Source organism: Macaca mulatta, chromosome 3 (genome assembly GCF_049350105.2).
Source record: "Macaca mulatta isolate MMU2019108-1 chromosome 3, T2T-MMU8v2.0, whole genome shotgun sequence".
NCBI classification, from domain to species: domain Eukaryota; kingdom Metazoa; phylum Chordata; class Mammalia; order Primates; family Cercopithecidae; genus Macaca; species Macaca mulatta.
This window is the reverse complement of record NC_133408.1, coordinates 149,100,314-149,244,492: the sequence shown is the minus strand read 5'-3', so window position 1 is coordinate 149,244,492 and position 144,179 is coordinate 149,100,314.

Genomic DNA, 144,179 nt, shown 5'->3' with positions numbered 1-144,179 from the left:
TGTTTTAAAGTGATTGATTCTTATTTAGATATAGTAGTTTATAAATTTACCCATATAATTTCCCAGGCAATGTCAATTTTTAAAACTAAACACTATTTTTTAAAACCCAATCATTCCATAATAAACTCATTTATTCAATCATTAGGCTAATGGCTAATAATGCAGGTTTTATGGTCTATATAGTGATAGAAATTGTCCCTTTAGAAAGTTTGCATATTTGTTTGCTATCTCCTTATTCCAGTATTTTCTCATGATCTGTGTCAAAATATTGAAAAATGAGTAACAGATGCATCATTGAAACTTCTTTAAATAAAAAACAAACAAATACATTTAAATCACATTTAACTTTTTTATTATGCAATTGTGAATTAGGTCCTTTCTTTTATTGGTAATTAGAGTGTGGAACAGATGGTGTAGACTTTGGCAAAAAGTGATAATCTCTCCAAACTAACATGTTGTCAACTGATTATTCACAAAATAAAGATCTATTCCCTTGATCAAGAGTCTGTTTTAAAGGTTAGAAAAGAAGAAATGTGTTTCAACTACAAAGATATGGGATTTTACAAATAGAGAACAGCATTCCGATGCTATGAGTCTTGGGCACATTTTGTTACTTGCCATTCATCTGAAAACAGGTTCATTAAGTTTTTGACATGATCATTTGGAGAAATTTCTCCATTATTGTCTATCCAATAATTCTGACAAATTATTAGTAAGCACTGGAAGAAACAATCCTGATTTCACCATGCATCTCCCCTAAACTACACTTCCACTGTGTTCTCCAGAGGGATCTCCACAAGGGTACCCAGGAACTCTGAGAGCTATAAATAATTTACCAGGAGCCAGAACACCTCATCTTGATGTACGCTTGACTCGTTCTAGGTGCAAAAGTAGCAGACAACCCAAGCGAGCAGAAGGCCCAGGGACTCCAGGTTAAGGATGTCCAGTGTAATGCTCAGAATTCATCTCTCGATGGATTGAAAAAATAAATAATTAAGTGAAAGACTAAAGGGGACAACTTGCCTCTGCTGATTCTTAGAACTAACCCCACAGATCTAGTATGCTAGAGCTTTGTTTGCCCTGATTATTACCTCATCACTCCTGTACCCATGCCATTTTACCATTTGTGGCCTATATGCTTCTGGCTATTAGAAAACCAAATCCTCATAATTCCTTTTGTATCCTGGTCTTTCCAACTCATCCAGATTTCTCTGTTATACAGAGAGATGGAGATAAAAAGTAAGGCAATTTATGAACATTCAGGCATTTCTGCAGGGCAAGTGAATGCATGTTCAGGTTAAGGAGCAAGTATATAAATGGGTATCAAACAGAGAGGCGGAATGTGTGTTAGTTGTCACAGAACTGGCAGTTTCTTTGAAGCAAAGCAAGCAGTAAGAATCATTCCTCCACCTTCATATTTAGGGCAGCTAAAATCTTTATGTCTAGAAAATTTTCAGGAAAACTAAAAGTTCTAGTCTTAATGAAATGAACGTATTAAATGAAGAAGAGCAAAGGTACATTCAGGAAAACAAATCTCACTTGTATAGTCATTGCCTTACTGTAATAATTTATGGGCCATCTGGCAAGAGTATTATTGCTATTTTGTATATCCAAATTAATTGTAAACTTCAATGTGTTTAGAACCATGTATTACCATTTAAAGTTTTCTTCAAACTTTAGAGTTAAGGTGGTAGCTAGCCAGCATTAACCAATATGACATCCCCCAACTTCTCATCAAATTACCAATAGAAAAATAGATAAAATGTAAAATTGTATGGAGAAATTAGAAATATTAAGCAGCAATCTGTTAGACATCAAAAGGAATTCCCATTAATAAAAGAGCAAATTAAATTCTATTGCAAAACACAGAGGCCAATTAGAAAACAAATGGAATTTTCACCCACTCTTAGTGAGCAGTGCTACTTTAGAGACCTAGAATATTCATTATTTAAGGGAAGGAAAACATATGTCAGAAATGCATGAAGAGCTCTGCCAGAGGTGATCAGGGCAATTTACTTTCATTTTAATTCCATCATTAAGATTTCTCTATTTCATAGTTATTTGGAACTTTATAATTCTCAAAACTGTAATGTGACTTTGGTTAGAATTTGATAGCTATTGGTACATTGAATAACTGGATATAAACTAGATACTTGAAAATAGGGGAAAGTCTTGGAAGCAGTTAATTTTAACAATTTTATATTTATTTCATCTTCCTGCTATGCTAAAATTTACAGACTTTGGAAATGTTTCAACCTATAAACCAAGTACTTAAACATTTTCATAAATATTATCGTTGAAAATTATAAAGTTCTGAATTATTTTGATAAGTATACTTATTAAAATTATAAAACACAATACTTGCTACTGCCATTTGTGATGGTGAAAGAGTTGATCATTTTGCTCTTTCTCTGGCTATTATAGAATTTATAGGCGTCTGGAGGCCAATTAAAAGTGATATCAGGTACATCTGAAGAAAAATATTCCATAATATATCAGATTATTAGACAGAGAAAGCAATCCAGTTGTTCTCAGTTTAGTAAAGGCACATTAGATAAATGCTTGACATTGTAACTTTTAAAAGAAATTTTTGTGTCATTAAACACTGAAACCTAGTTCTGAAAGGAGGATATGAACAGCAGCTTTATCGTTGGTTAGTGAGAACGAGGGGTAAATAATCACCAAAGACTGTTTAGATTGCTGCTTATTCAATGAGCAGTTCATAAGCAACTCTTACATGGTCCCATTAAATAGATTACAATGTCATTGACTATGATAGTCCTTTAAAGGTGCACAGACAAAATATATTTTTGATAAAGATTTACTGTTGAAAAGAAAGTTAAATTTTATAAATAAATTTACCTTGTCTTCTTAGGAAATTTTAAAAAATGAATGACAAGAGAGTCAAAATGTTATGAAGTTATAATGAACTGAGATGATTTTTAACAGTTGACTGATAAGAATAGGTTATTATAAAATTAAAATTAAAATCACAAAGTTACATTTGCCCAGAAGCAATAATTCACAGAAGCAATAAAGCAGGCACCGTAATCACTGGTATGAAACTCAATACTCAGTATTATTCTTGGTATAGACAGAAAAGACCAAAGATAATTTTTCTTGGTATGCAGACAAGATGGACATCAAACTAGCCTCAGATTCCTCCATGATAATAAATATTGAAGGGGCATCTAGTATCTATAAAGCTTTGGGAAAAATAGCAATGGATTTAACTAGGTGGTAATTCAGTTATGAAAAAATATTCAGATATCCTAAGATTTATAAACAGAAGTATATCACAAACTTGCCCTTTCCGAAGATGTAAGAAACTAAGCAATAATTTATCTGACCAATGCATAAAGCAAAATGAGTAACTCAAGAAATACGATGTCAATGCATGTATCAAAATATCACATGTACCCCCAAAATATGTACAATGATTACATACAGATTAAAAAACTTAACTTATAAAAAACTGAATGTTAGAGAATTTTAAAAAGACATATCTAACGTTCAAAACGCTTTAAAAATGTCCAGAAATTGTTATAAATATAAAAATACAAACATCAAAATAATTTATAAAATCAAAGTATGTAACATTAAAGATGATGTTTCTAATCTGGGTCTAAAATTTCCAAGTACACATGTAAAATAAAAAAAAAAATGATGTGGGAAAAATGAAGCAGAAGCATGTAAATTTATAATCTTTACATTATCTTACCTGTGAAATATGAAATAAGCACTTTTTTATTCCTGATAAAAAATGTATTTTTTAACTTAAAGGCAATTAATAGTAACAATAAATAAATAGATGTTATTTATGCCTTTAAACTATTTCAAGAATCTATAATATATACTTCATGTTAATTAAAAGAGTAAAAATACAAAACATAAAGTAGAGGTAGACAACCAAAATAATATTTATGACAATCAATAAATGGCTTATATTTTTCTATTAAAATCTAAAGACTGAATGAATTGAGAATACAACTTCATACTTCTTTAGAAGTGGTAAACCTAAAGCTATGGGAAAAAATGGATTAAAAAATAAATAACTTTACATATGTGTGTCTGTGTGTGTGTGTGTGTCTGTAATATATATAATACCAGTCAATTGCAGTTACTTATATATGTAATACCAGTCAAATGCAGTTACTTATAATATGTATACTTAAATTTTATATCCTATAGGAACTGAAACTTTTTAATTTCTGATTTTATTTTTCAAGAATCACATTATTTACCAAGCTATTATTAATAACTTGCCCAGTGCAGAAATTATTACATCCATGTACAAAAACAATGTAAGACATTATCCATAAATATTTATCAATAAAAGTCAAAAATATTGAGTGTGGTAAACACATTAACAACATGTGTTTATCTTCTCTCTAGTAAATGCTAAAATTTAGTTATAGAAGGAAAAAAAAGGATTTACCCCAAGGAAAAGACAGAAAAACAAATTTTAATCAAATTTTGAATGGCTGAAATGAAAAAGAGTTTGGTTTCCAGAATAACCAACAAGAAAACTCTGAATTTAAGACCACCAAGGAAGATAGCAGAGTGAGGCATACAACTTAAGAAAGGAGATTCAATGAAAGCCTATTTTCTAAATGAAGAACTTTTCAGCAGTCTCCTGTTTCCTTCCAGAAAGGCTGGCCCTAACATTCCTGTCTGAACATCTCTTTCATCTTGAATATTATCTCCACCCCAGGTAAGTTAACCCCATATGCTTCACATACAGGCAGATCGAGATTTCCTTCAAACTGATCAAACTGAAGCACCACTCACACAAATGGAGGAATCAATCACATTTTTAAAGCTTTACTTAAAATTTTGAACAGATATCAAAGAAAATTAGACATGAAATAAGATGAGACAAATGCAAATAAAATCAGAATTCAGTGCAGGGGAGAACAGATGTAGTACAGAGAGCAAAAGACAGATTTTATAAACTACAATTTATATTGTAGGGAGTTATAAAAATAAATTGTGCAACCATAATCAAAAGAGGATATAATAAAGAGAAAATTAGAATACAAGAAGGTTTATGAAGATTAAAAATTCATCTCTTTTTTAAAAATACGTTTAGTATTATTTTGGAGATAAATTTGAGGACTCTCCCAGGAAGTATAACAAAAATGGAATTAAACCAAAAAAAAAAAAAAAAAAAAAAAAAAGGAGAGAGAGAATGAAACCATAATCAGCTATATCTGATGAGTTGAAATTTTGAAAATGGAAAGAAAACACAGTAAGAAGAAAAATTGTAAAAAAAAAGTTCCATAAAAAATACATTCTGGTATTTCTTCTAACTTGTAAAGAATTTGCAAGCTGTCATTTTGTGCATACATCAAGGAAAAAAACTGGACAAACTGAAAATTATTTACTTTTCTTTGATCCAGGCAAACAACCACCCAGAAATCTGGAAAGACAGGAACATTTAGAGAGATGGAGTCATCAGTGACTTCCCTGGAGCAGAAGTGGCTGGAGTTGCAAACTGGTAGGAAAATTTAAATGGCAAGTTTTAACAAATTGCTGGAGGCTGAGCATGGATCAGCATGAGAGTAAAACATTCTCAGAGGTGGAACTCTTACACTTACATGGGTTTTACCTCCAGAAATCCAAGAGTTTGTACCAAGAAAGATCCCATCATGACTCTGGCAGGGGAAGAGTTTATTACAAAATTAACCAGCACCATACCATTTGTTCTACCAATCCTGCTCCTAGGTGTTTACCCAACTGATTTGAAAATGTATATCCACACATAAACTTGCATTTGAATGTTTATGGCAACTTTATTAATAATCACCAAAATCTTGAAACAGTTAAGAAATCCATCAACAGGTGAACTCTGAGACAACAGCAAACTCTGAGACATCCACACGATTGAATACTATTCAGGATGAAAAGGAATGAATTACCAGTGTTGCAAATACATAAAAGAATTATAAATACATAATATCAAATGCATGATGCCAGTCACAGAGGACTACTGTGTGATTCCATTTATGTGACATTCTGGAAAAGGCAAAAATATATAGGTGGTAAAGAAGCCAGTCAATACTATGGGTTCAAAGGGGAGGGTTGAATATGTGAAAGTACAGAAGATATTTTAAGGTGGTAAATCTTGTCTGAATAATAATATTATAGTGGATACCTGACACTGTACATCTTGAAAATCCACAGACCTTTACAGCACAAAGAATGAAACTTAATGTATTAAATAGTAAGTTTTAAAAAAGAACCACTATGGAGATTGGAGGTTCCCAAAATGAAATGTGAGAAATATATATACAGCTCTATCTATTAAAATTAATGGCAAAAACTGCAATTACTTTTGCACCAACTTAATGTCTATCATCTATCTATCTATCTATCTATCTATCTATCTATCTATCTTACTATCTATATTACATATGTATGTAACAACCTCAATGAGGGGAGAAAGGTCCTGACCTAAGTGGTTTTGGAAATAAATTGGGTCTTCAAGAATAAAACAACCACGGATAAGTACTGTACTTTAGTTGATAACTTTGTTTCCCAAAGAGGTAAAGGTTGACAATTCTGAAACCACTATACTGTATATCCTGACTGAACAAATAAGTAAATTAATGAGATGGTGAGGACCAGAGGTCTCACTGGTTATAGATTTGTTTTGTCTCAAACTTTACACATGAAAAATAAAACAGATTCAGAGTAACCACTTTACATTCTCATCCTAAGGAAAAATGGTGGAGTCTTGAGGCAATGGAAGTAAAATAAGTAGAGAATGATAGGTAAAGAGTCTTTTGAAGCTGTTATCCATTTCTAATATACTGCGTTGCAAAGTAATTTTGAGGAAGGAATGAAAAGTGTTGTGAGTAGGCAAAGGGGAACCTGGGTCTTAGCTCTTAAAAGGATTTAAATGAAGAATTGAGGTGTGATGCGAATGACAGTTTGTAAATCCACATCATGAAATTATAAAACCAGAGGATCCAATATGAGCAGAACAGCCATCAATTTAGCTGCATTTCAGAATTTATATTTATTAAAGTGTTTAAAAGGGGATGTACTATTTTTAATCAGCATCCTGAACTACAGTATAACACTGAATCATTTGTTTAGTGCTCTTACAAGCTTTAAATAATAGTTGAATAAAAGAGACAGATTGTTTTTTAAAAAAAAAATGCTGATTGTATGATGGGTGCTGTAGGTAGGGTTGGCATTTCCAAATAATAAGAATAAACTAATTTATGAAATAGTAATATTTATTTTTAGAAAGGTATATAGTTTATTAGATTTATCTTAGTATTTCCTATTAGAGTTAATTAAAACCATTAATATTGTAAGAATAATGTCAAAAATTAATACATCATATATAAATTCATATTGATTGTCAAATTAAAATTAAAACATCTATTGCTACTTTAAAACATTTTAGAAAGATAATTTGAGCCATTTTCAAAAACCACTATGTGAACAATATTGTACTGACTAAATAAAAGTTTTTCAGTATGGTACTCTTGAACAAGGCGGCTTGTCCGTCTATGTTTGTAGCAGTATCATTTCAGTGACTGAGGGAGCACCCTTCATCTTCTTCTCCAATAAATATGTATATCAAAACTACATTTTTATTGTTGCATTTTCTTCTCTGTAACATCTGTGCCTTTCCCTCAAAATATCCCATAGGAATGATTTTAGCATGATAACAACCAACATCCTGCTGCGTGTATTACTTTCTTACACTAATTACAACACAAGCTGCAAGATTTGCTTTGTCTCAAACTTTACACATGAAAAATAAAACAGATTCAGAGTAACCACTTTAAATTCTCATCCTAAGGAAAAACGGAGGTGTCTGAGGCATTGGAAGTAAAATAAGCAGAGATTACTAGGAAAAGAGTCTTTTGAAGCTGTTATCCTTTTGTTTTGTTTTGTTTTTGTTTTTTGGTTTTTTTTGGTTTTTTTTTGAGACGAAGTCTCCCTCTGTCTCCAGGTTGGAGTGCAGTGGCGCGATCTCGACTCACTGCAACCTCCGCCTCCCGGGTTCAAGCGATTCTCTTGCCTCAGTCTCCCTAGTAGCTGGGACTACAGGCGTGTGCCACCACGCCAGGCTAATTTTTGTATTTTTTTTAGTAGAGACGGGGTTTCACCATGTTGGCCAGGATGGTCTCGATCTCTTGACCTCGTGATCCACCTGCCTCAGCCTCCCAAAAGTGCAGAGATTACAGGCGTGAGTCACAGCGCCTGGCCTTGTATCCATTTCTAATACACTGTGTTGCAAAGGAATTTTGAGGAAGGAGTGAAAAGTGTTTTGTGTAGGCAAAGGGGAACCTTGGTCTTATCTCTTAAAAGAGATTTAAAAGGAAAATTGAGGTGTGAGGCGAATGACATAGTTTGTAAATCCATAAAAGCTCAGGTGTGGCAGATTTTCTAAGTATTTGCATTTTTCTTTGATAATGTTTTCAGAATATTTGTATTTCATATAAAAATAATAAATGAAATATTTTGCTTTCATGATAAAGCACTTCTTTATCTCGTTCAGATTACTATCATCATTTCATTTAAAAATTTAAAAAGTTCTCCCACATTATGAAGCACATTAAATTATACTATGTATTCATTCCATTAACTATTCCTTGAGGTAACACTTGAAAATTGTATTTATTTTTTCTGATTCATAAGCTTCACTATGTTTTCTGGAATTATCAATTTTGTATCTTTAACTGTGCCTTGAAATTATGTTTTCTGAGAGGAAATTTTATCTGGAATAGCATATAAAAATATTTTTATTTTTTATTATTGGATTGTTTTATATGCCCTTTAAATAACAATACAGTAATTCTGTTTCCATTATTTTGCTGACCTTGGGTAATAGGATGTTTCATTATAGTAAAATATTTTCAATGTAAATAATAAATGTTTTTATTAAGGCCCAGGTAAGAAATAACATTTTCAGATTTTGATACAGATTTAGAAATACAAATTGTAATCAGTAGAATGGGTAAGACTATAGTAGTAAATGTACACATTTAGAGTATAAAATATTTTTCATTCTATAATAAACAATTCACTGTTGGCACTTTTACACACGATTACTAACACATTATTTATGCAATAATTTGCACACTAATTTGTGAAAAGTCCTATTGTTGGATTTCTGTCTAAGATAGTTAATAGAAATTCTCTGAATGTAGATAGCAAGGAACATGTGACTGCCCATAGCATCTTAAAAATTGCTATCAGTTGGCCAGGCGCGGTGGCTCAAGCCTGTAATCCCAGCACTTTGGGAGGCTGAGACGGGCGGATCACAAGGTCAGGAGATCGAGACCATCCTGGCTAACACGGCGAAACCCCGTCTCTACTAAAAACACAAAAAATTAGCCGGGCGAGGTGGCGGCGCCTGTGGTCCCAGCTACTCGGGAGGCTGAGGCAGGAGAATGGCGGGAACCCGGGAGGCGGAGCTTGCAGTGAGCTGAGATCTGGCCACTGCACTCCAGCCTGGGCGACAGAGCGAGACTCTGTCTCAAAAAAAAAAAAAAAAAAAAAAAAAATTGCTATCAGTCTAACTCATATATATTGGCACTCTCCAAGAGAATATGTAACATGAAAATAAAATGAGCAGAAAAAACTATTCACACATGTGAAAAGAAAATGTTCTTAGCAATGACCATGAGACAGGCTTTATAAGGGGAATGAATGAAACTCAGACTTGTGGATATTGCTAACCCTTCTTTCATTAGAATTTAAAAAGCACTGGAGTTTTCTTTGGTGTGTAGTCTTTTTGTTAGCTCTCTTTTCTTTGAGTTATTTTCTCAGTAAAGTCTTTTTAAAGTTTTTTGAAAATTTCTCCCTATTTTTACTAAGCTAAGGGGGAAAAGGAGGTAGATATTTGTATTCATGCCTAAGCATATAAAGCAAAGGGAAGAATTTGCCATAAAGGTCAGAGGTCAGGGTCATGAAGATCCTAATATTTGAAGAGTCTTAAGAGAGTGGCAGAAACACAGGGACTTGATGGTGAGGATCACTGCTTTTCCATAAGTTCTTTCCACCATTTCATTTGCAGATATCTGAGGGATGTGCAAGTTTGAATATTCATGATTTCTTCATTCTTTCCTGGGGTTTTGGTGACTCTGATCTGGACTCTGGTGACAATATTTACTAAGTCCAGGCACAATCTTTAAGTTTTTACATTCATAATTTTATTCTCACATCAAAACAACTTAAAACATCATATGTATATTATCCACATTGTGTTTATTAAAAAATTTCTGATAGAGATGCAAAATTAACTTGTAAAAGATAATAAAGCATGCTGGAGTATGCTTGTCTTCAAGGGAATATGCTGGTCTATTTCAAATCATTGTATTGATTAAAAAATGTCCTATAGTTCATATTTTTTAACTCCTACTGCTATTAATCAAGTGTTTCATCTAAGTGCACTTTTACTACTTCCAAGATGCCTAGAATAGTAACATTTAATATATACAATTCAGAATAACTCTGTACATAACCTTGTAATTAACTGTGAAAAATAATTTTAGTTTAAGGATTAAATTTTAAATGAATGGCAAAATAAACAATCTATGTGTCAAAGCTTCTAGAATATTGTTTTTTGCAGAATGTATTTTTTGTAAGTTAACTCAAAAATAATTTTCCCTTTTCAAAATTCTTGTCAACAGCTCAGTGAAATAATTTCCTGAATAAAAATTATTCCTACAATTGTCCCAAATAATTTCTAGTCATTAAGTCAATAATTTTACAAAAATTTAAGGATTATACTTCTAAAAGCAAGTTAAGCTTCTACAATATTCTATAAAACATTCTAAGGAATTGGCATTACCAATGTACCATTTATACGACCAGTGTGTGTACAGGTTTGTTACATGAATATATTGCATGATGCAGAGGTTCAGGATAGAGATTCCATAATCCAGGTAGTGAGCACAATATGTAATAAGTAGTTTTTCAATCCATATCCCACTTGTTTCTTCCCACACTAGTAGTCCATAATATCTATTGTTCCGATGTTTATCTTCGTGGTTGCTCAATGTTTAGCTTCCACTTATAGCTGAAAACATGCAGTATTTGGGTTTTGTTTCTGTGTTAACTTACTTAGGATTATGGCCTCCAGCTGCATCCATGTTGCAGCAAACGATGTGATTTTTTATTTCTTTTATAGCTGCGTAGTATTCTGTGCAGTTTATGTACCACGGCTTATTTATTCAATCCAAAAATGATGGGCACGTAGGTGGATTCCATGTCTTTGCTCTTGTAAGTAGAACAGTGATGAATATGTGAGTGCATATGTCTTTTTGGTAGTATGATTTCTTTTCCTTTGGATGCATACCAGTAAATGGCATTACTGGGTTATATGATAGTTCTGTTTTAAGTTCTTTGAGAAATCTCCACACTCTAAATTGGCTGAACTAATTTACATTTCCACAAATAGTGTATAAGTGTTCCCTTTTCTCTGTAACCTTGCCAGCATCTGTTATTTTTTTGACTTTTTAATAATAGCCATCCTGACTGGTGTGACATGGTATCTTACTGTGGTTTTGATTTGCATTTCTCTGATGATTAGTGAAGGAAGCTGAGCATTTTTTCATGTGTTTGTTAGTCATCCATATGTCTTCTTTTGAGAAGGGTCTATTCATGTCCTTTGCCCAGTTTTTAGTGAGGTAATAATTTCATTACAAATTTTTATTTTTTATTATTTGGCCGGGCATGGTGGCTCACACCTATAATCCTAGCACTTTAGGAAACCGAGAAGGGCAGATCACTTGAGGTCAGGAGTTCGAGGCTAGCCTGGCCAGCATGGTGAAACCCCGCCCCTACTAAAATACAAAAATTAGCATGGCGTGGGGGCACATGCCTGTAGTCCCAGCTACTTGGGAGGCAGAGGTGAGAAAATCGCTTTAACCCAGGAGGCGGATGATGCAGTGAGCCTAGATCACTCCATTGCACTCCAGCCTGGGCAGCAGAGTGAGACTAGGTTTCAAAAAGAAAAAAAATCGTTTTCTGATTTCCTTAATTATAGATTCTGGATATGAGACTTTGTCAGATATGTACTTGGCAAATATTTTCTCCCATTCTGTAGATTATCTGTTTACTCTGTTGATAGTTTACTTTGTTATGCAGAAGTTCTTTGTTTAACTATATCTCACTAGTCAAATTTTGGTTTTGTTGCAGTTGCTTTTGGGGACTTAGCCAAATATTCTTTTCTAATGCCAACATTTAGAAAGGTATTAGCTAGGTTTTCTTCTAGGTTTTTGTAATTCAAGCTCTTACATTTAAATTGCTAACGGATCTTGAGTTAATTTTTGTATATGGTGAAAGGTAGCAGTCTAGATTTTTTCTTCTACATGTGGCTAGCCAATTATCCTAGCACCATCTATTAAATAGATAGTCCTTTCTCCATTGCTTGTTTTTCTCAACTTTGTTGAAGATCAGATGGTTGTAGGTGTACAGGTTAATTTTTGAGATTTTTATTCTGTTCCATTAGTCTATCTGTCTACATTTGTAACAGTACCATGCTGTTTTTATTACTGTAGCCTGATAGTATATTTTAAAATTGGGTAGTGTAATGCCTCTGGCTTTGTTCTTTTTGCTTAGGATTACTTTTGCTATTCAGATTCTTTTTGGTCTCATACAAATTTTAGAATAGTTTTGACTAATTCTGTAAACAAACAAACAAACAAAAACATTGTTAGTTTGATAGGAATAGCATTGAAATCATAGATTGCTTTGGGCAGTATGACCATTTTAATCATATTCATTCTTTCAACCCATGAGCATGGAATGCTTTTCTATTTATTTATGTCATCTCTGATTTCTTTTAGTAGTTTTCCTTGTAGAGATATTTTTCCTCCTTGGTTGGCTGTATTCTTAGGTATTTCATTTTCTTTATGACTATTGTAAAGAGAATTGTGTTCTTCATTGGACTCTCAGCAGGGATGTCATCTGGTATAAAGATGTCACTGATTTTTGTACATTAATTTTGCGTCCTGAAACTTTACTAAAGATGTTTATCAGTTGTAGGAGCTTTTTGTCAGAATTTAGGGTTTTCTAGGTATAAAGTCATATCATCAGTAAAAAAGATAATTTGACTTATTCTTTTCTTATGTGGATGCCTTTTCTTTCTTTCTTTCTCTTGCCTGGTTACTCTGGCTAGGACCTCCAGTACTATATTGAATAAGGGGTGGTGAGAGTGGGCATCCTTGTATTGTTCCAGTTCTCATAGGGAATAGTTCCAGCTTTTGTTCATTCAGTTTTATGTTAGCTGTGCATTTATCATAGATGGCTCTTATTATTTTGAAGTATAATCCTTCAGTGCTGACTATGTTGAGGGTTTTTATCATGAAGAAATGTTGGACTTCATCAAAAGCTTGAGTCTTTTGAGATGATCATATGGTTTTTATTTTTAATTCTGTGTATATGATGAATCATATTTATAATTTTCATATGTTGAACTAACTTTGCATCCCTTAAACGAAGCCTACTTAATCATGGTGAATTAACTTTTTGATGTGCCACTGGATTTGGTTTGCTAGTATTTTGTAAAGATTTTTAGATCTATGTCCATCAGGAATATTGGCCTGAAGTTTTCTTTTATCATTGTGTCTCTGCCAGATTTTGATATTAGGCTGATGTTGGCTTCATAGAATGAGTTACAGAGGAACCCCTTCTACTCAATATTTTGGAACAGTTTCAGTAGGATTGGTATAAGTTCTTTGCATGTCTGGAATAATTTAGTTGTGAATCCCTATGGTCCAGGGATTTTTTTTTTTCTGATTGGTCAGTTTTTTATTATTGATTCAATTTCAAAACTCAATATTGGTCTATTCAGGGTTTCAATCTTTTCCTGATTCAATCTTGTGGCATTGTGTGTTTCCAGAAATTTTTCCATTTTCTCTAGATTTTCTTATCTGTGTTCATCAAATTGTTCATTGTAGTCTCAGAGGACCTTTGTATTTCTGTGAAATCAGTTGTGATATCAACTTTGTCATTTCTGATTGTTCTTATGTGGATCTCTGTTTTTTTTTTTAAATCAAATTAGTAGTTTATCAATCTTGTTTTTCTTTCAAATAACACATTCCTGATTTCATTGATCTTTTGCACGGATTTTTGCATCTCAATTTCATTCATTTCTTTTCTAAGTTTAGTTATTTCTTTTCTTCTGCTAGCTTTGGAGTTGGTCTTTTCTTGTTCTTCTAGTTCCTTTTGATGTAAGGTTAGATTGTTAATTTGAGACTTTTCTAATTTATTGATGAAGGCATTTAGGGCTATAAACTTTTCTTTTAACACTGCTTTAGCTGCAGCTCAGAGATTTTGGCAAGTTGTGTTTCTATTTTGCTAATTTCAAAGAATAATTTGATCTCTCCCTTAATTTTGATGTTCACCCAGGAGTTATTCAGGAGCAAGTTGTTTAATTTCCACGTTTTTGTGTACTTTTGAGAGATCTTCTTGATATCGATTTCTGTTTTTATTGCACTGTCGTCTCAGAATGTGCTTGGTATGACTTTGATTTTTTTTAATTTATTGAGACTTGCTTTATGAACAAACGTGGTCAATTTTAGAATATAATCAGGGTGCAGATTAGAAGAACGTACATTCTGTGTTGTTAAGTGGAATGTTCTTTAGATGTCTGTTAGGTCAAATTGGTCAGGTGTTTAGTTTAAGTCCAGAGTTTCTTTCTTAGTTTTCTGCCTTGATGATCTGTCTAATGCTGTGAGTGGGGTGTTGACTTTTTCCCACAATTATTGTGTGGCTCTCTAAGTCCTGTAATAGATTAAGAAGAACTTGTTTTATGAATCTGGTTGTACCAATGTTGGGTGCATATATATTTATAATAGGTTTTTTTATTGGATTGTACCCTGAATCATTATGTAATATCTTCTTTGTCCTTCTCACTTTTTATTGGTTTAAAGTCTATTTTATCTGATATGGGAGTAGCAACTGCTCTGTTTGTTGTTTCCCATTTGAATGGTAGATCTTTCTTCCTCCCTTTACCTTGAGTCTGTAGGTGTTGTTACATGTGAGATGGGTCTCTTGAAGAGAGCAGACAGTTGGATCTTGTCTTTTTTTATTCAGCTTGCCATTCTGTGTCTTTTTAATGGGGCGTTTAGCCCATTTACATTCAAGATTAGTATTGATATGTGAGATTTTGATAGTGTCATTGTGTTGTTAGTTGATTATTACGTAGACAGGGAGATAGGCTACACCCTTTTCAATCTGGTCCTGTGAAGGGAGGCACACACATCTCCTGTGCTAGCCTACAGACCAAACAAGTCACCCCTCTCAGTGCTCTGAGATATGGGCTCAACCCCAGCTTGAGTGCTGGCCATTGATCATGGCTTGGCACTCCAAAGCTGTGTGCTGAAGTCCTGGGGCACAGGGACCAACTGTTGACTCTGTCCTCTAGACTCTTGGGTTCCTGGTGTGCTGAGAGATCTGAAGTTCTCCCAGGCTGCTAGAAATATACTCAAGTGGATCAAAACACCCAAGCTGGGCAGTAGAGACTGTGCTGTGCTCACGCTTCTGTGGGGAGTCAGGCAGGGGACCTGAGGGAGGGGCTGATGGACAGGAGGACCTGTAGAACAAACATGCCCCAGTCTTGTGGGGAAACCAGTTCAGCTTTCTCCTGGCCCAGCTTTCTCCTGGCCCAGTTCCAATGGCCAGACTCCACTGGAACTGCCCAGTGCACAAAGGCCTCTGGCTCAACACTGGCTGAAGCCCATCTCTGCCTACTCCATACGTGGCAGATCTCCCTAACATGCAAATGTCCATGGGAGATATGGGGTCCCCTATTGCTAGGATCCCAGGGGTCCATGGTAAGAGTGGGCAGTCCCACAGTCTCTTCACTCATTCATTCCCCAAGAGCCATTTGGAACCAGGAACTAGCCTCAGTATTAGGGTATCCCACACCGGGCTCCCAGCTTCCTTCCTTTTTAGCCTGTGTCTGTGTTGCATCTCCATTCACCCTCGGTGTTTTCTCTCTGAAGAGCTATTCAAGTTATGTTGGTTTACTTGAAATTTTGGTCTCTTTCTGTGGGAGCAGCACTTCCTGGCCCTGTGTTGTTGGCCATCTCGTTCTGGTCTCCCAATAAGCATTATTAAAATGTCAGTTTGTGGAAATGAATCTCTTAATAACCATTTTGATTTATTACAAATAAAAAATAACATCATGTATTGTAATAATAAACTACTGTGCATTAAGAGTAGTGCTTGGTATATTTGATTTTAAATTATTTTTAATTACAGAATAAGTAATGTGTACATACAGTTCTGTTTTATATTAGATTTTAACCAGTTTTAGAAATGCATTGTGATAATTTATGCTACTTATTAAACTTATTTATTCTGATCCCCAAGTATAACATCTTTTTCTATAGCCTTCTAATAAAAGAAGTTTTCTTCAGATTACTATATAAGCCATTGAAAAGCTTTACCTATTTTCACCTCTTTAACTGTATGAATTAGTATTAATTTGACTTTATACAACTCAAATACCTATGGACAAACAAAGGTTGCTTAGATTGATATGACTGCTACAATCAACCAAAATCTTGTTTTTCAATTTTAAGTTTAGCAAAATAACTTCATTATTCACCTTGGTAGAAATTATAAGTTCATGTTTAAAGTTATAAGATGAATTTATTTTAATTATTTGAATAATATACTACCTTTTACAGTTTAGACATTTGCATTTCTGCATGAGTTTTCTTTCTAACAATAGCAACAATGCCATTATGATATTTAAAAATCTTATGACCTAATGAATCAATTAACACTTAGTATTCAATATTTCTGCTTTGCATGATCCTGTTTATGTTCATATCTGTTTCTAATTCTGCCTCTGTGTGTGTGTATATATACACATATATATATTTATGTGTATGTATATAAATGTAATATATATGAGTAAAATGTAAAAGGAGTGTCAATATCTGTAAATAACCCTGTCAATCACTCTGGGTTGCCTGCACCAAAACCCAGCTGAGATCTGAGCAGTCCCAGCAGTCAGGGATGTACCTCTCATCAGCTTCCCAAGGCCCTGGAGAATTCTTCTACTTCAGGAAGACTGAAACATCACCTGGTAAAAATAAGTTGAGCAGCTGGTCTTTGCACAGAACACCTTTAAACTGCTACCCCAAATTCTGTCTGGTTGACATCAAACAATCTGTTTGCTGCTTCACTGACAAGACCTCTCCCACATTTTCACTCTACAAAACAGGGATTTTGTTCCTGGAACAGAAACCCACACTGCAGATCCAGCAGTGCCCTCATGGTATTACAGCATGCCTCTCTGAGATACTATGGGAAGATCTGGGGGACCTGTGTCTTCTATTCTCTTCTTGACCACTGGCTTACACACATATTTCCAGTGAAACCCTTTTTACCCATGAAATATGATGCAGAATTTTTATAAACCAATGATCCAGGACAAATAGATACCCAGGGATCTACCTGGCATTAAAATGCACCCTCACTGCTTTTACCGGAAAATATTAAAGGAGGTGATTCTACTTCAAGTTCTTTATACTGGATTTATATTTGGTCAATGCCAGTAAAGTGTGCTTTTCTTCTTCCAAAAAGTAACATTTTGAGATGATCAAATGGAAGTGGCCTATTCTATGCTCTTCTAAGCTTAGGGGAGTCCTGTTTTTCTATTGTTATAATTGACTTATTGGGGTTTGAAGGTACTAAGCATGGAAAACGTATGTTTCTGAATAAGATATTAAATTGCTTAGCTTTGGCTATTTTTAGAAGATACAGTTGAACTGCAGGGAAGTGATTTTTTCAAATTATGTCATATAAGATGATTTTAGTGGTGTTTAAAACACATGTGGTAGATTTTAAATGCCTCAAATAATCTAGACTTGTGATTCTCAGTTTAGCTGTACAGAGAGTTACCTGGGGATAGTCGGGTGGTAGTGCTTTTAAAAATGCAGATGCTGGAGTCCCCTTAAACCAGTTAAATCAGAATATCCAGAGATAGGACCAGAATATCCGTACTTTTAAAACTCCCCAGATGATCCTATGTGCAGCCAGTGTTGAGCTTCTGATGTATGAACAAAAATATAAAAACCTTTCACAAGTTGCCTTCTGAAACTTCACATGAAATGCCCAAGAAAAAGATTGGTACATATAACTATATAAAAATGTTCAAGTTTTATATGATAAAATATTCTGGAAAAAATTTCCACTGACCTACATTGTAGAAAGAATTAATTTTTTCTTTGTTTTGCTTTGTTGTTTGTTTGTTTGTTTTTAAGAAACAAGGTCTTGCTCTGTCACCCATTGCATCCTGGAGTGCAATGACACAATCTTAGTTCATTGCAGTCTCAAAATCCTGGGATCAAATGATCTTTCTGCCTCAACTTCCTGTGTAGCTGGGATTACAGGCACATGCTACCATGCCTGACTATTTTTCTTTTCTGTAGAGACAGTTTCTTCACTAGGATTTTAAAAATATACAAAAACCAGGGTCAAAACCTTTACTTTCAAAGAATTTCTTTAATTTTAAATAGGAAAAGGAAAACAATCTAATGGAAAAAATAAAATGGTACAAACAAAATTTACAAGAGAAATCCAATGTCCAGTGAACACTAAGTCTCCTTAATAATCCATGAAGTAGAAATTAAAATGAAAGACTTCTTTGCCTAGCAAAGACAGTCACAATATCTATGGTAAGCACCCTTGAATATCATCGGTGAGAACATAGAGTCTTTAGAGACAAACTTAGCACTTTCCAAAAAACGTAAGTGTTTGGCCCAGCAATTCGCTTGTACAAAAATCATGTACAGTGATATTTATTGAAACAGTGCAAGAGTAAAAATTTGGAAATGAAATAAATAGTGCACACAGATTGTAATGGCCAAATACATTGCAGTGCAGGTTTTACTGCATCTCGATAGGCAAGGCAATGCTATAGTAGTAAACATCCCAACACTTAACAACCTTTAGCACAAAGCTTTATTTCTTATTAATGCCTCAAGTCTCCATGCTCCTCACTTCAAAACCTTGCCTGATGGAGTAGCCATTATTTCAAACATTGCTAGTCACTGAGGCAGAAGGAACAGATCTGGAGGATCTGTCGCCAGCAATTAAATATCCTTGCTGGGAGGTGGCACATATTCACGTTTATTCTACTAATAAAATGTGGTAGTACTATCTTTATAGTGCAATAAATATTGACAAAGTGTCAAGAAAACAATATCAAGCTGCACAAGATGGTTAGTATAGTAACATGCTCTTGCACTTTGCGTGTGTGGTGAACGTGTGACGTCGTATCGAGTGGTTCATTTCCTATTGCGCTTCAAATGGTAAGTAGGGACAGATCCCTTCCCCAGGATTACTAAGGAACAATAGAAAGAACTTTGAAACTCCATTTCCACTCTAATACTTTCCCCTGCACCCTTCCACACCTGCTGTGTAAGAAGAGTGAGAAGAGGAGGGGCAGCATGAACCATGGCTGTACGGGAAAGGTGGTGTTAGGTGTTGGAGTGAGAGGTCACTTCCTTCCCTCTTATTAGGGAAGGTGTCTTGAGCCCCAGTTCTCCCAAAGGCAAATGAATTGACAGCTCCAGGAAACTGGCTGATAGATAATGGGAGTGATTCTCTCTGCCTGCCTGCTCAACTATTTGAGTCTTTTCTGCTATGGCCAAAACAGTGAAATGTGACAAAGTACGTGCAAGAACTGGACTGTGCTTCTGGAGCCTAGGGGCAAGTATGAATCTTGAGCATTGAGATAATATCTTGTGTGATGTTTCTGAATGTAGAGGCTTTTGAGAGTAGCCACAAGCAAGTTGGAAAACTTCCATGGAATATTGTCCTTGAGAAGATGAAAGCAGTAGACCTCCCATGTTCATCTCTGCACTTCTTGAAGAAGAAGGTAGATGCCATAAAAAACATGGAGTCTAGAGTATGGGTAAGAACCGTGTGTCCTCAGGGAGGCCATGCCGTGTACAAGAGGTGTGGACACCAGTCAATGTCAAGAGAGTGGGATTGTTCTACCTCAGGGATTGCTGTATGACAATTAGGACTATGAGTGAAGCTAACAGCCACCTCAAGAAATCACACACATCGTGAACTCAGAAGCCACACACCAGTGGAGGCCACTAGCAGACAGAACCTCATGGGAAGAGAAAACACCAATCTGAGTCTGGGGACTTCTCCCACCACTGAAAAAGTCCTCTCATAAAAAAATTCTGGCCTCAACTTTTCCTCTCCCATGCAATTCCCTGAGGGCTCAGGCCCAGAGGGTTGGCAAGAGGGAGTAAAACAGCAGATCATTATATCTTCTGCTTTCCATGGAGTCTCATGGCCCCTACCTTCGCGGGAAAAAAAAAAAAAAAGTGAATTTTTTTTTTTTTTTTTTTTTTTTTTGAGACAGGTTCTCCCGCTGTCACTCAGATTGGAATGTAGTGGCACAGACACAGCTCATTGCAGCCTCGATTTCCTGGACTTAAGCAATCCTCCCTCCTCAGGCTTCCAAGCAGCTAGAACTACAGGCATGCACCACCATGCACAGCTTTTTATTATTATTATTGTTATTATTATTTGTAGAAATGGGGTCTTGCCATTGTGCCCAGGCTGCTGAATTAAATTTCAATAAGTAAAACTAATCAGAAATTTCAGGAAAGAGGTATTTCATGGAGGAGAGATAATACAGTGGTTTTAGATACAATAAACCTGAAACTACATCATGTTCATTACTAAGTGCCTTGTGACTCTTTAATAAACAGGTTAGCAATAGGTAAGATTATTGTGTTTATACATTCGTGAAAACTATTCTTTTTACAAGTTACTTACTACACTGTTTACAGTGGTTGGTTACCTCTAGGGAGCAGGATTGAAGATGGTATTGTATAGGGAAATGTTGATATTTTCAGGTCGCAAGACTACTATGTTGTTTTGATCTTTTTATAACAACATAGATTAATTTGACAATTGCAGATCAATAAAAAATTACTTTAGAAATTCAGTTAGATAATGTACAAATATATGTACCTAGTTCATCAGAAACAATTTGGTTCCTTTACATTTAAATATTCACTGGCATAGTAGGAAGCGGATAATTCTACAAACTAAAACTGCTAGAGTCTTAACTAATACATTTATTTCTATTGTTTACAAAAGACACATTTTTTGTCGTATCATTGCCTTGTCATGAATGGCTACTCCTCAATTATATGTGGTAATGAGAGACAAAAATTGCATGGATAATTAAAAGCCACAAATAATCCCCCAATGTAATTTTAGATAGTATTTCAATCTCTTCTTCTGCCTAAGCTCTTAACAGTATTATTAACAATTGTAAACACTAACTGGATTGAGTATTATAGCCTCTCTGTCATCCTCCTCCCACTCTTTGATGAGCCTATTGACATGCAATGAAATGATTGAAAAGCATCATCAACAGAAAGAAGGAGGAGAAGGAGGGACTCTGGGATTGACTAGCATGTAGTCAGGCTAGGAAACCCAGAAGTTAAATGTAAAACGTTAATTGTCCTGAATTTATGTGATACTATTTCTCCAATATAATGCTATGCAGATGCCAATTGCTCACTTGTATTTTATTACTAACGCGGTTCTATCCACAGCTTCTCAGATCCCGGTTGTCCATTATGGCATCCTACCGCAAGGAGAGGTTTTAATGATGGCAAACTTAATAAATGCACACTATTTTTATTACTATCTATTTCTTCCAACAATTCAGTTGTATTCATTCCAACCCATAAAAAAAATCAACCATGAGCTGTTAAAATGGCTTTACGAGTGAATGACATTTGCTTTGCGAGTGAATGACATATTCAGTGAAATGAAAACAGTGTCTTGATAATTGTCTCTTCGCACTAGGATATTCTTTTCTAGTGGAGGCAGCTGTTCTCTCCTTCTGTCTCTTATTCTATTGACAAACTGGGCTTAACTATAATGACTAACACATCTCTCCTCACTGACTTGTCTTCTTAACCTCTCCATGTTTGCTTTTATTTCCCATCCTTTCTTTCTCATTGACTTCTCATATGTATTAGAAATATATGAATTGTTCTATTTATTTTCCTCATTTGCATATAGAAAAATAATTAAGTTCCTCCCCCCCCTTGGTTTTCCTAGAAACATATAAAAAGGCCACTCTGTTTCCATTTGCTGTAGTTTAAGAAAAAATCCCAGCCAACTAATTCTTATTCAACACTCAAGTAAATGAATGCCCTCACTGCAAACAAATGCCATTTTCAACAATTACCATCATCAGGATTAACTCAAAAGTCTTAGCCTTATATATTAATATAACTGAATTTATAATACTGTTTTCATCCTATTTCTTTGACTGTTTCCAAAATCTTCACCTCAATCTAAAGTCCCTTCTTATCACTTCTATTTTAGTAACAGTATTGATTTGGTTCAAGGGTCCAATGTATCACATTGAAACACTCCGTCACGATCACCTACCTACCTACCTACTTAGGCTTTAAAAAACAAGTCACTTCAAGAAATTATCCACACATAGAAAATACATTTACCAGTTTTATCAATCACAAAAGAAAACATTCCTATGAGGTGTGGTTTCCAGAAAGAGTCATCATCTGAATGTTACAGTTCTAATTTTGTCTTATTTTCAATGATCTTTCATGATTACCTGATATGTGAAATATAAAAAGTAACTTTCCAAAAGCATATTTTGTCTAAATGAACATTGATGCTTCCAATATGTTGAAAAACTGCACCTCATACATATAAACAAACACAACTTTATTTTAAACTGTATTGCATGGGAAATTTTGTACATCTTCCCACTGGAGAAAACTGTGGCAAGCCGTAAGACTTTCCTGGTGAGTCTAGGGTAATAAATGGATCTGAGTTTACCCGAAGTTACAAAACACGGTGTTAATGTAGAGATTAGTAGTGCTCACTGTAAGATATTATTCAATATTTCAATCTTCATTCCAAGCACATTAACAACACTCTTAAACATACACATGAATATAGAAAAAATAATAATAACACAAACAAAACCACTTCAAAAAACCTTTCACTTATCCAAATCTGATACACTTGTTATGCTCTTGCCTGAGAGGTTCTGAAAGTCTTGGCTCCAAATGGCTTTCATTTCCTTTATAATATTGACTTGGCAACTTACTTGGCAATTATTACTTTTTGGTGCCTGGAATGAAATTCTGATTTTGACATCCTCTTACACTGACATTTTTAACGGCTCATAAAAACTTTACTGAGTGTGCACTATTCATATCTCAAATATCAAGAGAAACTATCTAAAACACACAAAGATATAACTCTTCTCAACATAGCAGAAAAGATAATTGACTTGTGCAGGAAAATCCAAATATTAATTCAGATATGCCAAATCCTATACAGGCTCCATGGAAATATCAGCCTAAGGTTCAAAAATGAAAACTACATATTTGGCATGAGAACAAGTTAAACAATAGGAAGCAATCTATTTAAATAGTAGGAGAAATAAGTCCAGATATATCGTATTTAATATTTAAAAGATTATATGAAAATGTCTTAGGAAAATTAATAGAAATCTTGACTATCTGAATTGGGCAAAATGTCCTCAAAACAGTCACAAATTCTAGGTAGACTACACTTAATAGTAAGTAAAATAAACCAGACTTCCAAACCTGAAGTTCAGAGAAAATATAAAACAAATAGTATATTCCTAAAGTCATTTTACAAAAGTAAAAATCTGTGTTGATTAGTTGAAAATTAGGAAGGTTTAGGGGGGAAAAAAAAGCCTTAGCAATCAAATAGAAGTTTACTAACAAAAAGATTTCATATTAAAGAACTACATCGGTCCACTTAAACCCAGGTATCTATTTTTAGACATGAAAATGAAGAGAGTAAGAATCTTCCAACTGTTACTGAAGTTGTATAATAAAAGATGCTTTATAATTTGCTTTGTAACAACGCAAGATTGAAAGATATTTTTACAAGATATTTTTACAAATGCATGAGCTTGTTTTAGCCAAGGTTTGTTTGGGTTAAAAAAAAAATAGAAATTCCATTCAAAAAGGGATAGGGTGGTGTGTGCTTTTTTAGGATAAACAGACTCTTATGGAACCCAGGGGAGAAAGTGTGTTCAGACTTCAAAGGAATTGGAATGAAAGCAAGGCGAGTCTGCATAAAAGGGTTACACAATACCTCTAATTTCTGACGTCCTTTTCAGGTCTTCTGCATTCTCCTTGTTCATCTGATTGACTTTCCTTTTCACCTTTGCACACAGACCATTATAACTACTGGGGCTGGCATTTAACTCTTTTGCCTTTGATGAAAGTTGATCACAGATCATTCTTCGCTGATGGAAATTATCTGATAGGTTCATCCCAGCCTCTCTGCTTCAATCTGTTGGTGACAAAGTGACACAGAATTTTGTGACAACCACCGTTTCCCCTTCTGGGAATATGTCTATGATTGAGTTGTTTACAGGCCAAGAGATGCAGTAGTCTTATATCAGTTCTTAACCCATTAGAATTGATGAAAAAGTAGAGTTTTCCCTAATGTTTACTTTAGCCCTATTCAAGAACTGCAATCATAATCCAACGATAACAGTTTCACAAATTCACAAAAAGAAATGGAATCCAATAGACTAGAATGCTACTTGCTTTACCAATATCCCTCTTTCCTCTGTTATTTAACAGCTTTGATTTTTTAAAGTGCTGCGTCACTTCTTACTAAGCTAGAGTTGTGAAGGAGAACTGTCACAGTGCTATCTAGACAACAAAAGTAGATTCTCTATTATCCAACAGGTATTGTTTATGTAAAATAGTTTCCCCCAACAGTTAAAGACATAAAATAACAGTCTTGATAATGTCGTATTTCTGTGGCTAAATCAAATACACTGAGATTTTCTTCTCAGAGTCAAGCGGATCTGGAAATGAGGAAAATGCATGTGAAGTCCTTTGTTACAGTATCTGGTTCATAATAGGTGTTCAAAAGTTACATTTGAATTATAAGAATCCACATAGCCTTCAACATATCTCACCATCTCTTCAAACCTCAGTTTCTTAAATTATTTCTATACATACTCAATGTCTGGCAGGGCTTTTTTTTTTTTTTTTTTTTTTCCATGCTATCATCATATTCCTTACAGTATGTGTTGAAATTTGCATACACATTTATTCACTTTGGCTTCATACAATCTAACACTCTGAGCTGTGTTAGAAGAAGCTGAACTACTGAAAAAGTGGATAAAGACTTTATAAGCCCTGAGTCCGTTAGCCAAAAGCTCTCCCATTTTCCCTTGCGTCTACATTCCAAGCACCAAGCACTTCCACATAGGACAGAACTATTTCTTTTCTGGGCTCACGGTTTTTACCTCTGGCACTCTCCTTCACTTATTATTAATAACATTCCTCAAGCTTTGCAACTCCCCAATAATATTTCAGTCATGGATTGGTAATATTCATAGAAGTTACATTTAAGAATATCTGACCCACCTCGGTTTCACTACTTTGTGTCAATATGAAGATTGAGAGGTACTGACTGCTGCTTCTAGGAACATATCTTCTCTCAAAGTGTTCACATATTTTTATGAAGAAATTACATCTGACCATTAGGATGTTAGGCTTAACAGATCAGTATTAATGTATAATACTGCTGCCCTCCTGTTGTGGGGATAAACTTTCAATCATCTAGAAAGTCTCCAAGAACATATATTTATCCCATCTGTATTTGCCTTAAAAACAAAAAACAAAAAACTCTACATCGATTAATTCAACAAAAATATTTGAGTGTCTTGAAAGTCAAGAGAGATGACAAATATGAATAAAACCCAATCTCTTAATTCAAAGAGTAGAGCAGTCATGTAAATAATTAATGGTAAAACAGAATAATCGGTGCTGGAAGAAAGTCTGTACCAGACACTAAGTGGAATTATAATGGATAATGAAAAAGGTTCTATCCAAAGCTTCCAATCCGAATGTATAAGACATAGATGATTTATAATTACTAAAGCTACTTTCCGTAAAATATGAGTTATCTCTGGATTTGTGTTAATTACTTCAAATCCCTGAGTAATAAGAGTTAATGATCAATTAAGTACTTATTAGCTTCTATATGTGTAGTATGATTTTAGAGATTATAGAAAATACAAAATGCTTTTGAAGCATGATCACTGCTCACAAAACAGTTTATATAGTTCAGCACATTTAGTAAAGTATTCTATAGTTGCATCACTGGAAAAAACACACTTCTAACTCAGCTGGTGAGGTTAGAGTTCTTTGCTTAGGAAATGATTCCAACAGGGTAATACTTAGATGATTCCAATTTGAACATACTTGTAAGCTTACTGCTGGATATCTTGGCCATGTTCTCCTTGTGAAATTGCCCCTTTAACCTTATGAATTCTTTTAAGCCAAAGAAAAAATGAAAGAAGGCCAGTGATCTAACTCATAACACTCTGGGTGCCCAGATGCAACCAGTTGCTTTGTCTGGAAAGGGCACAAAGGATCTTGATCTGCTGAGGCCAGGCCAATGTCACAGCCTTCTTTCCCACTCTCTCATAAGAGGTATCTCCAGAAATTCTAGAGAATAATAAAAAAAAAATACATTTAAATTAAAACCGATGTTTGCATTGGGGCCAGGTACAGTGGCTCACGCCTGTAATCCCAGCACTTTGGGAGGCCAAGGTGGGCAGATCACTTGAGGTCAGGAGTTCGAGAACAGCATGGCCAACATGGTGAAACCCCGTCTCTACTAAAAATACAAAAATCAGCCGAGCATGATGGTACATGCCCATAGTCCCAGCTACTCCAGAGGCGGAAGCAGGAGAATCACTTGAACCCAGGAGGCAGAGATTGCAATAAATCAAGATGGAGCCACTGCACTCCAGCTGGGGAAACAGTGCAACTCCGTCTCAAAAAAAGAAATAAATAAATAAAAATAAAAATAAAAAAACTGAAATGAGATACTTTATCTCATTTTAGCAATCTATAATAAAATATTTCTTTATAATGACATTTATTATTAATGCTGATATATCTGAATACTCACAGTAATCAGGCACTGTTATAAACATCTTACATGTCCTGATTCATTTGCTCCTCACATCAGTCTTCCCTATAAGTTCCATAAATTCATATTATTGTTAATTGAATAGATTCACAGGCTTAGTTTGAGTTTGATTCTGCAGTTGGGTCTACAGAGTCAGAGATACTTCCATACTTGATAACTCATCTGAAAATGTGTGTGTATGTTTGCAGAAGAAAGCAGTTTGTAGCTGCCAAAGCTTTTCAAACTTTTTTCCTTGAATATTTTTAATCACTTTTTCCAAGTCACTTATTTTTACTCTTGAGGTGTTCAAGGCTTAGCTCTTATCAGGTGAAGAATAATCTTATTCCCCTAGGAAGCTTTCTCTCAAATTAGACAGTCTGCCTGGTGTACAGAGCTTTCTAATAATAATTTAACTTTACCTACTATCTTTGTTTACCACAGTGGCTTAGAAAAATCTCAATACCAAAATATTTTTTCTTATTTGTATTTAATGTTCTTGCCCTAAAACACTGGTTTAAAATTGTTACTCTTTTTCAGATAAACAAAACTTAATGTAGCTATAAAGTGGTTTAATAAATTTTATAAATCCCTCAATGATGACATCAACATTTCAGTCAAAAAAAAAAAAAAGAATATCAAACATCAAATATTTTAGCTAAAATTTTGCTAAAGTGACTTTTAAAAGACCCTTTATGCTAAGTGGAGTTTACAATAATGCTTCACTCTGAATCATAACCTAACTTTTGTTGTAAATTAGCGCTGATGCCATTAAATTGGCTGTACTGCTGACTGTGAAACAGAATTGCTAATTATTACAAAAAGGGGATACAGACGCAAATAATGTGGAAATGCTTGATCTCAGCTAGCAGAACTAAAAATAATCCAGCAACTACTACTACTACATCAGCAGCTCTTAGGTGTGGAGATTTTTGGCTTCCACTGCAAATGTATTTTGAAATTTTTCATATGTAGTTATAGAAAATGAATTTCTTGGACCAATAAGGTTCTTTGTACTTAGGGAAATGATGAGCTTTTTATATTTCAGTGTTTTAAAATAAAAACTGTATTTCCTCCTGGTTCTATATAAATGGCATACACTTTTTTTGAAACACAACAATTAGAGGTATATGAGAAGCATTTGGCAAAGAACTGAGAGAGCCTTCTGTTATTTTTCAGGGCAAATGAAAATTCATGTCTGTTACGCTGGCCCCTTAAATCTTGATGTACCCACACAGGAACTATTAGTCCTCTCCAATATAATGGAAATAAAGTCTCATTGAAACAAGGTCATTTAGAAAGAGCAGTTTCTCTGTGTAAACCCTGAAATGACTGAACTTGAATTTTGTTCACTAAGATGATCATAAAGAGATAGTTTTATAGTTTTGATTACTGGGGTTATTACAGAATAAAATAGAGAACCTATCTAATATCAGGATATGTTCCTCAATAATTTATAGAAGAAAAAAAATTATATGAACCAAAAGAAAAATAAAAATCTTTAACCTCTAAATAAGCAGATAAAGGCAAATTAAAATATCTCACCTAGCAAAGTGGAAAAAAATTTAAATATCATACTAAATGATGTCAAGAAAGTGGTGAGATGGCCATTTTTGTTCCCATCTATGCAAAATTTTTGACCCAGAGACACTAGTTCAAATAAATTCTAGAAAAAAGAATCAGTGATTTAGGCAACAGTTTTTTGTTTGTTTGTTTGTTTGTTTTTTCTGAGACAGAGTCTCCCTCTGTCGCCCAGGCTGGAGTACAGTGATGCAGTCTCGGCTCACTGCAACCTCTGCCTCCCAGGTTCAAGTGATTCTCTTGCCTCAGCCTCCTGGGTAGCTGGAATTACAGACACGTGCCGCCATGCCTGGCTACTTTTTGTATTTCCTTAGTAGAGCTGGGGTTTCACCATGTTGGCCAGGCTGGTCTTGAACTCCTGACCTCAAGTTATCCGCCTGCCTTGACCTCCCGAAGTGCTGGGATTCCAGGTGTGAGCCACCATGCCTGGCCTGATAATTTTTATAAAAGATAATCAAAATAGCACTATTGGTCACAAAATATTGAAATATATTTTGGTTTATTTCTTTAACATATTTTTCAGACACTAAAGTTACAAACTTAAAGTATTTTTAATAGTACATGAACATATTAATAACTTAATTTTAAATTTAAAACCTGAATAAATTCCCATGATTCTAAATTTTTAAAAGAAAAATTATTAATATTTTATAAATGACAACAGAAATCCAAGTCTGAATGCTAGCAAAGTTTATATCTGTTTAAGGAGTTGGAAGATGATTTGAAGGTTTTGTATCTTTTACATTAATTTCCCAAAATCTAAAAAATAGATGTAACATATTTAAAGTAGATTAGATGTAACATATTTAAAGTAGACATTTTGATAAAAAATAATTGTATGTCTAAGTGAAAGTCTTAAACATATTTGACATATTTAAACACATTTTGTATCAAGAAAATTGTACTATTTCCAAGAGGAGATTAAACCTGGCATAATATTAGCTGACTTTAAAATCTTTTGAGAATTGAAAGCTGGCCTCCAACAGGAGTAGTTATCATTCTTTCCAAAATAAACAAAAATAGTACCTACCTTCTTGAACGTGAACCAGCTACCATTTGTTTGCTTGTACCTTTAGTGTATACATGAGGAGTAAATATGAGGTCTCATTGCCTGTGACATTTCTATGTCTAAAGTTTATACACTGCTTTCTTATTTCTGTAGATGTAGGTGCTTAGGAACATGGAACATAAGTTCACAGAAATAAGCACCTGAAAAGATAAGGCATGTTCTTATCTCATTGTCACTCAATTATTGTGAACATTTTGTAAATGGCATGCTTATCACAGTGGTGTTCTATAAAAAGTTTAAATTATTAATCTGCTAATACTATCTACAACTATGTACTTGGTGTCTCTTACTATAACTCCAGTGATTTAGTTTGAAGTTCTCTGTGTCAAAGTATCATATAACAAAATATTTTAAAATATGTATGACCTGGTCATGCATTATTATTAGCATCTTAACAAATATTAGTTTATTAGTTCTCCATCAGAAAGTGGAACTTTGTGGGAGTATAGAACTATAGAAGATGTATAGGGAGAAGAAGTATAGAAGATGAAGGTATGTAGTCTAAATAACAAATTTACTATGTTTTCACTCTTTTCCCCAGAGGACTAAACTAGCTAGAAACTTAATGAAAGGATTTCTAAAATTTTTTGACTACAAATAATGAAGTTAAATATTGAACCTCTTAATCTTACTGCCAAATATCACACAACATAAAAGCACCAGAATTAAAATTGTTGATGGGTCCAATATTCAATTAAGAAATACCCAACAGAAATCTACAAGACTCTTTTATTTGCTCTATAGATCATTTCTAGATATTATGGTATCATCTCTCTTTGTGTAAGACTATTTAGCATTTATTCTTTTAGTTAGGAAGTTTTTGTTCAGTACTCTATTGCTTTCAAAAAAGAGCTTGTACAATTGGATGCATAAAAATAATTAATATGCCATTTTTTTTTGCTTTGTGGTATCAATGTTAGACCAAAATTAAAATATGTGTTCTGTTACCTCTTATTTAAGAAATGATATGTTAAATCAAGCCATTTAGATTGTTGGCCACTTTAAACATTTTATGTCATAGTGTTTCCTACAAAGAATACATTTAAAACTTTCTAAAATGACAGATTCCTACTTTTCTATGCTACTACTCATTATTTTGTTTCAGAAAAAAACTTCAAAATAAAAAATTTTCTTTTCTCAGTTTTGAAGGATTCTGCTTTTTTTAAACCAATAAAAAGGAAGAATTTTTGTATTCAGAATTATTTATTGAAAAGGTCTAGCTTCTGCTCTCTTCAGATTAATCTCACTATAGTTATTTCCTTGAGCAGCCATCAAATACATAGTATTAGCATAAAACCATAACTTTGCTTTTCACTTTTGCCAATATTAAGATTATGCTGCCATCTGATTCATAGGCAACTTTACAGGCATCCATCATGCAAAACAGATTTTAGACTAAAAAATTACTCATCAGCTTTTTTATTAACTCACGTGTCATACATATCCAGATACATGGTCAAGACAGGCATTGCTTAATCTTGCTGGAGCACAAGGGATTTAAATAAAATTTGTGTAAGATTTGCAACTATTTTGAAATTGACTATAAAAGTAAAACACGAAACTGGAGGAGGGCGGAGCAACATGGCCAAATAGGAACAGCTCCAGTCTCTAGCTCCCAGTGGGAGAGACACAGAAGATGGGTGATTTCTGCATTTTCAACTGAGGTACCGGGTTCATCTCACTAGGGAGTGCTGGACAATCGGTGCTGGTCAGCTGCTGCAGCCCAACCAGCAAGAGCTGAAGCAGGGCAAGGCATCACCTCACCTGGGAAGCGCAAGGGGGAAGGGAATCCCTTTTCCTAGCCAGGGGAACTGAGACACACAACACCTGGAAAATCGGGTAACTCCCACCCCAATACTGCACTTTACCAAGGGTCTTAGCAAACGGCACACCAGGATATTATATCCCACTCCTGGCCGGGAGGGTCCCACACCCGCAGAGCCTCCCTCATTGCTAGCACAGCAGTCTGCGATTTAACGGCAAGGCAGCAGCAAGGCTCGGGTAGGGGCGCCCACCATTGCTGAGGTGTAAGTAGGTAAACAAAGACTCTGGGAAGCTCGAACTTGGTGGAGTCCACAGCAGCTCAAGGAGGCCTGCCTGTCTCTGTAGACTCCACCTCTGGGGACAGGGCTAAACAAAAAAAAAGCAACAGAAACCTCTGCAGACGCAAATGACCCTGTTTGACAGCTTTGAAGAGAGCAGTGGATCTCCCAACATGGAGGTTGAGATCTGAGAACAGACAGACTGCCTGTTCAAGTGGTTCCCTGACCCCTGAGTAACCTAACTGGGAGACATCCCCCACTAGGGGCAGACCGACACCACACACCTCACACGGCTGGATACACCCCAGAGACGAAGCTTCCAAAGCAAGGATCAGACAGGTACACTCGCTGTTCAGCAATATTCTATCTTCTGCAGCCTCTGCTGCTGATACCCAGGCAAACAGGGTCTGGAGTGGACCTCAAGCAATCTCCAACAGACCTACAGCTGAGGGTCCTGACTGTTAGAAGGAAAAATAACAAACAGGAAGGACACCCACACCAAAACCCCATCAGTACGTCACCATCATCAAAGACCAAAGGCAGATAAAACCACAAAGATGGGGAAAAAGTGGGGCAGAAAAGCTGGAAATTCAAAAAATCAGAGCGTATCTCCCCCTCCAAAGGAACGCAGCTCATCGCCAGCAACGGATCAAAGCTGGACGGAGAATGACTTTGACAAGTTGAGAGAAGAAGGCTTCAGTCCATCAAACTTCTCAGAGCTAAAGGAAGAATTACATACCCAGGGCAAAGAAACTAAAGATCTTGAAAAAGGAATGGAAGAATGGATAACTAGAATAATCAATGCAGAGAAGGCCATAAACGAACTGACAGAGATAAAAACCATGACATGAGAAATACGTGACAAATGCACAAGCTTCAGTAACCGACTCGATCAACTGGAAGAAAGAGTATCAGCGATTCAGGATCAAATGAATGAAATGAAGCAAGAAGAGAAGTCTAAAGAAAAAAGAGGAAAAAGAAATGAACAAAGCCTTCAAGAAGTATGGGATTATGTGAAAAGACCAAATCTACGTCTGATTAGGGTGCCTGAAAGTGAGGGGGAAAATGGAACCAAGTTGGAAAACACTCTTCAGGATATCATCCAGGAGAACTTCCCCAACCTAGTAAGGCAGGCAAACATTCAAATTCAGGAAATACAGAGAATGCCACAAAGATACTCCTCGAGAAGAGCAACTCCAAGACACATAATTGCCAGATTCACCAAAGTTGAAATGAAGGAAAAAATGTTAAGGGCAGCCAGAGAGAAAGGTTGGGTTACACACAAAGGGAAGCCCATCAGACTAACAGCAGATCTCTTGGCAAAAACTCTACAAGCCAGAAGAGAGTGGGTGTCAATATTCAACATTCTTAAAGAAAAGAATTTTAAACCCAGAATTCATATCCAGTCAAACAAAATTTCATAAGTGAAGGAGAAATAAAATCCTTTACAGATAAGCAAATGCTTAGAGATTTTGTCACCACCAGGCCTGCCTTACAAGAGATCCTGAAGGAAGCACTAAACTTGAAAAGGAACAACCGGTACCAGCCATTGCAAAAACATGCCAAAATGTAAAGACCATTGATGCTAGGAAGAAACTGCATCAACTAACGAGCAAAATAACCAGTTAATATCATAATGACAGGATCAAGTTCAGACATAACAATATTAATCTTAAAAGTAAATGGACTAAATGGTCCAATTAAAAGACACAGACTGGGAAACTGGATAAAGAGTCAAGACCCATCAGTTTGCTGTATTCAGGAGACCCATCTCACATGCAGAGACACACATAGGCTCAAAATAAAGGGATGGAGGAAGATCTAAAAAGCAAATGGAGAACAAAAAAAAGCACGGGTTGTAATACTAGTCTCTGATAAAACAGATTTTAAACCATCAAAGATCAAAAGAGACAAAGAAGGCCATTACATAATGGTAAAGGGATCAATTCAACAGGAAGAGCTAACTATCCTAAATATAGATGCACCCAATACAGGAGCACCCAGATTCATAAAGCAAGTCCTTAGAGACTTACGAAGAGACTTAGACTCCCATACAATAATAATGGGAGACTTCAACACCCCACTGTCAACATTAGACGAGATCAACGAGACAGAAAGTTAACAAGGATATCCAGGAATTGAATTCATCTCTGCACCAAGCAGACCTAATAGACATCTACAGAACTCTCCACCCCAAATCAACAGAATATACATTCTTCTCAGCACCACATCACACTTATTCCAAAACTGACCACATAGTTGGAAGTAAAGCACTCCTCAGCAAATGTAAAAGAACAGAAATTATAACAAACTGTCTCTCAGACCACAGTGCAATCAAATTAGAACTCAGGACTAGGAAACTCAATCAAAACTGCTCAACTACATGGAAACTGAACAACCTGCTCCTGAATGACTACTGGGTACATAACAAAATGAAGGCAGAAATAAAGATGTTCTTTGAAACCAATGAGAACAAAGATACAACATACCAGAATCTCTGGGACACATTTAAAGCAGTGTGTAGAGGGAAATTTATAGCACTAAATGCCCACAAGAGAAAGCTGGAAAGATCTAAAATGGACACTCTAACATCACAGTTAAAAGAACTAGAGAAGCAAGAGCAAACACATTCAAAAGCTAGCAGAAGGCAAGAAATAACTAAGATCAGAGCAGAACTGAAGGAGATAGAGACACAAAAAACCCTCCAAAAAATCAATGAATCCAGGAGTTGGTTTTTTTAAAAGATCAACAATATTGATAGACCACTAGCAAGACTAATAAAGAAGAAAAGAGAGAAGAATCAAATAGACACAATGAAAAATGATAAAGGGGATATCACCACCAACCCCACAGAAATACAAACTCCCATCAGAAAACACTATAAACACCTCTACACAGATAAACTAGAAAATCTAGAAGAAATGGGTAATTTCCTGGACACTTACACTCTCCCAAGACTAAACCAGGAAGAAGTTGAATCCCTGAATAGACCAATAGCAAGCTCTAAAATTGAGGCAATAATTAATAACCTACCAACAAAAAAAGTCCAGGACTAGATGGATTCACAGCTGAATTCTATCAGAGGTACAAGGAGGAGCTGGTACCATTCCTTCTGAAACTCTTCCAATCAATAGAAAAAGAGGGAATCCTCCCTAACTCATTTTATGAGGCCAACATCATCCTGATACCAAAGCCTGGCAGAGACACAACAAAAAAAGAGAATTTTAGACCAATATCCCTGATGAACATCGATGTAAAAATCCTCAATAAAATACTGGCAAACCAAATCCAGCAGCACATCAAAGAGCTTATCCACCATGATCAATTGGGCTTCATCCCTGGGATGCAAGGCTGGTTCAACACATGCAAATCAATAAATTTAATCCAGCATATAAACAGAACCAAAGACAAAAACCACATGATTATCTCCATAGATGCAGAGAAAGCCTTTGACAAAATTCAATGGCCCTTCATGCTAAAAACTCTCAATAAATTCGTTATTGATGGAACGTATCTCAAAATCATAAGAGCTATTATGATAAACCCACAGCCAATATCATACTGAATGGGCAAAAACTGGAAAAATTCCCTTTGAAAACTGGCACAAGACAGGGATGCCCTCTCTTACCACTCCTATTCGACATAGTGGTAGAAGTTATGGCTAGGGCAATCAGGCAAGAGAAAGAAATCAAGGGTATTCAGTTAGGAAAAGAAGAAGTCAAATTGTCCCTGTTTGCAGATGACATGATTGTATATTTAGAAAACCCCATCAACTCAGCCCCAAATCTCCTTAAGTTGATAAGCAACTTCAGCAAAGTCTCAGGATACAAAATCAGTGTGCAAAAATCATGAGCATTTTTATACTCCAATAACAGACAAACAGAGATCCAAATCATGAATGAACTTCCATTCGCAATTGATTTAAAGAGAATAAAATACCTAGGAATCCAACTTACAAGGGATGTGAAGGACCTCTTCAAGGAGAACTACAAACCACTGCTCAGTGAAATAAAAGAGGACACAAACAAATGGAAGAACATACCATGCTCATGGATAGGAAGAATCAATATCATGAAAATGGCCATACTGCCCAAGGTAATTTATAGATTCAATGCCATTCCCATCAAGCTACCAATGACTTTCTTCACAGAATTGGAAAAAACTGCTTTAAAGTTCATATGGAACAAAAGAAGAGCCCACATTGCCAAGACAATCCTAAGTCAAAAGAACAAAGCTGGAGGCATCATGCTACCTGACTTCAAACTATACTAACCAAAACAGCATGGTACTGGTACTAAAACAGAGATATAGACCAATGGAACAGAACAGAGTCCTCAGAAATAATATCACACATCTATAGCCATCTGATCTTTGACAAACCTGACAAAAAAAAGAAATGGGGAAAGGATTCCCTATTTAATAAATGGTGCTGGGAAAATTGGCTAGCCATAAGTAGAAAGCTTAAACTGGATCCTTCCTTACTCCTTATATGAAAATTAATTCAAGATGGATTAGAAACTTAAATGTTAGACCTAATATCATAAAAACCCTAGAAGAAAACCTAGGTAATACCATTCAGGACATAGGCATGGGCAAGGACTTCATGTCTAAAACACCAAAAGCAACGGCAACAAAAGCCAAAATTGACAAATGGGATCTAATCAAACTAAAGAGCTTCTGCACAGCAAAAGAAATTACCATCAGAGTGAACAGGCAACCTATAGAATGGGAGAAAATTTTTGCAATCTACTCATCTGACGAAGGGCTAATATCCAGAACCTACAAAGAACAAACAAATTTACAAGAAAAAAAACAAACAACCCCATCAAAAAGTGGGCAAATGATATGAACAGACATTTCTCAAAAGAAGACATGCATACAGCCAACAGGCACATGAAAAAATGCTCGTGATCACTGGCCATCAGAGAAATGCAAATCCAAACCACAATGAGATACCATCTCACACCAGTTAGAATGGCAATCATTAAAAAGTCAGGAAACAACAGGTGCTGGAGAGGATGTGGAGAAATAGGAACACTTTTACACTGTTGGTGGGATTGTAAACTAGTTCAACCATTATGGAAAACAGTATGGCGATTCCTCAAGGATCTAGAACTAGAAGTACCATATGACCCAGCCATCCCATTACTGGGTATATAAATCATGCTTCTATAAAGACACATGCACGCGTATGTTTATTGTGGCACTATTCACAATAGCAAAGACTTGGAATCAACCCAAATGTCCATCAGTGACAGACTGGATTAAGAAAATGTGGCACATATACACCATGGAACACTATGCAGCCATAAAAAAGGATGAGTTTGCGTCCTTTGTAGGGACATGGATGCAGCTGGAAACCATCATTCTCAGCAAACTATCGCAAGAACAGAAAACCAAACACCGCAGGTTCTCAGTCATAGGTGGGAACTGAACAATGAGATCACTTGGACTCGGGAAGGGGAACATCACACACCGGGGCCTATTATGGGGAGGGGTGAAGTGGGGAGGGATTGCATTGGGAGTTATACCTGATGTAAATGACGAGTTGATGGGTGCTGACGAGTTGATGGGTGCAGCACACCAACATGGCACAAGTATACATATGTAACAAACCTGCACGTTATGCACATGTACCCTAGAACTTAAAGTATAATAATAATAATAATAATAATAAAGAGTAAAACACAATCCTGAAAAGAAAAGAAAACATAATGAGGCTAAAGAATGAAAACACAAGGGCCTTTTGCAGACAAAAGTTGATATATGATTAAATTTGAGAGTAAACCGTTTTTGAGGAACAGAATGGACCTTTACATATTTATTCCAAGTACATAACAAAGAGAAGAGGAAACTCATTTAGGAGGGACCATCTAAATTCTGATAGTCTCTTAACCTTTCCTAAAGCTATGAGGTTTTTTTGTTTCCTTTCAGACCTGCCTTTTGATAATAAAAGTATTATGCCAACTTCCACCTTTTGAATAACAACATTACTGTTATTAAATACCAGTTATGATGGTATTAACTTTTGAAAAGAGGTACTCATTTACAAATAGTAATATTTTAAGTATGAGATATACCACAGTCTGGATATTTACTGGGTTTAAAATTCATGAAAATTTTTTCTACACTTGATAAGACAAAGGAGAATATATAAATAAATTAATTCATTTATCAATTTAATATATGTATCTGATGTCCACCAAGCACTCTCTTATAAACCCTAACAATACATTACATTACAAATAGATCAGGTCCACACACCTTGGTAATTATATTTTATTGCACAAGATAAATAATAAACAGATACATGAATACATAAATTATGAAATTTCAAGTGATACATGACATAAAGAAAAATATAAAAGTAGGGGAAAGTAGAATCAAAAGAAGTGCAGTTTTAATAAGGTAGTTAAGGAAGGCCTTTCTGAGAGGGCGGCATGTGAGCAGATGTCTAGAAGACATGCTAAAGCAAACTGTGCTACTATTTGAGAAGACTCCAGAAGACAAAACAAAGGAGGCCCTGCATGGGAAGCATGTCTGAGGAGTAGCAAGGAGGTCAGTGTAATTGAAGCACATAGAAAGAAAGAGAGAAAAAGAGAAACTGGTTAGAGTGATAGTCAAACATAAGATCACATGGAGTATTACAGGCCATGGAAAGCACTTTGGATTTCAAAATAGATGCTAGGAAGGGTATACATTTTAAACAACATCTTAGGAAATCCCCACGGAAGAAATTGACCCAAAAAATGCAATATCTATTTTAAATGATTTTCACTTAATCTCCTACTCATTCATATGATGAATTTTGTAGATTATAAGACCAGGTCCATAACGACTTTATATCTGGAGATATGAGATCAACCAACAGGATAGCCACTTGTGTCTTTTTAAATGAAACAGAGGACTTAAAAAATGTCAACCAAATATTAATTTGCCAAAAGTACTATTTTTTTTTTAAATTTATTTATTATTATTATACTTTAAGTTGTAGGGTACATGTGCATAACGTGCAGGTTTGTTACATATGTATACTTGTGCCATGGTGGTGTGCTGCACCCATCAACTCGTCATTTACATCAGGTATAACTCCCAATGCAATCCCTCCCCCCTCCCCCCTCCCCATGATAGGCCCCTGTGTGTGATGTTCCCCTTCCTGAGTCCAAGTGATCTCATTGTTCAGTTCCCACCTATGAGTGAGGACATGCGGTGTTTGGCTTTCTGTTCTTGTGATAGTTTGCTAAGAATGATGGTTTCCAGCTGCATCCATGTCCCTACAAAGGACACAAACTCATCCTTTTTGATGGCTGCATAGTATTCCATGGTGTATATGTGCCACATTTTCTTAATCCAATCTGTCACTGATGGACATTTGGGTTGATTCCAAGTCTTTGCTATTGTGAATAGTGCTGCAATAAACATACGTGTGCATGTGTCTTTATAGCAGCATAATTTATAATCCTTTGGGTATATACCCAGTAATGGGATGGCTGGGTCATATGGTACATCTAGTTCTAGATCCTTGAGGAATCGCCATACTGTTTTCCATAATGGTTGAACTAGACAAGAACCACATGATTATCTCAATTGATGCAGAAAAGGCTTTTGACAAAATTCAACAGCCCTTCATGCTAAAAACGCTCAATAAATTCGGTATTGATGGAACGTACCTCAAAATAATAAGAGCTATTTATGACAAACCCACAGCCAATATCATACTGAACGGGCAAAAACTGGAAAAATTCCCTTTGAAAACTGGCACAAGACAGGGATGCCCTCTCTCACCACTCCTATTCAACATAGTGTTGGAAGTTCTGGCTAGGGCAATTAGGCAAGAGAAAGAAATCAAGGGTATTCAGTTAGGAAAAGAAGAAGTCAAACTGTCCCTGTTTGCAGATGACATGATTGTATATTTAGAAAACCCCATTGTCTCAGCCCAAAATCTCCTTAAGCTGATAAGCAACTTCAGCAAAGTCTCAGGATACAAAATTAATGTGCAAAAATCACAAGCATTCTTATACACCAGTAACAGACAAACAGAGAGCCAAATCAGGAATGAACTTCCATTCACAATAGCTTCAAAGAGAATCAAATACCTAGGAATCCAACTTACAAGGGATGTAAAGGACCTCTTCAAGGAGAACTACAAACCACTGCTCAGTGAAATAAAAGAGGACACAAACAAATGGAAGAACATACCATGCTCATGGATAGGAAGAATCAATATCGTGAAAATGGCCATACTGCCCAAGGTAATTTATAGATTCAATGCCATCCCCATCAAGCTACCAATGAGTTTCTTCACAGAATTGGAAAAAACTGCTTTAAAGTTCATATGGAACCAAAAAAGAGCCCGCATCTCCAAGACAATCCTAAGTCAAAAGAACAAAGCTGGAGGCATCACGCTACCTGACTTCAAACTATACTGCAAGGCTACAGTAACCAAAACAGCATGGTACTGGTACCAAAACAGAGATATAGACCAATGGAACAGAACAGAGTCCTCAGAAATAATACCACACATCTACAGCCATCTGATCTTTGACAAACCTGAGAGAAACAAGAAATGGGGAAAGGATTCCCTATTTAATAAATGGTGCTGGGAAAATTGGCTAGCCATAAATAGAAAGCTGAAACTGGATCCCTTCCTTACTCCTTATACGAAAATTAATTCAAGATGGATTAGAGACTTAAACGTTAGACCTAATACCATAAAAATCCTAGAGGAAAACCTAGGTAGTACCATTCAGGACATAGGCATGGGCAAAGACTTCATGTCTAAAACACCAAAAGCAACGGCAGCAAAAGCCAAAATTGACAAATGGGATCTCATTAAACTAAAGAGCTTCTGCACAGCAAAAGAAACTACCATCAGAGTGAACAGGCAACCTACAGAATGGGAGAAAATTTTTGCAATCTACTCATCTGACAAAGGGCTAATATCCAGAACCTACAAAGAACTCAAACAAATTTACAAGAAAAAAACAAACAACCCCATCAAAAAGTGGGCAAAGGATATGAACAGACATTTCTCAAAAGAAGACATTCATACAGCCAACAGACACATGAAAAAATGCTCATCATCACTGGCCATCAGAGAAATGCAAATCAAAAGCACAATGAGATACCATCTCACACCAGTTAGAATGGCGATCATTAAAAAGTCAGGAAACAACAGGTGCTGGAGAGGATGTGGAGAAATAGGAACACTTTTACACTGTTGGTGGGATTGTAAACTAGTTCAAAAGTACTATTTTTAAAAGACTTATTAGTTATTTGAAACAGCCTTAAATACTACTGAAAAAACTTCAGGCTAAAAAGTGAGGTGAAGAACAGTTCCACGAGAACAGGGAGAAGTTCAAAACATCTATTCGGCCTTCTAAAAATTACACTAAATTGAAAGAGAGTGGTCAAATGGAATTGGGCCTATGTAAATTCAATTCACCACCAGGGGAGAAATGGCAACGGATGGTGCTGAGTAAATTGTTGTCTTAAAAAGTGTCAAAATGTTCAAGCAATATTCTAAACTGAACACATTTTAGAAACAAAAAATAAACTTGGTATAAAATTAATGTGGAATTAGAAGATATTGAATGTGATACCAGAATTCAAGTGATAAACTTCAAATCTATTGTCCTCAACACTACCATCACTGAAATGAGCCCACTCATTAAGAACTCAAAGAATTAGTAGTAACATTTATTTGGCCTCTGGAATACAAACTTGTAGTTACTATATTTATAAGTTCAACTACCACATATATAAACTACCCAGTAAAAACGACTTTCTGTTTTTCACCATGAAAAATTAAAAAGTAAACACATTGATGGCCCAATTCCTCGTACAGACACAACTACTAAAATGTCATCGTGTTCAGGACACATCTAAAGGATGCATGAGCTTGATTGCTGTCTGTAATACCAAGAGACATCAAGTTGTTACTGTTATTTTAACTTAGCAATTAGGCCATATTACAGAATATTGCTAACTCAATGAAAAATGTTAAAAATACTTTGTACAATGACTCTTCTAGACTGCAAATCTCTATCTATAATATAAAAAATAGGGCCAGAACACTTAAAAAAAAAATAGGGCCAGACATGGTGGCTCACACCTGTAATCCTAGTACTTTGGGAGACCAAGATGGGCAGATAACTTGAGGTCAGGAGTTTGAGACCAGCCTTGCCAACATGGTGAAACTCCATCTCTACTTAAAATTTCAAAATATTAGCTGGGCATGGCGGCACAGGCCTATAGTCCCAGTTACTTGGGAGGCTGAGGCACTAGAATCATTTGAACCCAGGAGCTGGAAGTTGTGGTGAGCCAAGATTGTGCCACTGCACTCCAGCCTGGGTGACAGAATGAGACTGTCTCAAAAAAAAAAAAAAAAAAAAAAAAAAAAAAAATCAGAGCATTGCTTTAACAACCAAGAAACTTAAAGACAAATTAATTGCCCAATTATGGTAACCATTTTTTCCCAGGTGTATTATGGAATTTTCTTATTTTCTATATTCCATTTTTTATTCCAATGTGTTGATGTTATCTACTTTGTTTAGCCTATAGAACATCTAACTTTTTTCAGAAGACAACTGTAAACAACATGTAAAAAGTGTGCATTTATTAAAACATCTAATGTGTGCCATTATTTATCTATTTTTTATGTTTCATCTATTATTACGTTGCCAGGCTTCTTATTACATCCTCACAGCTATAATGTGGGTTTCAGTACTAATCACTATCTTCATTTTACAGAAAAGAAAACTGAGTCTGAAAAGAACAAAAACATTGCAGATGGTCAGAAAAGGTAGTCAGTGGATGACACCAGAACACAAATGCAAGTATTCTGAACTTCAAACACTTTGAAGCCAAAACTTCGAATTGCCATTTTGCGCTGCCTATGAAAGCAGCAGGGCAGAAAACTGGTGGTAAGTCTGGATGGATGTCTGAATCGCCATCATGCCATCATGTGCCTACTGAGCTCAGATATTACTGTCAGTAGGCACATACAATTTGAGTAATGAATAATGAACTAATTGGTTTGATGATTAATTAGCTAAGTTCTAAACTCATTACAATGTAATTACATTAATTGATTATACAAATTAAAAATAAGCGTTATAGAAAGTTACATATATTTCAAAGATATCAAGGATCTTATTTCTATTCAATAAATAAAGATTAGGCTCACATTTGCCACTATTTATGTGGTTTATCAAGTTTGAAATAAATATTTGGGCTACAAGTTATTACAGACAATGGTTTCTGAGTGATTACCAATGTTTCTATTACAAAACTATCTATGATTAAGGATTAATACATGTCTTGGTTTTGAAGTATGTCCCTCTAAAAGTTTCTATGGAAAGTATAAAAGAATATCGTTATAAAATTAATATCACTGAAGAATCCAAAGCAGAAATAATTACATGTTTATTGTAACTTAGTTTCAACTGAAATACTTCTTATCACACAGCTGGGTGCTATTAGGAAAGAGCTCTTCTCTCTGAGCCCATTCACTCTCTGGTATATAATTTGTACAATGTTTTGAAGAATGCTGAGTGTGAAGAACTAGTTTACTATTCAATCTTATCTTATAAGTCTCTAATACTAATTTCAGAAACAATGAAGGATGTCTTTGCTGGTAGACATCATCTAGTCAGATTCATCTTCTCCATATCTAACCATATTGTTTATTTCAAAGTAAAAGGCCAAGTGATATATTTAGGGATAATGCAATGACCACCACAATACAAAATTACATAGCATAATTTTGATTTTTATTACTTTGTTATTTTTTTGAGTTTTCGAATTTTATCATGAAAATCAATCATTTTTAATATTTCCTTTGTTTCAAAAATAAATTTTTTAAGGAAATCTTGTCTCTTTATTTCAGCGCAGTAGTAAAACAATGTATTGAAGAGTAAGTCTAATTACAAATATAAGTACGAACATTTAAGAAAATGAAAGCATATTGATCCTATCATAATAAAATACAAGCAGAATGTATTCCTTTTTATGCAAATAACTACCCAAATGCATGGGCATCATCAGTGGGTCAGATCAAACCGATTGCTGTACCAATGAAAGAACACAGACCATGCAAAGTTTGAAAGGATGCAAGCAGAATGAAAAAAAAAATGCCAGAATATGAAGCATCTAAACAGGATTAAAAATATTATCAAAATTATGTATTTGGCACATAGTAGGCACATAATAATTACTTGTTGAATGAATAAACATAGAAAGTGAAAACATACATAATTGTTTTTCTTTCAGTCACTGAACAATATCAATGTGTCACTTCAGGGACTGAAGCCTACAGATTGTCTCTCAAGAGGCCTCATAGGGGCCCTTCATTGCCTTAGTGAATTTCTTATGATACAAGACCTACTGATCAATGTTGAGGAGTCTGCAATCTAATTATTTTAAAACACTGAGTGAGTGAATCTCTCAGAGACCAATCCCGCTAACCAAGATAATCAGACTTCCTTACACAAGTCAGAATGCTAATTTACTCATTTGAAATGAGGTATTTCATGAGCAACTTTTGCATTCTCTTCCTGAGAGAAGATTTGGTATGGGAAACCAAAACATAAACTAAAGGGTGATTGGTGGTCCTTGAATTACAAAAAGGAGAGCTGGCAGAAACAAATGTGAAGGCTTCGGTTTGTGACAGCCTGATGTGCCCATTTTACAAGGAGTCTTTTGCTTAGGGGACAGGCACTCGAGAAATATGTCAGCTAAAGCATCCTCTCTTGGATATTACCACTAGAATTTGCCATTCTAATTACCACTCCTTTTAGGATTAACACACTTTTTACTGAACATCTAATGGATAACATCAGGCCTGGTTGCCCATCACCCACAAGTTATTAGTTTTATCTATTATCTCTTGTACCTACAACTTGAATTTAAGGTGTATCTTTATATAATCTAAAACACATGTGGTGGTAATTTGTCTTATTCTTCTCAGATTGCCATCTTCATCTGAAAATTGACACATTTCCACCATTGTACCCTGTAGAATCATTTGATATATTTGCACATCTAACACTCTCTGCTTCTACTTACAAGGACATAAGCATTATGTGGGGCTGGGTCGGGGGAGACACAATATTTAGAAATCAAGTTAAAAAGTTCCTTTGTCTCTGGGTACTTTAAATTTACTTCAGGATACTCCTATTTTCTTCTTTGAAATCCTAGTAGCTGGAGGAAAATAATAAAAAGGAAATTACTCTGCCCAGCTATCAACAACTGGGGAAGAATAGGAGGAATGCTGATCACTCTCTAACAGGTTGGTAATTATATCCAGTATTCTCCCATGGCATAAATACCATCAGTGTGGTAGAAATCACATGAGGTTGGAGGTAAGAGTATCAGGATGAGGTCTTTCTTATCTCTGGCAATAATTAATTGTGTAACATTGAACACATTATTTAATCTCAGTTGTAAGTGGGGTTACACAGTTATCAGAAGTTCTTCATGCCACCATGCTTGTGACAATCACAGAATCCTATCAGTAATTGTGGCTAATTAAAGCAGGGATCCTTGAGGGTAGGGTAAGGAGAACACAAACCTGAATAAGAGAAAAATGTGTTTGATTCTCAGAGCGGAATGAAATATGTTTATTTTTGATAAGCCTATAATTGAAGAAGACAGGAATAGATCTTTAACTTTTTCTTCAAATGCTAGCAGTTTCTAGAACTCCCTAAGGTCACAGAATTCATAATATATTTTATATTTGAGAGCAAAAAAATGTTTACAAGAGGACATCAAAAATCCGCTTGTAAATATTTTTGGTATGAGATAGCAATTTTTGATAGGTATTGGTTTCGCAACTTTTTTTTCTATATTACAAACTGCTCAAACATTGCTGAATATAGACACGATTGCTTTATGTGGGATCATAAGTTCTCATAAATCATGAGTTAAAATATGTGGTGGTATAAAACAATCCATGTGTAATGATTTGAAATCAAATTCAATTTAAGTTAAAATTCCACTGAAAAGTTTTTTTCCTTAGGGTAATCCCATTCTTATAACATAGCTGAATTGATATTTAATATACATATGCAACTTTTTTTTTTTTTTTTCCCCCAGATGGAGTCTTGCTGTATCTCCCAGGCTGGAGTGCAATGGCACAATCTTGGCTCACTGTAACCTCCACTGCCCGGGTTCAAGCAATTCTTCTGCCTCAGTCACTCAAGTAGCTGGGATTACAAGCATGCACCACCACACCCAGAAAATTTCTGTATTTTCAGTAGAGATGGGGTTTCACCACCTTGGCCAGGCTGGTCTAGAACTACTGGCCTCAAGTGTTCTGCCCACCTTTGCATCTCAAAGTGCTGGGATTACAGGAGTGAGCCACCACACCCGGCTGATGTACATTCACAATTTCTTGGGAAACAAAGAGACATTTGGTTATATCTCTGGCCAGAAAGAACAACTTTCCTTTGTTATACTTATGACTGTTTTCTAACAGAAAAGAATCACAGGTGAGGTAATGGGGGATTCATCTCACAGCTAATACTTTCCAATTTTGTTACATAAAAGGCTAATCGTCAACCTTTTTTGGCATCAGTGTACTCATCAACAAAATACAAAAAAATGAACAACCTCACAAGGAAATATGATAATTTCTAAATTGTAACAATATTCATAATATATGTAACGTAATGCTTGGCACATAGGCAACTAATCTGGGGGCAATTCTTTTTTCTTCTTCCTTTTCCTCCTCTTTTTTCTCCTCATCTTTCAAATTATTATTAAAGTCTAATATATCAAATTAGGAGTTTGGGTGGAGAAAGGAATTAGATTAATTCATGCCATAACTTCTCTGTATACAGGTGCCAGTTAGATTGGAAACAGTGGTTATAATTAAACTGTATTTCTACTTAATAAATTTCTACTTAATAAATAATACAAAGCAAACAACCAAATGTATTTGGAACCACTAACCTGAATATTGCAAATATTATCTTTCTTTCCAAATTAGCTCCCCTCTTTCTGACTGCCCAATTTTTGGTAATGACATCAAAATCTTTCTATCACTCAGAATTAAAACCCTAGGTTTGTGTTTTATTTATTTTCTTTTTCTTTACTTTTGCACACTTGTAAAGCCTGTAATAATTGATGTGAATTATATCTACACCATCTTTTCAGATTTAACAGGTATTATTCAATTTTTAGTGCTCTCTCTCTCTCATCCGGACATTTATGACAGCTTTCTAAATATAGTGTGCTTTAATAATCATTAGCACCCTCACTTTATATCTTTGTAGGGAAGAAATGAGAACTGCACCGTAATTCAAATGATAGATTGATAACTGAAGAAAAGATCAGAAATAAAGGATGCTAAGTAATTAATTAGGGCTTTCTGTATAGTAGGGATTTTTTTTAATCCTTAATAAAACTTGTTAAAAAATGTCTAGCAGTTTATGTATACCAGGCTACTTTTTACCAATGACTTTTGTGGCAATAGAGAATAAAATCTTATCAAAGTTTAATGCTGCCAAGTAAGTTGGGTTTATGTTTGTCAAAGAGACCTTGAACTAATAACTCTACGCATACACTTGTTCATATTTTGAATTTTTAAAATATTCACTCTGTCCTTTGGCTTTTGATTTCTTCTGTTACTATATCATACCTCATTCTAAGTACTTACCACTGGCTTTATTTAATGGTGTCACAAAGATGGAAAATGAAAAAAAATGGTACTTTGCAGTATGGCTGGATGAATTAATGATTGACACATAAAAGTAAACATGTAGAATGAGTATAATGCAGTATATTAACACATATATTAGTTTTTACTACTTAAGAGACAATTGCAGAATCTTTGTGGCTTAAAAATCAGGAAATTATTGCCCACAAGTTTAGCTGATCTAGCCTTGGTTGTGCTTAGTGGCACTGCTACAGGTTTTGAAGCATCTGGGCATATCTCCAAACTGTTGGTTGGAATGAGATCTGTTCTATATTTCTCCCATTATCCTTTTATTAGTGGCCACCTGGGACATGTTATTGTAGAGAATGGCATGAGTGCAATACAACAAGCCAAACTATGAGGGCACATTTAAAACCTTTGTTTGTTTCAAATATGCTCATAATCCACTAGCCAGAGCAAGTCACAGGACCAAACCCATGGAGGCCTTGAGTGTATACAAACCTCAAGAATAGGAGAGAGGAGAAAAATACCTGTCAACCAGTAACATAATGCATCAATACACTATAATAGAAAATGAAACTTTTAAGGTAGCTGCCAGTATGAGGTTGGATTTTATTGTACAGCCAAGTAGAAAACTTTCGAAGATACTTTTTTTTTTTCTCCCAAACCACCTCTCCTGTCTTGGTTTCTACTTTAAATGACAAGAAGGTATAATAATTAGATGGAGTCCCATTCCAGGGCACTGATTAAGCCCCTTTTATTGGTGTATATTTTTGGCAGACATTTGATGTGACTCCTTCATTCTCTACAACTTACCAAATGCAGTCCACCACCACGTTGTCTCTGATGCTCTTACACATCCTGTCTACGTGATAAACTGACCCAGGAAGAGCTAGCGCATGGCAAGATATGTCATCTCATGTGTCCCTTCCCTTTTAATCCACTGAACATGTCCATGGTGGGACTTGCTGTGGTCTGAATGTTCATGTCCCTCTGAAGTTTATTAATTAAAATACACCCAAGGTGATGGTATGAGGAAGTCGGGACTTTGAGAGGTAAGTAGGTCATGCTTCTTTCAAATAAGCTCATGTGCCACTGGTCAGAGAAAGTGGCATGACCAAGTCGCATGACCAAGCCCATGCAGTACATTAGTATATACAAATCTCAAGAATGAGAGAGAGTGGAACTCTCATGAGTGGGAATCCTTATAAAAGAGGCAAGAGAGACCTGTCACACCTTTTACCACAGGAGGACACAGCTAGAAAATCTACGAACCAGAAACCCCTCACCTCCCCCCAAATCTGCTAGCAACATGATCTTGGACTTCCCAACCTCCAGAACTGTAAGAAATAAATTTTTGTTATTTATAAGCTACCTGGTTTATGGTATATTGGTATATCAGTCAGTCATCTTAATACAAAATCAGAACAAAAATTATTCTTTCCTTGAATATTTTTAAGTACAAGGGAGGCATGAGCTGATTTCTGTTTTATATTATTTACAAAAATGATTATGGCACAGTGTGGAGAATGAAAATCCTGGTGGCCATGGAATCATTAGAGGAGATGAAAATTTGAACAAAAGCAATAAGAACCATGGATGAAAAGGAAGAATTATAGTTTTTTTTTTTTGTTTTTTTTTTTTTAATGGTGAAACTAATAGTATTTAGAAAATGGCTGAATTGATGAGATATGAAGGCTCTCAAGTTTTTATCTTGGATGGCTTGATGAAAGGTTGCTAGCTTTTTTGTATTCAGTAGCAATAAAGTATTTTGCAAAAGTCCATAAATATTTGCTACTCAAAATATCTTAAGAATGGGAAAGACTACTAAAAGTCACCAGCTGAGTATCTCATTGATGCAGAAATTCTTTCCATAGCATTACAAAGTTATTTATACTTTCTCTATCAAGTGTTTTTTTTCAGTGATGGAAATATAACTTTCTTTTAGGATATTGCTTTATATTAACAGGTAGTTTCAATTATTAGACACTTAAATATTCTAATGACACAAAATATTCAATTCCTGAAAATTAGGATTTCTAGCTCCTCTATCATTAGCCTAATTCTTTGGTATATACTTCTTTGGTATTTTTTAAAATTAATTATTTTATTTTATTTATTTTTTAAAATTTCCAACTTTTAAGTTCAGGGTTACATGTACAGAACGTGCTGGTTTGTTACATAGGCAAACATGTGCCATGGCGGTTTGCAACACAGATCGTCATGTCATCCAGGTATTAAGCTCAGCATCCTTAGCTATTATTCCTGATCCTCTCCTTCCTCTGACACCCACCCTCCAACAGGCCCAAGGGTGTGTCATTCCCCTCGATGTGTTCTATCATTTAACTCCCACTTGTAAGTGAGAACATGTAGTATTTGGTTTTCTGTTCCTGCATTAATTTGTTAAGGGTAATGGCCACAAGCTCCATCCATCTCCCTTTAAAGAACATAATCTCACTCCTCATTATGGCTGCATAGTATTCCATGGTGTATATGTATCACATTTTCTTTATCCAGTCTATCCTTTATGAACATTTAGGTTGATTCCATGTCTTCGCTATTGTGAATAGTGCTGCAATGAACATACATGTGCATGTGTCTTTATAATAGCAAAATTTATATTCCTTTGGGTATATACTCAGTAATGGGATCCCTGGACAGACTTTTTAATAGCCATTCTTAATGGTGTGAGATGACATCTCATTATGGTTTTGATTTGCATTTCCCTAATGAACAGTGATGTTGAGCTTTTCCTCAAATGTTTGTTGGTCGCATAAATGTCTTCTTTTGAGAAGTGTCTGTTCATGTCCTTTGCCCACTTTTTAATGGGTTTGTATTGTTTCATTGTAAATTTGTTTAAGTTCCTTGTAGATGCTAGATATTAGATCTTTGTCAGATGGATAGATTGCAAACAATTTCTCCCATTCTGTAGGTTGCCTGTTTACCAATTTATCAATGTGCAAAATTGTTTATCAATGTGCAAAATTGACTAGCATTACTATACACCAACAACAGGCAAGCTAAGAGCCAAATCATAAATGAACTCCCATTCACAATTGCCACACACACAAAAATAATAAGCCTATGAATTCAGCTAATAAGAGAAGTGGAGGACCTCTTCAAGGAGAACTATAAACCACTGCTGAAAGAAATCAGAGATGACACAAACAAATGGAAAAAATATAGAAAATAGTTTTTTTTTTTTCTCTAATTCTGTGAAGAATGTCAATGGGAATTTAATGGGAATAGCATTGAATCTATAATTGCTTTGGGCAGTATGGCCATTTTCAAATGATAGTTTCTTTGCTGTGCAGAAACTCTTTAGTTTAAATAGCTCCCACTTGTCAATTTCTGCTTTTGTTGCGATTGCTTTTGGTGTCTTTATCTGGAAATCTTTTCCTGTGCCTATATCCTGAATGGTATTGCCTTGATTTTCCTCTAGGGTTTTTATAGTTTAGGGTTTTACCTTTAAGTCTTTAATCAGTCTTGAGTTGAATTTTGTGCAGGGTGTAAGGAATGGGCCCAGTTTCAATTTTCTGCATATGACTAGCCAGTTCTCCCAGCACAAGGTATTAAATAGAATCCTTTCCTCATTGCTTATTTTTGTCGGCTTTGTCGAAGGTCAGATGGTTGTAGGTGTGTGGTCTTATTTCTGGGTTCTCTATTCTGTTCCATTGATGTATGGGTCTATTCTCCTTCTTGTACCATGCTGTTTTTTGTTACTATAGCCCTGTACTATAGTTTGAAGTTGGGGAGAGTGATGCCTCCAGCTTTGTTCTTTTTTGCTTAGGATTGCCTATATGGGCTGTTTTTTTGGTTCCATGTAAATTTTAAAATAGTTTGCTTGTTCTAATTCTGTGAAGAATGCCAATGGTAATTTAATGGGGATAGCGTTCAATCTATAATTGCTTTGGGCAGTATGACCATTTTCAAAATATTGATTCTTTCTATACATGAGTGTGGAAAGTTTTTTCCATTTGTTTGTGTCATCTCTGATTTCTTTGAGCAGTGGTTTACAGTTCTGCTTGAAGAGGTCCTCCACTTCTCTTGTTAGCTGAATTCCTACGTATTTTTTTTTGTGACAATTGTGAATGGGAGTTCATTTATGATTTGGCTCTTGGCTTGCCTGTTGTTGGTGTATAGTAATGCTAGTAATTTTTGCACATTGATTTTGTATCTCAAGACTTTGCTGAAGTTGCTTATCAGCTTAACTCGCTTTTAGGCTGAGCTGATGGGGTTTTCTAAGTATAAGATCATGTCATTTGCAAACAAAGATAATTTATCTTCCTCTCTTCCACTTTGAATACCCTTTATGTCTTTCTCTTGCCTGAATGTCCTGGCCAGAACTTCCAATACTATGTTGAATAAGAGTGGTAAAAGAGGGTAATCTTGTCTTGTGCCAGTTTTCAGTGGGAATACTTCCAGCTTTTGCCTATTCTGTATAATATTGGCTGCAGGTTTGTCATATATGGCTTTTATCATTTTGAATTATATTTCTTCAATAGTTAGTATATTGAGAGTTTTTAGCATAAAGGGATGTTGAATTTCACTGAAGGTCTTTTATGAATCTATTGAAATAATCATGTGGTTTTTGTCTTTAGTTCTATTTATGTGATTAATTACATTTGTTAATTTGCTTATGTAGAACCAGCCTTGCATCCCAGGGATGAAACCTACTCGATAGTGGTGGATAAACTTTTTGATGCACTGCTGGATTCGGTTTGCCAGTATTTTGTTGAGGATTTTTGCATCAATGTTGATCAAATATACTCACCTGAAGTTTTCTTTTTTTGTTGTTGTATCTCTACCAGGTTTTGGTATCAGGATAATGCTTGCCTCATAGAATGTGCTAGGGAAGAGTCTCCTTTTCAATATTTTAAGATAGATTCAATAGGAATGGTACCAGCTCCTCTTTGTACCTCTGCTAGAATCGAGCTGTGAATTCATCTGGTCCTGGGCTTTTTTGGTTTGTAGGCTATTTATAACTGTCCTAATTTAAGAACTTATTGGTCTCTTCAGAGATTCAATTTCTTCATTATTCAATCTTGGGAGAGTGCATATGTTCAGATATTTATCCACTTCTTCTAGATTTTCTAGTTTATATGCATAGAGGTGTTTATAGTATTCTCTGATGGTTGGTTGTATTTCTGTGGGATCAGTTCTAATATCCCCCTTATATCTGATTGTGTTTATTTGAATCTTCTCTCTTTTCTTCTTTAGTAGTCCAGCTAGTGGTCTATCTATTTTCATTTTATTTTTTAAAAAAAACAGCTCCTGGATTTGTTGGTTTTTTGAAGGGTTTGTTATGTCACGATCTCCTTTAGTTCAGCTCTGATCTTGGTTATTTCTTGTCTTCTGCTAGTTTTAGGGTTTGTTTGTTTTGCTCTTGGTTCTCTAGTTCTTTTAGTTGTGATGTTAAGTTGTTAATCTGAGATCTTTCTAGCTTTTTGACGTGGGAATTTAGTGCTACAAATTTTCCTCTTAACACTGCTTTAGCTGTGTCCCAGAGATTCTGGTACATTGTATCTTTGTTGTCATTAGTTTCAAATAACTTCTCAATTTCTGCCTTAAGTTTTTATTACCCCAAAGTCATTCCGGAGCAGGTTGTTCAATTTCCTTTTAGTTGTACGGTTTTGAGTGAGTTTCTTAATATTGAGTTCTAACTTGATTATGCTGTGTTCCAAGAGATGGTTTTTCATGATTTCAGTTATTTTGCATTTGCTGAGGAGTGTTTTACTTCCAATTATGTGATCAATTTTAGAGTAGGTGCTGTGTGGTGATAAGACGGATGTATATTCGGTTGTTTTGGGATGGAGAGTTCTGTAGATATCTATGGGGTCCACTTGATCCAGAGCCGAGTTCAGTTCCTGAATATCTTTGTTAATTTTCTGTCTTGATGATCTGTCTAATATGGTCAATGAGGTGTTAAAGTCTCACACTATTATTGTGTGAGAGTCTAAGTGTCTTTGTAGATCTCTAAGAACTTGCTTTATGAATCTGGGTGCTCCTGTATTGGGTACATATATATTTAGCATAGTCAGCTCTTGTTGAATTGAACCCTTTGCCATTATGTAATGCCCTTCTTTGTCTTTTTTGATCTAGTTGGTAAAGTCTGTTTTTTTAGAAACTAGGATTGCTACCCCTGTTTTATTCGGTTTTCCATTTGCTTGGTAAATTCTCCTCCATCCCTTTATCTGAGCCTATGTGTGTCTTTACACATGAGATAGGACTTGAAGACAGCACACTAATGGGTCTTGGTTCTTTATCCAGTTTTCCATTCTGTCTTTTATTTGGTGCATTTAGCCCATTTACATTTAAGGTTAGTATTGTTATGTGTGGATTTGTCATCATGATGCTAGCTGGTTATTTTGCAGACTTGTTTATGTTTATGACTTCATAGTGTCACTGGTATGTGTACTTCAGTGTGTTTTTGTAGTGGCTGGTAACAACTTTTCCTTTTCATATAGTGCTTCATTCAGGAGCTCTTGTAAGGTAGGTCTGGTGGTATCAAATTCTGTCAGCATTTGCTTGTCTGAGAAGGATCTTATTTCTCCTTTGCTTATGAAGCTTAGTTTGTCCAGATATGAAATTCTGGGTTGAAAATTATTTTCTTTAAGGATGTTAAATATTGGCCCCTAATCTCTTCTTGCTCACAGGGTTTCTGCTGAGACACCCATTTGTAGGTGACCTGGCCTTTCTCTCTGGTTGTCCTTAATATTTTTTTCTTTCATTTTAATCTTGGAGAATCTGATGATTATATAACTTGAGGATGATCTTCTCATGGAGTATCTTACTAAGACTCTCTGCATTTCTTGAATTTGAATGTTGACCTGTCTAGCTAGGTTGGGGAAATTCTCCTGGATTATATCCTGAAATATGTTTCCCAAATTCATTCCATTCTCCCCATCTTTTTCAGATACCCCAATCAATCATAGATTCAGTCTCCTTATATAATCCCATATTTCTTGGAGGTTTTGGTCATTCCTTTTCATTCATTTTTTTTCTCTATTCTTATCTGCCTGTCTTATTTCAGATAGACAGTCTTCAAGCTCTGAGATTCTTTCCTCCATTTGGTTTATTCTGCTAGTAATGCTTGTGATTGCATTGTGAAGTTCTTGTAGTATATTTTTTCAGCTCTATCAGGTCAGTTATGTTTCTCCTTATACTGGCTATTTTGGCTGTCAGCTCCTGTATTGTTTAATCATGATTCTTTGCTTCTTTGCATTGTGTTACAACATGCTACTTTAGCTCAGCGAGGTTCATTCTTATCCACATTCTGAAGCCTACTTCTGTCATTTCAGTCATCTTAGCCTCAGCCCAGTTCTAAACCCTTGCTGGAGAGGTGTGGCAGTCATATAGAGGAAAGGGGGCACTCTGGCTTTTTTGAATTTTCAGCGTTTTTGTGCTTTTTCTACCGCATCTTTGTGGGCTTATGTACCTTTGATCTTTGAGGTTGCTGACCTTTGGGTAGGTTTCTGTGTGTGTGTGTGTGTGTGTGTCTGTGTGTGTGTGTTTTGTTGCTGTTGTTTGTCTCTTTGTTTCTTGCTGGGGGTCTGCTCCAGACCCTAGTCACCTTGGTTTTTCCCATACCTTGAGGTATCACCAGGGCTGTGAAACCGCAAAGATGGCAGCCTGGCCCTTCCTCGTGAAGCTCCATCCCAGGGAGTACTGATCTGTTGTTGGCCCAAACAGGCCTGTAGGAGGTGCCTGGAGATCTCGGTTGGGAAGGATTCTAACCCAGTCAGGAGAAATGGGATTAGGGACCCGCTTAAAGAAGCAGTCTGTCTGCATTTTGGTAGAACCGCTGTGCTGTGTTGGCAATCCTTTCAGCCCTGATGAGGTTGGGCTCCCCAAGGCCCACAGGCGGGACTGGCTGAGATGCCCAAACAGCAAAGATGGCAGCCTGCCGCATTCCCCAGGCACTCTATCCCAAGGAGATATTAGAGCTCTGTCAGCCATAGAAGATGTTCAGGGGTAGCTGGAGGCCCTGGCTGGGAGGACCTGCCCAGCGAGGAGGAATGCATCCAGGTCCACTTTAAAGAAGCAGCTTGGTCATGCCGTGACAAAACAGCTTTGCTGTGCTGGGGAACTGCCTCAGCCCAGGTCAGCTAGGACTCTCCAAAGCCTGCAAAGTGGAATGTCTGAGTCATCCAAACAAACAAGGTGGTGATCCACCCCTCCTCCCAGGCAACCCATCCTAGGGAGAGATCAGAGCTCTGTCTATAGAATATGGGCAGGCGGTGATGGCTAGAGGTCTCAGCTTGGGAGGTCCCATCCAGTGAGGAGAAATGTCCCAGACAGGCTCCATTCTGTTGCTGGTGGCTGGCTGGCTGGCTGGCTGGCTGGCTGGAATTTCAAGCCAACGGGTATTATATCTGAGGTGCTGTGGGGCCTGCAGACCAAGGCTGCTCTGCCCTCTGGATTCAGTCCCCTTGCTATTGGTATGTATGGACCTCCTGCCTTGCCTGAGTTGCAGTCACCTTTGTTGGGGATCCCAGGGCTGGGGTCTCTATGCGTGCCCGAGCAGCTGCAATGCCGAGACTCCACATAGCTCTGTGTGTCAGACCAAAGGCTCTAGTTCAGTGGGCTCACCAGGGGCTTTCCTGATCCGAGGGTTGCAAAGACCCATGGGAGAAGCCGGTTTCCTGGAGTCACACATTCAACCATTGCTTCCCTTGGCTGGCGGTGAGGATTCCCTTGGCTCCACGTAGCTCCTGGGTGGGCCTTGCCCCATCCTGCTTTTCTTCTTTCTCCATGGGTTGAGTTGTTTACCTGATCAGTCCCAATGTGAGTACTTGGATATTTCAGATGAAGTTGCTGTATTTATTCACCCCTTTTGTTCCTCTCTGTGAGCGCCATGGACAGCAGCTGCCTCTAATTAGCCATCTTGCCCACCTCCCTTCCCCCATACTCCTTTTTTTAATGGGACTTTTGAAACAAAATATATTACTTTAGAAATAGCCAATTTCCCCCATAAATTAAACGGTTGGTCTTAGCTTTAAGTCAACTACAATTCTTGTATAATCTTTCACATAAAATTGGTCTTTTATCCAGAAACCAGTAATAGAATTTTTCTTAGTGTCAGTAAACATTCTTTTTTCCCCCCAAGTTTTAAATGATCTAATGACTATTTCTTCTGAAGGTTTTAGTTAATATTCTATACAAGGAGCATCTTATTTACTTTAATTTAAATGTTTAGTTTGTCTCTTCCTTCTTCTTTGGGCTGGTTAATCTAACTGGCATCTTTGATTCCCTGAAAACTGCTGCAAACAGTTTTAACTCCGGATTTTATTGTTTGGCTCATTTTGTGTATTAACTTTTCATCCTCTCTAGTAAACCAAGTGTAAATTGCCATCTCAAATTCTTTCACATTTTTTTAGACAATGGATGGCTTGTAATTATGGCACTTGTGCTTTTTTTTTTTTTTTAAACAAATGCTGCAGATCTCTCAGGCTGTTTATATGAGTACATATTTCTGAGATTTTAGATTAACTCTTATTTCTCTCCTCTTCTGTTCTAAGTGACTATGGTTTTGTTGTTGTTCTTTGAAAGCCTATAAGAAAGCTGTCTTTTATTAATTTACTCATCATTGTGTTCACTCATTGCATATTACATGATAACCACCATGCTAGGCATTAGCACAAAAAGCAAGACAAAGACTTTAAACCATAGAAGTTCAAATCTTGATAGGTCATAGGATCTTAAACATATAATAGCAACACGGTGTGCTAAATGTTGTGATAGAGACATATACAGTGGTAAAACGAAGGGTTAATAAAGGTTTTACAGCAGAGGAGGTACTTGCCTGAGAAATATAAGTTTGTCAGGTCTAGGAAGAAAAATCTTTTCCAGGCAATTTGACTTATTTGCATTTACTAAGCATTAGCCATTTTTTTTTCATGTAGCAAACCACAAACTTTTAAAATAATACTCTATCGATCTAACTTTCTTTTTTCCTATTTTTAATACTGTCTCTGGTTCATTTCTGTGGTCACCTCTCTTCTTAGAGTTAAACAAATAATCAGAAACTTTACATATTTTGTTGTATTAATTAATTCTATTTCATATGACCTAACTCAGAATATCACAAAATGCCTGTTATAACCCAAGATAGTTATGAAAAGATGTTTGACTTGGTTAGAAGAACAAATCAATTATAGTTTGGTCATATTTTTGGACAATAGGATGGAAAGAGAACATTTTGAAAATTTTATCTATCTTTCTGAAATAAATATTTCCAGAAATCTTAATTATCCTTTTGAAAGCCTATGCTGACATGCACTTTTATTTTATTTTTATCACAGTCATTTCTTTATAGCTGCATTGTCTGTAAAGCTGAGTCTACTTAACTGACTTGTGCACACACCATAATGAAAGAAAGAGATGCCAGCATACTAGAACTAAAGAGCCTGCCTTTGAATGTTCATGACAAAACAAAAGTAGCGAGAGAGCAACATCAGCAGAACATACAAAAGTAGCAAAAAATAATTGCCAATCATTCCGTAACCTTAAAAAAATTTCCTGATTGAAAATAAAGTGAAAATTCATCCTTAATGTTGGCATAAAAGAACAGTACTAAAATTTAGTTCCCCATTGGAAAGAATGCTTTCTCGACAGGGTAACAAATGAAAATTGGATCAGGGACACATTTTCAGTGAAAAAGACACACTGCCAGATGGCTTCTTGGCAAAGGAAACAGAAGAGTTGATTAAACTGTCATGTGACGACTTCAAATTCAGCAAAGTACAGCTTAGCAACTTTTTGTTGAGAAGGATAAAGGAGGATATTCAGGTACTAGGCATGGTTGTAACATTACTAAGGTTTGAGATCACTGTGCAGTTTCACCAGTTTTCTATCATCAGTTTCAGTAAGGAAAATATAAAATTAATCTTACCCAAGAACAAAATACTTTGCTGAATAAAACTTCTATTTCCTCAGAACTAATTGAAATCATGGTGCAAACACACTCCTCATAAAGTACATTTATTTTTCAAGACAAATGTATTGTACATGTTCATTTATAGACACTACTATTTCAAGATGAATTAGAATTTTGCACACTTGTTATCTCAGATAGCAATGGGAAGTATTATAAAAACATATTCCCTAAAGGATTTGCTTCCCTTGTCTGTCTTTCATCTCTCTCACACCTTCTGGTAGGAAATCACCAGTTTGCTTTCAAATCTGCACTGGTTGTCAGTTACACGGTTTCCAACTCTCCTGCCTTGGGAGACCCAGTGACAATACTCCACATCTTTGGATTCAGTGCTTGATCTAGGAGTGGGCATATAACTCAAGTGCAGCAGTCAGCCTCAATTTTGGAAGTATGGATGCTGGGAGAGGGTCCCTCTGCTGCTGAAGTTTCTGGGTGCCAAAGAACATGCTAGCTAATTACTGTCATATAGTAAAAGTCTGCCTAAGAGTAAAGGAAAACTAGGAAGCAGAGATAAAAGTGAGTGGAAAAGACAGACATAGTTCTGATGGCAATGTTTTTAAGGCAGGCTCCTGCTTTGCTTAAAAGCATCTCTAACCTTACAATTTATAATGATATAATCCATTAATATTTTCTCTTTAATTATTAGGTTTTCTATCATTAATTTAAAAGAGCATCTTGAATACATGACTAATACACTAAGAACCTGTGTTTTGGAGGTGAATTATCTATATATTCATTTAAAAGAAACAGTATTTATGTTGATCTAAGTAAACAGCATTCCTGAACAATTTCTCTAAAAGAATAACATTCACAATAGTAAATATGTGGTCTGGAGAGTCTAGGATATTTGAAGGAAGAGACTCTATCACACACACATTTCCTGCTCCCCATAGTGTAGAACTCATAAGGCTTTCTGAACAGAACTGTAACTGAATACTGGTTTCCTTGCCTATAAAATATAATATGCAAACTCATAAGGAACACTATTTGTACCTACCATATTCATGAGTAAACTGCTTCTTATCTTCATTGCAGTATATTTTTGTCTTACATTTTTCTGAGTTTTTATGCTCTTGTATAACTCCACAGTAGTTGGCAGTGAAAAGGTAATATTAGAAATTCAATTAGAAAATGTCCACAAGACTTAAATTCTTCTATTCACACCTTTCTATGGATTGTTCTATAAAAATATTAATAAGCAGTTTCACTCCTAATTATGGTGATTCATGAGTATTATCATTATAATACTATGCTTTCATCTAGTACCTTCTGCTCTGCTTAAAACATTTTATGCATATTATTATATTATTTCATTTGCCTCCTGTACCTTCTTTTCAAGGAACCTACTGTTTTGTGAATAAAATAATTGGTAGCATACAATTCAGCCAAAAATTATCAACAAATGCACCAAACAAAAAAAAAAAAACTACTCTCACTATGGTTGCTATTGTTTTGGTATTCCTCGTAAGTATAAATAATATGTATTTTATTGGAGCTTTTATAATGGACATGAAGAGAGAATTTACATTATACAACACTGAAATTTTTAATTAAGAAAGTCTATGTAGACATCTTTTCTCAGTTTTCAGTCATCATTTTGAAACCACAGTCTCTTTTTTTTTTTAAATTTATTTATTATTATTATACTTTAGGTTGTAGGGTACATGTGCATAACGTGCAGGTTTGTTACATATGTATACTTGTGCCATGTTGCTGTGCTGCACCCATCAACTCGTCATTTACATCAGGTATAACTCCCAATGCAATCCCTCCCCCCTCCCCCCTCCCCATGATAGGCCCCGGTGTGTGATGTTCCCCTTCCTGAGTCCAGGTGATCTCATTGTTCAGTTCCCACCTATGAGTGAGAACATGCGGTGTTTGGTTTTCTGTTCTTGTGATAGTTTGCTAAGAATGATGGTTTCCAGCTGCATCCATGTTCCTACAAAGGACACAAACTCATCCTTTTTGATGGCTGCATAGTATTCCATGGTGTATATGTGCCACATTTTCTTAATCCAATCTGTCACGGATGGACATTTGGGTTGATTCCAAGTCTTTGCTATTGTGAATAGTGCTGCAATAAACATACGTGTGCATGTGTCTTTGTAGCAGCATAATTTATAATCCTTTGGGTATATACCCAGTAATGGGATGGCTGGGTCATATGGTACATCTAGTTCTAGATCCTTGAGGAATCGCCATACTGTTTTCCATAATGGTTGAACGAGTTTACAATCCCACCAACAGTGTAAAAGTGTTCCTATTTCTCCACATCCTCTCCAGCACCTGTTGTTTCCTGACTTTTTAATGATCGCCATTCTAACTGGTGTGAGATGGTATCTCATTGTGGTTTTGATTTGCATTTCTCTGATGGCCAGTGATGTGAAACCACTTCTCTTATCTTTCTTTCCTTTACAGGTCGTACATTTCCCAATCCTTGTCTGATCCTTTCTGTCCCTCCTCTCTCTTATTTATACACAGTAATTTAGCTCTGTACCCACCCTTGCCAACCATAGCTACATCCTTCACTGCACTCATCAAAATGATCAGAATAACATGCCTTAAAACATACTTGTCAGGCCAGGCACAGTAGCTAATGCCTGCAATCCTGGCACTTTGAGAGGCTGAAACGGATGATCACTTGAACCCAGGAGTGCTAAACAAGCCTGGGCAACATAGCGAGACCTCATCTCTAAAATTAAAAAAAAAAAATTAAGCATGGTAGTGTGTGCTGGTAGTCTCGGATATTCAGGAGGCTGTGGTGGATCATTTGAGCCCAGGAGGTTGAGGCTGCAATGAGCTGTGATTGCACCGCTACACTCTAGCTTGAGTGACAACGTGAGACACTGTCTCGAAAAACAAAACAAAAAACATACTCGTCAAAGCTTATATGCATTCAAATCACCTGGGAATGTTTTTAAAATGCAGACTTTTATTTAGTGGATTTGAGGAGGAAACTTGTCTGGGGCTTTGGATTTTCAAGAAGCCAGGTAACACCAGTGTTTTAGGTCTGAGGACAAACCTTTGAGTAGCAAGTATTAGAAAACTGAGGATGAACATTAATTGCAAAACTCCTTTTCTCCCTTTTTAATACTAGTTTGTGCCCATCTATTTTTAAGAGACACAACTTGCTCAGTTATAAAATGGGAATAAGTGCGCTCACCATTACATGGTAATTCTGAAATTTAAAGAAAATATTGTACTTAGCATGTTTTGGAACTTAAAGAATTACATAAATGTAGATGGTTATGCTATTTACGTTGCATATGTTTCTATGCAGTCAGTTAATTAATGTTTACAGGGAATCTCCTAGTGTGAGGTCTTCTGTTAGATGACAAAGGTACATCAATAAAAAATGAGATACGGTCTCTCTTTTTTTGAAATTTATGTTCTTGTAAGACAGCAACATGTTAGGATATTACAAAATTTATGATTTAATGACAAATTCTGATATCTTCTAATAAGAAAAAGTATATGACAGCACTTGACAGTGATCTCCAACCTATACTAAGAATGGATTTGACCTGAATACAGGCAGATGAGTACTAATTAACCAAGAGACACTCAGCTGGTTCACACAACTATTTTATGTTCATCCTTTCAGGATTTGTATTTCTTTTTTTTTTTTTTTTGAGACAGAGTCTCGCTCTGCCACCCAGGCTAGAGTGCAGTGGCGTGATCTCGGCTCACTGCAAGCTCTGCCTCCTGGGTTCACGCCATTCTTCTGCCTCAGTTTCCCGAGTAGCTGGGACTACAGGCGCCTGCCACCGCGCCCAGCTAATATTTTGTATTTTTAGTAGAGACGGGGTTTCACTGTGGTCTCGATCTCCTGACCTTGTGATCCGCCCACCTTGGCCTCCCAAGGATTTGTATTTCTTTCACATTTATTATGATAATGTTTTTGTAATTAATGTATTTTTTAATGGAAGGGTAACTATGAAGTCCTTCTGTCATCAAAATAGTGGAATGGTTTCCAAAGAAAACTAATATACGTGGAGTAGGAGCTCCAGGAAAAGTGTAGAGAAAATCTATTTGAAAAAATAATGACCTAAGTAAAACTCTTCAAATATGTTATAAACATTAATCTACAGAGAGCCAAGAAGCTCAAATATCTTCACATGGGATGAGAGTTCTACATCTAGACATATCAGAGTCAAACTACTAAAAGACAAAAAAATTCTTTAAATCAACAAGAGAAAAATGATTAATCATGTACAAAACCCCAAGAATATGATTAATGGTTAACTTCTCATCAGAACAATGGAATACAGAAGGCAGTGACAAGCCTTTTTCATAGTGCTGAAAGCAAAAATAAAACAAACAAAAAAATCCTGTCAACTTAGGATATATATCTAATAAAACTTCCCATCAAAAATGAAAACAAAAATCATATTCAGAGATAAAGATTAAGTGAATTTACTGCTAGCAGACATGCCTTAAAATATATTAAAGGAAGTCTTTCAGGCTTAAAGGATATGACCCCTGATCCTAGCTCAAATCTATAGAAAAAATAGAGTGATAGAGTGCCGAAAATGGCAAACATGTGAATAAATATGAAAAACTGCAAACACAGACTTTTCTTTCCTTCTCAATAAAGAAAATATTATAAAAGCCCATAATATAACACTGAATTGTTGGGTTTATTGCATGCACAAATGAAATATGTATGGAAATAGTGCAAAAGCAAAAAAGAAATGAAACTATACTGGAGAAAAGTCGCTGTCTGTTTCCAGAATTTACTTGTTATTAACCTGGAGTTTATTGTAATAAATTAAGATCCATATTGCAATCCCTAGAGTTACTACTAAGAAAATAACTTTGTAAAAATTACTAAGAAAACAATAATGGAGGAATAACAATTGTAAAATAAAACATTATTTAACAATCACAAAACAAGGTAGCAAAATGGCAGAGGTTTTCTAACCTTATACATTTAATATTACATTAAATCTAGATACAAATTTTTGTCAAAAAGTACAGATTGTTAAATTTATTTTGTTAGAATCCCCCACCCTCAATGTCTGATCAATTCCCTTACCTTGCAACATCCTACAGGTGATATTTCATCACCCTGACCTGCCTTCAGCAAGAGTCCTATTAAGTCTGTTTCATCTGACTCTCTCCTTAATCCTGATGTTTCCTTTTTGTAATTTTCTACCCACTGAACTCCATCTTGTTCCTTGACTATACATTTCCACTTGTCTACACTATATTTTGAATTGAGCCCAGTTCTATACTGAGATCTCCTTTGTCCTATTGCAATAGTTCTTGGTTAAAATTTGGTTTTACTGTTTTAACTTCTGTTATGCTCTAGTTTTCTCTGACAGTCCTCCCTCCCTGCAAAAAATGAAGGCCCAGACTATAAAAATTAAGAATCAAAGTAGAGACATCACTATACTAATGAATCCACAGAAATTAAAAGGATTAGAAGAAAATAATATAAATTTCAAGGAATTTGTCAATTCTGTGTTGTGTTAATTAGACAAACTAAAATAGACAAATTTGTAAAAGATATAAATTTCTATAATTGACTTAAGAAAAATAGATAATCTGAATAGACCAGTAAAAAGTAACAAAATAAGAATCAAACATTTCCCCACAAAGAAAAGCTCAAGCCTAAATAGTTCACTAGAAAATTTAATCAAATATCCAAAGATAAAATAATACCAATCTTACACAAATACTTTTTAAAATGTTAGGAAAGAACACTTTCTAACTTACTCGATGAGGCCATTATTATCTGACACCAAAGTCAGCCAAAGATGTCATGAGCATGGAAACCTACAGACTATTATTACTCAAGATTATATTTGCAAAAATCCTTAAGAAAATATTAGGTAACCAAGTCCAGACACATATAAAAAGGATAATAAACCATGTCCAAATGGAATTTATCTCGGGAATTCAAGACTGGTTTGACATCCAAAAAAACAAATAATGTAATATGCCATATTAAAAGACTAGAGACAAAAGGTGCACGATCACCTCAATAACACAGAAGTATCATTTGACTAAATTCAACACCTATTCTTGACAAAGAAAATCCTCCACATCCTAGAAATTAAAAGAAACTTTTTTAACCCAATAAAGGTCATTTATGAAAAGCTGACAGCTTACAGCATACTAACTGGTAAAAGACAAAATGTTTTCCTCCTAAGATTGGGGTGTAGGAAACAAGGATAGCTCAACAGTAGTTTCATTCAACATTGACCTGTAAATTCCATAAAGTGCAAGAAAGCAAAAGGAAAAAAAAAGGAGGGAGAGAGGAAGGGAGACAGAGGAGGGAAGAAAGAAAAATAATAATAATAAAAATAAACAAGTCATACAGATTAGAAAGGAGGAAGTATAGCTATTTTCTCACATGCACTATGATCCTGCATTTTGTAAATCAAAAGGAAACAATAAAAGCTACCACAACTAATTATATCTAGCAACGTGCCATGGAAAAAAAAAGATCAATATAAAAAATGTTTTATATTATTTTTGTTTGCTTGTTCGTTTTAGACGGAATCTGGCTCTGTCACCCATGCTGGAGTGCAAAGGCACGATCTTGGCTCACTGCAACCTCTGCCTCCCAGGTTCAAGTGATTCCTGCCTCAGCCTTCTGAGTAACTGGGATTACAGGCATGCATCACCATGCCTGGCAATTCTTTTGTATTTTTAGTAAAGAAAGAGTTTCGCCGTGTAGGCCAGGCTTGTCTTGATCTCCTGACCTCAAATGATCCACCCACCTCGGCCTCCCAAAGTGCTGTGATTACAGGTGTGAGCCACAGAACCCACCCCCCCAAAAAAGTTTATACTGTATTAGCAGGAAAAAATTTCAAAATAAAATTTAGAAAACAATTATATTTAAAGTTAGATAATGTACAGTGCCTTATTCCAAAATTCGCTACAGAGTTAAAGTAAAAAATATAAGATGATAGTAACATAAAGATAAATGTACATGCTATAGAATTAGAATAAAAGTTTAGAAATAAGTCCTTATTTTCTAGTCAATTAATTGTTGACAAAGATATGTCAATAAGTAAAGGGATAGTTTTTTCAAAATGTTGTGCTGGGAAAAGTGTATATTCTTACACAAAAATATCAGCTTTGATCCTGACCTCAAGCGATTAACAAAAAATAACTCAAAATGTATTTTAGAATCAACTATAAGCGCTAAATCTATAAAACTTGTACAAAAAATACTGCAAATTATTTGTGACCTTGGATAAGGTGAGGTTCTTATATATGACACCAAATGCATGTTTAATGAAAGGAAACAAAAACTTGAACTTTATCAAAAGCAAAAGTTTTTGGTTTTCAAAAGATATTACAAAATATAAATGCATGTTACAGACTGAGAACAACTATGAGCAAATCACAGATCAGACAGATTTGCATAGAAAATGTATAAAGATGACTTAAAACTTTAAAACAAAGGCAACAAAAGATAGAAGACAAATTTTTAAAAGGAAGAAAATTTGAATAGACATTTCACCAAAGAATATATATGATGGTAAGCACGTGAAAAGATGACCACCATCATTTCTCATTAGGAAATGCAAATGAAAACCAACCATGATGAAAGACCACTACACACCCACTAGAATGGCTGCCAAAAGAATTAAAAATTCCAAGTTTTGGTGAGGATGAAAAAAAAAAAAAAAGCAAAAAACAAACAAACAAACAAACAAAAAACAAAACCAAAAACAGAATCCTCATACCTTGCTGGTGGAAATATAAAAGTCTGTAGCCATCCTGAAAAGAACTTGTCAGTTTCTTAAAACATTATTCAGGCAACCCCTACCCTAGAGAAAAGAAAACATATATCTTGACAGAGACTTGCACACAAATGTTCAGGACAGCATTATTCATAGTAGCCCAAACTGGACACAATCATATTACCCACAAATGGGTGAATAAACAAAATGTGATATACACTCATACAATGGAATATTATTTTACAATAAAAAGTAAAAACTCCTGATACAAGCAACTACATGGATGAATCTCAAAAGCGTGTCAACTGAAAGCAGCTAGACACAAAAGACTACAGGTTGTATGGTTCCATTTATACAATATTTTTAGAACAGCAAATCTATAGAGATAGGAAGTAAATCAGTGAATTGCCTGGGTCTGTGGGAAGCATAGGGTGTGAGGGGACTTCCTGGGATATTGAAAATGTTCTAAAACTGAATTACGGTGATGAGGACACAACTTCATAACTTCACTAAAAATTATTGACTAGCACTCTTGCAATAGGTGAATTTTATAGTGTGTAAGTTGTTCCTCGATAAAACTTTAAAAAGTTATTTAGCTATTCTGTCATTTTATCTTTATGTAAATTTTAATATAATATTGTTCAGTTCCTAAGTTTTTTCATCTGAATGATAGTGAAAATGAAATGAACATTTATACAGAGCTTTAGTAACTAAATACAGTGTTATATTAAACAATTCAAACTTTTAATTGGATACATTTTAGTTAACTTTTTTATTTTCTACATTTTGAATAACCATGCACTTCTAAATCTAATAACCTCTCATTTACTTTACTTACCACTCCCTTTTTTCATGCGTGTGATCTGTCTCAATGACTGCACTCCACATATTTACTGCACTTTAATTTCTCCCACTTATTCTTTTGGAATTTTATTCTATTGAATTTATTGGTTTTACAGGTGTTTCATTTCATTCTTGAAATATAACAGGCCTGTTAAATTTTATTTTGAACTGATTTTTGATTCACAGAAAAGTTATAAAACTACAGAATATTCCTTCACTCAGCTTCCCCTAAAGTGAACGTGTTATATGATCATAGTATAATTGACGAAACAAGGAAACTAATGCCAATTCAATACTTTTACCTAAACAGACTTTTTCAGTTTTCCTCAGTTTTGTTCCTAGTAATCTCCAGGCTCCCATATTGCATTCAGCTGTTATTTCCCCACGGTTTCTTCCACTCTATTATAGTTCTGTCTTTACTTTACTTGAGTGATGATACTTTTAAAGAGTGCTGTTCAATTATTTTTTGGTATGTTTATAAATTATTTCCCTGATATTCTTATTATCAGAATGAGTTGATACATTTTTGTCCAGATTATCACAAAGAGAGTATTGTGTATTAATTTCTTCATATAAGGGATTTATTACATTGATATGTCATTATCAATAATCTCCCTTTTGTTAAGGTGATACCTACCACGTTTGTTCACCATAAAGCTACTATCTTTCCATGTGAAGTAATGAGTAGCTTGGGGAAAATACTTTCAGACTATGATTATCCTGTTTCTCTGCAAAATTTTACTCACTAATTTTAGTATCCATCTGTCCTTACACTTATTACTGTGGTGTTTGCCTAATGGGAATTTCACATTTTATTTTTTCCTCTTGCATTTATTAATTGTACTTCTTCCATAATAAAGACTCAGTCCTTTTCACTCATGCAAATACTTTAAAAAATTCTATTAGTATGGCCTCATGGATATTTATTTTATTCTACGGGTTAACATGCTCCTACCACCATGTATTTTGTTGTTCAAATTTTTTGATCTTTGGCTATTAGGAATTCATTTGGATTAGCTCTTGTGTTCTGCTGATAAACTGTCATTTTTTAAACACTTCCTTACTTTCTAGAATCACAATATGTTCTAGATTTATTTATTTCATTTATTTATTTTCACCCTGCTCCTGGAATCAACTTCTTCAAGAAACCTATGTTCCTTTTATTGTAGAATGGTGTTTGGAAACCAATATCTGAGCATCTTAGTTAAGCTTTCAAAAAAAGTATTACAATAACTGTTTTTGGCCAGGTCCATGGGCCACCACGTCTGTAATCCCAGCACTTTGGAAGGTCAAGGGGGACAGATTAGTTGAGCCCAGGAGTTTGAGACCAGTCTGGGCAACATTGAGAAACCCCATCTCTATTTTATAAATAAATAAATAAATAACATAACATAACATAACATAACATAACATAACATAACATAACCATTTTTATTAGGAGTTTGTTATATAGTGATCTTTTACCACAATTCCTTTAAATTAATTATTTAATATGTTTCTTAAATGTTTATTATTGTGTAATATAATTCATTTTTGTCCAAAACAGTTCAAATGTTTCAGTTTTCACAAATCAATAGGGAAATAAAAGTATGCATGATTCTTTCTTGTTTCACTTTCTTGTGAAACATTAAGCATAATAGAATCAGGATAGTTCCATTCAGTAAATACAGGAGATGATCAGCCTGATTCTTTTTTTTTTTCAGCAGTAATACCCTAATCTAATATTTTAAAGCTAAGAAGTACAAACTGCATAACAGTGAAATGCTACATTGTCTTCTTAGTCACAGAAAATAGCAGAAATGTGGAAATAATACAATTGAGCTTATATACGAAAATTTTGTCATTTTATATAGTACATATGCTTTCCATTGAGAATCAGAATTAGTTATTTTAGAATTAAAAGTAAATCCCAGCCAGAATAATGGATTTCAAATCATAGCTGATAAAATTATATATTGTTTAACTAAATTTTCTAAGTTCTCTTCATTTGCTTTCTGTGTTAAATCCAAGAAGTCTTGTTTATATGACTCAAGTTTCACAGAATTGTTCTAACCAAAATATTTGGTAAAATAATCTTCTACTTTCTTGTTTCATTGTTGAGACCTGGGTGGAAGGAGAAAAATGAGAATTTCTAGTGAAATTACTTACTAAATAATGGTTTTAGCTTTATTCCTAAAAATTATTCTTTATTCTAGGTACATAGCATTGTATTAGCAACTGTTTGAAGTAGGTATTTTCTTCTTAGTTTTATGTCTTTTTTTAAATGCACTATGTGCTTAGGTAGGTATTATCCCGTTTTTGAGAATGAAAGAAACTATCTGCTTTGATGTATAGTGTACACGAAACAAATGCTTAACCAGAAAGTTTGTCTTCAGCCAAGTGATAGTTTTAGAATAAATGTGTGGTGAAAATATTTACTCTAAGATTAACAGACTTAATGACCCCATTGTATTTTCTTTTATTTAACCTAATATTTCAAGTCACTGCTCTACTATATATTCAAAGAAAGCAGCACCTAACGACCAATTCAATAAAATTGATCTAATAATAAAGCATGCCAGATGTCCCCAAAATACATAGAGAAGTTAATCACTGTTAACATGTAGAATCTTGGAGCAGAGTTTATTTTGATGGCAGTAAGTGGACAAGTAAGGAAATACTGGCATCTCTAAACTGTCCATTTAATCTCTCATCCTTAGTACTAAACAGAATATTCCCACATTTCAGACATTCTCCCTCAAGATGGATCTTGACCACAATGGATGTAAAGCTAATGCCTCTCCTAGTACATGAATCATGGCTTTATTCTGCCTAAGCCTACAACTTAGGTGAGGTGGGAGGAAGGAAAAAGGCAGTCAACTTGTGAGTCTCAAAGCATCTTTCTAAAACACAAGTGTGCATTAGCGCACTCCCAGGTCGTGTTGTGACTAGCACTCAGTTGACTCCTCTGCACTTCTGGTTTCAGAAGCAGTTTGCCACATGAGAAGAATTGACCATTCACTTAAAATTGGCTTATTTATCTCCAAGACTATATCCTTAGAAATAAAGACTAATTCTTTTGGTTAAACTGTGTTGTTTTGCCTGGTTTAGCAAGTTTACCAAGATTGAAGATGGGAAAAAGACATTTGCTGACTTTGGGGTTTTTCTCTATGTCACTCCAAGAAGTACATTCCAAACATTTTTAAAGTTCCTACATGTTTTCACCTCTCTTTTTCCAAAATCAGGATTGAGATACCAAAACACCATGTAATCCACTAACCCATGTTTAACCAGTTTCCTTTATGAGACTAAACATTTCTTAAAAACATGAAACGTGATCCCCCAAACTATCACATGATGGTACTTTTGTGACCTAATTTTCTTTATCTTTTGTTGCTTGATCCTCAGTGGTATATTGAGGAAGAAGTATTCACAAAAGGTGAATTAAGAGGATCCAACTATTCCATAGGACAAGAGAGATTTATCAAATTTAACTATCAGGAATGAGTTATATTTATAAACTCAGAAGAAATTTTCTGGATCAGTCAAATTGAAGGGAGAGAAAAACCAAGGAAGAAAAAAAAAGTAGAACTTTAAAATACTTGGTATCCTTCTAACCATAAAAATGAGTAGAACCATGAGACTCAAAGGAAACAAAACAAGTAAAGTGAAAGATTTTGGTCAAATTTTCAATGGAATTAAACTGTTCTTACTGCCAGAGAAATGGAAATCTCTTCTTACAGTACTAAAATTGTACAGAGGAATAATCAGTATGACTCTTCAAACAAATCTTTTTTCATGCTCAATATTTGATGCAGATGAACGCTAAGCCACTCCATGGAAGTAGAAGAAAAACTTAGACATCGCTGCACACCTCTACCTTTCCACCATGGAGCCTTGAAACACTTCAACAAAACCCCTTTTTCCTTCCCCCTTACCTTTCCCATTGCTTTATGTCCTAAGGTTATCATAGAATTATTATCTCTTTTTCCCTTTAAGTGTAAACACCAAACGAACATCAGTAAGACTACAGTGAATTTTGTTGTTGTTGCTAAATATGTCAAATATGTTTAGTGAAATAAGTGATCCCTGAATTTAGAGGAAAGATACACATTAATCAGAAACTAATATAAATAAGTGAATTAGCATACCTTGTTACCTTTTTAGAACAAATACAGTTTTAGTAATGATAACTATTTTTTTGCAGACAATTTTTCTGCAATTGCTATTCAAACTAGGCGCTTTGTTTGAGCCTGTTATGGAGACAACCTTATCTTCCTTGGTTTGTAATTGTTTATTTTCTCATCTTTCTTTCTTTCTGACTAAGGGAATTTATTTTATTTGCATTTCTGTCTCTTTTGTTAATCTGTGAGTTCCTTGAAGGCAGGAACTGTATTTATGCATTTCTTGTACCCCAGAGCCCAAGAAATTGCCTGGCATGAAATAGGTGCACAATCAATATTTTTCAATAAAAATGAACCTCACAGAGAAGCTTCCTTTCTTGATAAAAATACAGCTGGTAATTTTGCAGTCGTATTTTCAAAATGTCTTATTTTTATGACTGTGACGTTTGCTGCAGATGTCCTAGAAATTTTTTTAAGAGAAAGAGGAAATAGTTACATATATATATATATATGTATGTATATGTGTGTATATATATATGGATTTCACCATATAATTTGAAATAGCCTGATTTTTTCTTACATTCTCAGGGCTTCCTCCTGGCCTAGGAGCAAATATTTTTAAATAAAATATAATTAGTGATTTTTATAAAGGAAGAAATAGTTGGCTTCATTTTATTCTCCCATGTGAGCTGATGCTTGGTGACAGTTTCTATCCTCTGTGGACTTGTCTAACAATTCTGACTAGGCAACTCTATATTGAAACAGGGTAGGAGTATAATTGTGCTCTTGTTAAAACACACTGTAATGTCAGGCACAGTAAATTTTAATTCCCATGGTGGGTTCAGATAATCAGAAAATGTTCCAACTGCAGTGGGACTTTGAAATAGCAAGTGACACTCTTACATCTGGTCATAATTTCATGCTTTACCACTTTTGATCAAAGTGTCATCTTAAATGAAGGCAAGAAGACAGGAAATGCTACTGTGAAATCCACAATGTAACAGATTCACATGAGTTTAAAGGTAAAATTCACATGCACTAACAGTATTCCTTCCCAAACTCACATGCCCAATTATGTTAGACAATTTCTATAGTTAACGATATTTAAAATTATCCAAATATTATTTTATAACTTGATGCTATCACAGTAACTTCATAGCAGGGCAACTGCAGAAAAGGCATCAAATTAAGAGGCAAAAACAAATTATTTATCCACTGGAATGTTCACGTGAGGCATAAGAAAATACAGTCCTTGTGATAAATGATATGTAAGTAAGCACTCTCCAAGCTACAGGTGACCTGACAATTCAACACCTGAAGATCAAGCAGCAGTACTGACTCCTTTCTGTAAAAGGGGTTCTTACTGGAAAACAATCAAGGGTTCATTTAGGAGGATGAAATAGGAAAGCCAAGAATTTTTTAAATGCTACAGTACTTAGTGGTGAGAAGGGAAGTTATTAGCTCTAAAATCTCCAAGTTTTGGAACTATTTTAATTGTAAAATTTCCAAACATTTGTAAATTAATGACATAGTCAAAATTTAGAGATTTTTCAAATAGAGTTGGAAGCTACCTTATGCACAGGCAATGCAACAAGTTCATTTGATAGATGAAGAAATTAAGACCTATAAAGGTAGAGACATGATCAAAGTCTTCAAGCTAATAAATAACAAAGTAAATCTTTTATCTCAGATGTTTTGATAAACAGCTGTCCTACTCTGTTTTGTGTGGCTATAACAAAATATCTCAGACTGGGTAATTGATAAAGAACAGAAACTTATCCTGTCATAGTTCTAAAGGTTAGGAAGTTCAAGATCAAATCACCAATATCCTGTGAGGACCCTCTTGTGATATCCTCACATGGCAAGAGGTGGAACAGCAAGAGAGGACTGAGTCCTCACATACAAAAGCAGAAGAGATAGAACCTATTCTCTCAAGCCCATTTTGTAGCAGTATTAATCCATTCATAAGAGTATTGCCCTAATGATCAAACACCTCCCAAAAGGTCCCACCTCCCAACACTATTGCATTGCAGATTGAGATTCCAACACATAAACTTCAGAGGAGAAAAAACACATTCAAACCATAACAAGAGCCCAGCAATCTTTTCTCTAAATATAATACGCTACTTCCTTAAATTTTCTGTTTTTCCATATTATCTTATAATTTTTACAGCAGGTTATTCCTATAAATAAAGAGAGTAACGATAAATAATTATTGTAAAGAGAATTCACTCTTGGCCAGTTAATCAGCCCAAATGAACAAGGTTTTGCAACTACTATATTAACAGTTAATACCTGTAAAACCAATGAAACAGTGGTGTGTTTAAATACAACAAGAAAGAAACTCTTTTCCTTTACCCCTACATGTTTTCTAATCTATTATACTGCAATAGTTACTCTATAACTTAGTGTCTGAGAACAAAAATCATGTTATTATATTTCATCATTTTATGGGTCAGAAATTTGATCAGGGCTCAGATGGGTTGCTCTTCTGTTCCCTCTAACATTTAATGGAGACTGCTTTGGTTTGAATGTCGTTCCCTCCAAATCTCATGTTGAAACTTAATATCCAAAGTGGCAGTATTCAGAGGTAGGGCCCTTAAGAGATCATTGAGTCATGAGATGTCTGTCCTTATGAATGGATTAGTCTATTCATGGACTAATAAATTTAAGGACTATGGGTTAATGGATTCATAGGTTATCATGGGAATGTGACTGGTGGCTTTATAAGAAAATGAAGAGAAACTTAAGCTAGGACGCTCAGGCCCCTAGCCATGTGATGTCCTGTGCTACCTCAGGACTCTGCAGAGTTCCCACCAGCAAGAATGCTCTCATCAGATGTTGCCCTTCGATCTTGAACTTACCCTCCACAACCATAAAAAACAAATTTATTTTCTGTGTATATTACTCAGTTTCAGGTATTCTGTAACAAGCAAGAGAAAAGAATCTAAGACAGAAAATCAATGCTGAGAGGTGGTGTGTTGCTGATAATAAATACTTGAAAATCTGGAAGTGGCTTTGAAACTGGGTAATGGTTAGAAGCTGGAATCATTCGGAGGAGCAGGATAGGAGAAGCCTAGGTTCTGGTGAGGACTTAGAAGACCAGAAGACTTGGAAATATTTGGAACTCTTAAGTGGTTGTGACTAGAATGCGGCTAGAAATGTGGATAGTAAAGGCCATTCTGATGAGATTTCAGATGGAACTGGGGAAAAAGGTATTAGAAGCTGGAGTAAAAGCCCTCCTTGTTATAAGCTGGCAAAGAACTTGGCTGCATTGTGTGGAATGCAGTGCTTTATGGAAGGCAGAACTTAGGTGCAATGAATTAGAATATCTGGCAGAAGAAGTACCTAAGCATCAAAGCATTCAGGCTGCTGTATGGTGACTTTTAACTGCTACATTAAATTGTGAGAGGAAAACACGGACTTAAAGATATAATTTATAATCAAAAGCGAAGCAAAGCAGAAAGATTTGAAAATCTCTCAGCCTGGCTTCATCATGTGAAGAGTGAAAAAGCATGTTCAGGAGAGAAAAACAAGGATGTGGTCCAGAGATCTTTTGCTATGGAGATTTGTACAGAGAGAAAGGATCATCAAGAGAATGGAAGAAAATCACTAAAGGTATTTCAGTGATCTTCCAGGCTGCCCCTTCATCACAGGCCTTGAGGCCTAGGAAAGCAGAAGGGTTCCAGAGGACAGACCCAGTGTACCCACCATGAGCTTGCTGCCCAGGGTCCCATCTGATCTCTCCTCCCTGCATTTCAGTGCAGTAGTCCTCAGCCCCGCAAGGGCGGCACAAGGGGCCTCAGGTGTGGCTCTACTTTCCACTCCAATAGGTACTTGCTTGAGGACTGCTACCTCTTTCTTTTAGCTGAGAAAGGAAAATGACTCAGAGCAGTATGAGGAATGTGAGGCTCAGAGAGACATGAGCCTGAGACTTTGATCACCTCCCTTGCAGTCATGCCTGGGGGTAATTATTTAAAGGTATTTTGTTTTTTCTTTTCTTCTCTGTGGTTTCTAGACTAGCTGGTAAATTATCCAGCCTGCATTCCTCAATGTTGGCCCAAATAAACTCTCTACTTTTATTAATTTTGCCTCAGTTTCTTTCTTCAGGTCGACATGGCCTATTTCTCACTTTTCAAACGGGAATGTGCACACTGTGCCTGTCTCACCATTGCGTCTTAGAAGTAGATAACTGTTTTCATTTAAGAGATGGGAATTTGGATTTTGAATTTTTGAGTTGATATTAGCTTGAGTAAAGACTTTGAGGATATGGGGATAGAATAGATGCATTTGTATCTGAGAGTATGAGTTTTGGAGGGCCATGGACAGAATGCTACGATTTGAATATTTGCCTACTCCAAAACTCATGTTAAAACCTAGTCCCCAGTGGGGCATTATTTGAGAGACAGGGCTTCTAGGAGGTGATTGAGCCATAGGGACTCTGCCCTCATACATGTTTGAATTCATTCATGGACTAATGGATTCAGGCATTCATGATCAGCCCCTTTCATCATGTGATTTCTTGAGCTGATTCACCCTGCAAAGAGTCCCCACCAGCAAGAAGTCCTCATCAGATGTAGCCATTTGATCATGGAGTTTTCAGCTTCCATAACTGTGAGATATTCCTTTTCTTTATTTTCTAAAATGGCCTAGTTTCAGGTATTCTGTTATAAGTAACAGAAAACAAAGACAAGGTCATTCTATGTTATTTAGCTGGTGAATGATAGGTCTAAAGAGTCTAAGACAGCTTCACCTAGAGGGCTTATTTCTTGGCATGGATGGCTGGAAGGTTGAACTCAGCTCGGTCATTTTCTTTCTCCACTGAGCTTCAGGGACTTTCCGTATGGACTCTCCAACAAGCTCACTGGACTTCTTATATGGTGCCCTAGGTCCCCAAGAGATTGAGGTGGAATCTGTCTGTCCTGTTAAAGGCTAAGACCAGAACCAGCGTCATATCACTTCTACCATGCTCTATTTGTTAAGGTAGTAGGGGAAGTAACCTCTAATCCTTGATGGGAAGTGCCAGTACATTCACAGTTATCCTTAATCTTCCACAATACATTATCAGTAAAAAGGTTAATTGAATCTTTTTATTATACTTCTGATTTAAACATTTTATGTTTTCTTGAAAAATGTTTAATAGGAATTTATATTGATCCTAAAATATATTTAATTTAGATATGTTGAAATACTACCAAAGTTTTCTTTTTTATATATTTATAAACTATCAGGCACACTTTAATTTTATTTATACTTTTGTAAAAGAAGATAGAAAATTATGGTAGCCTGGTAGTCACTCTGAGAGACCAAAAGCTAACCTAATATTTTATTTATTTAGTTTTGGAATATAAAGAGTTTTAGCTACTGGCAGAAATTTTCATCAAATATATTGTCAAAGGAGATATATTTAAAAGAAATCATAACAATAGGGACATTGTGATAGCCTATCCTAGTCATGCTTCATGATTATTTATTTATAATTATTAAAACTTATTAAATAATTTTAAATAATAATATTTACATTTTAGAATTTATACTTGACAGTAAGAGAGGTCATTTTTTAAAACTGAATTAATGGCAGGAATCCCAACACAATCTGCCTTTCATAAATAAAGTAAAAATTATACTTACAGTTGAAAGCTTGTTGCAATTTGCTTAGTAATCAAGTAGATAATTTTTTAAACTCAGCTTTGTTGTAAAACATAACAAAGAGAAGCACATACAGTATGAACAAAGAAAAGCTTTTATGTTCAAACAACTTCCTTCCTTCATATCCTTGAATTAAACCTAATTGCAGGCTTTAAAAGATTCCCACTTGTGGTTTTACATTTTTCTTGTTCAAACAATAGCTTACATTATTCTTTGGAGGGAAAATAAGCACAGCTTCTCTATTTCACTCTCCATAAGCCTTGCCTAAGAGAGGAAGAAGGGAAATAGCATATAGAGCATATTGGTAGGTGCTAGGCTCCATGAACATCCGCACCATCTAATTTAATGATCTAACCCACTGAGTTGTTTTAAACATAAAGAATGAAAGTATGGATGCTCAAGAAGTTACTAAGCAATACATGGTTATATTGCAGGGTCTGGTATCATTGCAATTCACTTTCAGGTAAATTTGATCTTTAAAGACCTCTTCCTCCCCGCCCCCCAGCCATTTCTTAACCTTACCAAATTTTTAAGTGATTTTGTGAATAAACTATACGTAGTATTAATACCTTGTCATGATGAAACTAACAGAAAAGGAAAAGAAACAAACAAAAGTATCATTTATAAGCCAATGCTGGATTGATTGGTAGACATAGTTCTACCACCAGCATACAACATATCTTATTTAATTGTTTCAACAGTACAGAACTTAGGATAATCAGATGGATTTTTACAAATGAAAAAGATGTGATCCAAGTTGGGAAATGATAGCTAGCTCAGGAAGGTATGCCCCCAATGCCATATTTTTCACAATCATGGATTGAGAAATAATCTTGGGCGTGATCTCATGTATGCCACAGTCTTCATTTCACCATAAAAATTATTAACTGGATTTATGCACACTTGAAAAGTTCATGATTCTATTACCTATATATAAAATTGGAGTTAAAATAGGAATTCATTTATACTTATTTTGTAAAGTGTTTGATGATAAATGAAGTAGAATAGAACAGATACTGCAAACATTTAAGTTTTAATGTGAATTTACTTTTCAAATAGATCAATTTTAATGCAATCGCTGCTTAATAAAATATGTATCTAGATACTCTTACAAAAACTCAAACTCAGATTGAAGTAAAAGAGATTATCATGTGATAGTTCTCTGACAGAAGAGAATCCTGGAAATAGCTGTAACCAAAATCATATTTTCTCACATGCGGTGTTTGGTTTTCTGTCCTTCCAGCTTCATCCATGTCCCTACAAAGGACATGAACTCATCCTGTTTATGGCTGCATAGTATTCCACGGTGTATATATGCCACATTTTCTTAATCCAGTCTATTGATGGACATTTGGGTTGGTTCCAAGTCTTTGCTATTGTGAATAGTGCCTCAGTAAACATACATGTGTCTGTATAGTAGCATGATTTATAATCTTTTGGGTATATATCCAGCAATGGGATGGCTGGGTTACAAAAATTAATTCAAGATGGATTAAAGACTTAAATGTTAGACTTTAAACCATAAAGATCCTAGAAGAAAACCTAGGCAATACCATTTAGGACATAGGCATGGGCAAGGACTTCATGACTAAAACACCAAAAGCAATGGCAACAAAAGCCAAAATTGACAAATGGTATCTAATTAAACTAAAGAGCTTCTGCACAGCAAAAGAAACTCCCATCAGAATGAATAGGGAACCTACAGAATGGGAGAAAATTTTTACAATCTACCCATCTGACAAAGGGTTAATATCCAGAATCTACAAAGAACTTAAACAAATTTACACAAAAAAATCAAACAACCCCATCAAAAAGTGGGCGAAGGATATGAACAGACCCTTCTCAAAAGAAGACATTTGTGCAGCCCACAGACACATGAAAAAAAGCTCATCATCATTGGCCATCCAAGAAATACAAATCAAAATCAAGTTTTTTTTTTTGTTTTTTTTTTTTATGTATTAGATTTTCCAGCTTTCATCTGTGGAAATTACGCAAGGTATACACAAACTATATTATACTTTTAAGGAAAAAGTAAGTGAGGTAACAATTGCAGCAAAACATACATGTGCCTAAGTAGAAGAACAATTAGGAAAAAATAAGAAAAACTATCAAATTTAAAACAAAGAGTTAACCCTTTTAATATTCACATAATTTACATAAGCATGGACAAAATTGTAGAAAATTACATACTGGGCTTTGTAATGTTGCTTATCTGTGAAAGTTATGAAAGGAGTATACAGGAAAATTATTAATTTGTCTTTATTTATTATTGCATTGCTTCTATTCTTCCAAGGAGCATATATCACTCTGTAATTTAAAAATATTTAATTAAAAATAATTCACTGTTCATCTCCTATAAATAAGGCTCACTTTGTAACTTAGGGATCTAGCAATAAATACTAATAAATTCGACTTAGATAGGACTTCATAATTGATAACATACTTCTACATATTTGATCCTTACAATTGTCCTGTCAGGGCAGTTGGGCAGAAAATGTTTCCTTTGACATTTACAGTGCATCCAGTTAATAAGTGGTGGTGCTAGGATTAACACTCAGGTGTCCTGAGTTTCCTTTTTATCCTTTTTCCAGTATCATAATTCCTCAAAAATAAAGACCCTGTTTTCATCCCCGAACAAATTATGTAGGTGAAGAAATTAGAGACTTACAAAGGTGATATATCAATTCTTTCCATCTTCAAATCTTTTTAAATTTTTGTCTTCAACATAATTCTTTCTCCAAAGTAAAATTCCTTTAAAAATATTTTACATACAATTGTTTGTAATTAGGATTAAAAACCCATCTGCATGAAGATTTATAGACTCTGTTTATATAAATATATGTGTTCTGTGTAAAAATATGTTTAAATGTTGAAAAACTTTTTAAATTTTAGATTCAGGGACTACGTGTCCAGATTTGTTACATGAGCATATTGCATGATGCCAAGGTTTGGGTTTCTAACAATCTCATTGCCCAAGCAAAAAACATCGTACCCGAGAGGTAGTTTCACACCCATTCCCTCTCCTACCTTTCTCCCTTTTGGAAACCCCAGTGTCTATTGTTCCCATCTTTATGCCCATTGTACCAAAGGTTTAGCTCCCACTTACAAGTGAGAACATACAGTATTTGGTTTTCTGTTCCCGCATTAATTTGCTTAGAATAATGGCCTCCGGCTGCATTCATGTTGCTGCAAAGACATGATTTGGTTCTTTTTTACGGCTGCAGAAAATTATTTTGAACTAAAGTGCAAGGCTCCTTACTTTATTCATTTACATCACCCCAAAGCACCCTTTTGAAGCAATGTACAGATAAATGTTAGCTTTAATTTTTTTGTCATTGATCACAAAATATATCAATATAATCATGGCATGCTAAAACTCGGGATTTATTTAGAGATCAAGTGTCAGAGTAAAGCACAGCCTCATTTTCAAATAGTAAAAATGAAAAAGGAAGTAGTGAGCACCGCCAAAGACAGAAAGGCAAAGTACAGAAGGGTGTGGGTGGCAAGCAGGGTGGCTGGTTAAACACCTTCATTTTTCAGGGTGGAAAACCTAAGCTTGTCTAAAATAGATAAAGTTAACTTACAAGTAGTGTGGTATAAAAGTATAACACAGAACCTCATTATATTAATGAGTAAAATGAGATACAGATAGGGACTATTTATCCAGAAGGAATATATTCATAATTTATAACTGCAGTGTGCAAATAGCAACTGTACTGTGTCAGTTTGGGCTGCTACTAATAAAATAGGATAAACTGGGAAGCTTATAAACTATAATAATTTATTTCTTATAGTTTTGGAGGCTGCTAAGTCTAAAATCAAGGTGCCAGTAGATTTGGTGTCATGTAAGAGCACACTTTTAGATTCATCAGTGCTTGCTTGCTGTGTCCTCCCACGGCAGAAGGGGCTCTCCGGGGCCTATTTTACAAGAGCACTAATCCTATTCATGAAGCCTCCTCTATCAGGATCTAATCTTCTCCCAAAGGCCTCACCTTCAAATACTCTCATATTGGAAATTAGATTTCAACATAAGAATTTTGGAGGGACACAAACATTTAGCCCATAACAAAAGTCATATATAATCTTCCATACAGAATGAATCGATTTAAGCCTTAAAGAGCTCTTGTCATATACTATATTAATCTGTATGGGGGTATCTGATGTCTATTTTCAGTACTAGTAAATATTGTCATTTTTTTTAAATTTATTTATTATTATTATACTTTAAGTTGTAGGGTACATGTGCATAAAGTGCAGGTTTGTTACATATGTATACTTGTGCCATGGTGGTGTGCTGCACCCATCAACTCGTCATTTACATCAGGTATAACTCCCAATGCAATCCCTCCCCCCTCCCCCCTCCCCATGATAGGCCCCGGTGTGTGATGTTCCCCTTCCTGAGTCCAGGTGATCTCATTGTTCAGTTCCCACCTATGAGTGAGAACATGCGGTGTTTGGTTTTCTCTTCTTGTGATAGTTTGCTAAGAATGATGGATTCCAGCTGCATCCAAGTCCCTACAAAGGACTCAAACTCATCCTTTTTGATGGCTGCATAGTATTCCATGGTGTATATGTGCCACATTTTCTTAATCCAATCTGTCTCTGATGGACATTTGGGTTGATTCCAAGTCTTTGCTATTGTGATGGAGAGGATGTGGAGAAATAGGAACACTTTTACACTGTTGGTGGGATTGTAAACTAGTTCAACCATTATGGAAAACAGTATGGCGATTCCTCAAGGATCTAGAACTAGATGTACCATATGACCCAGCCATCCCATTACTGGGTATATACCCAAAGGATTATAAATTATGCTGCTATAAAGACACATGCACACGTATGTTTATTGCAGCAATATTGTCATTTTTTAGATTGGCATCCTTGAAAACAAAAGACACTGATGGTTCAGAACTTCTAGAAAAGTCTACGGAGCAACAGTCTCTGCTATTCATGCTTGTAAAGCAGTGTTTCAGTTCAGCCTCTGTCAGTTCAATTTCAATTCATGTTCCCATTCCTTTTAGTCTCCACAGTACCCAGGCAGTATTAATGAGCTCAACCACTTAGCAAGATGCTGCTCTACCCATAGATCTCTGAAAACTTCCAGTGGGAAAAATGGGCTGGAATCTAGAGCCAAAATCCCTAAGTTTGAATTGATAGAAATATAAGGAAATAAAAAATGACAGGGAGGAAACAATTAGGATATTTGATTAATGACGCCCCTGGTGATTGTGAAATCTAACACCTTTGATTTCTTTTTTTATCAGGTGACTGGAGCTATTTATCCCTCATTACAGGAGTCTGAGTATAAACTTACGTGCAAGTTATTTTGATCACATATCTCTTTTTCATAGGCAGATATAACACACGATAAGGCATTTTCAAAGAAATACACCTGTCGGAATTGAACATATAATGAAAAAGGGTGAAATGATTAGCTCATGATTAAGAGTGAAAAAAGTAATTTGCCAAAAGTAACATCTAATTTTTACATTCCAAAGAGTAGGAGCGGGAGGAGAGTTGAGGTTTTAATTGTTTATAGAAAAAGCAGTGTGGTGTTTTAGGAAAACATTTGAAAATACAGTTTATTTACAATTCCAACTAGCTCATTATCATGTCCTGTGGAGCCACATAACTCTAGCTGCTACAGATTTTCACATTCAGATGGGAACTCGACAGGTGTCAGTAGACAACGAGAAAAAAAACCTAGAAACAGTCCCACAGATTTGATCAAAAGTTATTTACAGAGGTCATTGAGAAGGCAAGAGTATAAGATACATTTTTAAATCATAGGTGCTGAATTCACTGCTAATGTTTACTTTCATAAGCGTGAAAAAGAAGGTGAAATGTTTTATAAAACTAAATAAATATTAGGCTAAAAGCTTTGATATCTACAGAATTACAGGTTAATACTATGCACATGACAATAATATCAGATATTTATTAAATCTATAGAAAAAATGTTATCAATATCTTTGATTTTAAAAATAGAAGATAAAACTCTTTACTTCAATTTTGACATTCAATGCAATTCTAGAATAACGTATTAGTGCATATTGTCATAGACATGAGGGTCCATCTTCTCTGTTTCATCATCTGTTGGGACTTAGCTACCATTTGCCACCACTTGATGGAATTTTTCTACTTCATCTTAGTGCTCTCGGAAGATATTTTGGTTCTATGGCTAGCTAGGCTTTTCTGAACTATGGTTTCAGTACTAAGACTCTCTAACTATTGGGGTCGTTGGGCCTCCAGGACACTGAGGACATAGGAATCTGTCCTCTCTCTGTTCACTCTCTGAGACTGAGTTGATGGTCAATTTTCTGGCAAGAATCAAGTGTCATCTTTTCCCTCATGACACCCCTGCTCTTACTCATTCCCAAGCAGAACCTAAGAATGTTCACCCCACTCCCCTGTTAAATAGCAGGGGCAGAGAAACACAAGGACCAATTAAGGGGACAGGCATCTGTGTTACTGTGAGGTTTTAATGTGTTTACATAACTGACCATTGCAAGTCACTTTGTGAGAAAAAGGAGCAAAGCTTAAAAAGCATTCTTACTTCTTCTCCATATCGTCACAGATTCCACTGCAAATATCAGTGAATTTAGCCTCTTTGATTTCATCTTTAATTAAGGAGACAAGCTATAGACACATAAGTAAATAAATAGTCTAATGCACAATATTTAAATGCATCATAGATAGGGATTGAAGGTTATTGACAAAGCCTATCAAACTACATTTATAATTATAATTTCCCTTAGCATAACTACCTTATCTAAAAATTAATGTTGCATGTTTCTTATTTGATGATTTCTACAGCCTATATTTTTCCATGATGGCAGAGGCTGGATTTATCTTCTTCACTAGGCTGCTAGTAATATGTACTCAAGAAATATTTGTTGAATAAATTAAAGAAGAGAAGTATAAGTGTGAATTAGAATAGCAAAAGAGGATATTATAATGAAGGCAATATTCGAGGACAAAAGGAGAGAATGGTTTGCTTTAGTTGAAGGGATGTTTGAAGAGTAAAGGTGGGAAGACAGTAATGCTCATGGTGTGTTCAGACAACCATGAGGAGATCAGCCTGACTGGAGCAGAGGACTTCAGTAGGAAGCATAAGGAGAGAGAGTTGAATAATTAATGTGAAGCCAGATTACTAAGGACTTTGAAAGTCAATTTAAATAACTCTGATTATCTTAATCTGTAGAAAAAAAGAGTAGAAATAACATAAGGGCCAACAGAAACACATCTCCCAGTTTTAGTAAAATGATTACCACATATATCGTACTGCTCATTAAGCAGAAGAAGAACATGACATTTATATACAATCTTCACCTTATATTAAATCCTCTAGCTAAATTTGGAACCCAAAACCCAGATTCATAAAAGGTCCAAACGCTCATACAGATTTCCAATATCTGGAAGCAGCAAATACAGAATTCCTGGGGAAAAAAGATAAAGAAAGAAATACATTGCTACATTGATATTTTCATATCCTATTCCATTGTTCATAATACACTTATGTAAACAAAATCCATTTCTGGGTGGAGTTCAGAAACCCACACAGGCACTTCTACTTCTACTCCTCTTCCAAAAGTGGATTATGGAAGCTGGTGGAGACCACTCTAGGAATGGGTGTGACTTGGAAACAAGTCACTCCAGGAGAGTCTCAGCAGCAAGTGGCAAAGAACAGATTCAAACATTGATGAAAGGGTGCTAAGTGCAAAGTTCTGGGCTTCAGATACACAACCTCACAGGAACTATGCTGCATAGAGATTAGAAACTTCTACAAATTTAATAATCAAGACTCAAATGCCCAAAATAGGTCAAGCATATGGTGTGAGAGATGACCACAATATAACATTCTATAGAAAATGAGCAGGTGTCATCTGCCTCTTATTTTTCTCGAACACATACTATTGTCTTTTATTGATTTTTAAAAAAATAATAATAATGCACATTTCCCCCACATTGTAGTATCTGTATTTGAGCTGACTCTTAAAATAAATATTTTAGTCACTTTCAGCCACACACAATTATGATATATTTGTCAATTTTACATGAGTGAACTTGTTGGTTATTCATTTGAGTTTGACTAGAAAATTTAAATTACTTAACAGTTGAATAAAGGTAATTTCATAAGAAATTTGAAGAAAGCATGTTAGTCATATTTATAATTTGACAATCTTCTGTTGACAATATTCTGGTAAAATAATTGTACTTGATTTTTAGCACCCAAACTGAAAAAATAAAAATTTCAAGTCATTGGCTAGAAAAACAAATACTTAGAAGTAACAATTGAATACTCCTTTTAGTAATGTTTACACCACAATGCTGGTAGAAGAGAAGATGAAATTCTGAGTTACAAAGATGTTAAGAAAAGTCAATCTCAGAATGTTTAGAAGTTTTAGAAAATGACTTCATTAATTTGTTTTGCTTATATTCTCTTTTCATATTGATGACATCTCATGTTATATGATAATATATAAGTTTTAAAGAACTCTTGAAGCAAGTATAAAATAAAATGTCTAAGCAATTAGAAAGTACTTTGTTACAGTGTAACTGCCAACATTTCCCCTTATTTCCACTATATATTAAATAATCATACTTCTTAAAATCAACGGCATCTTAGACTTGATGAAACATAGAATATTCCAGAAATTGTACTAAGAAATTGATAAATATTACTTCAATATATCCTCACATTTAGTATATACTACATCAATAAGTCCATTTTTCGGGTGTGTAAATTGAACCTCACATGTTCAGTCAATTGCCATTATCCTACATCTAGTAAGCAGGATTGTATTAGAGCACGTATCTTCCTGATTCCAAGATATTTGCTCCTAGTTATCATGGCAGTGTATCTCAAACATCAGTGTTCATAATTACCACCCAGTAAGCTTGGCAAATAGTTAAGATTGCTGAACCATTGCACAAGGTATTCTGCTTTAATAAGTGTAGTCTAGACACCAGGATATATATTGTAAACAAAAACTTCATAGTAGGACATCTGCAAACATTATTATACTCTTCTATATTGGCTGATGGTGAAGGCATCATGATGGGCACACTATCAGCAGTAGACAGCTGTGAGGCAAACTGGAATCCAGTTCTCCAAGTTCCCTTGGCAATTATACAAGATAAGCCCCAGTATCGGTGGAAAACTAATAAAGGTAGGGATAAAAATTGAAGAGCACCAGCTGTGAAGGTTAGACAAATAACCATTCCAGTGGATGCGAGTAGAAAGTATCAAATATTTAACCAAGTCACCATGCATCTGACCCACAAAGATATTAAGAATTAATCTCAGAATGTTTAGATAACATTAATTTCAGGAAGAGAGGGTTAGGGAGATGTTGGCTAATTTGTTTTGCTTAAATATTTTTAATGTATGCAAATAATATATGATTATATGTGTGTCTATGTATGTATAGGTACGTTTAAAATAACTCTTTAAATAAGTATAAAATGTCTAAGTTAATAAAGATGGAAATAATGACATCTAATTTCCTTCAAAGAACATTATCGTGTATTATTTTGATATTGTTAAATCTTCAGTTTGAACAAAAACAGTGCTTTTTTATTTAAAAAAAAAAAAAAAAGGAATAGTTTTAGGAAAGATGTCACCTGAACTCACTTATCTAATTTTACTGCCCATGCTTCTATTAAAAAAAAAAAAACTCATTAAAATTAGAAGTTTTAAAACTGCAATATAAATAAATACCCACAGAATAGGAACATTGATAAATTTCTGCTAGAAATAACCACATCGGGGAAAAGAGGTACTCTACTTTCCTCTCTAATAATACAAAGGAACACACCACATGAAAGTGAGAGGAAGAGCTTCACTTAGAAACTTTATCAATTAATAAAAACTAGAATCAAGGACAGTTTGTGGGACATGTGCGACATATACAATTCCCTCTAGCACCTTTGGGAAGCACTCCAGACAAAGACAGTCACACAAAATTTGGCTTCTGTGGTAGCTTTGTACAAGTTTATATTTGGCATGAATGGAAAATGCCACAATGACATCTTGCTACCACATAAAACGCCAAATACAAAGCGATTTGACACAAAAGCCAAGCTAATATTGGCCTCCACTCTATTCCCAACAAGCTAATATGTTTCTTAATTAGCAATGTAACAGTATGAGGAATCTAAATGTTTTCACTTTGTTTTGTTACGACTGAACTATTTGAACATACTAAAACAAGAGTACAAGCAATCTGACAGAAATTATCTCAGTTTTCTACTGAAGGAGAAAACTCCTTAAAAATGATCATTTAGAAAGTCTCACTAAACATATGAAACATACTCTAATTAAAAATAAATTGACATTATTGTAAACTCTAAAATTATCTTCTTATGAAATGTAATAAAATGGACAAAAGGAATTTTAAAATATTTGCTATGCTCAATGATATTTAAGAAGAAACTGCATCTGTATGATGTGATAAAAAGTACTGGTTAGAGAACATTTAAAATAAGGAAAAACTAAGTGGTATTTAACAGAGAAGTTTAAAAAGGGAGCAGAGAATAACAGCTTTGAAAAAAATAAAATACAAAATATTCTGTTAAATAGCAGTAAATCTTTACCTTCTTTTCATAATGAAAAGGGGAAATACAAAATAAGAAAAAAATATTTAAGAAGCTCTTTTCTTTCCATTAATGTAAGTATGGCTACTCATATAGAGATAAAATTTTTTATCAAATTATTGAAGAAATAATAGATACTGAGAGTTTGTTTGGTTAAAGTTGGAGCCTAGAGAACTATGGAGGAAAATGAAGCCAATTTTTTCCTGATGGCGTTTACCAAACCTGATAAACTGGGTCTCAGACATTTTTTCATCTTTAAGGGGCAAGAGGTATTGAAAACCCAGCTTGGCTTATCTACATACAGAATCCAATATTAGACTTATTCATTCATAAATCTAGAAGGCCACATAACTTCATATTTCATGTAAGAATATTGCTCTGGAAGAGGAAACATCATCCCAGATGTAAGGGTAGAGATACAAGGATTGGAAAATGTTTTATATTCTAGGCATGATGAGACACGTTGTATGCAATAATCCTGCACTGGGAGAACTAGAACAACTAAAAAAAAAAAAAAATTTAAAAAGCAGCTCATTGAAGACATCTGAGAGTTACCTAGGCAATAATATTATTTTGAGCCAATATCTACAAGAAATTTGAAGTAAAAGAAATAAACATGATATTGAATGTTGCTTTTCCACCAGTGTTGACTGGTAATTTAAAAGTTGTTACTGAGAGGTTGAAAATCAGTAGAAATCTTTGTAGGCTCATGGGATTGGAGATCAGGATTAAAAAAATGGAAATCATACCTGCCAGTGATTAAGAGTTCTGGTAGGTAACTGAGGCTTGGTAACCTAAAAGGCTATAACATGTCATTAAAGTTGAACTGAAAATAAACCAGTGAGCAAAGGCCAGCTGTAATAATTTCAAATGCTGATTGTATTAATTAGATTTGTCATCTGCCTGCCAGATGAAAAAGTAATCCCTCTCTGGAGACAGTTAACACTATTCAGAAGCTCAAATTATGCCTAAAAATTTCACATGCAGTGTTTAACTTACAAAGAAAAATAAGCAGGCATATAACAAAACAAAATTCTAATGAAAACAACAACAGAATAGAAAATAAAGAAAGAACCATAGGAGAAGCATAACATGGATACGTACAAAGCACAAAACTATGATTAGTTATTATAATCAAGATTTAAAAACAGAAGATGGATAATTTTTGCAGAGAAATGGAAAATATGCATAAAAGTTACATGAATATATTAAAATATATGAAGCAATCTTACTGAAGGACTAGGGGAAAAGATGCCAACCTAGGTAACTTTGGAAATGAATGGAGTCTGTAAGACTAAAGGCAAAGAAATTTTTCATAAGCACTGTACTGTACACTTTAGTTGTCTGCTCTGCACTTATATTGTACTACTCTGTAGTATACACTACTCTGATAGATTTGTTGCCCGGGATGTTTATACTGGAATTAAACAATTAAATAAATAGATGGTGATACTGAGAACCAGTTTTCTCAGTGCTGCAGTAGGCAGTTTCATGTAAGCAAAGAAATATTCCTTATTGTCATGGGTAAGAGTTGCAAATATCAATTTGAACTCATGGTTTAGCTTAATATAGATACAGATGATGTGGTGGTTAATACTGAGTGTCCACTTGATTGGATTGAAAGATGCAAAATATTGATCTTGGGTGTGTCTGTGAGAGTGTTGCCAAAGGAGATTAACACATGAGTCAGTGGGCTGGGGAAAGCAGATCCACCCTTAATCTGGTGGGCACAATCTAATCAGCTGCCATCAAATATAAAGCAGGTAGAAAAGTTTGAAAAGGCAAGACTGGCCTAGACTCCTAGCCTCCATCTTTCTCCAATGCTGGATGTTTCCTGCCCTCAAACATCAGACTCCAAGTTCTTCAGTTTTGAGACTTGGACTGGGTCTTCTTGCTCCTCAAGCTTGCAGACAGACTATTATGGGAGCTTGTGATCATGTAAGTTAATACTTAGTAAACTCCTCTTTATATATGTCTCCTGTTAGTTCTGACCCTCTAGGGAACCCTGACTAATACAGATGGTTACATACAGTAATATTTATAAGTATGTACACATGGGTTAGTTTCCATGCATGTATTTTCTTGTTTTGTCAGATGAGTGAGCCTAGAATCAATGAGTACATCTACCGCTAAGATCTTGGTTTCTAATGCCATTCTCCAATAAAAAGAACCAGTAATCCTTGGAGAAATGGCTGACGCTAGGACTGAGGCAGAAAATATGCAAGTTGAGCCTGGAGCATCTTACAGTGCCAGAAAGTGCAGATATGCCTTTCCTCCCCAAACAAATAGCACTCACACAACTATGGGGATAGGTCAAGGGGACACAGAAACTAAGTGAAAGATCTATAATAACCAAAGCTGGAACAATCCAAGCAATGAAATAAATCAAGAAGAGATGGATTATAACCCATAGTATGGAATAAATATCTGAGTACTTCCTGATATAAATAAATGATTGCATTAATAAATAAATAGAGGAGAACAGAAAAAATTCACACGCAGAACTCCAAATAATATATATCAATAGTCTACCCCGAAGGAGGTAGAAGGCCACACCCCAATCATTATGTGTAGGCTATGCATATGACTCCTGACCAAAGAGTACGGTATGAAAAAGTGAGGTGGGAAGTAACTTTACAATGAAGAAAGCTTACAAAAACTACCTTAACTTCAAGATCAACATGGACAATGGAAAGCCAGGTTGACAGTATGTATCCTTGATGTAATGGAATGAGAATAGCACTTTTCCTCTCTGGTCTTTCTTCCCAAAAGACATAACCTCCATCTTCTCATATGAGAAGTATCAGAGAAATCCAACTCAAGGGACATTCTACAAAATACCTGACCAGTGCTCCTCCAAATGTAAAAGTCATCAAAAAACAAGAAAAACCTGATAAACTGTTCAGAGCTGAGACGAATCTAAGAGACATGATGACTGTAACATGATATTTGGTAAGAGACAATATAGGTAAAAGTCAAGAAATATGGACTTTAATACAGATTTAGTTAATAACAGTGTATCATTATTGTTTCATTGATGATAACATTACATTATCATTATGATTACATTATCAGTTCCTACATACTCCATGTATCCAATGTTCCATTATAATGATGGAGGACTTTGGATACATCTTCACAACCTTTCTGTAAATCTAAAAGTATTTCAAAATTTTTAAAAAGCTTACTTTAAAAATAATAATACCACTTACATTAGCTCCCCAAAATAATGAAATACTTAGATGTAAATCTAACAAAATATGTTCAAGATTTAAATTAGGAAACCTATAAAACATTGATGAAAAAAATCAAAGAATGTTAACAGAATAAATGAGAAAAATAATGTGATCATATATAAATGCAAAAAGACATCTACTTATAATTAAAAATTACCCATTCAACTGGAATTACAGTGGCAATCCCTTAATTGATTAAAGATTATATACCAAAACATTTTATAAAGTCAGCACAGACATCTAACAGAGTTAAATGTTGAAAGCCTTCATCTTAAGATTAAGAATGAGACAGCTATATCCACTTTCATTTATCCAGATTCAACTTTGCATTGGTGGTCACGAAAAATAAAACAAGATGAAAAAGTTTTGAAGATTCTTCATGATGATATTACTGTGTACATAGAATGCCTAAAGAAAACGTTAAGTTAGAGGGAATGTTAATGATTTCATTTATTTTGAGAGCAGAACCAGACACAATGAATCCATTTTGTTTGCTTGCATTTTCTTTAGTCTTGGAGAGAAAGTGCTTTTGCTTGTCTGCTTGTTTGTTTCTCTTTTGACTTTAATCATAAAGTCACTTCTGGAAGGATCAGTTTTGATTTTATAAGAGGGAGGTGTTTGTACAACAAAATATAAATAATTTCTGTAAATAAATTTGAAAAAAAAAACCCTCAGAAAAAAATGGGCCAAAAAAAAAAAAAAATCCTCAGAAGAGAAAATCTAAATCCAATTCTGAGACAGTTTTCACACTAAGATTGAAAAAAAAATAAGAAAGATCAAATGTGGTGACAATGTAAAAATGAGGTCTCTAACATCCTGCTTGTAGAGAGAAATTCGATTATGTCTGTAAAGATGAAATTATGTACTAATTACTCACAAATTCCTTTTCTAGATGTATACTCTACCAAAAATTCTCACACAGTTGTATGATGAGACATCTATGAGTGTTTATAGAACCATTGTTTACAGTGAAAAATAAAATTCTTAAACTAAATTTTATCAACAGGATAATGGATATTAAGGTATATTCACAAAATAGTTATTAAATGATTGAAATATTAGAATTATCTCTATACATATACCATTATAGATAAATTATAAAACATTGGATTTACAAAGTAATAGATGAATACACAAACTATAATACCACTCAAAAATTAATATATACAAAAATATGTAGTTTGTAGGAATATATTATGCTGGTACTAAGGTATGTCCATAAGTTCTCAGACAATCTTCTTTTCAAAAGGTGGAGCCTAATCTCCCTCCTATTGAATATAGGAAGATTTAGTAATTTATTTCCCATAAATCAACTGTAGCAGAATTGACTGTATGATTTCCAGGACTAGATTTAGAGGGCATCATGGTTTCTGCCTTGCTCTCATGGCTCACTGGATCTCAGAAAAGCTGGATGCCATGTCATGAGGACATTCAAGCTACCTTCTAGAGAGGCTAACATGGAAAGGATCTGAAACTTTCTGAAAGCTCTGATCAAACTACCAGCATCAACTGGCCAGTCAACTGAACGAGTCAAACAAAAACATTAGGAAAAAATGGAAACATGTTAATGTAATCAAATACATTAATAATAATTCAATACTTTATATAATTAAAAATTAACGAGCTAGAATTAAAAGGCAACCTTATTAGCTAAGATATAAATATTGGTGTGCAAAATTCAAAGTTGCAATTATTTTCAAAACAATAATCTTCTACAGTGAAATTATAAGAAATTAATTTCCCATATTCAGATATATAAGATAATTAAACAAGCAACTAAACTAAATAAAAATTGAACACAATTTTTCAACCTATGTGTCATTTTTATCACAGAAAATGTGAAGGCAAAACGTGTAGAAAAAGTACAGTGCACACACACACATAAGCACACATAGAAATCATTTTAGAATCACCATAACAAAAAAAAAATGGTCATGTCCTAGTGAAAAAGAAAAACTATAAAGCTTTCCTGAAAGTCATAAAAGAGGACCTCGATGAACTGAAAGAGAACATATTCCTGTAAGAGAGAATTCACTATTGTAAAAATGTCATTTCTCCTTCAATTCCTCTATAAATCCCTACAGGACTTTTATGAAATTTGTCAGTCTTAAAATGTATCTGGAAGAGAAAATGTGCAATAATAGCTTAGTACATTTTGGAGAGGAGAACAGTGAGCAGAGACTCCTCTGACACACACCAAAGCATATGATTTATAGCATTTAACACTGGGTGACATTATTAAAGGTATATGTGAGTCTCATCTTCCTGCACCCTGCATTTGAATAATGTTTTAAAACATTAGTTTACACACTTATCCCTTAAGGACTTTCGGCTGCCTTACCAACAAATTTAAATACAGTTATGTCCCGCATAATGATGTTTCAGTTAACTATGGACCGCATACATGATGGTGGTCTCATTAGAGTATAATGGAGCTGAAAAAGTCCTGTCACCTAGGGATGTTATAGCTGTTGTAACATTGTAGGGCAAACACATTCTCTTTTCTATAATTTAGATACGTTTAGATACACAAATATTTACCATTGTGCTACCACTGCATACAGTATTCAGTATAGCAGCATGTCATACATGTTTGTAGCAACAGGCTATACCTTGTAGCTGAGGCAAGTTCTTGGCTATACCATCTAGGTTTGTGTAAGCACACTCTATGATGTCCCCACAATGATAAAATCACCTAACAATGGGTATGTATCCTCCTCATTAAGTGAAGCATGATTGCAGATACTTTGACCAGATTCAAATTTTAAATGCTCCTGTCTATTATCATCCGAAATATAAGTATTATTATTTTTTTTACTATTTATCTGCTCTGCCTCCTTGTTCATTAGTTCCTTGCTGCCCCAGAGCTTTTCATGAGGAAGCTATTGTCTTCATTTTGTGAAGGTCTTTTCTAGTTGCCTGTTAGAATCCTAAGAGAACTTCTTCACCTAAGAGATGTGGGAGTATAACAGTACAATAGAATCCTAACAAAAGTAAGCTTGTTAAAGCTCAGCTCTTCTAAACTTCAAGTACTTATGCATCCTTACTGAAATTCTGCTAGTGCTAACTAGCAATGGCCACATTTTAAACAAAATGCTTTTAGAAATGCAGTTCTCCAGTTTGGAATATCTTAATTTCACACACAGTTTCTGTGAAAACTATAATTCAATGATGAATATTACTATATAAGATTTAAAGGTTCTGTATAGCCAAATATACCATAAATAAAGGTCATAAATGACATAGCTAGAGTAAACGTTTACAATACTTAATGGAGTATTGACATTCTTAACATATAAGAAATTCCCATAAAGTAATCCGATAAAAATGTTACCAATTAAAAAATGTTTCAAATATGAAGAAAACACAGAAGAAATGTAAATTGCACACATAAAAAAATTCTAAAATCTATCCTTAATATTATAAGTAACCTAAATAATACAAATTAAAAAACCATAAGATGTAACTTGTAACTGATATTAAATGGAAATGCAAATGATTAGGAATTTGCTGACAAAGGTGGGAAATTTTGTATTTTCATACATTATTATAAGAGGAGAATTTAATGTATATATTTGAAAGGTCAATTTGGCATAATCTATAAAAGTGCCGTGTACTTATAACTTCTAAATTAACACTTTGCAAGATTCCAAGCACAAATGTCTATGCAATGATGTTCATTACTGCCTGATTTGTAATAGCAAAACACTGTAAACCATCAGAAGTGCATTCATGTAGTAATCACTAAAGAAATCATGGCACTTCAGCACATTTGATACTGTCAGGTAATAAAAACATTACATTGATTTATATATACAAAAAATGGACACATCACAAAGTTATATAATAAGTCCACTAGAAGAAAACAAAGTATATGCATGGGCTCTCTGTGAAAGGAGCATATTATAGCAGTTAATCCACTGGCTCTGGAGGCATGTAGTCTAGGTTTGTATCCTCCATTTGCTACTTAGCTTTAGACATGGTCTTCGATGAATCACTCACTACTTTTGGTGCCTGTAGTTTTAATCTGTAGACTATGAGGATAAATATTTAGCGCCAAATGTCGGGGTTTTATTTATGGCTCATTTAAAAATATAAACAGAGTACTAAGGAACATTTTTTTGAGCTGTGGATATTGGACAAAATTCTTGGACCAAAAGAAAAGTTCTATGGGGTGGGGTGGAGGTGGTGGGGAGAGAAAGATAGTCTTGAAACATCACAAATGGTTATAATGGTTATCCCTTGAGAGAAGCATCAGATTAGAATATAGCATTAAGAGTACTTTTTTTAAAAAAAGTACTGCATATATACTCAAACATTATGTAATTTATACAGATGTTTTTAATCAAATTTTAAAAAATCATTAGAAAGAAAAGCAAACCAAAGATGGAATTTCCATCTTGTTTTTGTTTTGTTTTGCTTTCATAATACCATTGTTGTTGCTTCTTCCCATAAACTGGGATTGGTTGTTAAGGAGTGAAGTTTATAATGCAAATACCATAGAGACTCCTGTATGCATTTAGATTCTTTTATTCTTTTTTTTTTTTTTTTTTTTTTTGAGACGGAATCTTGCACTGTTGCCCAGGCTGGAATGCAGTGGTGTAATCTGGGCTCACTGTAACCTTTGACTCCTGGGTTCAGCGATTCTACTGCCTTAGCCTCCCAAGTAGCTGGGATTACAGGCCCATGCATCTTTAGTACAGACAGGGTGTCACCATGTTGGCCAGGCTGTTCTCAAACTCCTGACCTCATGATCCACCCACCTTGCCCTCCCAAAGTTCTGGGATTACAGGCATAAGTCACCGTGTACCGCACAGCTGCATTAAGATTCTTCATTCATTTTGTTGCAAAATGATTTTATAAGAGGTACTTTGATGTCTATTTCAACTCATCTAATCCACTAAATAAATGCTGATTAATTTATCATGTCTTTAATCTGCAAAATTACGTTAATTTAGAATTAAATGTATATTTTTCTAGAGAATGAAGCCTGATAGTTTTGCATATGTGGGGAAAGTCAGATTTTAAAACTTGCACGATAGTTCGCTAGTTGTTTTTCATTCTTCTTCTTCCTCTTTTTTTTTTTTTTTTTTTTTTGCAATGGAGTCTCACTCTGTCACCAGGCTAGAGTGGGGTGGTGCAATCTTGGCTCACTGCAGCCTCGACCTCTTGGGTTCAAGTGATCCTCCTACCCCAGCCTCCTGAGTAGCTGAGACTATAGGCTTGTGCCACCAGGCCTGGCTAATTTTTGTGTTTTTGGTGGAGATGAGGTTTCACTATGTTGGTCAGGCTGGTCTCAAACTTCTGAGCTCAAGTGGTCTACCCACGTTGGCCTTCCAAAGTGCTGGGATTACAGGAGTGAGCCACCATCACACCCAGCCTCTATGTTTCTTTTATTTATGAAGGATCAAATGATAAAAACTAAAGATTTTCAAAAGAAACTCTAAGGGATTAATAAGTAAACTTTATTATTATTCATTTTAAAACACTCTTTTGCAAACATAGACACTTTTATATTTTAAACACTAAAATTCCTGATAATTGGAGACCAAAGCATGAATTATCCAATTGTACTATATGAATATATATGTATGTGTCAACTAAAATAAAATTTTAATATATTAAGACTATTTTCCTTATAGCAACTTGATGACAAGACATGATTAATGAATTAAATTCAGCTAATATGAGCATTATCCATTCAGTTAAATTAAGCGAATATGAATTATATAAGAAAAATGCTAAAAATTTACTTGCTCTTTATTTTAAGCCAGTGTAGTAAATATTATTTATATAGTCTATCTTTCTGCAATATAATGTATATTAAAAATTTTATTAGTTTTTGTAGTTCTATCATTTTGATTTCATTAATCTATGACATTCACAAAAGCAGAAGTCTTCTCTCTTTTGCTCACATTATTGCTAATGTCTGTCATTGCCAACATGTATTATTTATTCAGCATGTGCTGGGGATAGGCCCCCAAATCTGGTCATGAACTGACCCCAAAACTGGCCATAAACGAAATCTCTGCAGCACTGGGACATGTTCGTGATGGCCATAACGCCCATGCTGAAGGTTGTGGGTTTACCGGAATGAGGGCTATGAAAACTTGGCCCACCCAGGGCGGAAAACCTCTTAAAGGCATTCTTAAGCCACAAACAATAGCAAGAGCGATCTGTGCGTTAAGGACATGTTCCTGCTGCAGATAACTAGCCAGAGCTCATCTCTTTGTTTCGGCCCATCCCTTTGTTTCCCGTAAGGAATACTTTTAATCTATAATCTATAGAAATAATGCTTATCACTGGCTTCCTGTCAGTAAATATGTGGGTAAATCTCTGTTTGGGGCTCTCAGTTCTGAAGGCTGTGAGTCCCCTGATTTCCCACTCTACATGCTATATTTCTGTGTATGTGTCTTTAATTCCTCTAGTGCTGCTGCATTAGGGTCTCCTCGACCGAGCTGGTCTCGGCAAGCATGTATTAATTGCATGAATAAATCATTTGTCTTGCTTTTATTCCTTATTATGTATTTTATTCCTATGCACATATTTGATTTATTTTGTTTTCCTCATCTCTGTAATATTCAAATTTCTCAATATGTGTTCTTACCATAATGTAACATCAAGCCTAGTCATTTTATTATATATTTATTTTTTGATGTCTATGTCTATTATTGACATAGTTGAATTTTTTAAAACATTCTCTAATAAACCAAATCTCTAGACTGACCAACAGGCTTTATTCCCTCTGTGAAACTTATGGATTTATGTCCATGACCAGTACACTAGAACACTTCTGCTCCCACCAACATTTCTCAGAAGATAGTTGTATTTGTTCTCAAACAATATTACATCATATTTTCTTAATATAATTCTGTAATGTAATGGTATATTAACAGAGTGTGTAAAACAAGGGGCTTTCCTAATTAAATCCACACTCTTATTTGCTATGAAAACCTCAAGAAAATAATTGCCAAAAATTATTGTTGATTTATGGTTGAGAGCAGTAAAATACAAAATATTAACCATCTAGAAAGATTCTACATACAATTGACATCATATAAGCCTTAATTTCTATCTCCTATTTAAAAGTAAAACAAAATTGAGAATCGCAGATAATGTACTATGGGTGTTGTTTATGAAAGCAAAACAATGAAAAATTCCAACCAAGTTACCCATAATCAAAGAAAAGACCTTGTCTATGCATTAAACAATTTATGAATGCATATATTTAAAAAAGATGAAATTACTTAAACTAATGCATATTTAATATTTCCAACTTTATTCAATGTTTTAAAATAATTAATTACCCTGAAACCCCGTCTCTACTAAAATACAAAAAATTCGCCCGTTGAGGTGGTGGGTGCTTATACTCCCAGCTACTCAGGAGGCTGGATCAGGAGAATCACTTGAACACAGGAGGCCTAGATTGCAGTGAGCCAAGATGGCACCACTGCACTCTAGCCTGGCAACAGAGTGAGACTCTGCTCAAAAAAAAAAAAAAAAAAAAAAAAAGAAATCATTACACATGAACTACTGTGTCCCAAATGCATTGGTAATGAGCCTTTTTACTACACAGAAAATACATTCCTCATTGTTTACACAAAATGAGCATTTCCTCAGCATCTAATCATACCCACAGCTATGATTTATCACCACAAAGGGATAAAGAGCAAACTCAGCAAAGAGAAAAGGCACATGGAGAACACAGAGGAAACTATGGGAAAGATTTCAAGAGCCCTGTCCTGCTGGAGCCTCAGTGCCCTGCTTAATTTCCCCAGCAAAAAGTTGTAACAACTTGTGGGAAATGCTGTCTAACAGGGAAGCTCACAAGTAAGAGACAAAGTGCACAAAAGTTTTATTGGGTTCTGGTCACATAGGCACCCTCTGCTAAGTATGTATCAAACTTCCAGACTCTTACAAAGAAAGCAAGTGTTCACTTTGTTTGTACAGTTTAGGCAGTGCGCCATTCTTCTCTTTAGGGCAGCATAGCACTCCCTAAAAGCAAGTTTCCAGACACTAGCCACCCTTACAAGTAGGCCTGAATGGTAACAGTCTCAGGCCTGCTATGTTAACTCTTTCCTGTAGAGTTCCAAACAGCATAACTTTAGGATGAACAATTCTAAGAATTTATTCTGTGGGGATAATCACAAAAAAGAACACATATACAGGGCCATTCTTCACAACAGTAAAAATAAAACATGTCTATCTCCAAACTCCAGGGGATGCATGCCAGTTTCTTAAGCAGGCTGTCACCACTAGTGAGCTTGCAAATTTCTACACTTCAGTAAGCCTCTATCCAAGGGATCAGATTTTACTGTATCTTCCTTTTAAGGCTTGGCCAATTTGGATAAGAGATTCTCTCAGCATTGCCACCTAATCCTTGCCCACCCCAAACATACATATATTTGACTTTCAAGACAAAGAAGAACAATATATAAAATAAATAAACTACATTTTTAACATACATTTCACAAATGTTCAAAATTCCACAGTTCAATCCAATGTAATGCTTTTCAATGAAGTCTGTATTTGTTGAGATTTTACTTAATGGTGGCTACTGTGATGAGTCAAAATGAGAAAGATTTATTTTCTCCCTCAAGGAATTTACAGTTCAATAAATATCATCAGAGTAAGCCTGGCTTCTCCTAGAAATTTTCTGGCTAAAACAACTGTTTTTATGCCAAGAAGCAAATGTTTATGATAAAATGATACATTTTTCTTTCAAGTAAGATAAGGCAGTTTCTTTCTTTATTCCATCTTACTCATCATTTTGAATGCCATTATGTTTCCCCACTCATCTGTGGAATTTGGAGGTCTTAGTTTCTTCTTGCATAACATTACAGAATTATTAACTACATAATCTTAAAGTATTTTCTATCATAAAAAATCAATAATTTTGTAATTCTTGTAATTACAAATTATATATTTGCGTAATGTATGTAATGCATAACTTTACATAGATTACATAATCATAGTCTCTTCTATCACAAAACATCAATAATTTTGTAATTCTTATAATTACAAATTACATATTTGCATAATGTATGTAATACATATCATTACATAGATTAACTTCATAATCTTAAAATCTTCTCTATTATAAAAAATCAATGATTTTATAATTCTTCAGTTCATAACAACCACATATTTTCAAATAAAAATTATTTATGAATAATTGAAAGATAATTCATATGAATCAACAGGAATCATCTTATTGATAAAACTGTCTTGCTGTTTGTTCTAGAATATGATAATACTTTGCTTTATTAAGTGTCTACCAAGTCAGTGTTGTGACTTAGGCTTATCTAGGCTGAAATACAGGCCAAGCAGGCTAGGGTTTGAATTCAATTCTACTTCATGGTGCCTCAGTTTCTCATCCTCAAAATGTGGATAATATGTTACCCCTCTCTCAAATAAAATCTTAACAAAAATATATAGATATAGATACATATATATACATACCCACACATATAGATATAAATACATATATATATTTACACATAGGTGTACATATAGATATGGATACATATATACACATGCACATGTATATATGTATCTATATGTGTGCATATGCATATACATATTTTTATGCATACTTTATGCATAAAAGTGAGCTAGTGTATAATGCAAGCTTAATACATGAAACTTTTCTTTCCTATATAAAATACATATAAACATTTGTGAAATTTTAGTTAAAATAGTCGGACATCAAACCTCACGCTTCTCACAACTCTTTATTAGAAGAAATAAGATTCCTCACAATGACTTACATTCATTTGATGAGAAAATAGTTAAATATTTAGATCCTTAAGTTCTTGAAAATTCTGTTATGATTAAGATGTAAAAGAACACAAAATACCTTTATTCATGTAATTAGTTCAGGAAATAACTGAATCAAATACAAATCATGTCTATGAGACTATCAAAGAGCCATTGATACAAGAAAGCCTAAATAAGTGAATTTACAAAGAGAAGAGCATTTCATAGTTAAACAGCCATCCAACATAACTCTCTGGGGATTTGGGGCAAACATCATGTTTGAGTTTGGGCCAGTGAAAGAGCTAGTTTTCCACAAACCTTGCCAGATCAAGGAGAGGGCTGCAGAGCTACTGGCGAAGCTGGGAGTGAACAGCCTGGATTTTGTAAGAATGACTATCAAACACAGCAACAATTTGCTTATCACCAGAATCCATCCATATACCCAAAATTGTCCTGAAGAAAAAAATGATAATTTGAGTAGAGTTGTGCATTCTCATGGTATTTGGAACTAGAAAATCTGCTAGCAACGAATTCAAAGGTAAAACCATAGCCCAAGAACTGTAGGCTCAAGCACAGAGATCAAAGAGGAGGCAGCTGCCACTGTGCAGAACACTGCTGATGAAGTTAGAAAGTAAGCTCGTTCTTTCTAAAACACAGGCCAGATTCACAGCAACTTGACTCCTGATGAAATCTGAATGATCATCTTCTTGTCTTAGCTGTCAGAAAGAGTTATTGTTCTCTAGGAAAACCAAACAAGAGTATACTTGAAACTCCTCTGTTTTTCTACATACAAAGTTTAATGTAAAATTAAGTATTTTGAAGTTTGAGAAAAAGAAATATAGGACCTATGATCTAGAAAAAAAAATCAACAGAGTATACCTATAAATAATCTAAATATTAGAACTAATGAAGATTGAAAAAGAAGCTATTATATATATGTTCAAGAATTTACAGAAAGAGAAGGAAATAATAGATTTATAAAATGTGGTTTCCATCTGAAGAGATGTAGTAGTCAAAAGTCTTCCTTATTCCTTCTAAATGCAACTAGAGACCCTGAATACTATATATAAGAGAAATATAAGAAGACCTGAAAAGATAGAGAAATTAGAGCAAAACATCAGGACCCAAGGAACAACATGGTAGCACATACTCTAGGTTTTGTTTTTGCCTTATATGTGTCATATTTGAAACTGAAGAGGATAACTTAGAAACACTAATAGGTACAGAATAGGTACCAACAAGCAAATCCACCCCCTACCCGCAAAAACAAAAAAAGTCTGCCTTCTATCAGAAGGACCAGAAAAAATATAGCTTAGCAAGACACAGTAGTTTTAGATAATAATTGGTCTCTTGCAGCCAAACACTTGAAAAAAACTGTGGCCCCCACCTCCCACTACACTAGCAAATGCCAAGTAGAAGTCCTAGACTTCCACACTGTTCAAGCTATTATGAGGTGCCACAATCCCCAGAACAGGAGAGTGTTAGAGAAGGCCAAGTAAGAAGCCAGGACTCTCCTCTCTGTCGGGCCAGAATAAGACATTCATTCAGTGTCATAGGAGAGAATGTTGGGAACCTAAACTCCATACTCATGCAGCAAGTAAACACATATATTTCTACCTCTTTTCTGCTGTAGTATAAGAGGAGGCCTAGAAAAATGTCAGCAATTCCACCACCACCTAGCATAAGGAGGTCCTCCTCTTCCCCACGTGGAGTGAGTGGAGTTGACATCGAGAGCAATGACAAAACACTTTAACCTCTCCAGGCCAGGGAGGTGTCAGTGGAGGTCTAGTGAGAAGCTGGATTTTCTATGGCTACCCCTAGTAAAGAGGAGTCCCTCTCTCTTGGTTACCAGTGGAAGCCAGGGGGAGAATATGGACTTCCACTACTACATGGCTGCCATAAAGTGACACCCTATCTCCTTCCCCTGCTAGAGCACTGCCAGAAGAAGAAGCTAAAACAGAAGATTTTAAATGTAAAACCCCAAACTATAAAAACCCTGAAAAATAACCTAGGCAATACCATTGAGGACATAGGCACAGGCAAAGATTTCATGATAAAGATACCAAAAGCAATTGCAACAAAAGCAAAAAACTGATAAATGTGATCTAGTTAAACTAAAGAGCTTCTGCACAGCAAAACAAACTATCAACAGGGTAAACAGATCACCTACAGAATGGGAGAAAATTTTAGCAAACTATGCATCTGACAAAGGTCTAATATCCAACATCTATAAGGAACTTAAACTAATTTACAAGAAAAAAACAACCCCGTAAACAGAGAGCAAAGGACATGAACAGACACTTTTCAAAATGAAGACATATATGCAGCTAACAATCATATAAAAAAGGCTCAACACTGCTGATTACTAGAGAAATGCAAATAGAAAACCACAGTGAGATACCATCTCACAACAGTCAAAATGGGCTTTATTAAAAAGTAAAAAAATAACAGATCTGGCGAGGTTGTGGAGAAAAAGGATGCTTATACATTGTTCGTGGGAGTGTATATTAGTTCAACCATTGTGGAAAAGTATGGTGATTCCTCAAAGACCTAAAGATAGAAATACAATTCAACCCAGCAACCCAATTACTGGGTAGGTACCCAAAAGAATATAAACCATACTATTATAAAGACACACACACACATATGTTCATTGCAACACTTTTCACAATAGCAAAGGCATGTATGCTCATCAATGATAGGCTGGATAAAGAAAATGTGGTACATATATACCATGGAATACTATGCAGCCATAAAAAAGAATGAGATCATGTCCTTTGTAGGGACATGGATGAAGCTGGAGGCCATTGTCCTCAGCAAAGTAATGCAAGAAAGGAAAACCAAATATCAAATATTCTCCCTTATAGTGGTAGCTAAATGATGAGAACTCTTGGACACATAGAAGTGAACAACACACAATGGGGCCTGTTGGAGGGTAGAAGATGGGAGAGGGAGAGAATTGAGAAAAATAATGGGTACTAGGCTTAGTAATGTCTGGGTTATGAAACAATCTGTACAACAAACCTCCATGACATAAGTTTACTTATGCAACAAACCTTCACATGTACCCCTGAACTTAAAAGTCAAAAAGTAAATAAATAAACGAACAGAAGATTTGAACAAGATTCATAGATTCATGTAACAACACTCGTAATATCCATGTTCCAATGGGAAAAAAAAGTTACTCAACATTCAAGAACCAGCAAAATCTTAAATTGGATAAAAAGAAGTAAATCAATAGATGCCATCACCAACATGACAAAGATGTTAGGATCACCTGAAAAGGTTTTAAAACAGCTATCATAAAAATGCTTCAACAATAATTCAGAACACACTTGAAACAAATGGAAAAATAAAATGTCTTAGTAAGAAAATACAAGATATAAAAACTGGAATTTTAGAATTTAAAACCATAATAACGAAAACAAAACCTCAGTGGATGGGTTAAACAGAAAGGAGGGATAGAGAATGAATAAATTCAAAAACAGAACAACTGAAATTACTCAATCAGAAGAAAACAGAGAGAAAATTGATTGGAAAAAAAGTGAACAGAGGACTTCCAGTCTGAGCTCTGTCTTACAAAGAACTTGGAAATCATCAATCCTAAACTTGTAAGAAAAAATTTGAACAAATTTGAAATCAACCAAACTTTCTTGAGTCTATCACAGAACTGAGGTTATGTGGAAAACCACCATTCAGAATCCTCAGTGTCAAATGAGACCTACTTATCTAGAAAAGAAGCTACTAACACCATAAACTGCCACTAGACTGATAATGTTGATGAATTGCTTGGAGTTGTGGGTGGAGTGTTACAAGAGTGAAAAATTATGGGTACTATCGTTTAGGGGTACCCCCACTCTTTCATGGGTTTTACTTCTAAAACCCTACCAGCTTCTCATGGTGAAGATTTCAGAAGGATCTCCTGACTCTGGCAGGGGAAAATGAGTAATCATTCTGAAATAAACTCACAGTTTTCTACACAACACAAACTTATTCTGCAGGAGAAAACCATTACCAGAGCTTTATTTCAGTTGGAGGAAAAACATTCTTCCAACCTTAGGCCTCTGTAGCCTTCTGGTTTCACCTGAGGTATGTGGATTGAAAGTAAAGGTTGCCATACCACTGGAGAATAATTGTCAAGGTCAAAGACCAGAGACACAGGCTCACCAAAAGACTGAGGTTGAATCCTAAGTGTATAAAGAATGCTTCCTTCCCCTCACACCTTACAATTTCACTAGCAGGATCCCAGTATAATAACAATGGATTACAGCTTAAAGAGATATAAGACACAGACTCTGAGGAGTGCTTAAGAAAGCCAAAGTCAACAAAGGAGAACAAAACAAACAAACAAAACAAACAAACAAACAAAATCTAGAGCAATGTAAAGCCTCTATCATCTATGGCTATGACCAACTAAAAAGGAACCAACACCTAGTCAGATTTAACAAAAATTTCATATTAAAATCCTATCTTCCTCAGTTCTTATTAACAACACGTTTCCAGCTTCCAACAAAAAATAACAAGTCATGCCAAAAAGCAAGAAAGAAGAATCTAAAGAGACAAAACAAAACAAGTATCAGAACCAGACTTAGATATGACATAGAAATTAGAATAACAAAGAATTTAAATAACTATGATTCATTTGTTAGGGGATCCAATAGAAAAACTGGACAACATGAAATAACATAGGGTTAATGTAAGCAGAGAGATGGAAGCTCCGAAAAAGTATCAAAAGAAAGTGCTAGAAATTAAAAACCCTGTAAAAGAAAGAAAGAATGTCTTTCATGGGCTAATTGTTAGAATGGACATGTCAGAGAAAATAATTTGTGAACTGTGAAAATAATTTGAGAAGAAACTTCCCAGCCTTAAATGCCAAGAGAAAATAACATTTTTAAAGAGATGGAATAGAATATTTTAGAATTCTCGGTCAATTGCAGAAGGGGTAACATAGATATACCTGAAAAAGAGAGAACAGAGCAGAAAAATTATTTAAAGTAATGGTACCAAATAGTTTTTCCAAGAATCATAGCAGACACCAAACAAAAGATCTGGAAAATTAAGAGAACACCTGAAGGATAAATAACAACTACAGAAATGTGCATATAGGCATATCATATTCAACCGCAGAAAATTAAAGACAAAGAGAAAACCTTGAAACACATCCGCCCCACCCCACAACTGCCAAATCCTTATCTATAGAGGAACAAAGATAAAAATTACAGAGACATCACAATCAGAATCTATGTAAACAAGAAGAAAGTGGAATAAAATATATAAAATATAGAAAGCAAAAATCAATCTTCAATTCTATATTCACTGAAATATATCAAAAGAGAGGAAAAAATAAAAACTTTCTCAAATGAACAAAAACTAAGGGAACTTATCATCAGCAGTCCTGCTCTGCAAGAATTCCTTTAATTTATCAGAGTGAGGAAAAATATGTTAGAAATTCAGAGCTACATGAAGAAAAGAAGATCATCAGAGAAGGAATAAATAAAGGTAAAATATAATCTTTTACACTCTACTTACATAGCTAATGCAACATCTTGCAGAAAGCATGTCCCATACATCTATAGCTTCCAAAATGTGCTTGTCATAGGCAATCATAGACGGAACTGTTAAAAAGCTTCTCATATATAAAAACTCTGTTACCAATAATATCATCAGTGGGTCTGCCAAAAAGTCCAGCACTAGTGTGTTTACAAGGGGAATTGAGCAGATCGTCTTTCTACATTTTCTTCCAGCAAAGAATATTTTACATGGAGACCTACTGTTAAATAGTTCCTCCCCAGGAGTCAATAACAAAACTAATATATTAAACATTTAAAAAATACTTGGAAATTAGGCAACATATTTACAAATATTACACGGATCATGGAAAAATATTAAAGGGAAATTAGAAAATATTTAGAAATGATAGGTAATGAAAACATAACATATCAAAATTTGTAGAGTGCAGATAAAAAATATTAGAAAGAAAATTCATAGCTTAAAATTCCTATATCAGAAATAAAGAAAGGTTTAAAATCAATAAGGCAAGATTACACTTTTTAAGAATGTAGGAATAAGAGCAAAATTAACATAAAGCTGAAGGAATAAAACAATAAATATCAAAGAAAGTACTCCTGAAATATAAAATAGACAACAGTAAGAAAAACCATAAAGCTAAGATTTAAAAAATGTTACAAAATCGATAACTCCAAGCAAAATTCATCAAGGAAAAAAAGAATAGAATATCATAGTAGAACCTACAGATACACAGTAAATAAAAATACAATTATCACATGCCAACAAATTCTACAACATAAAGGAAACAGACAAATTTGTTGAAAGGCATAACTTAATAAAATTGACACAAGAAAAGAAAGTTAATGGAGTAGTTTAACATCTATTTATAAAATAAATTTATTATATCAAAACTTTCCACAAATAAGACATTGTAGGTACATAGATTTCCTTGTAAATTCTATCAAAACCTCAAGGAATAATAATACCAATCTTAAAAAAAAATATTTTTGGAAATAAAAGAGGATTGAATACATTCCAACTTATTTTATGAGACTAAATTAACCTAACATAAACATCTGGCAAGGGCATTACAAAAAAGAGAAAAACTGGTGAGTATCTCTTATAAATACAGGCATTAAAAATTCCTTAAAAAAATATTAGCAAATCAGACTCAGCAAAATGTTAAAAGGAAACTATATCATGTACAAGTGTGGTTTGCCCTAGGAATGCACACTGGTTTAAATTTTTAAACTTTTGGCCAGCACAGTGGCTTACGCTTGTAATCCCAGCACTTTGAGAGGCAAAGGCAGGCAGATCACAAGGTCAGGAGTCCCAACATGGTGAAACCCCGCCTCTACCAAAAATACAAAAATTAGCCAGGCGTTGTGGTGCACACCTGTAGGCCCAGTTACTTGGGAAGCTATAGTCCCAGCTACTTGGGAGGCTGAGGCAGGAGAATTGCTTGAACCTAGAAGGCAGAGATTGCAGTGAGCCGAGATTGTATCACTGCACTCCAGCCTGGGTGAGAGAGTGAGTCCTTTTCAAAAAAGAAAAAAATTAAACTTTTGGTATACTTAATCTTACAAACAAAGGAGTAAAACATTGAGATGGATATAATTATTCATTAGTTTATATAGATAGATACATACAAACACAAAAGCATTTAGCAAATATTGACAGATGTGAATAATAAAGCTCTCAGAAAATAAGAAAAGATCATTATTAACATAAATAAGGACATTTTTAGAAAGTTACAGGCAACATCTTATTTATTAGAGAAACATTCATTAGTCCCTTTCCCCTTATATCAGGAAAAATCAAGGATGTTTGCTTTTACAATGTTACTCAATATTGTACTAGAGGTTCAAGACAGTTTGGTTAAGCAAGAAAAATAAATAAAAGGCATATTGTTTGGGAAAAGAGAAAGAAGGTAGTTTTTATTTATAGACATCATAATTAAACATAGAAAATCCAAAAGGTTTATAATAATCAAGTTTAAGAATATTCAATAATACAATGTTAGAAAATAAAATTGCATGTCTATATGTTAACAAGAAAAAAATTGCAAGTGAAATTTAAAATACAGCATTATTTTCAATGTCTCAAATTTGAAAACTACAAACTACTTCTGAGAAAATGTTTGAAGACTTCAATAAATATATAGATATATAACTGCATAAACATATAACATGCAATATTGTAAATATTTTACCCAATTTGATCTGTACTTTCAATGAAAACTCACTCAAAATGGCAGATGTTTATTGTACTTTTCAAGCTGATATTAAAATTTACTTAGAAATAATAAATGTACTTAGATAATAAAATTTACTTAGAAATAAAAGGACCCAAAATAAACAAAACCATTTCTAATGTTGAATAAAGCTAGATAACTTATAGGATGGCACTAAAACTACAGGTAACACTGTTCTGGGTCTGGCATAAGAACAGACACATAGATTAGTGGAATAGAATAGATGTTCCCAAAATAAAGACACATGTCTGAAATAAACATGCTGGTCTGCAGTTAATTGCATTTTTTGTTTGTTTGTTTTTGAATAAAGAAATGTCATCAGTGTAGCTAAATAGACTTTAATGAGATTCTTTTCAACAAATGGTCAGGAACCACAAGATACGGGAAAAATTAAATTTGACTCCTACTTTATATTATTCACAAATGTAAACTTAATATGATATATTTGTAACCTAGGGAAAGGGAGAACTTACTTACACAAAATACAGAAGGCACTAACCATAAAATAAAATATTGATAAAGTGGACTACACAAAAATATCAATGAAAAGATATCATTAAGAACATGAAAATGCAAGCTATAAACAGGGAAAAAATATTCACAATGCATATATGCATGACAAGGGATTCATATCCAGAATAAATATTTTTTAAAACTCCTCTGAACCTGTAACAAAAAGCACATTAAATCTGACTTAAAACTGGGCAAATGTCTTGGATGACACTTAATGGATTTTGAAATATAAATGAAGAAATTTATATTTGAAGAAATATAAATGGCCGATAAATACATGGGAAAAAAAATGTTCAATAGCTATCAGTGAGATACAAATAAAAACCAAAGTGAAATACCATTTTCTACCCACTAGAATGGCTAAATTTACTAATGTTACCATACTAAATGTAGGAGTGAATTTTGATTAACTGGAATTTTCATATATTACTGTACAAATAGTTTGGGAAATTACTTAATAGTTCCTTAAGAAGTTAAATGTATATCTATGTCATGATTTTTAAATTCTGCTTTAAATAACTAATTAATTAATTAAGGTTTTTTTTGTTTTGTTTTGTTTTGTTTTGTTTTGTTTTTTGAGACAGTCTCACTGTTGCTCAGGCAGGAGTGCAGTGGTGCAGTCTCAGCTCACTGCAACTTCTGCCTCCCAAGTTCAAGAGATTCTGCTGCCTTAGCCTCCTAAGTAGCTGGGATTGCAGGCACCGGCCAGCATGGCTGGCTAACTTTTGTATTTTTAGTGGGGATGGGGTTTCGCCATGTTGGCCAGGCGGGTCTTGAATTCCTGAGCTCAGGTGATCGGCCTGCCTCGGCCTCCCAAAGTGCTAGGATTACCAGCATCAGCCACTGTGTCCAGCCCTTTAATATATTTAACCTAAGTAAAACAAAAATATATATCAGACTAAAGACCTTCTACATAAGTGACTTTTGAAGCCTTATTTGGAATAGCAATATATTGGAAATAACTCATTTTATCAACAGAAGAATGAAGAGACAAATTTTGATAATTTCACATGATAATGTGATACTTAACAATAAAAAGGAATGAACTATGGATGTACTATGGAAGAATTTCAAAGCCTTTGTAGTGACCAAACAAAGTCAAACACAAGAGAGGACATACTATAATATTCTGTTAATATGAATTTCATAAACAGGCAAAACAGAACTCCAAATAGGATTTGCCTTTAGGAAGAAAGGTTATTATGTAGAATGAGACTTGAGTGAATTTCTGGGGTGATGGACATGTTTTATATTTAAATTGGTGTGTTGATTACACAGTTATATGTACATTTCCAATTAAATTGCCTATTTCAGTTTGAACTGCTCATTTTGCAATATATAACTATATACCAGTGTGAAAGAGAGAAAGAGAAAGACATAAAAAATGCTTGTAATTACCATGCTAGCATAAATTTTCTACTTCTTAGGCACTATTTTTAGATGTCTTATTATTTTAATCTTCATAAGAAACCAATAAGGTGTAAAGCATTACTATTCCCATTTTATAGATGAGGAAACTAAGAGACAGGAGGGTTAACTAGAAGTTAAGAGTCACACAAAGTTGAGATTCAAATCCTAGGAATTCGTTTTGGAGTTCCAAGTTTATACACACATGTCATCATCATCATTGTCATCGTTATCATCATCTTTTAAGAGAACCTTGACTACCACTAGTGTTGTGAAAATCACTGACTTTAAATGTGTGCAGAAGCTTTATAAAACAATATCATGATCTGAACCCATAATCTCTTCCTAGTTATTTCCATCTTCACTCAAGACCTAAGTATCATTTATTCACAATTCAAGTGGTATTTCTTACCCATGTCCAAGTAATTGTCGTATTTCATATTTTCTCAATAGTATCTCATTTGCAATGTAGTATGTTCCCCTCCCAGCTCCTCACTGCAAATGTCTTCTAATATTTTCTATTTTTGTGAATCTTCATATATGTGTTCTGTTATGTGAGCCAGGAATAGATGAATCCATTCCACATATGATAAATATCGTTGAGTTCATACTTAATATTATATAGTTTTATTTTCCCTCATTAAAAAAAAAAAGTAAACAAGATAGGCAAGACCTCCATTTGAACAGAGCTTATGTGAGTGGAGATAATAGACTGATAGACAATAAGCATGCAAAGAAAACACACACACACACACACACAGAGATATATATATATTAGTGGCATATATATATATATATATATATATATATATTAGTGATAGGGACTCTGCAGAAAATTACAGCTAGTTAATACAAAAGAAAAATTCAGAATGGGGCAGGGAGTCAAAGAATGTCTCTATGAATGACAAGAATGAGCAAACATGAATATCAACATAAAAATTGTGTGATAGATAGAATATTTGTGCAAAATTCCTGAGGTGAGATCAAGCTTGGTATCTTTGAGAAATGGAGAGAGGGGCAGTGCTGCTAGGGCAGGTCGGAGAAATAGAGTGGATGGTGCCAGCGAGGCAGGCAAAGCCTGTTGGAACACAGGACTTCATGAGTCAGGGAGAGGAGTTTGCTTTTTACTCTAGGAAAAATGGAAAATCACTGGAAATCGATGGCTCACCACTGTTCTTAGGAGAAAGGCAACATTTCTTAAAGGGCTGATATTTTACACCTGTTAAGATGTGCTATGTTGTTGCATCCTCTAGCTTTGTTCTGCATCATACTCTTGCTTGAAATGCTCTGATGCAGCTGGCTATGTTTTAGTTCCTAGAATCACTATGGTTCCTCAAGCCACAATGCATTGAGCCATGCTGCTTCTTTTACTCAGGATAACAGAATTTTCAAACAAATGAATGGGTCAGATTTGAATATTGTAAAACAGTGACTCGCACTGATTTCTGAAATAACAAAACAACTGGGGAACAAAAAGGAAAATAGAAGCCTTCCTCCCAACCTCGCTTCCACATTGAAGACTTAGATCCCGTGCCACCAAAGATTCTAGGTCAGTCTTCCTCCTGAAGGAAGCCTCTGTTTATGGCCGGAGAACTGTTTCCTCCTCTGGGCCTCACTATTTACTATATACCAGATCAGACAATTCTGTGTAAGGCCACACAGTCTGAGACAGAAGGTGATCTCTCATGGTGCCTTTTATTCTGAGTTAAGTCATGTAAAGTAAAACAAAGGAAAAACAAAATGAGCACAGACAGCTCTATGCTCTAGAAAGAACAGTGTTTACATGGGGGAAAAAAAAAAAAAAGACGTACAGATTTCTTCAAATTATGACCAGAACAAGGCTATGAAACAATGTAAAATCCTCGTGTCAGGGCAGCAGAACTACATGATATAAGTACTTAATACAAAGTGGGGAAAGTAAGGCCTGAGCAAAACTCATCTAAATAATATAACTTAAGATCTCAGAAATAAACATCTGTGGAAATAAAGAAAGCATAGAGGGACAATCAGCCACCTCTTAATCAAAATAGATTTCTACTGCTTTAGAATTGTATACACTGGAGGGTGGGGAAAATGAAAATTAAGAAGAAAATATAGAGACTTATAAGATATTCTGTAACATGAGCATGGAACCGTTTCCCTAAAATAAGCAGAAGGAAGAGCTATAAAAATATTTACTACAGGATACATCAGTATAGGTAAGACTATATTCAGTTTGAGTTTTCAGAAATATTAAGAAATAATAGTCTGCCTAAAATAAAGTATCAAAGATTAAATAAAAAGAGAACTGGTTTATATATGCAACAAATGCTAAGAAACTAAAGATGTAAGCAGAAAACATATTTTCATTAAGAGTTAAGGAAGAACAGAATCTACCATACACAAAGTCAAATCCACAATTTGGAAAATAGACCAAAAATATCCTTAAATACAATAGCTATGAAAAACATGATGAATATCAAAAGCAGAGAATATAGAGAGAGTATAGTTCTAAGTCATGGATGAACTACATTTTAAGACATAAGCTGACATAAAGAAAACAGAAACATGTTGTGATATTCAAAAATATTTCCATGATGTTTTACTTTTTTTAAAGTAAACTGTTGACTACAAGAATTCACTGTACTCTCGGTTCAAATAATACTAAAAGAACACCCTTTTGACATATTTTAAAGAAGTCTTGAATTTTAATTATAAAGAAAAAATAAACACACATGTATAAATAATGAGACCACTTTTAGGTAAAATTAATGTAACCCTGGTTCATCTTAAACTCATTCAATCCTGGTTTATTTTTAACTTGTCATTAATGTAGAAGGGCAATGTGAAAAGATTCTTGGACATGCAATATTAGAACACAGAATAAAAAATCATCTTTGTAATCTGCCCTGAAAATGCACTAACTGAAAATATAAACTATGAAATAGAGAAGAATGGATTTATAGAATGGCACAAGCCCTGATTCTATCTCTTCATCTTTGTGATGGGTATTTTATATTAAATTTAGATTCCTTATTAATTCAACAAATACTTTTGCACACCAATGTGCTGGGGATATACTAGCATATCATAATGCTAGTATGAAGGACAAAAATATTTGACAATATGAGAATGAAATCACAAAAAGAAAACATCATTAATGATTCTTAAAGGTTGATGTCCCCCCAAAAATCAATAATAATGACTTGAGTGTACGTACTCAGTTCATATTTCATTGAGAGAAATTGGAGAGCAAGAGAATACTATACTAGATTCTTCATTTTACATTGAGAGAGTTGTAAGTAATGATATTCATCCTGAATATGACAACTTTGAAAATAAATTTAATCATATGTAATATTTTAAACTCTACTATATAAACTCTAAATCATTTAAAAATGTGAAAGCCAATATATACCTATATAATTAATGTGACAATTAATGAAAATAAATAGCATAAATACTAATACATAAAAATAACATACATGTTATTTTACAACACATGTAAAATAATTAAACTTCCCACTAAGAGAGAACATCTATCTGGTTTGGATAAAAGCAATACATGTTTTAAGAATATACTGCTTATATGAGAAACATCTGAAGCTGAAAAGTCAAAAATAAAAATAAAGTGATATGTAAATGCAGTTTTGAATGTAGAGTATTTAATTGTTTTTTTCTGTGATGTGTACAAGAACAGATATAAGTAAATAATATGCCAAAATATCTGTACCAGTTTGCAGTGCAGCTGATTTTTATTTTATGATTTTTAATTTTCTATATTTTTCCTTTTCCATAAAGGTATATATTCTAAGATTAGAAAAAGAGAGGTGAAGATTTTATTTTAAAAAACAAAGATCTCCAGATCATTTACTATTTTGTTTTTGTAAAATATTTCTCTTCTTGCATGTCTAATTAACTAGTCAGGTCAGCACTTTGTTATTTTAGCAAAGATGAATAAATCTGGGAATTAATGACTATGAACAAGGGAATATTCTTAGATATTATGACCTTGACTTTAATGTGTCTCTAGAAACATGGGATATTAAATGAGTTGGAATTTGTTTATTTTTCATCATTTGAAGAAATATTCATTCTTACCTGATCTACTTTTCCCACAAGCTCTTGAGATTTATAATTCTAATTTCTTGTTAGTTGACAGCTCTGAAATGTTTATTTCATTTGGAAAGGGTGCATACATAGCAAATGTTAAACTATGACAGATAAAATATCATAATTCCAGCTTGAATTTAAATTGTAAAATTGTTATTTTAATCATAGTTTATAAGACTATTTTAACCAGTCATCGGCTTCCCCCTCTTCCTCTGATTCCTGTGTCCACACAGCACTATGCTCCAACTGGGGCAAAGGATTCTTTTGCTTCAAAGCATTTTTGATCATTTATAATCTCACTTACCCAGAACTAATTGCTTAAAAATTCCTTACACATTTTCCTTTTGCTAAGTTCCACTTGAGGTTTACCATTGCTTAGAGACTTATTTTTGCTTCTCCTCTCTGCATGAATTCTTCCTGGCCCCTCTCCACTCTATTTCTGACATATTTTAATTCCTTGTCTCTTTTTAATGTTGAGAGATTAAATTCAGCCTTAGCTTTGCTCCACAGACATGCATATCCCAATTCATGCCAAAGCTCAGAAAAGCAAAGAGGCTTCTAATGAACAATAGTATCTGAATGAGAAGCCATCGTATTAAGCATACATTCTGGAGTCTCATTCCCCTCTTCAAACACAAATACTTCCTCCTAATATGTAGTACGCCCTCCCCAAAGGCAGTTCAGATGAATTCGGATTTTTCTATATCTTTACACCACTTACATATATCCTAGTGGTGCTAAAAATGTGGTCTCCAAATAGCATCAGCATCACCTGTGACCTCATTAGAAATGCAGATTCTTGGGCCCTAATCCACACCCACTGAATCAGAAATTCTAGGAGTTTCTCTGGTGATTCTAATTGCATCAAAAATTAAGAACTACTTAACATAGTCTGCAGCAACATAGAAAAAAAGTAATATGTATAATCTCAAAATGAATTTTTATGTAATTAGGTCATATTTAGAATAACAGAATAAGGATGGGAAGGGGGATGTGGCAGTAGGGGATATCTGCGTGTTCAAAATCCCGTCCTGGTCATGCTCCTGAACTTGCTTCATCCCTAGTTTTGATATTCAATAATTCCTTGAGCCAGTTTGTACTACCCCCACCTTATTCTGCCAATCACATCATTTACCTTAATTAATTGCTAGACGTCTGCATAGCTGGCCTGGATTTAAATCTGCGCCATCCAAACTTCCCTGTGGCTTTCCATGTACAGAGTTCAGCCTATGCCAACGTGAGACTCACCTCAAGGTGACTGCTCAAGGTATCCTTTCATCCTGTCCCTGATTTCCTGTTTCTAGAGCCCCACACCACCTGATATACTGCTCATTTCAATGTTCCAGTATCATTTTCCTAATCCTAATAAAGAATTTTATCCTTGTAATAATGTAGTGCATGTTCACCACAAACACAAAATGGCCTCCTTTTGCCAGTTTAATAACACAGAATTGGTCTAAATTTTAAATATAGTTGGATTTAATGAATGTACTTTTTTCCCCTTCCTACCTAATTACCACAACCGATGACAGATTTGGGCCAGATTGTGAAGAATCTCGAAGGAATTATATTTTGTCCTATATGCAATGGTAATAGTTGAAGAGTTTGATAAGAGAATAGAAGTTGTCATGGAGATGAGAGGGTAAGAATTACCTGTGGTAGACAATGTAGAGGCCTTTGAATTAGGCTAAGAGATTGCAATAAGGGTTAATAGTTTGGCCTAGAGTTGGTGTGGTAAAGATTCAGGTAAGTGGATACATTTGAAATTTATTAAGGAGAAAAAGATATAGGACGCTGATTTAGGTAGAATAAGGGGGAGGTGAGGAATGGGGTAGAAATGCCGAAGATAGTTCTCAGATGTCTGCCTTGTATTAGTGGATGATGATGGAACCATTCAACAAAGTAAGAAACCCTGGAAAAGAACCACATTATAGGACCTGGGTAGGGAATATTGTTATCCCTTCTTCTTTCTTCTGCAACAACCACCTAACAGGTCTTTTTGTATATTTTTATTAGAGAGAGATGCAGTAATACTGTTTTTACTGATGATTTACTAGATATAAAGTTTTGATGTATTACATAGTAGGCATATAGTCTCTCTTGTCATCCTCAAGAGAAGTTTCTAAAGTAGTTGTTTCTAAGCCAAGGCTCACAGAAAGAAAACTGAAACACAGATTTAAATGGCTTGTTCAAAATCACATAGTAAGTGGTAAATTCAAACTTCAGACTTCATGCTCTAAATTTTTGTACATCTGCCTCCTTAAAATACACCCCCACTCCAAAAAAAGTGAGAATCAATGTCCATTCATTGCTGCTCAGACTAAATCTGTTATTGGACTAACTCACTCTAACTCTAATATTGGAGTACTTTTCTGTAGCATATATCTTTTCTGAGTATAGATTCTTGTCATTAGTATCACAAAACAGGTATTAATATCCTTTTCTATAATGCTTATTCTATTAGATTCTCTCATACTATACTTTATCAATCAAAAACATGCCTTTTTGCCCCACATTTTAATACCCGTAAGTCAATATTTCTTAAAATTAATTGCATAAAAAATCGTGTCATAATTTAATTGGCAGCTATTTTTTCTTAGCAGTACATACAATTGATACATCTTACGACTAATGCCATCTTGGATTCTTTGAAATAAAATATATATATTTTTTAATTTCCTGACTTTACATCTTTAGAGATACTCATATATTGGGATTAAATAAATTGACATCTTATATGATTGAGACACTATAAACATGTGAGACACTATAAACCCTAATGCTACCTGGCAAAGGATCATGTTTCCCTAGTTTAACCATTCCTTCACTCTCTAGACTTATTCATAACTTTCCTCTCTCCTCAAACTTCTATTTATGTGTATCCTATGTGCATTTTCAATTTTAGTAAGAAAATTGAGTAATGAATATCCTGAAATTGCTAAAGTACTCTTTGCTTGCAAATTGCGTATTTTATTAGTTGTGGTTCAATATACACTCATTAATACTTTTGTCTTGTTTGTTCTCTCAGTTATTGATGAAAATAAGCCAAAATCTCCATTGACAGTTATAAATGCTTCTATTTCTTGTTTTTATTTTTTACTTTGCATAAAGTTATGATTTTCATGTAATTTTTACTGAGTATATTTAAGGCTATGATTTATATGTATATGCTGTTATTTTGTATTCCTGTGAATTGAAATGCTTCTTATATTCTTTTAATTTTAGTATTAATTTATATATATATTTCATGCAAATATTGACATGATTAGGTTTTAATCTACCATCCACTATTTTCCATTTCTCCCATCTGTTTCTTGTTCATTGCTTCTTGCTTTGTTGTTGCTTTTTGAATACTTTTTATTATATTTTCACTATTGAATTTTTTATAATGGCAGACCTAGTAATTACCTATAATTTAATTCTCACATATTATTTCATGTAAGATATAAAAACCTTAACCTATTATCTCCATTAAGTTCCCATATTTTGTGATATTACTATCACATAATTTACCCATACATATGTCATAAATCATGCAGTATAATACAGGTTGAGCAGCCCCAATCTGAAAATCTGAAATTCAAAATGCTCAAAAAGCTAAAACTTTTTGAGAGCTGACATAACATCATAAATGGAAAATTCCACACATAAGTACTTTAAAACAAACTTTATTTCATGAACAATATCATTCAAAATATTATATAAAATTGCCTGTAGGCTATCTGTATAAGTTATATATAAAACCCAGATGAATTTTGTGCTTAGACTTTGGCCCCATTTTCAAGATATCTTATTATATATCTGCAAATGTTCTAAAATCTGAAAGAATCAGAAATTTGAAGCATTTTGGATAAGGGATACTCAACCTGTATATACAATTGTACTAATCTGTTCAGGCCACAAAAACAAAATCTCATAAACTTGGTTGCTTAAACAACAGAAATCTGTTCTCAAAGTCCTGAAGTCCGGGAAGTTCAAGATCACAGGTCCATCATGGCTAGCTTCTGGTAAGGGCTCTTTCTGGCTTGTAGATGGCTGCCTTCTCACTGTCTTCTCACATAATGGAGAGAGAGGGAACAAGCTCTTTGATGTCTCTTTCTCTTGTTATAAGGCCTCTGATTCTACCTTATCTCATCCTAGTTACCTCTTCATCTCTAAACACCATCACCTTGGGGGGTAGAGCTTCAACATATGAAGCAAGACATGGTGGGAAGTGAACGTTTCATTCTATAGAAACCATATGGTACAATACAGCTCTTTTTTGCTTCATTCAGTCAATTATTATTTGCATAATTTAAGAACAGGGATAAAAGATAGTTTTGTTTGTTTGCTAACATATTTATAACCTCTGCTATTTATTTTACCAGTAGATCTGAATTTCTACCAAGTATTATTTCTCTACAACTTGACTTCATTTAGCATATCATGTTGTATAGTTGTTCTCCCAACAAACTCTCTTTTCAATTTAGCTGAAAATTGCAAGCATTTTCCTTAAGGTAATTTTTACTGGATATAGAATTTTGGACTAAGCCTTTTTTTTTTTTCCTTTTAGTACTTTAAATATAGCGTTCATTTTTTCTTTCTGATATGAAATCAGCCATAATTTGTTTTTGTAATACTATTATATATAATTTGTCTTATTTTCCTCCTATGACTGCTCTTAAAATTGTCTCCTTATATTTGGTTTTCAATGTGTGTGTGTGTGTGTGTGTGTGTGTGTGTGTGTGTGTGTTTTAACCTGGCATGTATTATTTTTAAACCTCTTAATTCTGAAGGTTAATGTTTTTAATCAAATGTGGAAATTTTTCACCATTATTTTTCAATTTTTTTCCAACTTCTTCTATCTTTTATTTCTGGATTTAGATTGCTTGGTATGGTCTCACAGGAAACCAAATAAGAGTCCATTTTTCTTTCAGTCTTCTCTTTGTTCTTCAGCTTAGGTAATTTCTATTGATCTATCTTCAAGTCCACTGACCTTTACTTCTGGCATGTCCAATTTACTATTTATATAATGTAGTCATTTTTTCTAAATTATGATAAGGTAGTTTTCAGTTCTATAATTTCCATGTGGTACCTTGTTTTTCAGTTTCTATTTCTCTGCTAAGAATCCTCAGCTTTTCACACATTATGTCTATATTTTCCATCGTATCTCTTACATGTTTGTAATGGCTGTTTTAAAGTCCTTGTGCTAATTTTATCATCTGAAAAAATTTGTTCTTGGTTTTTACTGACTGTTCTTTCTATAGATTACTTGTCACATTCTTTTTTCATGTCTGATACTTTTTACTTGTATGCTAGAAAATGTACATTTTATAGAGGCTTGATTATGTTGTCTTCCTTTAAAGGTTATTTTGTTTAGTTATGGCAGGCAGCTTACCTATTCGGGGGTTCTCTTGATTTTGTCAAAGACTTGGCTATATACTTTGTTAGGAGGACTATATTTTGGTTCATCTTTAGCCCTAGATCATGACCCTAATTCTGGTGCATAGTGCTTACTCTTAAGCTATAATTTGTATGGTTTCTCAACTGGATGCCTGCGGAACTCAGCAATTCTCTCCACATCTTTTAACCATAAACAAACTTATTGTGTATCTGAGCTACTTGCAGCTTGTCAGAGCTTGCTGAGGTTTGTTCTCTGAGTGTACAGGCCACCCCTGGACCAAACACCATAGGGAAAACTCCTCACAGGTCCCAAATGCCTTATTTTGCTCAGCAGCACTTCCTCATGTACCCCACTCTGCAGTCACCTCAGATGCTTCAGACTTTTGGGCACTACCTCCATGCTTACTGTCAGAGTTCCCCAGGGAGAAAGCCAATAGGAGCACGAGGCATAATTTGTGTTTTACTTCTTTGGAGAATCACCGATCTCTCTTGTCTGTTGTCAAATGCCTGGAGTATGAAGATGAGTTTGATACCAGTTAATCTACCAAGGCTGAAAGGCAAGTCCGGAGTCTTCTCTCGAATTGTATTTTTTCAAACTGTCATCTTTCATGCCTTTGTTTTAAATTTTGACTATTTTTAGCATTCCACAATCTTCTAATTTTCTGATTCTAAACTTTTGGGACTTTTTCATAGCTCTGATTCTCTAGAAGGAGAGGCTGAGTTGAGGATTCTGTTAAAGTGATATATCAAGGGAGGACTCTCAGGAGAAGACATGAGCATAGCAGGCTAGAAAAGGGAACAAGCCAAGCAAGAATGTGGTTTTGCTGAAAACTAACTTCAGCCTGGTCCTATGAGAAGTACTAGAACATGGACTAAACCATAGAGTTGTTCTGCACCTTGAAGCAAATGCTCTAGGTTTATTTGCCCTCATGTCAGTCTGGGATGACTGTTCTGTGCAGGAGAGGTGGGAATGTTGGGATAGAGATTTTTAATCTCCCAGACAAGTTTGCTCCTATTTAGCTGAGGAAAATTTCTTCAGTCAAAGAGGAGCCTCTAAGTCTTTAGCAGTGAACATTCACCTTGCTGGGGGAACCTGAGTAGAAAAAAAAAGGTTACAGCCAACTATCATCTTGGACATCAAATAAATAATTTTTAATGTAGTAGCTATAAATAGATTTTAAATAAAGGCAACACTAGGATTTAGTGTTAGATACTTTTATATAAGAAGCAGCCTTTTCAGTTCTAAGCTTATTTTATAGGGTTGAGTTTGCTGAAAATGTAGTGTTACCATATATACCTTGCGAAATATATTTTTACAGGCCTCCCTATAAACCATATCTCTAGTTAACCTGAGAACTAAATTATTCTAGTCAAAATGGCTTATTTTATCTAAAAAACCTAAACTATCTAATATTAGTCACTTTAGTTAAATATCAGGGAAAGTTTTACATTTCTTTTTAAATTGAATTAAGTTTTGAATTTTGATAATTTCCAATTCTGAGGTAAAAATATCTTAGAGAAGTGATAACTGTAATAATTTAATATTAGTAATTCGTATTTTTACAAGGATAGTAGAATCATGAATTTTCTTTTACCATAAACTTGTATTGCCTCTGGAAAGAAAGAAATGATCTCTAGAGAAACTTTATTCATCATCATCTAAGTGGTATATAACTTTATTTCTATTAGTATGTCACTATGATTATCATCGTGGTTGGTAATATTTGAATCATCTACTTACCATTTTTTCATGCATTTTTAGTAGTTATGAGTGGACATTTCCTTTCTAAATACAATTTGATATTGAATATTTTGAAAAATCTCAGTTAATTTTTTACCTTTAACATTGTAAAATTGAAAGTATTTGTTCAAAATAAATGATTATTGTTGATGTTTATTATTTACTGATCATTCACCAAGTTCCATGAAATGCTTTTTCTGTTTTATTTTTTCCTATAGAAATGGAAATCATTCTCAACTTTAGTCAGCAAGAAAGAAATCTCACCAAGGATGTATGAATTTATGCATACTTACAATCTTCTGAGGATGATCTATAAGGCCTGTTTTCAATTAAAGTGCAGGAAATGCCCTGTATAACGCATGTTCTGTCAGAAAAGTGACATGAGAAATGAATACTAACATTTTATGAGGCTGCTACATCACCTCATATTGAAAAGGTAGGTCAATCAATCAGTCTTTGAAAAAAAAAATGCTGTGAGTCATTTTATGTAAAACACTGCACTACATGTTTAAAAGGAAACAAAATAGGGAAACTTACTTCTTCTAGCTTTTGCATTGCAGTTGGTGACATCCTGGCATGGTCGGAGCCAGAAAAAAAGAGGAAAAAAGTACCTCTTTCAAATACCTTAGTCAGAAGAAATAACCCTGATAGAAAGAGAAATTAATGAGACGTTGAATAAATGAAAGAAAACCTAAAAACAAAAAGTGAGGAGGGGAAGTGACTTTCATTATTATCTACTTAGGATATAAGTAGAGGAATTCTTCGTAGAGTAAAAAAGTCATCAACCTATCAGATGAGAGAAAAGAAGTATGTAAAGTAAGTTTCACAAAATCAGCAAATTGTCACACACCCTCAGGCTTGACAATATAACTCTAGGAATTTTCAGATTTTAAATCTGAAAATAAAGACTGTAGAGGGCAGAACGTTACATAGCTATTAAGGGGATTCACAAGATGGGCACTCAAAAGTTTAGCCCTATAGCCGCTGTGATTTATATTGAGAGGCTTCTGCAAACATTAACCCACTTCCCACTGAGAAGTCTTGACAGATTCAAGAATAAAAATCAAGGATTGGTCAATTGTCATTCTCACTCCTTCTGTGATAATTCGCTTGGCATTGTGCAGACCCATACGTAGAGCTTGGTATGAAAGACACTGTGGTGAGCACTTGAAATTGAAATGTTTGAAATTTCAAAGTAGTTAAATGAAGATGAGTTAGCTTGGCCTCATTTTCCTGGTCGATAAAGGCTTTTCAGAGAGTGAAAGCCTGTGTTTCAGCAGTGTATTCTATGTAAATAAAAGAATCTTCACATAAGACATCTGTTTTAATTAAAGTTGAAAAATGAAATGCTTCATTGAAAAAACAAAGCTATCTCTTTTCTCAGCTTTCTAGTCTGTAGGTACTTCCTAGAATTTAAAATCAGAAATGTCTAAGTGGGAACAGCAATCCATTGGCAAATTTCTCCAGACATTTGAAATATCGAAGGTCATTTATATTTGATTATGCTCACATGGCAAATGCTCAGTCAACTCTTTAAGGAGCAAAAGTGTCTTCTAAGAACTCTGCCAGAAATAAAAGTAAGTCACCATTTGTTAGCTGTATTATGTTTTAGGCAGCTAAGACCTGAGGACTTTGTTCTTATAAGATGTGGAATAGACTCTGCCAGGTGGTCAGTGACAGGTCAAGAGAATATGGGAGCTGGATATCCCATCTGAGGAGCTAAGAGAGAAAATAGGGTTATGCCCAGCCTGCATCCTTAGAGAATGCAACAATCAAGCCTAGAAAGAGCAAAATTAATGTAGAAATGTAAAGAGAGGGTCAGAAAAATGCAGATAACGTGTAGGCCAGGATCTCAGAAATAGGAGAAGGGTAGAGAGAGGATATGAAGCTACTGCAGGTGTGGCTGGAGTGTCTTGCCTGCTGAGACACGCATAAAATTCCAAAGGGCCAGGGTAGATCAGAGGTAGGAACTCCATATACAGAGGTAACAAGCTAGATTGAAATCTGTGAAAATAGATGACCTGGAAAGTCTTCAACTATGACACATTATATATCCTAGTGAGAAAAATTGAAAATGTTTGTAGTGCCTGGTATAGAAATAGATTTCAGAGTATTTTGTCCTTGTTAAAATTATTGCTTGCCAAATTATCTTCAGTACATGTTAGCTTCCTTTTGCTAGTTGCGTTACATATTTTATTTAAAAATAAACAGTACTCTTTAATATGCTCTAAAAAATGCCACTGCTTATGATCTTCTACGGTATCCATTATCATAGCAGTTATGTCTGCTATGATAGAACTGTATTCTTGGATACGATACCTATTTTGCCATCTACTGGAAATGACTTCAAATTACAGACAGACACACCAGAGCAGAGAGGATATTGCTAAAATAATTCAGCTCTCTATGAAATGTGAGGTGAACAAAAGTGGTAAAAAATAAGCAGAGTGTGATAACTGCCTTCATTCCTAACTGATCATAGCCTGTGTGAATTTCTTCATCCAATGCGTCTGATGTGATTTTTTGCAATAAACACCTCATCACCCAACTGCCCTAAATGATCTATTTTTGACACAAAGGGATACTCCAAACTTTTATTACTAAAGACAAAGAGAAGTTTGAATTTATTCCATAAAGAAAATGACCAGTACTTCTTAAATTGATGTTTTATTCTAAACATTGATATTCTGATGTTGTGTATTCTCATCATTCTTTTTATGATGTTTACTCAAAGGAAATAAAAAGGAAATGCCATGTATCATAAAAATGATAATTTAAGGCAAATGCACAGATATTTGAAAACTAAGGAAATGCAATATAATGCATCAAAATGTAGATTTTAAAATTCCTTTCTTTTTGCTGCTAATAAATGGGGCCCAGAAAGATATGGTGATAAAACCACAATTGTGTGGTGATAACATTTAGTATACAAACAGCAAGCTTTGGAAAAGGTATAATTTAATCTCAACCACACAAAGCCTTTTTAGAGGGTTTGATTTTCATTAATTTTTCTTCTGATAAGATCTGGAGTAACTGAAAACAATTTTTAAAAAATCAAATTAACAGTATTTTGGTAACAACAATATATGGTACACATTTGTCTACAAAAGAAATGGGATTTCATGTTATTACAAAACTGTGCTGGTTCCAAATAAAACTCATCAGAAATGCTTTCCTCATTATATTAAACTTTGTTTCACATAATAAAATACAACCATTGGAAAGCTTAGTATATCAGTAATTTTATAGTTTTCTTCATGAAAAATGGACAAATGATAAGATAGCAAAAAGCTCAATATCCACCATCTATCCACATCTGTAAATATTACAGAAGTGATTTGTATTCACAACGATACTATGTATGCCCCTGCCTTCTGATCTTTGAATTATGCTTCTTAAAATATATTGAATCAATCTTGAAGAATTATATGATGGCAAAGATCCTTGAAATGTATCTGATTCATTCTTTTGGCTTCAGCTGAAAATGCATAAAAGTCATGATAGACAGGTGAGTCTTATTATTCAATAACTACACAGTAGCAGAATCCACAAATTCTACTTCAAATAAGTCCATTCTTGAATCCAATGACCTTTGCTATTAAGGCAGTCCTTAATATATGTGACTGCATTTCTGCTACTATAGCTTAAGTTTATTTTTCCAGTGGAGATAAAGAGCAATATGATGATGCTGTATATAGGATTTTATCTGTGATTTCTGTGGAATGATATCTAGTCACAAGATATTTAGTCTCACTAAAAATACCTTTCATGTTAAAATTAATGTTCAAATATTAGATTTATATCATAGGCTAGTCTCAGTTTTCTCTTTTAAGAAATACATATATTCACTTATCCACATAGATCCTATTCTATATTATAGAATTATTGTTTTTAAGCTTAATCAAGAGAGGTTCAGTGTCTTGTTTCAGTTTTGACATTCTAAGAAACACGTTATGAGTTATTTACCCAGATTTCAGCATATTGATTTTCTTTAGCATTTTGGTTTCAATTTTCTTTGTAGCAAGAGGACAATAGACTCATTACCTCAGGAGATCGACCCTTGGCCATATGTTAGTTAGTATTACAGAAAAACCCTAGAGTAATATTCAGCTAAAAAGTTTGACTTGGAGAGAAAAAAGTTGGAATGTCTTTCTAAAGGCTCTACTTGACTTCTCAAAATCATGAAGAAAGGAAGTAGCAGTGTCTCTTAAATATTCCCCACTGCCATAGAATACTGATCCTGAATAGGGGTCTGATTTATACCTGTAATTGCTGTATTTTAGGAGGGAGAATTAGGCTTAATGTTATAGTTCAGTTGAACTAAATTATCATCAGAGCCTGGAAACACAGCTTCTAGGTACATCCCATCAAACCTATCACTGGTACTTGTGTCCACATCACGTTTTATAGTCTTCTTTTCTGACAAGTGATTTCAGTTCTAAGAAAATCAGTTTACTTTCTCTAACCAAATAAAAATTTTGAGCTGGCCTGGTAGGTAGAAACTCACTCCAAGTGATTATTTTAAGAGATCAATAATGTCATATGGTTTGTAACAAGATCTTTTCTGTTTTATTCTGTACCCTTTCTATTCCCCTTGGTTTAACTGTATGTATCCCAAATGCAAAAGTGCTTAGGAGGGATGATTCTGAGTTATACAACAGATCCAATCCAATTGGAATAATAGAAATCACTCACTAAAACATTTATCCAACAAATGAATTCATCCAATAGCAAGCCTTTCTTTAGCATGTTATATGCAGTGCATTTTGCTCAGTGTCACAAATTCTAGTTAGAGAATACATATGTTGGAAAACAGTTTTACCCTAAACATATTGAACAACATGGTTTTCAACTGCATTAGTCCCCTTATACATGGATTTTTTTTTTCAATAACTATGTTGGAACATTTTTGTTTGAAATTCGTGACAATTTGAAAAAACTTGCAGACAAACTGTGTAGTCTAGAAATATAAAAAATTAAGAAAAAGTTATGTATGCCATAAATGCATAAAAAATACAGAGACACTAGTCTGTTTTACCATTTACTACCATAAAATATACACAAATAGATTATAAAAAGTTAAAATTTTTCAAAACTTACCCACACAAACACAGACTGTACATGGCACCAATCGCAGTTGAGAGAAATGTAAATGAATGTAAAGATGCAGCATTAAGTCATAACTGGCTTAAAATTAATTGTAGTACACACTCAACTACTGTAAGAATTTTGTAGCCCCCTCTTGTAGCTATTGTGGTGGAGTCAAGTGTTGAGAGTGTCTGCTTAAAACACTTTTGTGATGTTAATCAGCTCTGCATCAGCGGCTCATCTCTCCAGGAAATTGCGTATCTCAGTAAAACATCTCTTGTGCTTCTCGTATATTTTTCATCATGTTTAGTGCAATATCATAAACCTTGAATAACACCATGGAAACCATAGGAGGTGCCACTAGTAATGCTGGAAGTGCCCTCAAGAAACAGAGAAAAGTCGTGGCATTACAAGAAAAGGTTTGCTTACTTGATATGCACCATAGATTGAGGTCTGCAGACGTCGATTCTCACCACTTCAGACGTTCATCTTGAAAACAGCACAAAATGGCCAGGCGCGGTGGCTCAAGCCTGTAATCCCAGCACTTTGGGAGGCCGAGACGGGCGGATCATGAGGTCAGGAGATCGAGACCATCCTGGCTAACACGGTGAAACCCCGTCTCTACTAAAAATACAAGAAAATTAGCCGGGCGAGGTGGCGGGCGCCTGTAGTCCCAGCTACTCGGGAGGCTGAGGCAGGAGAATGGCGTGAACCCGGGGGAGTGGAGCTTGCAGTGAGCCGAGATCGCGCCACTGCACTCCAGCCTGGGGCACAGAGCAAGACTCCGCGTCAAAAAAAAAAAAAAAAAAAAAAAGAAAACAGCACAAAATTATGGTATCAGTAAATAGAGTACAGTACTTACAGTAAATCTATTTTCCCTTCCTTATAATTGTCTTAATAACGTTTTATTTTGCCTGGCTCAATGTATTGTAAAAATACAGTATGTAATACATTTAACATACAAATTATGTGTTAATCAACTGTTTATGTTATTGGTAAGACTTCTCGTCGAAAGGAGGCTACTAGTAATTAGTAATTAAGTTTTTGGGAAGTCAACAGTTATACATGTATTTTTGACTACATAGGGGTAGACACCCCTAACCCTCTTGTTGTTCAAGGGTCAGCTGTATGTATGTTTCGTCCTCTGAATTAATGCCTTCATAATATACAAAATGTTTTTATTTTGTGTCTGGCATCTTTTAATCAGTATTATGTTTATATCTATGTTGTATATGTAGCTGAAGTTTGATGATTTTCATTGCCATACATGGTTTCATTGAATGATTATATCACAGCCATTTATTCCATTCTTGATGGCCATTTGTGTTATTTCCAGTTTGTAGCAATTAAAAATAAGGCTGCTGTGAACATTTTCAACATGTCTTTCTGCACTGGTGCCCCCATATATGCTGGACAGGTAAGGAATTTCAAAGTCATATAGCTATCTACTTTCAAAGTCAGTAAATAGTACAAAATAGTTTTCTACAAAGTGGCATACTGGATTTGAGTTCTAAGAACAATGAACAAGAAATCCTGTTGCTCCAGATTCTTGTGAAAACTTGGTATTATCAATCTGTATAACCATTCTGTAGGGTGTGTCATGATACACTGTAGTGATTTTTATTTGAATTCCCAAATGACTAGTGAAGTTGTATACATTTTCTTTTCTATTCTTTCCATTTTTAGCTATTTTGAAATTCTGTTGTGTAAAGTGCCTGCTTAAGTCTCTTGCCTCTTTTCTTTCAGATTTTGTCTTATGCTTGTTGGTTTGTAGTTTTTTCCATATTCTAGATATAAGCCTTTCTGGATGATAAGGATCACAATTTTTTCCCCATTCTGTCTTTTGTCTTGATAGTATGTTTTGATACGTAATTATAACGTAGTATGATTCATCAATTTTTTAATGTTAGTACTTTTAGGAGTCCTTATTAAAAATATTTCTCTACTCAATGTCATCGAGATGTTCTTCAATGTTTTTAAAATTTTTTTAAATTATACTTTAAGTTCTAGGGTACATGTGCACAATGTACAGGTTATGTATGTATACATGTGCCATGTTGGTGTGCTGCACCCATTAACTCATCATTTACATTAGGTATATCTCCTAATGCTATCCCTCCCCAAGTCCCCCACCCCACAACAGGCCCCGGTGTGTGATGTTCCCCTTCCTGTGTCCAAGTGTTTTCGCTGTTCAATTCCCACCTATGACTGAGAACATGTGGTGTATGCTTTTTTGTCCTTCCAATAGTTTGCTGAGAATGATGGTTTCCAGCTTCATCCATGTCACTACATAGGACATGAACTCATCCTTTTTTATGGCTGCATAGTATTCCATGGTGTATATGTGCCACATTTTCTTAATCCAGCATATCATTGATGGACATTTGGGTTGGTTCCAAGTCTTTGCTATTGTGAATAGTGCCACAATAAACATATGTGTGTGTGTGTGTCCTTATAGCAGCATGGTTTATAATCTTTGGGTATATACCCAGCAATGGAATGGCTGGATCAAATAGTATTTCTAGTTCTAGATCCTTGAGGAATCGCCACACTGTCTTTCACAATGGTTGAACTAGTTTACAGTCCCACCAACAGTGTAAAAGTTTTCCTATTTCTCCACATCCTCTCCAGCACCTGTTGGTTCCTGAGTTTTTAATGATTGCCATTCTAACTGGTGTGAGATGGTATCTCATTGTGGTTTTGATTTGCATTTCTCTGATAGCCAGTGATGATGAGCATTGTTTTCATGTGTGTGTTGGCTGCATAAATGTCTTCTTCTGAGAAGTGTCGGTTCATATCCTTTGCCCACTTTTTGATGGGGTTGTTTGTTTTTCTCTTGTAAATTTGTTTGAGTTCTTTTTGGGTTCTGGATATTAGCCCTTTGTCAGATAAGTAGATTGCAAAATTTTTCTCCCATTCTGTAGGTTGCCTGTTCATTCTGATGATAGTTTCTTTTGCTGTTCAGAAGCTCTTTAGTTTAATTAGATCCCATTTGTCAATGTTGGCTTTTGTTGTCTTTGCTTTTGGTGTTTTAGACATGAAGTCCTTGCCCATGCCTATGTCTTGAGTGGTATTGCCTAGATTTTCTTCTAGGGTTTTTATGGTTTTAGGTCTAACATTTAAGTCTTAATCCATCTTGAATTAATTTCTGTATAGAGTGTAAGGAAAGGATCCAGTTTCAGCTTTCTACATATGGCTAGCCAGTTTTCCCAGCACCATTTATTAAATAGGGAATCCTTTCCCCATTTCTTTTTTTTGTCAGGTTTGTCAAAGATCAGATGGTTGTAGATGCATGGTATTATTTCTGAGGGCTCTGTTCTGTTCCATTGGTCTATATCTCTGTTTTGGTACCAGTACCATGCTGTTTTGGTTATTGTAGCCTTGTAGTATAGTTTGAAGTCAGGTAGTGTGATGCCTCTAGCTTTGTTCTTTTGACTTAGGATTGTCTTGGCAATGTGGGCTCTATTTTGGTTCCATATGAACTTTAAAGCAGTTTTTTCCAATTCTGTGAAGAAAGTCATTGGTAACTTGATAGGGATGGCATTGAATCTATAAATTACCTTGGGCAGTATGGCCATTTTCATGATATTGATTCTTCCTATCCATGAGCATGGAATGTTCTTCCATTTGTTTGTGTCCTCTTGTATTTCACTAAGCAGTGGTTTGTAGTTCTCCTTGAAGAGTTCCTTCACATCCCTTGTAAGTTGGATTCCTAGGTATTTTATTCTCTTTGAAGCAATTGTGAATGGGAGTTCACTCATGATTTGGCTCTCTGTTTGTTATTGGAGTATACGAATGCTTGTGATTTTTGCACATAGATTTTGTATCCTGAGACTTTGCTGAAGTTGCTTATCAGCTTAAGGAGATTTTGGCCTGAGAAATGGGGTTTTCTAAATATACAATCATGTCATCTGCAAACAGGGACAATTTGACTTCTTTTCCTAACTGAATACCCGTTATTTCTTCCTCTTGCCTGATTGCCCTAGCCAGAACTTCCAACACTATGTTGAATAGGTGTGGTGAGAGAGGGCATCCCTGTCTTGTGCCAGTTTTCAAAGGGAATGCTTCCAGTTTTTGCCCATTCAGTAGGATATTGGCTGTGGGTATGTCATAAATAGCTCTTATTATTTTGAGATACTTTCCATAAATACCTAATTTATTGAGAGTTTTTAACATGAAGGACTGTTGAATTTTGTCAAAGGCCTTTTCTGCATCTATTGAGATCATGTGGTTTTTGTCTTTGGTTCTGTTTATATGCTGGATTGTGTTTATTGATTTGCATATGTTGAATCAGCCTTGAATCCCAGGGATGAAGCCCACTTGATCATGGTGGATAAGCTTTTTGATGTGCTACCGGATTCAGTTTGCCAGTATTTCAACATTAGATCAACGAGACAGGAAGTTAAAAAGGATATACAGGAATTGAACTCAGCTCTGCACCAAGCAGACCTAATAGACATCTACAGAACTCTCCACCCCCAATCAACAGATTTTACATTCTTCTCAGCACCACATCGCACTTATTCCAAAATTGACCACATAGTTGGAAGTAAAGCACCCCTTAGCAAATGTAAAAGAACAGAAAGTATAACAAACTGTCTCTCAGACCACAATGCAATCAAACTAAAACTCAGGATTAAAAAACTCAATTAAAACCGCCCAACTACATGGAAACTGAACAACCTGCTCCTGAATGACTACTGGGTACATAACAAAATGAAGGCAGAAATAAAGATGTTCTTTGAAACCAATGAGAACAAAGACACAACATTTCAGAATCTCTGGGACACATTTAAAGCAGTGTGTAGAGGGAAATTTATAGCACTAAATGCCCACAAGAGAAAGTAGGAAAGATCTAAAATTGACACCCTAACATCACAATTAAAAGAACTAGAGAAGCAAGAGCAAACACATTCAAAATCTTGCAGAAGGCAAGAAATAACTAAGATCAGAGCAGAAATGAAGGAGATAGAGACACAAAAAAAACCCTTCAAAAAATCAATGAATCCAGGAGCTGTTTTTTTGAAAAGATCAGCAAAATTGATAGATCGTTAGCAAGACTAATAAAGAAGGAAAGAGAGAAGAATCAAATAGGCACAATAAAAAATGATAAAGGGGATATCACCACCAACCCCATAGAAATACAAACTACCATCAGAGAATAATATAAACACCTCTATGCAAATAAACTAGAAAACCTAGAAGAAATGGATAAATTCCTGGACACATACACTCTCCCAAGACTAAACCAGGAAGAAGTTGAATCCCTGAATAGACCAATAGCAGGCTCTGAAATTGAGGCAATAATTAGTAGCCTACCAACCAAAAAAAGTCCAGGAACAGACAGATTCACAGCCGAATTCTACCAGAGATACAAGGAGGAGCTGGTGCCATTCCTTCTGAAACTATTCCAATCAATAGAAAAAGAGGGAATCCTCCTAACTCATTTTATGAGGCCAGCATTATCCTGATACCAAAGCCTGGCAGACACACAAAAAAGAGAATTTTAGACCAATATCCCCGATGAACATCGATGCAAAAATCCTCAATGTTTTCTAAAATTTTTCATGTTTTGCCTTCCATATTTAGAGCTACAGTGCACCAGCCATTGTTACTTTATGTATGATATGAGTAAAGGTTAAGGTCTTTTTTTTTTTTTGGCATACAAATAAACACCCAATTAGTACTGCCCCATTTTGAAATAACAATCTTCCCCTACTATAGTGTCATCCTTGTCACATAGGACAAGTCCTATCATCTTATTCTATTTTTTCAAGGGTGTCTTGGTTGGTTGAATATGTCCCTGGCCTTTCCAAATCCATAGCAGTTGGCCAATGTTCACATAAAAATCTGCTAGTATTTTTGCTGGGATTCATGCTTCTTTATATTTAATTTTATATTGAGTATACCAATATATTTGGGGAGAAATAACATCTTCTACAAACCACCATGACACAAGTTTACCTACGTAACAAATCTGCACATGTACCTCTGAACTTAAAATAAGTTAAAAAATAATAAAACATTAAAAAAACAAAAAAGCTTTAAACTAAAAACAAATAAACAAATAAGTAAATCGATCTCTCCATTCTTGGACCAGGTATACACTTTCATTTATTTAGGTCTTCTTAAGTCTGCCTTAACATTTTCTAATGCTCTGTGTGGCATTCGTTCACAGAATTTAAAGTATTTGAAATATTTTGATGGTATTGCATAGCCCATTTATACATACATATACTTTTCTTTCAACCTTTTTACATTGTATCCAACAACTTTGTAAAATTTGTATATTAGCTATTAAAAATTATATGCTTATTCTTTTTCCTTTTCCACTGTTTTACATTTATTTATTTATTTAATTTTAAAAGACAGGGTCTTGCTCTGTCAAGCAAGCTAGAGTGCAATGGCATGATCATAGCTCACTGCAGCCTCCAACACCTACCTGGCTTCCATGCCAAGCAATCCTCCTGCCTCAACCTTCAAAATAACTGGAACTATAGGCACACAACACCACACCCCGCTAATTTTACATTTTTGTTGTTGTTGTTGTCTTATTGCATTTGTTATGATTTCAGGCATGATGCTTAATAGAAATGTTGATGGGGGACACTTTTGTTTCAGTTTTAATCTCTAAGAGAAAGTATTCAATAATTCACTGCTACGTCCAGTATGTTTTTTTCTGTGGTTTCTGTGCCTACCCATTATCAAATTAATGAAGTTTCATCTATTCATAATTTGTTAGAAGTTTAATTTTTTAAAATCATGAATATGTTTAATGTTATAAAATCTATTTTCATTTTCAATTTAGTAGATTAAATTGGTGACATTTGTTCTTTATTTTGTTAAAATGGATGATTTAATTGGTTGATTATTGAAGGTTAAGAAAACCTTACATACCTGTAAATCAACCAAATTTGATCATGATATATCATAATTTTTATCTATTACTAAATCTGACATGGCTTTAATTTGCTGATATTTTAAAAATCTATGCTTAATGTGAAATTTTGCCCCAGTATCTTCCTTTTAATGTCATTTTGGGTTTAGGTACAGAGTATCTTTGTCTCATAAAATATGAAAAGATCTCTCTGTCATATCATTGGAGTGTTTTTTTTTCTTAACCATTTTGGTGGAAACTGACAAAAACAACTACAAAATGTAATTTTATTTGTCGAAAAATTTTAAAAGATATATTTAATAATTTTAAAATAAGATTAGATAGATTTACTATTTTTCTTATTTTGTTGTGTCAGGTTTATAAGCAATTTTATTGGCTAACCTCTCCCTTCTCCTTTTGTGTTTCTATTTGTATATACCTTAGCTCACAACTATTGGTCATATGTTTCTCACTTTTCTTCTGTGAAGTCCATCATTTTGTGTCTCTTGGCTTTCTTCAGGATATGTTCTTCTGACTCTCCTCCCAATTTACTATGCTTTCTTCAATTGTATCTAATACAGAGTCATATTGTTCTATTTCGCCATTAATTTTAGTTGTTTTATGTTTTAGTTCTACAGTTTCAATTTAGATTTTAATATCTTTTATTAATACACACATATGTTAATATGTAATTCTTATATATTCTTTTTTAAAGTTCTAATTTCATGGTTTATATCCTTGACTATATTAATAAAAGTGATTTTATAATTTGTGCCCGATAACTCCATTAAATGGGTTCCACGTGGATCCCTTTTTCATAGTCTTCCTTCCCTCTTTGTTTTTCTCCTTCTTCCTCTTCCTCTTATTCTTGTCTTCTGCTTCTAATTTTGTTTTTACTTTTTAAATTTTGCTACTTCATATGCCTAGTTATTTTTAACTTCATGAAATAAATTGAAGTCTGATATTATATTCCCACAAGAATGATACTATATTCCCACAGAGAATATTTATACTTTCTAGTAGCAAATGGTCAGGGCCACATGCAATTCACAGCACCTTGATCTAATTTAGTTATCGAGGAGATCCACAAGTAAAATATTTTGAAATATCAGTCTCTTCAAAATTTCCTTTTATCCAGAGAGAGGGATATGCACCAGTCTCCTCTCTCCTTAATGCTCCCTGAACACCAACTTTTGTTTCCAGGTCTTGTGAAGTTGTCCAAACTCTGCTTATATTCTTAGTCTTTTTGAGATTTACCTACAGAAATCAGCAACCCCAAGTATGAAGCCAACCTCCCTGGATTTTATTCATTTCCCAGGTCTTCACCTCATGATTCTTCACTGCCTTGGCAGCTCTGTGCTGACTTCAAACTGAGTTTTAATAAATTTTTCTCTGTCTCAAGGTTGGTCTAATTTCCTAGATTGCCATTGCTCTAAGGTTGAATAATTTTTTTTCAAGTGGATAAAATTAAGAGATAAAGTAAAACAACAACAACAACAAAACAAAAACAAAAGCAAGTTAACAACAAAAAATCATCCATAAAATCATACCTTTAAAAGATAGAGTATAATTTTTGTATATTTTCTATGTATTTTACTATTCTTCATAAAGCTACATGATCCTTAAATAATGTTTTAAAACAACTAATGCATGCAGCATTTATAGAGACAATTTGAGTATTATATGTAAATATATTAAACCAACAATTCTATAAAAATCTGTGTTTCCAAAATTTTCTTCAGATTAAATGTTAAAATAATGTTTAAAATATGCTTGACTTGAATAGGTGGCTAAATTTTTCTAAAAATTCAAAGCTTACATGTAGTTAAAAAGCTTTCTACCTTATCTGTTTAATCATTTAAGTTCTACTCTTGAGAAGTTCACTGAGAGATTTTATGTAGTATAAAGTTAACATTTATGGTAAGATTCAATGAAGCTATATTAAAGGTAAGTCAACCTTCAGAATTAGAGGTACCTTATTTCCACCAGGTATAATGCGGATAAGAGTCTTCATTTTTCCTATAAAATGTGTGCTATATGTTCATTAACCATAAAAATACATTAAAAACTCATAATTATGGCAGTAATGACACCTTTTAAACAGTGCTAAAAAGTTTAAAAGTATAAAACCTCTCAAAAGACTTATATAATATGCAAAATAAATTATTATGCCACTTCATTTAGTGAATATTAAGTAAGCTTCTTTAGCTACTTGTACCATCAGTTTATTTCACTCAACTGAATGGTCTAATAATATTCCCATTAAATATTTATATGAACAATCAAACACCACAAATGAAGACCATATCCCTTGACATTCAAGATAGTTTCCAGGCTGATATCAGCACTTTGTTATGTTGGTAGGGCTCATTTGCTATGGCTTAGAATGATATTTTCTATTAGCTCTGAGTATATGATATCTGACCTTACAATAAAGGCTATTCATTATGTCTTCTAATTTCTCAATTTTATTTCTTCATTGAAGGAATATTAGTAATAAAAAATTAAGTGCATTTAAAATTTGGGGTCTTGTTATGCTAATTCAGCCAAGGAAATTGATTAACAGCTCATTTTTTAACACAATAGAAAATATACTCTTTCGTTTTGTATGTTTAATATCATCCTGTTCATATGACTTAATTTATATTTCCATTAAATAAAGGTGAATCTAATATTTTACTTCAGCCCTATATGTGATTTTTTTGATTTATGAATGCATGATAGCATGGTGATTGTAATTTAATTGTAATACTCAATTTGAAATCCTACAAATCTAATCACATTCTGTCTGTGCATTTATGCTCCTGAAATATTTGGCTCACTTTCATGGATATTATTTTGAGATCACTGGAAGTTAACATCAAAATGATTCTGAATATCATTCACATTTTAAGACTAGAAATTAGATTCATTTCACAAGCTTCAAATAAATACAAAAATTCTTTGGTGGTCATTCTGGGTTCTTAAGAAGTTATAATTAAAACTTAAAGAGAAATTTAATAATTATTATCTTTATTATACAATTCTATAAAATGTGATGTTATAAATCTGTAGCCAAAAGCTTGGATATTCAGAAAAAGGTCATGTTACTTTATGTTATTTAAATTTAATTAAACGTGACTTATTTCCATCCGTTGGTGTTAACAGGAAATTTAATGTTGATCATTATTAGGGCTGAGACATACACAGCTCCGGGCCATATGAAGCCCAGTCTCAAATAGCTTCATGCTTCAGTACTGGCTGTTTGCTGACAGGAACGTTATCCAAACTGGAATTGCCCATATAGTTGGGTTGTTCTCTGCTGTTTCCATGATGTATTTGGACATAGAAGATTTTTATAAGAACAGAAACCCTGACAGCTAGCATCAAGCCTTTAGTCACAGTAAATAACCAATATCCTCCATCTACTCCAGGGTACTGCAAGGACCCGGCACATTATCCTACTTGTCTTGGAAACCACAGACCTTCGATCAGGCCCACTGGTTGAAAAATCTCTTCTCCATCATCATGTTAGGTTTCCTACCCCATACCCACTTGTTTATCATTTTCCGTATCTTATTTGGGAACATAGAATAATGTCCTCAAAAAGTTGTCTTTTTGTAATAGATTGAATGCCTGCATAAATAGTTATTTAAATGAGGGCCTTTTCGGGGAAGAGCTATTAACAGTCCTGACAATGCAACAGATACAGCAGTCTGTCTTAGATTAGGCTCTTCAGAAAAAGACTCTGATTTGTATTAAAGCATCTTCTTAGGATATGTTCCCAGGAAAATCTGGTAGGGGAGTGGGGAGGTAAAACTGTCATCAACAGCACTGTTAAAATGTCCCAGGAAAAGTGAGATGTGTGGTTGTCCTAACAATAGCTAGCAGTCCATGCTTTGGGCTTGAAAGAGCTCCTGAAACAAAGGAGGAAAAGCTTTTTGGGGATCGGAGATTAATGGGGGCGGGGGGGGGTTCCAAACACTGTAATAGCATAGTATACCCTCCCACACACTCACAATTTTACATCTCAATAAGTTTCCTCGCCACAAAAATTAACTGGTACATGTACTCAGCATTTTCCAGATATGGAAATGAATTAATTCCCTGTAGGCTATTTTAGCTTGACAGAAATTAAAAGGTCATGAAATGGAGCTGCTTGCCTTATTTCTAGACAATTTTAGCCGTTTATGATATATTATCATCCCATAAGTGGAACTAACATTCACATTACTTACACACTACCAGAAGATTAATTGGACTGCCATGTGGTACAGAAGGCAATGGCTTCCCCAATTAAGAGTAAAATAACTCAGAATACGAGATACAACTTGGAATGAACTTTCATTTCCTTTAAATTTATTCTGCTAATCCCATATCCTGACTTAATGTATAGATATCTTAGATAATTATGATGCCAATTACTATTAGAGTTTTCCTCTTACACTAAGGATTTTTACAGTTAAGTTATTCTGAAAGTTAACTACAGTTTTCTGTTTCCTTGGGAGTGAATGAGGAAGTAGCCTAATGAAAATGTGCTTCTAGGTCCTAAAAAAGTCCTTCTTCTGTAATATATAATGCCTAATTCTTCAGGATAGAAACATCATTATTTTATCTAAGTATAATTTACAGTCTCAATTCTACCACTGAAGTTGGCCATTAGTTAGTTTGAATAATCTGTTAGTACATGTTAAGCGTGCATGTTTGTATCTATTATGTACTGGCACCTGACGTAGTTAAATGGTATGGTCATTAGGTTGACATCCTAGAGACATTGCTTAAGGGCACTACATAACCCCTTACAATGTTCATTGCTTTTAGTAAATGTGAAAAGTAACTTCATGTCTAGATTCCTTTATGTACACTTTCTGGTGAGCCACAGTCTATTAATTATAGCCATGGAAACAAGTATGTCAATCATTGCAGCGAACTGAATGTTCCTGTACAGAGAAAATATGGGACAAGTTGTCATTTAAGCAGAAAACACTGTGGCCCCTACTGACTTATTTTATTATAGCCACATTCCTTAGCTTAGCCTGCCAGGTCCATCATGACATGGTCCCTGCCTCTCTCCTAACCTTATTCCCTAGTAGTACCTTTTCCAACACATACCACAATAGTATATTCAAACTTAATGCTCTGTCTTCCCTTCATCTTTCATAAAACTGCTCCATCTCACTGGCATATAACCACTACATACTTTCCTCACTTCGCTTGGCTAAGAGCTACTTATCTTTCAATACTTTATTCAGGAAACACACTCTAGAGAGCCTTCTGTATTCTTTCCCAGACTTGGCTGGAATATTTCATCAATTCTCCCATAAAATCCAGTGCATGTACTATTTTCACAATTTAATGTATTGTTTACTTAATCTATTTATGGATCCTATTCCTTGGAGAGTGAATTGTTTTGGGTGGAAGATGAGATATAAATTTCTTTGCATTCTCTAAATTTAGCAGAGTATCCAGACACATAAAAAAGGTTTCAATGATAATTTGTTGAGTAAGGGAATGGATGGATGGAAAATGGATAGATGGGTGGTTGGTAAAGACTCTGATTTACCACTGACGTTGAGAATCAGTAATCATGAGCTAAGGATTAAAAAAATCAATGATTCAGTTTAGATACAGGTCTGTTTCCTTCTAAGTGGATCCTTTTTTATTTTTTTATTTTTTTTTATTTTAGAGACAAAGTCTTGCTCTGTCATATAGGCTGGAGTGCAGTGGTGTGATCTCAGCTCACTTTAGCCTTAACCTCCCAGGCTCAAGTGATCCTTCTACTTCAATCTCCTGAGTAGCTGGGACTATAGCCACTTGCCACCACACCTGACTTATTTATTTACTTATTTATTTATTTAGTAGAGACAAGGTTTCACTATATTGCCCAGACTGATCTTGAACTTCTGGGTTCAAGCAATCTGCCCAACTCAGCCTTCCAAAGTGCTGGGATTACAGGCATGAGCCACCACACTCAGCCAAGTGCATTTGTTAAGTAAGACTGGGATGTAGATAATTATTCGCTTGCAGATTTGATATAATGCATTAATGCTATAGTTAAGTGTCTACATGAAATTCATTGAAGAGTCTTTTGATAAATCTACCACTAACAAACACAACATTATAGCATACACAACTCTTTATATTTTATTTTAAATCATTGTTTTGCATATTCATATATATGTGTATATAAGTATGTGTACATATGTATGTATACAGATGTACATAAAGGCACATAAATGACTATAGTAATTTTACTCTGAGGATAAAATAGAACTTATCCATGCATATATGTATACATTATCTCATGCCTTAACAGTTAAAGACAATGATTAACTTCTTTAACTTAACAATTAAAAAAGATAGTTGATTAGCTCTAGTGAAATTAATTAACACAGATTTTTAGAATGCTAGACCAAATTTAAACACTCTGATCATATTTTTAAAATTCCCATGGAAACAAAATTTTATTTGATATGATCAGGAAAATACAAGAGGTTGCCCAAGACCAACCAAATTAAGACCCTGTTCCAGTTACTATCAATGACTGTGTCTGTCATCAAAACATTAGACCATTACTCTCTGTTACTATTTAATTGAAATATCATAATTGTCATTTTGCACATAAATTAAATTATTTGAGGCACATTAGAGGATACTTTAACATTTAAATGGTGCTTTTCATCTTCAACATAATTTATAAACATGAATTAAGTAAGCTACTAAAGTGGCTATTTGAAAATTTTATCTCCCTTGAAAGTGATTATGCCTAAAATTTCTACTTAGTGGCATTGTATTTAATTTTGCAACCGTTACATCTCAAAACTAAACTGTTCATCAATTTCTCCCCAATTAACCATTTACTATGCTAATCAACAGGATAAGCATTAGATATTTAAATAGCAATTTTATCAGGAAGTTGGTCCAGTGGATAGTTTTATCCTTCACATTCCTAGTTCTTGTGCTTCTGGGGGAATTCTCAATGGTGCAGTTCTATTTCTTGGAAATAAAGTGGATTATGGTCACTTATACATGATTCTTTACAGGAGAAATGTTCCCTGTGAACAATATCACTTAGATACCATTTTATTGGTAAAGTGGAAAGCTGTGTTATATATTATCTTTCTGGTTGTACTGAACAGAGACATACTCAGGCAATTCAATGCATGGGGACTTATTATGAGGATATAATGGGAAATAGGATGAAAAACAAACATGGCTATGGGTATTATATTCAAAATTACTCAAAAAGGAATATAACTGCCTCTTTTGTGCTCTTGGTATATCCCTACACTCAGCCATAGACTACTAACTCTTTGCACAGTCAAATGGTTATAGACCAATCAAATGCTAGCCAGAGTGGCAGAGTCACAAGGCATAAGGTATGATAATCTCTGTATAAAGGGCTGTTCTTCAGCCTCTTGTCTCAGTGGTAGAATGAACAACCACCAAGTTCTTCGCAAATTTCCAATGGGGACGAAGTAAATAGCAGGTAACTGAGGTTTTTTTTTTGAAAGAAGACCATGCAACTATCAGTTACTGTGAGGCTTCAGAGGTTTTCTAGTACAAAAATAATGATTTTTAGAACACTTACTATGTGTGAGGCATATTGCATAAATCATTTATTTAATCATTATATCAACACAGAAGGTAGATACTGCTAAGTCTGTACCACCAGTGAGGCCCAGGAATTTGAGGAATATGTCAAAGCTCACACCCAAAAAGTATGAAAACTGGAATCAACCTAGGTTTGGCTGTTATCAAATCTAGTTCTATTTCCAATGATAGCAGATTGCCTTTCACAGTAATTATTATAGAACTAATTAATACTTATGGATTGAGTCTCATGCTTATTGGTCATAGGCATACACAACCATCTCTCATTCTTGCTAACTTGGAATTTATTAAAGCTGAATATACTTCTGTTTTACTTGGTAGGGGAGTACACAAAAATTATACTGTTTCTGGGTATGAAAGAAAAAAATTTTAATATAGCTCAGAACTAATGTGAGGCAAAATGTAGGTGCACTCAATAAAGACAACATTATTAGGAATAGAGTCAAGGAGTCCCTTGTCCCTCATTTCCTGTCTTGCAGACTAGTGCTTCTTGAATGGCATCATGCTGCCCCTTTGCCTGTTGGCCTTCCTGATGGACAGCCAGTGTTTTCTAAATAGCAAGAACAACAAAGATTAATAGTTCAAGTCATGGCTAAATTCAAATATGCTTTGGTCTGATGTGCATAGCATTTTGTTATTTTTGGAAAAATATATATTAATAGATATCTCTTAAAAATGATATATAGCATCCATATATAAACCCCGAGAAGAATTTAGACTTTTGATTCCAGTTCAGAACATGTTAAATAATAAAATGGTCTTTTCACTAGTTTTCACTAAGTAGTTTAAACATAGTAATGAAAAAAGACCCATGGCTATGCTTATTGAAGGACAATCTATGAAGTTTCCCTATTGCAATCAAACTTTTTATTCCATAGTAACCAGTGGAGTTGTCAGCAATAAAGTAAAAAAACAAGTAACAAGATAAATTTTATTTTTGAAGCATATCATGTTTTTCTTTTAGTGATACAGATTTTGAAAAGTGTCTTTGAACAGGTAAATTAAGCTATTGTGAAGAAAAACAAAACAAAAAATAATAGTGACTATAATGTGTATTTATGAGCATTAATGCTTTCAAACCAACCCCCTACCCCCCTAAAGATGCTTGCTTGGCATATTTATTCTATTTCAGGAAAGAAAAGCTCTTCTAAATAAGTTATTTTTTAACTTCTATTGTTCAAAATACATGTATATTTATTTTCTCTGAAACCTGAGAGAATAGCCGTAAAATCATAAGACTGCAGGAAATGCTTGCTTTTACATAGTCAATAGGATTTCTGTTTTTCCCAGAGGCAGTAACAAATCTAGTTCTTTTTAAGCAACCTTGCCTTCTTGGCCTATGGACTTCTGTTCAAAATATGTTTTGCCTTATGAGTAATGTAGTTTCATCCACTACTTAACCTTATACAAGACACTTTGCTTCTAGGATGCTGAAGAGCATTAGTCAGTCTACATTTTCAAGCTCTCATTTCTCTGTAGGAGCCCTCTGGCTAATACCAATTTTTAACATATTCCATTCTCTCTACCCTCCCCTCTTGTCCCTTCTCCTTTATTTTTCTCTCCTGTCTTCTCACACTCTCTCTTCATGTTACTCTTATAAAGTGAATTTTGTTAGTGACTCATTTAATGCCACAGTTTGCAAAATTCTTTTAACATCAGCTTAATAAGCTAAAACTTAAAGGTATAGAAAGTACAGTAGGAATGGTTGAGGAAATACATGGATAATTCTTTTTAGGTCTATGTGATTTATCTTCCAGCAACAGCAAAACCAGAAATAAAACGGATTCGCAGATTAAATTTATAATATATTTCTGCTCCATTCCTGTTTGCATACTGAAATAATAGCATGGAATTGCATAGATAAATAGATAGGGAGGCAAATAATTTGGACGCATAAGACACACATTTTTAGTAGTAGTTATATTGAGGAATTGGTTTGTGGGTAAGTTTTTTCTTCATTATGTTTCTTTTTTCCTAATTTTTCAGAAATAAAAAAATTATTCTAGTATATAGGTTTATACTTAATGATTAAGTATTCAGAATGTCACATAAAAGAAATATAACTTAAATGTTTTTCCAAGTTGGACTATTCAGCATATAAACAATGTTTAGTATCATCTTTAGTCTCTTATCCAATATGAAATATGTTTAACATCTTAAGCAGACTCACATCCTCAAGTAGGCTAGGGGTGGCTGAATTTATCTCAGTTGCCAGGATAGGTATGGCCTTTCCTTATGCCTAATCCCCTCATATAAGTAGATGGGATGTAACTTTTGAGATTGAGAAGAGACCAGACCAGGAATCTGAAGCTCTGAACCTAAAGGGACAGGAGCAACAAGGACGCATAGTAGACACTGTTTTCACCCCATCTGTGTCCCTTTGACCCACTCTGTATAGCATGTAATGGGAAGATGAAAGAGTACAGGTAGCTTTCACACAAGGATAGCTTTGTATCTCAAGCGATTGCAGCTCTTTGTTAATCTGCCTGAGGGCTAGCGTTCTGTGGCTTGGGGAAGTTTGCTAGGCAGTGGACAGGCATAACCCTGAAGTATGAGGAATATAAGGTCTTGGGGAAAACCATGAACCAACAGCAGATAGGAGTAGGGGGATAATGTCCCAGAATCCCCACCTGCTGATAGGGCTATCATAAGGCATGTTTTACACAGTTTTTCAGAGTCTTCTAGTGGAATTGATTCCAGTCACAGATGATTTTCTTACCCAGTTTACTAGAATAAATAAGAAAAGGCCCTCCCTTAAGTAGTACATTGCCAATTTTGTAGTCTGTGAGGCTTGGAAATTGAGAGCTAGAATTTTCTATTTAAACAAGATCATAAAGTGATACAAATAATTCATTTTCAAGAGGAAAGCTAGTTGCAAATGTGGTCTCATCTGCACAAGATAAACAGCCAAGTGAATAACTGAGATATTCAAACAACAGTTCAACTATGAGAAGGTCTGGTGGGTACGGTCTACTAACTCAATATACCTTTTTGAACATTATATGATGAGATAACTGACACAGATATTTCTTCTGCTTCCACATTATGCAGGAAAGGGAAGTAACTCTGGGATCTTGTTGCATACTTGGCTCCATCAGACAACAGTGGCATGAGTCGTCTTCTGATCTGGTTGCACAGGAGTTCTAGGTTCTTACCCCTGGGAACCCTAAGGTACAACAGCTTTTAATTTTTAGACTTCTCTTTCCATTGTCTCTCTTTCATTTTAAGCAGGACAGAAACTTTAACCTCTGGGGTAGAAAAATGTTGACACTGTTCAAAAAATGTAATTATTCTGCCATATGGGATCATTGAAAATATCAAGAAAATTTATTTTGTCTACATCTTGAAATATTTTGTTTACATATTTATTTAAATTGATGTCTTTTCTGCTGCGGCAGAGCTATCTTTTTCTGCAAATATCTTTGTCTGCTGGAAACAAAGATGTCACAGAAATTGGTAACATTAACATCTTCTCATACTGTAGATGCTTTTTGTAATCAAAGCTCAATTTAAAAAAACGCTGTGTAAAGTACATAGTGTAGTTCC